General features: G+C 53.5%; 5 protein-coding genes across 8 annotated transcripts; 3 read left to right on the top strand and 2 right to left on the bottom strand.

The window, feature by feature from the left end:
* Positions 1 to 4,816: 4,816 nt before the first annotated feature.
* On the bottom strand, positions 4,817 to 11,899 carry PLAGL2 (PLAG1 like zinc finger 2). Its single transcript, XM_050313479.1, has 4 exons — positions 11,832 to 11,899; positions 11,285 to 11,386; positions 9,473 to 9,868; positions 4,817 to 8,593 (listed from the first exon to the last, which is right to left on the bottom strand). Exons 3-4 carry the CDS (start codon positions 9,733 to 9,735, stop codon positions 7,372 to 7,374), a joined length of 1,485 nt encoding a protein of 494 aa, XP_050169436.1. The 5' UTR covers positions 9,736 to 9,868; positions 11,285 to 11,386; positions 11,832 to 11,899; the 3' UTR covers positions 4,817 to 7,371.
* On the top strand, positions 11,576 to 17,456 carry POFUT1 (protein O-fucosyltransferase 1). The gene is made up of 7 exons (XM_050313481.1): positions 11,576 to 12,137; positions 12,415 to 12,536; positions 12,714 to 12,896; positions 13,436 to 13,548; positions 14,245 to 14,437; positions 14,973 to 15,215; positions 15,630 to 17,456. Exons 1-7 carry the CDS (start codon positions 11,966 to 11,968, stop codon positions 15,816 to 15,818), a joined length of 1,215 nt encoding a protein of 404 aa, XP_050169438.1. The 5' UTR covers positions 11,576 to 11,965; the 3' UTR covers positions 15,819 to 17,456.
* A 372-nt stretch (positions 17,457 to 17,828) lies between these two features.
* On the top strand, positions 17,829 to 28,657 carry KIF3B (kinesin family member 3B). The gene is given in 10 exon segments (XM_050313854.1): positions 17,829 to 17,883; positions 21,132 to 22,570; positions 23,141 to 23,242; positions 23,958 to 24,080; positions 24,204 to 24,261; positions 24,264 to 24,321; positions 24,531 to 24,644; positions 25,093 to 25,198; positions 25,394 to 25,572; positions 26,171 to 28,657. Coding segments are annotated over 9 exon segments (2,217 nt in total). The 5' UTR covers positions 17,829 to 17,883; positions 21,132 to 21,187; the 3' UTR covers positions 26,265 to 28,657.
* Positions 28,658 to 30,946: 2,289 nt separating this feature from the next.
* Positions 30,947 to 48,323, top strand: ASXL1 (ASXL transcriptional regulator 1). Of its 3 annotated transcripts, none has more exons than XM_050313446.1 (12): positions 30,947 to 31,082; positions 35,529 to 35,611; positions 38,686 to 38,794; positions 39,328 to 39,445; positions 39,520 to 39,614; positions 39,943 to 40,036; positions 40,318 to 40,470; positions 40,864 to 41,027; positions 41,114 to 41,210; positions 41,695 to 41,800; positions 42,206 to 42,821; positions 43,567 to 48,323. In XM_050313446.1, exons 1-12 carry the CDS (start codon positions 31,023 to 31,025, stop codon positions 46,396 to 46,398), a joined length of 4,527 nt encoding a protein of 1,508 aa, XP_050169403.1. In that variant the 5' UTR covers positions 30,947 to 31,022; the 3' UTR covers positions 46,399 to 48,323. The 3 variants fall into 3 exon arrangements, with proteins under 3 accessions (XP_050169403.1, XP_050169404.1, XP_050169402.1); XM_050313447.1 differs by having other exon boundaries at positions 39,325 to 39,445; positions 39,562 to 39,614; XM_050313445.1 differs by having other exon boundaries at positions 39,325 to 39,445; positions 43,567 to 48,322.
* A 2,117-nt stretch (positions 48,324 to 50,440) lies between these two features.
* Positions 50,441 to 112,986, bottom strand: NOL4L (nucleolar protein 4 like). Of its 2 annotated transcripts, XM_050313448.1 has the most exons (11): positions 112,520 to 112,986; positions 94,853 to 95,008; positions 91,066 to 91,177; positions 86,418 to 86,527; positions 69,933 to 70,074; positions 58,387 to 58,658; positions 57,823 to 58,008; positions 57,552 to 57,743; positions 57,343 to 57,465; positions 56,842 to 57,043; positions 50,441 to 55,100 (listed from the first exon to the last, which is right to left on the bottom strand). In XM_050313448.1, the coding sequence occupies exons 1-11, from the start codon at positions 112,826 to 112,828 to the stop codon at positions 54,901 to 54,903; spliced, it is 2,004 nt and encodes a 667-aa protein (XP_050169405.1). In that variant the 5' UTR covers positions 112,829 to 112,986; the 3' UTR covers positions 50,441 to 54,900. The 2 variants fall into 2 exon arrangements, with proteins under 2 accessions (XP_050169405.1, XP_050169406.1); XM_050313449.1 differs by lacking the exons at positions 86,418 to 86,527; positions 91,066 to 91,177; positions 94,853 to 95,008; positions 112,520 to 112,986 and adding an exon at positions 75,653 to 75,793.
* Positions 112,987 to 114,548: the final 1,562 nt, after the last annotated feature.

Below are 114,548 nucleotides of genomic sequence, written 5' to 3'. Positions count from 1 at the left end.
TCCAGACGGGAGTTTGGATGTGTGCTGCTGCTGTGGAAGCTGAGCCTTCAGCATTGCCAGAGCTTGTGTGTTTTGCTGGGGGAATGCATGGCAGGAGAGCAGCCAGCATCCATTGGAATGCTGCCTGAGGGAGGGAGAGTGAATTCCTCTTTCCTGAGATGTTCTGCCCAGCAGAGCAATGGATGTGCTTCCCCCAGGTTATGGGGGTGCCGGTTTCAGGGGCTGCTGAATGTCTGTGACCGAGACCAGAGCAGGCAAATGTTTGAATCAGACCTTGGAAATCATCAGAACAGTCCCTTTTCCCTTTAAAAAAGGCAAAGGAAGCTTCAGCTCCACCAACAGGACAGTCTGTGCTGAACTTCTTTCTTATTTTTTGGCAGATTGAGTGTATTCATGTCCTGTCACAGCCCTCAGCTCTGGGGGAAAGCTGCTGAGGAAAGGGCACGTTTCACCGGCAGCTGCTTTAGGAACGAAAACCAGATCGAACCCAGAGAAAAGTACCTGAACACTGATGGTGGCTGTCAGCTTTTAATCTGTGTTCTGAAGGAGGTTCACAAGAGGGGAGGGTGTGCCTCGCCCTTTTTCATCTCCAAATGCTTGCTGGTGCCTGCAGCTGCTCATAGCTTAAGGTTTGGTCCTGGTTCTGCTGCCCTTGGGGAGTGGAGCATGTCGGAGTTATTTGGGAGGGGTTGTGGGCTGGACTCGTCTGAAATGCTGCCACATGGGCTGGAAATTCTAGTGAAACCAAGTGACCAGAACTTTCTATCTAACAAACATTATTCTCCTTGACAGGGAATAATAGTGTTGGGCTGTGGCTGCAGCCCCAGGGGGTTGCTGTGTCTTTTTTTGGGGAGGTGTAATTCTTTGCTTGAAAGAAAAACCTGTGTGGCTTCATGTAGGGAACCGTGTCTTTGACCTGGTTTGTGATTCTGTCTTTACTTCAACCAACCAAACCCCAATTCCTCTCCAAGAAGATGCCCGGGGCAGATCATCCAAATGCTTTTAATAAACAACTTCATTATAAAAAAATGCTTTCAATTTGGGCTTCATTTGCAAGAGCTAATTTTAGTGATGAACCGTACATTTCCTAATGGCACTTAATTACAATTTAAAAACCTTGTTTACAGCCCCCAAAATACTCCATTAAAAGAGGTTTTTCACTGTGTGGAAAAGTGCTAGAAAGTTTCTTTTTAGAAAACCAATTGAGCTTTAACAATGGGAAGTTTCTGGCTTTGGCAGCTGTAGCTGCAGGGAGGGAGGTCAGGGCACAGGGCCTGTCCAGATCCAGCACAAGAAGGGACAGCGTGAGCAGCAGCCTCGGAGAGGGACACCCCAACTCTTCCACCCACTCCCAGGGCTAATCCCCAAATCTTTTACCTTCCTAGGGTGTGTCCACTGGCTCCTGGGGCAGATGGCAGAGCTTGTGCTGGGGCAGCCCTGCCTGGGAGAGGGTCCTCAGCATGACTTGTGGCTGCAAAGGTCCCTCAGTAGCTTTTCCTCCAGCAGCAGTTTTGGAGCTCAGCTGCTCCAGGGGTGAGTCTTCATGGTTCCACAGGTTCCTTTTCGTGCCTCTCGGAGCACCTCGGCAGACACCTCTTACGTTCTTCATCAGCATCCTCGTTTAACTGGTACAATGTTACAAAGCAACCTTTCCAAAAATTGTTCCTAGGTACGGGTGGGAAAATCCCACGAAGCAGCAAGGCTGAGGCACTCAGTAGGGTGAGGAGATCCCACAAACTCCAGAGAGGCTTCTAGCAGAAGTTATGGGATGTGCTGAAGTTTGCAGGTTCCCGCACCCTTCTGTTGACCCTGAAGTGGGTTGTGCTGCTGAGGGCCATGAGCAAAGCTTGTGCTACCTTCAAGTGCAAGACACTGACTGCAGAGGGAAAGGGCTGCAGGCAGGTGTGTGGTCTGTTCACCTGGATGACAGAGGTGTGTCTGTCCCTGTCCCACAGGCTTTGGAGTCATCCCCTGCCCACTCAGTACCTTCTGTGGTTATCCACTTGCATAGTAGTCTAAAACAAAGATACAATTTGTGAACAGAGGGTGAGACTGAAGGTGAAGAGAGCTGTGAAAGTGAGGGACAGCTGGTTTTTAATGAGACACTGTAACATTGAGGGTTCTTCCCCTAACTGAAAATGAAGAACTGACCTATTTAATAGTATTAAAAAACCCAGATTCCAAATTCCCTATTTTTTATCATTCGCTAATGCCTTTAACTTTCCTTGTCACTGTGATCTTGTGATACAGAGAAGCTCCCTCTGTGTCATGTAGGAACTTTGTATGTGCTCATATTTAGGCACTGGTGGAAAGGACAACACAGACCAAGCTTCAGCCACGAGCACACAGTGAAGAAGGTGTTTCAGGCTCCTCCTGGAGCCCACCTGTGCACATGAAAATAGAATGTGCTTTGGAACAGGAAAGTACATCTCCTGGTGTGGAGAAAGCAGAGTGTGAGCCGTTTTCTGGTCTCATTTCTGATCACCAGTTCCACTTTTTTTTTCCTGTGCCAGTCTGAAGCGTTTAGTGGCGAGTGGTCTGTGGGAACACGTGGAGCTGGCAGACTGCACTCTGGGAGAGGACTGGAGCCACAAGAATGGCTGAAACATGTGGAAGGATTCCTAAAGGATTCCCCTTATTCAGCAGAATGAAGCAAGTCTGTCCCTGGGTGCAGGGAATAGCCAGAGGTGAGCCTGATGAGTGCACGGATTGGGCAGCAGGGACAGCAGAGGGGTCTGCTCACACCAGGGACATGGTGATGGTGGGGAGCAGGAATAGTGGTCCTGTAAGGCAGCTGGGTCAGTGGTAACTGTCTCCCTGGGCAGCTTCCAGCTGCTTCCCGAGGGAGGCTTGGTATGGCTGTGGCCCTGTTACAGGGAAACAGGCACAGAGAGGGTGAGAAGTGCCAGGGCTGGGGATCAGGGTGAAAACAGAGCCCAGCTTTCTCCAGTCCTAGTCCAGCAGGTCAGACTAAACCACACCACCTTCTCTTTACCACACCGGGGTTGGGCAGGATGGGATTCAGAGCTTCACGGGGCGATTCCCATCTCTGAGAAGTGGGAAAAAATACCAAAAAGAAGTTATGGGAAAGAAGCAAATTTTGGATGAGGTTGGAAACCTGAAGTGCTTCTATTCGAGCCATTCACCCACCTCACTCTGGTGGCAGAATATCTCCAGGGCTTGGGCAGGCAATTAACTAAAAATAGGCACCTGAGGGAGAATTCAGTCAGCCTGACTAACCAGGATTAGAGAGGATAAGCAAGAAGGTCGGGTGATGGGAAAAGCATCTTTGAAGATTTCTTTGTGGAAATTTTAATTGCAGGCAGCAGAAAATGCCTCCTCAGGGTTGTTCTGTCCTGACAGCAAAGGTGGTGCAATGGCAGAGAAAGGAAACGGGGATTTTTCAGTGAACTGCAGGAAATCTTCCCAGCAGCTGCTATTCACCTGTCAGCAAGGAAGGAATTAAAGAACAAAGAGCTGAGCTCACAACAAAAGTACTGAAATCATCAATCTACTGAAGGGAGAAAAGGGATTCCAGCTGAAGTGACACCATTTTTCAACACTGAGGCTAAAGAGCAGTGCTGTTGTGAGACAGAGAACGGGCTCTGTCACAACATGGTGTGTGGGTATTCTGTCAAGTGAAATTCAGTGGAAGAAAATGCAAGAAAGATAACGTGTGGTTCCTTCCTACAAATGGATTTTAAGTGAGCTGTAATCCCGTGGGGGAAAAGATCTTCAGCCTTTCACAGGGCTCTGGCAACCTGAGCCTGGAAGGACAGGTGAGTTAACCCTCTGCTGCCAGGGAATGGCTTGGCTATTTGCTAGCGAGTGAGCTGGAATAATTATTAGTAGTGGGATATTAAGTCCTTGGCTTTTTGAGAATCCAGGGTCTGATTTATAAAGGCTGGCAAGTTCATATCCTGTTCTTTTGCTGACTGGAGCTCTATGGGTTTTTATCTTATATATATATATATATATTTAGTGCAGTCTTGACTGTTCCTATTCCTGTCCTCTTGGACATCCCCCAAGTCAGCCACCCTTTAAAATATTTATTGAACTAAACCCTCCTGACCAATTACTCGCTGTAGTCACTCCTCTTGCGCTCAGTCTGGTGCCACCTGTGAGCCAGGTGTGCCAGGAGCAGAGAGATCACAGTGGGGTGGTTCACAGGGCTCTGCTGGGCTGACTCATGGCCATGTCCTGGCCCCAAACTCATGGTCCAAACCAAACAAAAACCCAAACCAAACTCTTTGTGGGATTAAGTTTTTTTTTTTTTATATATATATCACATAACCAGCACAGTGTCTGCCATTGCCTCATGCACAAAGCCCTGCACAAACAGCACAGAACAGATTCCAGGCTGTGCTGCAGCAATCCCCCTCACAGCGTGCCAAGGTTACCCCTTACCTCCAGTTGCACTGGCAGGAGCTTGGCTAAGCTGACTTCCACTGGTTTTCCTAATAGCTTGATACATATTTCCTAATGGACTGGGATTCTCAAGTGCTGTAGCTTAGGTGCTCAAAGTTTTCTCTTATGAACAGGTAAAAGTTAATTATAATATAATGTGTTCTGTGAATTGCACACTCGCTATTTCAAATGGAAGTAGTCTTACTGGTTCTAGAGTGGCTGATAAAATACTTGCAGATTAAACTCTGTTGTGGAACAGGAACTTGGAATTTGTTTTCCTGGAATCAGTTCCAGTGCTGTATCTGACATGTTGCCTTTGCTGGGTTAGACTCTCCTTGCATTGACAAAGGTTATGACAGTTCTGCTTGTTAGAGTAGCTGTGGAAAGCAAATCACACGTGCAAATCATAGCAAAATGAATTCCATTTATTCTTTGACAGACTACTGGTAGGAAAAAGATGCCTGGCTCTAAGTTTAGCTACCACTGCTAAAGGAATTCCAGTGATGACATCTGTTCAGAGTACAATGCAGGCAGAAAGCAAGAAAGCTGAATGTTCTGCATGGGAGAAGGTGTGTGATGGCATTGCATAAATCTGATAATCCTCACTGGCAGTGAGTGATCAGTTCTGACCATTTATTTCTCAAAAATAATAATAATCCTCTCAACTGAAGACAGGGATAAGGCTTGCATATAACTGGTAACAGTGTGAAGTTCTTTTAATTTGCAAAGAGCAAAGCAATAGAAGACAGGCCTGAGGTATTCAATGCCGGTAAACAGACTGGCTGCAATGCCCTGTTTACCTTTGCTAGGTTAGAGAACAAGAAGGCACTCATTGGACTTGGAAAGGCAACATTTTCCAGTGGAGAAAAGGAAAAAAGTACTGCATTCAACTCGGGGAGATCATTGCCACAGGATATTGCTGAGGTAAATAAATCTTATATTACATTTTGATACAAAAGTCTTATTTGCAGCATTGCTGGCTAACCTAAAACAACCGATCTATGTCCTGGAGAATCAATGGATTGCTAAAGAGTCATTCTGGGAAGAATTACTAAGCTAAATTAAAAACAAAATTCTGGAGTAAAACGGAAGAGGGACAAGCCTGTGAGCCAGTGAGGCCTGGCTGGTGTCACACAGTGGGGATCATGGCTCAGCAGGGAGGAATCTGCATCGACTGAAGGGGATGTGCTCTGGGGAGATGAGGGAGGACAGCATCTGGCTTTGCCCAAGGAGCTGAGATAACAGAGTAGAGGTAGATTTTGCATCTTCTAGATTTATGGAGAACAACATTGACAGATTTCCTGGTTTATATTGGCCTACAATGGTTCCCCCATGCTGAGGTACAAAGATCTGCCTGTCCATAGACATAAACACGCATCACTGCACAGTGAGTGACCTCCTTATGTCCCCACCTGCAGTACAAGTGCCCAGGAAAACGGGAGCAGGAGACAATACAGATGCTAAAGGACATCAGCAGCTGGCTGCCACTTCCCAGTGTAACCCTTCTGCCCTGGCAGGTAGGCAGCCCATGGGAGAGTTTAAGAGGTGCGGCAGGGAGCAAGGGACAGAGGACTTTAACTTCAGGAGGGAAGGCTCGAGAAGGGGAGAACAAAAAAGGCCACTGGAACCAAATCCAAAATGAAAGGGTGACTGCAGGCCCAAACCCTCAGCATTTGTTAAAACTACTGGTGTTGGGGAAAATGCTTCAGATACACAAACAGAGTGTAACATGAAGGTGGGACCAATTTTTCCTCAATTTTTGGATATTACCACCACTGAGGTCAAAATATACCTCGAGATTGCTTCCTGGACAAGCCAAAAAGAGTGCTGACCTCGTTGAATGGTTATGGTAAAAAACCCCGAACCCCAGAAACTCATACTCTGTTCCTCATCCCAAGGGAACCCAGGGAGCAGGGCCTGCAGCCTGTTCTCACCCACGCCTGGTAGGCCAGTGCTCGATGTCCTGAGCTCCTCACCCAGCTCTCTCACATGCTTTGGTTTCCAGATCTCTTTTCCTGGGGGAGATATTTAAGAGGGCTCTGTCCATACACCACACACCAAGCTAAGCTGTGAGAGCTGCTCCATCCCCTTCACATGGAATAGCCAGCGAGAAAAAGTGGGAAGTTGCTGCCTGCAGGGGCAGAGGCTGAAGTGGTCCGAGAGCAGTGTATTTCCCCATGGGGGAAGAACATGGTAAGTGAAGAGAAATCAGTGCAACCTGACTTCGCTGTGTAAACAGTGTTCTAGCTACACCAGAGATGAACCCAGTGTATTCTGGTGCCTCCTATTTTTGTAATGGCTGGCAGAAACAGGTTTGTGTTGTGTAAACAATGTTCACTGTAACAACTTTAACCTAATGGCTCCTGAAGAAGAATGAGGTGACGACGCTGAATTCACTATGTAAACGGGCTTGTTGCTTAACACTGATGTGGAGTAAGCTGTGTTGGGCGATGGGATGAGAGGTAGTGGGGAAGGACAGCCTCTTCCCCATTGGCTTCATACAGAGAGGGTATCCTGACTTCTTCTCCATGTGGAGGTGTTGGCTGGTTTGCCAGAATTGCAGTGTGGTAACACGAAATGGAAGCTGGACTCTTCAAAAGTTTAGCCCAGGTTGAAAGAGCCTCAACTCCTTCTCGGGGACAGTCCCTTCCCAGAGAGGAACACAGCTCCAGGATTCTCAGGGAAGGTCAGTGCTAAGCGCGGCTCCTGATTCACAGATTGAAAATTAGATAAAATATATCCAGTCTATTAGCTGAAATCTTTCCTCTGTACAGGACTGGGACTCACAATGGGGTATCAGCTGTTCCAGTCTACAAGTGCTCCCTCCGAGATCAGAAACCTCCCGTCCGCCCCAGCTCTGCAGAGCTTTCGCACCCCCAGGGAAGGAAGAGTTGTGCGTTTTTAAGGCTCTCCATCTCCACGAAAGGGTGGCTGAAAGACCTGTTCTCCAGTGCTATTTCCAGCTCATTGGAACGCCTGGTGGAACCGTGGCAGCGTGGTTGTGCTCAAGCTGGAGGTGAAGACGGGGGGCAACGAATGGAGGGGCCCAAAGTTCAGCGAGGCCCCGGCTCCGGGAGACTCTTGAGGTTGGTGTTGCAAAGTGGTGAGCAGTGGCTGCGCCTCCCCCTGCGAGTAGCCCATGACCAATCCCCCCGACGACACAGGCGGATTGCAAGGAGGAAGATTTAGGGGGAGGAAGCCAAGAAGATGAGAAAAGTCCATGTTAGCAGCACAGAGAGCCTCTGAGAGGTTAGCAGGGCTCTTGGAAAGCAAAGCCTCGTCCAGGGCGGGTGGCTGAGGCGAAGAGGACTGAGGCTCACCAGATGAGAGAGACAGGCTGCCAGGGAAGTCTGACAAAAAGCTGTCCACCTCTACTTTGGGTAGTTTCTCAGGCAAATATGAGGTAGATCCAAGCTGATACTTTGGAGGAGGTTGCGGTGGGGAGGAGATGGGAGAAGAAGACTCCAGAGGATAGCTCATTCCCATTGGAAGAGAATTAGGAACCAAAGAATGGGGCATGCCTGAGCTTGGCATGGTTTGGAGATGCGTGCTGTACATGCCCACAGGCAGCATGCCCGGGAAGCTCTTACCACCCATCACGTCTCTGGATGCCATGCACAGGACGGGGCTCAGCTCTTCCTTCACTGCGACAGAGGAGCTGCAGCTGAGCAGACCCAACATGTCAACTGGCTCCGTCTTAATCTTCAGCAGTTCCTGGGAGTGGCTTTTCTTCATGTGCCTGGTCAGGTGATCTTTCCTCCCAAACCTCTGAGCGCAGTACTGGCACAAGAAGTCCTTCCTGCCCGTGTGCACCACCAGGTGCCTGCGCACGTCCTTGCGGGTGTAGAAGCGCCGGTCGCAGTGGTCGCACGGATGCTTCTTCTCCTTCGCCCCGCCGGACGCGCGCCTGGAGTGAGCTTTGAGGTGCTCCAGCAGGACCTGGGTGCTCTCGAAGGTCTGCAGGCACACCTTGCAGCTGAGGTCACCGCTGGCGGCCGCGTGCATGGCCAGGTGGCGCCTGAAGCCCAGCTTGGTGTTGTAGTTCTTGCCGCACTCGGGGCAGTGAAGGGCCTCCTTGTTGGGGTCGTGGGTCTGCAGGTGGTTCCGAAGGTGGTCCTTCCGGTGAAACATCTTCTCGCAGTACATGCACTGGTGAGGCTTCTGAGCAGAGTGCGTGGCCATGTGCCTTTGGGGAGAAAAGCAGGAAAGGTTAGGCAAGCGCCCAGCCCCTCAGGGGACACAGGCTACCTGTCCAAAATTTTCCTCGCGTCCTACACTTTACGCCACAAAAATCCCAGATGGCGTTTTACCACCACTAAAGGTCAGGCTCAATGTTTCAGACAACAGGTACAGAGTCTGTCCCAGCAGTGCCTGTCCTCCCCAGAACACATCACCTCCGTGCAGGGGCACTGCAGCTGTCTCTCCTCAGCTCCTGCCCTCTGCTGAGGCTGCCAAAGGGCAACTGGCAAAGAAAACCTCAGTAGTTTGTGACACAAAGCGCTCCTCTGCAGGTTCTGAAGGACTTCAGCTCATCAGGAGGATCAGGCTGTGGCCAGGTCTGCTGACAGCCACTGTGCTCTGATTTCACCTTGGGATCTCACGCTCTCTGACACTGTGGTTCATCTAATTTCACGTTCCCGCTGATCACAGTTTAATTATTCTATGTTCTACTTCAGTACATAAATAGGAACTCTACTTCTTCATGCTGGAGCAACAGGTGCCATGGAATTATCTCTGTGGTTAAAGTCAGAGCTGGGGGCTTAAGAATGCAAATGCTATTCTTGCTTTTCTTTTTTTTAATCTGTGAACTTCACTTTTTGTTTCAATTTCCTCTTTAGTAAAACAGAAAAACAGCTCAAGCTCGGGATAAAGAGTTATCTGAGGCTCTCTGGAAGGCACTTAAAGAGATGCCAAGTATGGTAATGTCTGGGACTCAACTGCTTTGCAAGGTAAAAGGGCATTTCCCCTCCTCCAGCTTCTCAGAAATTCAAGCACAGACATAGGAGGGGAGGGGTTTTCCCCTGTTTTCTGGCAGTGCTGGGCAGAGGCGCTCACAGGTACCTACCTATAGAGCTTGTACTTGGAAGCAAAGGCCTTGCCACAGTGCAGCTGGGGGCAGTTGTAGGGTCTCTGCTCCGAATGGGAAAGCGTGTGAGTTCTCAGCTTGTCCACGTGAGGGAAGGAGGGCTCCGATAGTTCACACTGGCATTTTCCCTGACTTTCGGTCTCTTCACCTCTTGGTCTGGGCACTAATTTCCAGGCTGTCTCTTCCTCCTCCTGCTTTGCATCTTGAATCCAGTTGGGAACACTGGGAAAAAATGCCGTCATGGCAGGTCTAGTAGAGCAGGGCCATGTCAAGCAGAACTGGAGCCCGCGGGCGGCTCGCTGTGCTGGTGTCCCGGTGCAGTTCTCTGTTGGAGCCCTCTGTGACCAAACTGCTTTAACAGCCACACTTCTTCATCTGAAATCACAGAAGGCTGGTGTTAGGACACTGCATCCTTCACCCCTGCACACAGACACGTGTGAGAAGCATTTAACGAGCATTATGAACGTGACACAGTCTCCACCACGTTTTTCTTTCTTTTCTCCCTTGACCCGTTACCTGAATAAAAGCACGTTAAGCTTTTTCTGAAATACATTTTTTTTGCAACTATTAAAAGCCAGTGTTACCTGTTGGATGTATTTTCTCCTGAAACACTGTAGATAGGTGTCTCCTTGTAGCTCTAAATACCTTCCCCCATGTGTTTTTTGGATCATTGCTCTTCTCATTTTTTCATATTCCCACTTGCTCTTGGTCTCTGCTTACACGGAATTCCCTCCTAGAGCTTCTCAGAGAAACAAAGGTTCTCTTGTTTGGTTTTTTGTGTGGTTTTTTTTTTTCACATCCATTCTGCTGCCAACCCGCTGCACTGGGCAGGACCATCTCTGAGCAAACCAACCTGAACCATCACACGTGAGTGAACAAGGCTGAGGAATAAAACTCACAATTACCAGCAACACCACAGCTTTTCCAGGAAGGCAAGAGATGCTGCTCCTCTTCATGGTTGGGATTACTCACTGCATTTTCACTTCACGACTCTGAGGCAGATTCTGCCTCTCTGGATTAGCAACTTTTCTACAGGAATGAGCAATTTTTAATCCTTTTTTTTTTTTTCCCTTTGACACTCTCTTCCATTAATAATGGAAGCCCAAACTGTTTCCTGTTCAAAAAATAAACCTGTGAGCCCTGCTGGCTTTCATGTTGATGAACATCTACATTAACATCTCTTAGAAGCTGTTCCTGAGTTGTGTCTTGTTGGAGAAGTGCAATGTTTTTGAACAGTTCTACCACCACCTCGACTGTTAAACAGCCAGCTGAAATAAAAACGATCTCTCTCGCTTAATTTGGCCGCCAAAGAAACTCTTCTTAAAATAGCATCAAACCCTCGAGCTCTTTCTCGCTCCAGGATTGCTTCAGAGGAGGAACTTCCTGCTGCACATCAGCACTGAGTGCCAGTTGTGGGCAGGATGTGCAACTGCGAGGGAAAAAAAAAACCAACCCCTGGTAAGAAAAGCGCTCGGGGAACGTTGTGGAGAGCTGAAATAAGAATTATTTTGGGTGAAACATCAGCCTCAGTATGGAGTGGGAAACGCTGGGAAGTGGGATGGCTGTAAGAAAAGGGTGTTGCTGTGAGGTTTGGGAATGCCTGCTGAGAACAGAGCTACGGACTTGTGCAGTCTGAACCTACGTGGGCAGAGCGGAACAACAAAGGACCCAGAAAGTGATGTGACAAACTTGCCCCCACACCCCTCCTCAACCCCCGTGGCTCAAGAGCTGGTATTTCTACCTCTGTTAAAAAAAAAACACAAAAAAAAACAACCCAAGCTGTTTCTCTACCTCCTGCTCCGCAGGTCTCCGGGGAGTCTCCGCCACTCTCGCCAGGTGGTTGCTCCTTTCCCTCCGAACGAGCTCGGCCATCTGGGCCAGTTTCAAAGCTACCTGGAAGAAGACGGAGTTGGGGTGTTGGTTATGTTTGTGAGTAAATTATAAAGAGTTTTAAGGTGCTGTCGCAACCGCCATGCAAACGGCGGAGGCGCCGGGGGAAGGGGCCGCGAGTTGAAACTCGCGGCCCCCCACCCCTCCGCCGTTTGCCTCGGGAGCCAAACGAGGGACACACACACCCCCCAATCGCCCCGCAGGATGAAGCAGCCCCCTTGGAGTGCGACCACATCGCCCACCCCACACCCCAGCCCTGAGGGGTGGGAGGCGGGCCCGGCCTACGCTCCCCCCCCACCTCATCCTCCTCCTCCTCACACGCCCCCCTGCCCCCCTGAGGGCACCCCGCCGCCCAGGGGGAGGGTGCGGCCGTGCCGCCGCCCCTCTCCGCGGTGCCGCCCCCTCTCTCTCTCTCCTTCTTTCTCGCCCCCCGTCTCGCCGCGCTCACCCCGTTCCCCCGGGCCCCGCCAAGCGCGGCTCCGGCCCCGGCCCCGGCGGCGCCATTGCGCGGGGGCCTTGTGGGAGTGACGTCACGCCTCGGTGGTGGCCGCCGGAGCGCCGCGCCCCGCGGGGCACGACGGGATGGTGGCGGCGGGGCCGGGCGGACGACGAGGACGAGGAGGGGGAGCTGCGATGGCGCTGCCGGGGCTGCTCCTTCTTATCCTGCTGCTCCTCCCGATGACGGCGGCCGCGGGGAGCGACGCGGCGCCCGCCTGGGACGCGGCCGGTTACCTGCTCTACTGCCCCTGCATGGGTGAGGGTCTCCCGCTTCGTTCCCCGGTGCATTCCCCCCTCCGCCGGTTCCTTCCCTGGCGCATCCCGCGGTGCATCCCCCCGGTGCGTTCCCTGGTTCATCCCCCGGTGCGTTCCCTGGTTCATCCCCCGGTGCGTTCCCTGGTTCATCCCCCCGGTGCGTTCCCTGGTTCATCCCCCGGTGCGGTCCCGGTCCCCATCCCCTGGTTGCATCCCCCGCCCCGGTGCATCCCCCGGTGCGGTCCCCGCTCCATCCCCGCTCTCGTCCCCTCTCGCAGGTCGCTTCGGGAACCAGGCCGAGCACTTTTTGGGAGCCCTGGCCTTCGCCCGAGCCCTCAACCGGACCCTGGCCGTGCCGCCCTGGATCGAGTACCGGCACCACCGCCCGCCCTACACCAACGTGAGCGCCCGGCGGGCGCGGGGAGGGAGCGGGAGGGGGACGGAGGGCAGAGCCGGAGCTCTCCCGGGGTTAGGATGTGAGCTCCGGGGGGACCAGGGAAGGGAGTGCCGGGGATGAGCTGCGGGCTGCGGGGAAGGCTCACTGTTCACGGGCTCTGTCCCCTCCCTTCCCTCGCAGCTGCACGTCCCCTACTCGGAGCACTTCAAGCTGGAGCCGCTCCGGCGGTACCACCGCGTGCTGAGCCTGGAGCAGTTCATGGAGCACCTGGCCCCCCTGCACTGGCCGCCCGGGCGGCGGGTGGCTTATTGCTTCGAGGCGGCGGCGCAGAGGAGCGCGGACAAAAGCACTTGTCCCATGAAGGTGAGTTATTCCTCGGCCCCGCGGGCGAGGCTTGTCTGCGCTGCGGTTCCGAAGCGAATGACCGACTCATTCAGGTCGCCGTTGATTTGCAAATTTGGGAGTTACCCACCTTGCAAATGGTGCTTTGCTTTTCACCCTTCATCCTTTTTTCTTTGTCTCCCAGCGATTGGGGATCTGGAAGATGGTCTGTGCAAGTAGATTTTATCACTTCAGACTTGATTGTGACTGGAAGGAGAACAGATGTGTATCTTATCTCCTGCTCTCTGTTTCCCAGCTGTGGTAGAGTTTTCCAGCCACTGTTACAGCAACCTCTCTTAACTACAAGTTTGAGGGCTGTAGTGTCTCTCTTTATGACAGCCTTTGCAGTAGTTCTCAGGTAGTTTTCCTTCCTGTGGCTCTGACCTGTGACAGACAGGCTGTGATTCTCCAGCTGCTTTCCTCCCAGAACAGAAAAACTCCAGCTTTGCACTCCAAGATCTTGCTAGATCTGCCTTGCAGGCTCTATGAATGCACTGAACAAACACTTCTCTCTTTTGCAGGATGGAAACCCGTTCGGTCCGTTCTGGGATCAGTTCCAAGTGGATTTTGATAAGTCTGAGCTCTTCAAGGGAATTTCCTTCAGTCCTGCATACAAGGACCACTGGATCCAAAGGTAGCAAGAAGATGGAAAAGTGCTGATAGGCTGCTGTGGGCATTTAGAGTCACTCATGAAAGCAGTCATGACTGTGTATTGTGAATTTACATGTTGGGGGAGAGAACTGAGGTGCTTAGTTAGCAATGTAATTAGAAATCTTAATATTTTTTCCATTAAATATTTGCTGAGCTCTTCCTGTGGGCACTATTAGGTGTGATTTCACCAGGTCAGATTGATTTCTGAGCCAGTAATATTTAATTATAGTTTTTATTCATTATTATTCATATGTAATTAATCTTCAAAACTCGTTTGGTTCTCATTTGCTGATCATCATTTTGCTGTTTCCCTCATGTTGTCAGAGATATGAGTGACTTGTGGTGGTTATCAGTAAGTCTGGGTGACAGAATTGCTCCAGTTTGGGAGAAAAATATGACCTCCCATTGCTGGGTAGTTCCTCACTGAGTGAACAAGGTTCTTAACTTTTTGTCTGTCTGATGAAAACTCTGAGGTAAAACACAGCAACCCAAATTTCTTCTGTCAGTGAGCTTTGTCAGATGGCAAAATGGTTAAAATTGATCTAAATTTGGAGCAATAGATGCTGCATATTTTGGGATATTCCTGGTTCCCATTCTAACCTTCACCTCAGTGGTAGTGCAGGATGGAGTGTGCAGGATTATGGCGTGTTTCAGACTGCTGGGGTTTGGTTTTCCACAGGTTTCCACCCTCTGAGCACCCTGTCCTCGCCTTACCTGGAGCTCCAGCCCAGTTCCCTGTCTTGGAGGAGCACCGGCCCCTCCAGAAGTACATGGAGTGGTCTGATGGAATGGTGAAGAAGGGAGAGGCCTATATCCAGTCTCTGCTGGTCCGGCCCTACGTCGGGATTCACCTGAGGATCGGCTCGGACTGGGTATGGCTCCGGCGTGGGTTGGTGACTATTGTGGTGGGGACAAAGCTGCCCAAAAAGGAGCTGTGCTGGGACAGCCACCTGATCCCTGCTGGCATTCAGGAGCTCCCTGTGTGTTGGCAGTGCCGTTGGGAACACACAAACAGGCAGAGGCTGGGAGCGTGGTGGTGATTTCTCACGCTTGCCCACTCAGACGTGGTACTTTGAACCTGAAAGGAGGTTGTTGTGAGATGCAGTTCAGCCTCTTCTCCCAGTGACAGGAAAAGGGGAAATAGCCTCAAGTTGTACCAGAGGAGGTTAAGGTTGGATATCAGGGGAAAATTCTTCACTGAAAGAGTGGTTAAGCACTGGCACAGAGCTTCCCAGGGCAGTGATGGAGTCACCATCCCTAGAAGTGTCCGAAAAACCAGGCAGACGTGACACTTTGCTGTATGGTTTAATGGGCACGGGGGTGTTTCATTCAAAGTCTGGACTTGATGGTCTTGGAGGCTTTCTCCAGCCTTAATAATTCTATGATTCTCTTTCCCTCTTCCAATAGAAAAACGCCTGCAATATGTTGAAGGATGGGACAGCCGGGCCTCACTTCATGGCTTCACCCCAGTGCGTGGGCTACGACCGGAGCGCTGCGGTGCCTCTCACCATGGACATGTGCCTGCCAGACCTCAGGGAGATCAAGCGTGCTCTCAAGGTCTGGGTGACAAAGATTGAAGCTAAATCCATTTATATCGCTACTGATTCCGAGCCCTACACGTCGGAAATACAGCAGTTCTTCCAAGGAAAGGTGAGTCTTCCAGAAACCCATTCTGGCAGGAGGGCTTGGGTTAAAAACCTCCCTGGGATTCTGGCCCGTGGCTGCTGTGTGTAATAGGTTATAGCCAAACATTGCCATCTCAAAGTGAATTCGACTCATAGCAATAAAAATTATCCTGTAAAACTCTTTGTTTCCCGGAGGTTGAAGAGCATTATCTGGCATGGTAGTAAGTATCTCCTTGAAAAGGGCTTAAATTAAATAAACCTAAGTGATTTTCAAAAATGTTCTGACGCTGATCTAATCATAGATGAGTTATAGGGCAGTGTAAGACAAACCCCCCTCTTTCTGTTGTGTATTCCCATTTCTAATACAATCTATTACACCAAGACATTGGATTGTAACATCAGCTGACTGTATTTATCCGCTTGCCTTGTTTCTCTGCAGCTCAAGGTTATCAGCTTGCAGCCAGAAGTGCCTCAGATTGATCTGTACATCCTTGGCCAGTCCGATCACTTCATCGGGAACTGCGTCTCTTCCTTCACCGCCTTTGTGAAAAGAGAGCGCGACATCCACGGGAAACCCTCCTCGTTTTTTGGCATGGACCACCCCCCCAGGTTACGGGATGAGTTCTGAGCAAAGGAGGAGCAGGCTCTATGGTTCTCAGGGCTGTGAGCTCAGCCCTTGGTGCTGCAGGTTCCCCCACGTGCAGAGTCACTGCCGGGCTGCCCACACCTGCTCCTGCCCCCTGACGCTCCTCATGGTCCTTTCTAGACTGTTCTCTCTGACGTCTCCTGTATTTCCAACGTGAGGTCAGATGGAAGTTCTAAATCCCGTAGTTTATAGGGAACTATAAACTACATATAGTTTTTTAAGCTGTAGTTTTTTATAGCTCTCCATTCTCGCTCTTTGGGGCTCACCAGCAGTCGTGATGAAGCAGCTGCTCAGATTTCCTCTTTTTTTTTTTTTTCAAATCTTAACTCTTATCTGGAGATGTTTTGAAGCTTCTTGCTCAAAACTGACCGTAATTGGTTCTTTTAATTGCAAAAGTATTGTCAGGCATATCAGGATCCCTGGAAAGGGCGTGCAAGGTGAAGCTCAGGACTGAAAAAGCTCTGAGTTTATTGAGGGCAGCTGTTGCCTTACCAGACCTGTGTCACTTCAGTGCCTCAGTGTCCCTTTCCCTGTCCAAAGAGATTCCATTCCCAGTGCTGGGGGGCCCTGGATCCCTTCAGCAGTGCTGGAGGAGCACAGTGGGGCACAGTGGCAGCTGCTGGTTCAGCCTCTACGTTGACGTGGGCGAAGGCACGTGCAGGGACACAGGAGATCTGTCACAGCCAGGCCAGAGGTGGAGATTTAGGGCTCGTAGCTTTGTAGCTGTTGATGTCGGTGAGGTCTGTAGTAGGAGTGAAACTTTGAGCCAGGATTATTAAAGTAGCTAGTAAGTGGGGTTGGGTACGTCGTGCTTGGGTCTATGGTAGTGGTTTCTCTTTGGTTTTGTACTTTATAAAATAACCCCTCTGAGAGCATTACCCTTGTCTGGGGGGCAGTTCCCAGGGGAGATGACTCTGGAAAGTTACTGTTTGTTGATGGGGAAGCAGCAGCCCAGACCTCTCCGTTTGGCCCAGTACAGTTTGGTGCTGGTAACACTGACAGTCCCAACATGGTGAGACTCAACTTGACCCATGCCTTTGGTGCTTCTTTGACTTCATTTTTTGGTCCAAAGACTGATTACAGAAATCTTCCTTTTTTAAAAATGCCACTTGTGTGAGTCTGTGGTACCAGAGCTGCTGCTGCCTCCAGTGCACTGCTGTGGTCCAAACAGTGGTGTTATGGGGTTTTACTCTACGTATCTTTTTTTATGGTGGTCTTTTCCTCCTTGGAGTCACTCCTGAGCATTCAAGGAGTTTGAAGGCTGAAGGAAGCGAGCAAAAAAGGGCTAATTGAGACAGTTCCCCAGGAATCAGGGTGGCAAAGACTCATCTCTTATTTCCTCAAGGCTGGCTTCAAAAATCATTGGATCTGGGGGAAAATCATTGGGTTTGGGGCCTCTGGGAGCCGGGCTTCTGGAGACCTTGCTCCTCCTCAGTGTTTCATACAGTTCACTGATCTTGAGCGATGCCCTCAGGGCTGCCATGCCTCGCTGCAGAGCAAGGGGAGCCTTTCCCTGCACTGTTGGGAAGACGAAGTATTAAAAGGTTAGGGGTGGGGTATTTTTAGAAAATAATTTTAAAAAATTATTTTGTATTAATAAAAACTTGATTTTGTATTCACTGGCAGTGCCCCGACATTCCTTCCTCCACCACGGGAGTCTGTGCTAGCAGGGCTGTGGTAGCAGTGCACTGGAGGCGCTGCTGCGGCCAGGACAGCGCCGTTATAGGGAGGGCTTAACTCTAAATGCCTTTTATTTACGGTGGTCTTTCCCTCCTTGGGAGCATCCCTGAGCTCTGACGGAGTTTGCAGGCTCCTGCCCTGGGGGCGCGGCGGGTCGGGGGGGGGGGGGCAAACCCCGGCCCCTTTGGCGTGGTTGAAGCCGCGCCGGGTGCAGGAGGAGGGGGTCGGCGGCCCCTTTGTGCCGGTTCCCGGCGGGCGCGGCCGTTGCCGTTGCCGTTGCCGTTGCCAGGGAAGCGCGTCACGGGCGGGCGGGGCGGCCGCGCCGCTTCCGGGCCCGCGGCCGGGCGGCTCCATGGTGACGGCGCAGGTGAGTCCGGCCCGGCCCCGCGCCGCGCCCCGAGCGGGCACAACCCCTCGGCCCGGCCCGGGAGGGGGCACAACCCGGCGCCTTTGGGCCGCCTCCGGTGCCGCGGCCCCCGGGCAGCGAGCGGGCGAGGCGGCGGGACTCGCCCGCGGCCGGGCTGCGCTGGCGATGCCGCGGGCGGGTGGCCGCGTTCGGGTGGGTGCTCCTTCCCCCTCGCCGCCCTCCGGTGGCGGTGCTTCCCTGCCGCGGTTCTTCTCTTCCTTCCGCGCTGTCCGCGTCCCCCGAGCGCCCTCGCGTCCCCTTTTCCCTGCAGCGGCGCCCGGTGTCGCAGCCGCCAGGGCGGCGGGTGATGCTCGGGTGGGTCCGCCACGGTCCCGGCTCCCCGCGGGGAGGGGACACCCGTGGGGTGACAGCGGTGACAGAGGTGACCACAGGTGACCACAGGTGACCACAGGCGCTGGGTGTAACCGGGGCACACCGCGGCAGTCCCGGGGTCCTGCCCGTGGCGGTCCCGACCGTCCTGCGGAGGGTTCGGGTGGGCAGGCGAGAGGAGAAACAGCAGCACAGGGGAGGGTTTGGGTTGGGGAGAGGGGTCATAACCGGGGCCTTGTGAACCCGCAAGTGTTCGGAAGGTTTAAACGGCGAGGAGCGATGGGATGTTTTGAGTGGTATACCTGGGGATGTGCAGAGATGCAAGGGAAGGGTTTGGGCAGCTCCAAGGAAATCTTTCTGGGATGTTTAAGCTTAAAGTAGGAGGTGGAGAGAAGTCAGGACCTGTTTGGGCAGGTGGCTGGGGACAGTGTGCCTGGGGCACAGCCGGCCAAGCCAGCACCTCCCAATGCTGGAAGTTTCTGGGGAGAGGTGGCTACCCCAGCTTGCATTCAGGTTGTGACATTGCTTTTTTTTTTTTTTTTCATGCACAACCTTGTGTTTACTGAAATCAAAATGCTTCCATTTCTGCCCACCCTCCCCTCTTGGGCACCTGGGGCACATCTTCAAGCGCATCCACCTCAAGCTTGACCTTGACATAGGGACCTGGCCCAGGTCACTTTAGGCTGAACTAATTTCATGAAGGAATTCCCCTCTTTGATGGAGAAGAGCGGATGGCACAGCAGCATTCCCAGCTTTCTGGCCATTCCTGTCCAGCTCAAACATTGCCCTGGAGTTTCTGGGGAATACAAACACTGCCAACTAATTGGTTTTATTGTTCAGTTACACACTTGGATAAGTCTAAGAAGAACCATAATTTGTTATGCTTCCAGTAAACTTCACTGTGGTAGCTAAAATAATTTGAGATGATTCGTGATAGGTTGTTATGAAAATAGCCCAAATCAGGGGTAAAATCAGTTGTTTGTGACTATAAAAAGAGACTTGCAAGTGAAATGTGGAAAGGTGTTAAAAGCTGATCAAGCTCATGTTAAGGAGATACACCCAGAAGAGCATAAAATGTGCAACATAATTTTTGTTCAGTGTGTACCTCTGGCAAGACTAACTTTATTCTGATCATGTAATATTTATCACAGTTGCTTACAAAAGTGGCACTTCTCAGAATGGTGTTTTGGATATTCAATATATAAAATAAATCTGTGTTCTGCTTTTCAGAATTGATGCCTAATTCGAGTTATTTACCAGTGTGAACATGCAGATACGTCACACAGTGGCTGTCATGTGACCTTGTCCAAAAAAAATTGTCTCTTGTGAATTTGAGTTACAGGAATATCCTCGGTAGCTGTGGTAGGAGAGGTGTTTGTTGGTGTATACAACTCCTGAGGATGAGAAGAGGGAGAGTTGCTTTTTGTGCTTCTGCCAAGATTTGCCCTCGTTTCACATATTCTTTCTGTGCTGGCGCTGTAGAATTCGTGTTTGCTGTGGGTGGGACAGGAAGGTCACCTTTATCTGGAGCTGTCACTTAGGAGGGAAATAATTTTTTTCAGTAGCTTCCCAAAATTCCTGCAGCAGTGTGAATTCACTGTGCAGGCTGTAAAGTGAATTCTGGATGAGTGTCCAGTTTGTTTAATTCAGTGCATGTTCCTCATCCCCCTGATAGCTACTGTGTGCTTTCCTGGGAACACCAAGGAGTTTATTCCCACAAACCCAAGGAAATTCCCAAGGCTGTACTGAGGTTTACTAAACATGGGTTTAACCGTGTTTATTTGTTATTCTTGTGTTACTCTTTGCCAGACTGGATATTGGGCGAGAATCGTTGTGGTTCCTTTCTCATCCTCTAGCTCTGAAGTCCTCTGTCACTTTGTTTGAGGAGCTCTCCTGGGATGTGCAATTATCAAGTAAAAAACAATTGGACAAAATCCGTGTTTCCCGCAGATCCAGGTGGGAAGGGAACAGCGAGCACATCCTGAGGAGGCCACACCTGAACGTGTGCCAGCTCTACCTGGGGTTCCCAGCGTGTGTTGGTTTTACACTTAGTTCCGGTTGACAGAAGGACCTCAGAGGTCTTCTGGAAAGATGTTTTGGGAATAAAAAGGCTTATTAGAAGGCACACGGCATTCCCCAAGCTGTGCCATTGAGATCTGCCTTCTGAGGCTTTAGCAGGAACACAGGCTTTTTGTTCCATTTTCAAAGGCAGCTCATCGTGCTGGTCACTGGGGAGTGCACCAAGTGTGTCCTTTCTCTCTACGCAGTCGTGATCTTTGAACTGGGTTTATGCAATGTAGGTTTAAGTTGATGCTGAATCCTGTAAACCTGATGCAGTTGGAACACCAGAGCAGGAGCGTGGAGTGATGTCATAGGTCAGTGTGCTTGGGCAGGGCTGGCTTTTGTGGAGAATCCTGGCAGAAGGATAAGGCCAAAAGAAAAAATAATAGCAGAGCTGTGTGCCAGAGAGAGCAAGGCTGCACTAGATTTTCAAAACAGGAGATTTAAAACAAAAGGCCCAGCTGCGAAGAAAATAAATGGCAAAGTATTCTCTTTATAAACAGTTTAAAAAGCATTATGATTATTTTTAAGGGTCAAGAAAAAGATCTTTACCAGCTGTAAAGATGTGATTTGATGTCGATTTTTTGCAGCAGAGCTTGTAAAAATGATACCATTTGATGCACAAGCTTTGGTAAAATAATACTGTTTCAGTTCAGGCCTTTACAGAGTTTTCATGTTGTCCATTATTTTAATTCCCCAAAATCCCTTGCAACTTTAATGAATGCTGCCCGAGTAGATGAGTCGAGCCTTCAGCTTTGTGACCAGTCATCCCCTGCAGAAAACTGCCTTCAGACATTCCTGCTTTGTTTCTGTTTCAGGTTTCTAGCACGGGATCGCCCACCCAGCGGATCGCACCAGCCACAGAGCCGCCGTCATGTCCAAGCCAAAGAGCTCCGAGTCCGTGCGGGTGGTGGTGCGCTGCCGGCCCATGAACAGCAAGGAGAAAACTGCTTCCTACGAGAAAGTTGTTAATGTGGATGTCAAGTTAGGGCAGGTCTCGGTGAAGAATCCACGGGGAGCATCTCATGAACTGCCTAAAACTTTCACCTTCGACGCCGTGTATGATTGGAATTCCAAACAGGTCGAACTCTACGATGAGACCTTCAGACCTCTTGTGGACTCTGTTCTGCAAGGGTTTAATGGGACAATCTTTGCCTATGGGCAGACTGGGACAGGGAAAACATATACGATGGAAGGGGTGCGTGGTGATCCCGAGAAGAGAGGGGTCATCCCCAATTCGTTCGATCACATCTTCACCCACATCTCTAGATCTCAAAATCAGCAATACCTAGTTAGAGCCTCTTATTTGGAAATATACCAAGAAGAAATCAGAGACTTGTTGTCCAAGGATCAGTCCAAGCGGCTGGAACTGAAGGAGAGACCAGACACAGGGGTGTTTGTTAAGGATTTGACCACCGTTGTTACGAAAAGCGTCAAAGAGATCGAGCACATCATGAATTTGGGGAACCAGAACCGCTCCGTCGGTGCCACCAACATGAACGAACACAGCTCCCGCTCTCATGCCATTTTCCAGATCACCATTGAGTGCAGCGAGCTGGGGCTGGACGGGGAGAACCACATCCGAGTCGGGAAGCTCAACCTGGTCGACCTCGCGGGCAGCGAGCGGCAAGCCAAGACCGGGGCACAGGGGGAGAGGCTGAAGGAAGCTACTAAAATCAACCTCTCTCTCTCAGCTCTGGGCAACGTCATCTCTGCCCTGGTAGATGGGAAAAGCACGCACATTCCGTACCGGGACTCCAAGCTGACCAGGTTACTCCAGGACTCGTTAGGTGGCAATGCCAAAACTGTGATGGTGGCCAATATAGGCCCTGCCTCCTACAACGTGGAGGAGACGCTGACCACGCTGAGATACGCCAACCGTGCCAAAAACATCAAGAACAAGCCACAGGTCAACGAGGATCCTAAGGAGGCTCTGCTACGAGAATTCCAGGAAGAGATTGCTCGACTCAAGGCACAGCTGGAGAAACGGTCTATTGGCAAGAGAAAGAGGAGGGAAAGGAGGAGAGATGGTGGGGAAGAGGAGGAGGACACCGAAGAGGGCGAGGATGAAGGAGATGACAAAGATGACTACTGGAGGGAGCAACAAGAAAAGCTGGAGATTGAGAAGAAGGCTATAGTTGAGGATCACAGCTTGGTAGCAGAAGAAAAGATGAGGCTGCTGAAAGAGAAGGAGAAGAAAATGGAGGACCTGAAGCGAGAGAAGGAAGCCACGGAGATGCTGAGTGCTAAAATCAAGGTAGAATTCCTCCGTGTGATACTCTTTGAAAGCAATTTCTCTAGGCTTTGGGGAGAATGGAGGGTTTCCCAATTTGGAAGGATATTTCACAAAAAGTTTCCAGGATAGTGACTTTGTGTTTAGATTGGAAAATTTTAAAATAAGCTCTTTCTAGCCAGAAGTTGAAATTTCCACCATTAATATCATGTTTTAATAATTCATGAGTTGTTTCATTGTTCTTATGTGCTGATGCTGTGGGATCTTAAGAAGCTGGCACAACAGAATGTGATGATGCATCTTTTCACAAGCTGTGGCACATTCTGTCAGAGATCATTAAAAAGTTCTTTACAGGGGGAGTACACGTTTTGGTTCTCCAGCTTTGCCACACCTTGCAGCAGTGCCTAATTCTAAGCAAGTTACTGTTTCATTAATCCCACAGTTTTATAGGAATTTTAAGAAATAGCAATTCTTGTAGCCTTGAAGGAGAAGGTTAAATAAGGGAGCTGCCCTGAAGGAGTTGTATCCACAGGAGAGAAAGTTACATTCTGCGGTCACTGAGAGAAACTTCTGACCTTGGTTTTTTCCTTTCAGACAATGGAAAGCAAGCTCCTGGTGGGAGGGAAAAATATTGTGGATCACACAAATGAACAGCAGAAAATCCTGGAACAGAAACGACAGGAAATTGCAGAACAGGTACAAGGAAGGAGATTTGTTATTTTGTATAAAAATCTTTGCTGTGGAACCTTTATAAAACATTGTGTCAGGGGAAACTATCAGAAGATTTTCCCAGGGTTAACCCTAAAATTGGTTTAATGGCCATCATTTATCTGAAAAGAAGGGGGAAGGGCTTGTGTCCTATTTGTCATTGTTTGAAATATGTAGAGAAAGTTTATGATAGTTTTGTTCTAGCTCTTCATGTTAAAGACTTATGTCCTGTCTTTGACTGGAGCTGTCTGTAAGTGAAGAAATAATTGTAAGATCTCCAAGAGTACCAGTTCAGCCATCAGCTCCAAGGAGTGATGTTTACTTTGGGTTAAAAAATTTATTTTCTATAATTTTTTTTCTATTTTTTATGCGGTTTCTGATGGTGATTTTTAAATGCAATGACTAGTACAAATTGATAAAAAGAAAATGTAAAAAAAAATCAAAATCTAAAGATGACATTCCTTTAATTGAAGCTTGAGCACTCATTCACAGCATCTGACTTAAATAGCAAAATAAGGACAAAGAAGAGTCAACGCTTCTGGTATTTTTAAGTCAAGAGATAGGAAGAACTGGAAGCCAAAGGAAGAGCCCTGAAGGGGAGGGCAGTAAACCCATCCTGAGTGTTGGTTTCATGTGTGTCAGCTGGAGGTGACAAGGTAATTGTGGCCTTTAATTCCCTATTTAATTCCCTATTTTCCTTCAGAAACGTCGGGAGCGAGAAATCCAACAACAGATGGAAAGTCGGGATGAGGAAACACTAGAGCTGAAGGAGACCTACAGTTCCCTTCAGCAGGAGGTGGACATAAAGACCAAAAAACTCAAAAAGGTAAAAAAAAAAAAAAAAAAAAAAGATTCCTTTTCTAGAGGGCTGGGAATAAAATCAACTTGTGTGTGAAAGTGAGAGCAACATTGGCGAGTGATACATTTTGGCCCTTGTTTTCTGTTCCAGTTATTTTCCAAGCTGCAAGCTGTGAAGGCAGAGATCCATGATCTCCAAGAAGAGCACATCAAGAGCGCCAGGAACTGGAACAGACCCAGAATGAACTTACCAGGGAACTAAAGCTAAAGTAAGTCCCATCACTGTAACAGAGAGGGCTTCTCTGGGTGGGGAGTGAAGGTGCTGCCTTGCACATGTGGAACAAGATTTAAACATGAGGAAACTCAACCATTTCTCCTTTTTGGGGGCTGTATTACATCGTCAGGAGAGAAGCAGTGAGGAAAGTCATCTGCTAATTACGTTTTTTTGTGTATTTCTCATTTTTGTCGTTGCATGTAGGCACCTGATCATTGAAAATTTTATCCCCTTGGAAGAAAAGAATAAGATCATGAACAGATCATTCTTTGATGAAGAGGAAGACCACTGGAAACTGCATCCCATAACCCGTCTGGAGTGAGTGTACTTCTGCTCTTCTCTGGGAGTGGAATTACAGGTGACAGGAAACCCTCCAGCTGCCAAGAACAAGGGATTGAATTTGGGATTTAAAGTGGCCCTCTAGAGTTCACAGGGTCTTGCTGCACAATAAAATAAAACAATTTATTTCTCTTAGGAGGCCCAGTAAAATAGAAATGTACAGTTAGGAAAATTCTTGGAAGATTAGGATTTTTCTTCTATATGAGCCCAATAATCATATGAAAAATATGTGTAGCAGTGCATTCACCATTAAAATAGCAGTACATTCCTACCATATTTATTTCCTGCTCCTGCAAATGCAGCCTGGGTAGTTTCTGCTCTTTTGAAACAGGTTTCTGCATGGGATTTTCAGATGTTGTAGCTCATAAACTTCAAGAGGGGCCTTTGGTTTTGGGGTGTAACAGACTGAGTTTCTATTTTTCTCTAGTAACCAGCAGATGATGAAAAGACCAGTATCTGCTGTGGGATACAAAAGGCCCCTGAGCCAACACGCCAGGACATCCATGATGATTAATCCAGAGACTCGGTACAGGGTAAGCCTGGATGAGAATCCAACCTTTTTGTCTTTACCCTCCTGATCAGGTGAATCCCAGAGGACTAAGTGTTCTTCTGTGAGAAGTAAAATGTCCTGCATGTATTTATGAAGTACTTCAAAATAAGTTTCTGGAGGGAAAAGTTACAATTGGCGTGAAAATGTGGAGACTTTGATCCTGCTTTTGCTGTCTCAGGCAGAGAACATCGTGTTGCTGGAACTGGACGTGCCCAGCCGGACGACGAGGGACTACGAAGGTCCAGCCATCGCTCCCAAAGTCCAGGCAGCTCTGGAAGCAGCTCTGCAGGAGGAAGATGAGATTCAGGTGGACGCCTCGACCTTTGAGAGCACTTCAAATAAAAAATCAAAACCCAGGTGAGTGGGGTCTCCAGTGAGCAGAGTGGGGAGAGGTGCGAGTACAGTCTCTGCATGTCAGGACTTCTTGTCAGTGAAGTGAAGCCAAGCTTTGGCTGCAAAGCAGAGAGAGAGAGAAAAAAGGAACATAGAATCGTAGAATCATTAAGATTGGAAAAGACTTCCAAGATTCAAGTCCAACCTTTGACCGAATCCCACCTGCCCACTAAGCCGTATTACAAGCTGCCACATCTGCTTGTTTTTTGAACATTTTCCAGGGATGGTGGCTCCACCACTGCCCTGAGCAAACTGTTCCTTAACCACTCTTTCAGCAAAGAAATTTTTCCTGATATCCAAACTGAACCTCCTCTGGTACAAATTGAGGCTGTTTCCCCTTGTCCTATCACGTGTTACCCTGGAAAAGAGGCCAATCCCTGCTTTGCCCCAACCTCCTTTCTGGGAGCTGCGTAGGACATTGGACAGAAGAGAAAGCTAAAACTGATTAGAGAATAAATCCAGTAAAAGAATTGGCTTTTTGAAGATTAATTTTGCAAAGTTATAGGCGACGTTGTTAGAGCTTTTTTTGTTTATGTTTATATTTTCATTTTTACTTCCTTAGGCCGAAAACTGGAAGGAAATCGTCGGGATCCTCGTCAGCAGGCTCCCACAGTTCTCAGCTCTACCCACAGTCACGAGGGCTGGTTCCAAAGTAAAACCAGCAGCTCCTCTCCAGGGAGGGAACAGCCTTTGCCTTCTGGGAGCAGAGACAAATAAAAACCTGCAGAGAGAGCTCCCGGCCAGCCTCCAGCCCCTTTTCCTGGAGATGGCCTCGTTGCTGTTTAACTGACTCGGGCCAGTTCCAGGGGCACTGAGCCACAGGAAGATCCGTGCTTGCAATTCAGCATTTGGCCTCTGTGGGAAATGGATTTTAGTTAGGAAATCAAAAATGCATGAGGTACGTTACAGTGTGTTAGGAGCAATGGGAAGCACGGGGATCACCTCACAGCATCACCGTCCTCCTCCTGCACCAGCCCTTCTGCTGCACTGGGCTTTCTGGCTGTTGGGCGATAAGAAGACAGAGTTGAAAGTCATCTCAACAGAACCATCACTCCAGAGCTCCACAGTGAGAACCAAATGAGGCTAAAAAGCAGAGGGATCTGTTTGAACTTGACAAGGTGCACAGTTCTTCCTCTTCCTGCTTGAGAGATCTGGGGTTAAGGTGTTGGTCTGAACAGGCAGGCTGGCCAGTGTGTCCTCAAAAACACACAGCTGTGCCTCCCTTTAGAGCTGTAGGACAAAAAAGGGTCTTGAAAACAGCTCTGTGCTGTCTAGAAAGGCAGCAGTAGAATCTGAAGTTCTTTCCTTGTTTACAGGCATAAGTAAGAGCTCCTCTGAGCTGACCTCCTACAGACCTCACCCCTACCAACAGGAACCACCTTGTCAAAGAACACCTCTGCATGCCAGTGCCAGCTCCACAGCTTTCCTCCTCTCTCTTGCCTCCTACTTTACCCCTGGCATTTAAAACCAGTGTCCATATGACATATTTAATGGCACATGGCCATTTCCTCATGTCCCTCACTCTTCATGGGAAATGTAGCATTGGATCAGAGCTCTTCCTGCCAGGCTCAGGCTCTCCTGGAAGCTGGGCAGAGCACTGGAACATGTAGCTGCCTTTGAGTGCACTCCTGGGAGCATGGCCCCTTCCTTTGGTGTCTAATGAGGTTCAGCATTCGGTGCCTCTCGTGCCTCACCTGTTCCAGGCTGAGCAGCTTTCCCTCTGCACCTCCCAGCCCACGCAGAGCCCACTGGGAGTGAAAGCAGACCTAACTGAGGCTGGATGATGGAAGCTGGTGTTAATTCCAGGGGTTTTACTTTGAAAACAAGGGAGGAAGAACTGCTTTTGACGGTCTCCTTGCAAAGCTGCCCTATGACTAAAGCAGCCTCCTGTAATGCCGCAGGCTCGTGTAGCCGGCTAGAGGGAGGTGGAACTCCACACTAAGGACAGAGTAAGGTGTCCCTGTCTAGTGTCCCACAGCTCATTTGTAAGTTTTAGTTCACTGTATATTGAGACTTGGGATGTTACTTTTTCTGGTTGCTCTTGGCTGTCATCCTGTGAACGTTTTTACCTGTTCCCCTCACTGACGACTTCCTCCCGACTGGCACGTGTGTGAGTGTGTGAGGACTTGCCTGGCTGTAGAAATGCTCTGATGTGTGGACTCTGCCTTGTGCTCGTTAAGTGTCCACGGAGTGACTTCACCCAGGCTGGAGAACTCCATTCTGCTGACCCCCCGAGCGGGAGGAACCGAGCGCTCAGCACAGCTCACCTCTGCATCCTGCAGGCACGGTGCCCAGGTGAGCCAGCTGCCCAGGGGGGGCCCCTAAACACCAACTTGGCTGCTGCAACCCATGGACTGCTTTCCTGGGCCACAAGGTTAATATATGGATACACATATATGCACATATAAATATATATATATATATTAGTTTTGGTGGAGGAAGGAGGATTTTGCTAATAATTGAGAGAGCAGGCACATGACCAATTTCTTTCAACCTGAACATGGTAACCCGGCATAATCTTCCTTTTTATAATGCACTGTTTATGTCCAGAGAGCCTTTTAATTGGCTTTTTTTGCATAATATAACATCACCTTCTCTGCCCTCTCCTCCCTCTTTCTCTCCAGCACATAATCTTCTATACTGGGACATTTTTAAAGATGATTGTATGGTGTGAGTGCTCAGAGAGTGGAAATGAAACAAGCAGGGTTTAAAACCCTGAAATAGCAGCACAATATTTAACCACATCTCTGTACATACCTGTGTACACATGTTTTATGTGAATAATGCATACACAGACACCTCTGTGTCTGCACATGTGCACACTCTTCCTCAGTTGCTACTGTTCCATAGGGAATTCTATATGAAACTCATATGCTGGAAACAGCCCTCGTGGCGGGGCTGGTACCGTGGAACTCTGCAGTGCAAACCTGTTTTCATGTTGATGAGCTGGTGATGTGTCAGAAAGGCTCTGCTTTTAACTCTGTAGAAATTCATTAGCAAGGTGAAAGAAACTCAGTAGGGTGGAAAAAAGAATAAATCTGCATATTTAGTCATTGTATGTAAATTGGGGCTGCGGGTGGAGATTCGGGCAGTGTATTCTTAGGCAATCTCGGCCTTTTACAGAAGCTTTTGGATTCTCATTCTGATGGATTTACCCTCACCAGATGCTCAGTGGCACTGATACTAAGTTAAGATACGTTGTCTTAAGCTGTACAAAAACATACTGAGCTCTGGGTTGAAGCTTTTAAGAAACATTCCTGCCAAGTTTGCCCCTCTCTGGGTGATATCTGAACCATCTGGGCTTCCTGCTGGTTAACTGAAGGCAGGAAATCCAGCCAGACCCCTGGAAGAGGCCCTGGGACAGTGTGCACCGCCACCCTTTCTTCATAGGAATGTTTAACATCCTTGTCTTTGCTCTGATCTGTATAACGGGATCTTTTTTTTAAGAAGTGGCACGGAGCAGGAGCAGGCCCTTGGTGCTGGAGCAAGCGCCGTGTGATGCTGACGCATAGGAATTAAAGCACTTTCCGAAATCCTTAAGCCAGCCCAGCGCCTTTTTAAAAAACATTTGCATGCTGCTTGAATCTTCTCAAACACACATACCTCTGCCAGAGCACCTGGGGCTGCGCCGGTGCCTTATGCAGATCAGAGCAGGCCTGTGTTCAGCCAGGTTTGGGTGTTTTAACTCTGCCCTCGCTGAGCACGCAGCGCTGGAGTTCCAGTCAGTGAGACACCTGTGGACCTGGGCCTGTCCTCTCTCCTGCCTGTGCCTGGTTAAGGTGCACCAGGCTTTAAGCAGTTCAGTGTGATTCCTGGGGGGTTCTGTTCGTGCCGCGTTCAAACAGATTGGAAAAGAGAACCTGCAAAAGCCATAATTAGCTGTGGAGATGGAACTGAAATGAGAACGCTGGTCCTGCCTGCTGCACTGTGCAGGGGAGGGTTGACTCTCCAGGGCCCAGGCACTTACTGCCTTCTCCAGCTCCCTTTGTTTTTGAAGAGGTGCCGCAGAATGTCCCCCTGTGGGCGCAGCTGTCCGTGAGAACTCTCAGCTCCTTGGAGATACACCCACCTCCACCTTCTCTTAGGTGATCTGTAGAGAAAAAAGAACCTGTCCATAGTTCTGTCCATAGTTTTACAGCTTATATTTATTTGTATCATCTCTTTTGTCTAGGAATGTAAAGTGATCCTAAAATACGACGTGTAATAAAGTCAATAAGATTTATTGCATCTATCAAAACGTGTGGTTTTCATCGTTAATTTGGGGCAGGGCTCAGCAATTCCGTGTTTTACAAAGCCTTGTGTTGTTTTTACCTAAAAAAAAAAAAAGTCTCTGGGTAAACTAAGTGGTAAAATGTGAGTAGAACTGCAGTGAGTTTTGTAATGGGCCCAGAAGGGTCTGGAGCACAAGTCTGATGAGGACCAGCTGAGAGAGCTGGGGATGGTTAGCCTGTAGAAAAGGAGGTTCAGGGGTGACCTCATCACTCTACAACTCCCTCACAGGAGGGTCTATCCAGGTGGGGATCGGGCTCTGCTCCCAGGTGACTACAGACAGGAGGAGAGGACAGTCTTGAACTGTGCCAGGGGAGGTTTAGGTTGGACATCAGGAGGAGTTTCTTCACAGAAAGGGCGGCCAGGCATAGGAATGGGCTGCCCAGGGAGGTGGTGGAGCCACTGTCCCTGTTGGTGTGTGAGGACAGACTGGACATGGCACTCGGTGCCCTGGTCTAGTTGATGTAGCGGCGATCGGTCACGGCTTGGACTCGATGACCTCAGGTCCTTCCCAACCTAACCCATTCCGATTCTGCGATAACCCAGGTGCCAGAACGCAAACAGCCCCGGCTCTCACCCGGGGGGCTATCGCAGGTCTCAGCCCCGGTCCCCCCTCCCCGGCCCGGCCCGGGCGGTGCCGCTCCCCCACAGCGGCCATGCGGCGGTAGCGGCCTCTCCCGCCATGGCGCGCGGCACCCGCCGGGACTTGTAGTCCTCGGGCCGCCTCTCCCTCACGGCGGGCCCGCCCGCGAAGACTACAACTCCCGGCGGCCCTTGCGGTTTGTTTTCCTTCAAACCATCCCCGGCACCGCCCCCCTCCCGGTGCCCGCCCCTCCGCTCCCGCCGTGTCCCGCCGCGGCCACCGTCGCCGGGCCCCGCCGCCCCGCCCCGCTGCCGGCCCTTTGACCCCGTTGTTATGCCGGGCCCGACTCGCCGCCGCCGCCGCCGCCGCCTCCCGTAGCGCCCGGAGCCGCCCCCGCCTCGCGCCCCGCCCGCCGCGCCCGCCGCGCCTGCCCTGCTCCCGCCCCGCCCCGGCCCGGCCCGGCCCGGCCGCCGCCCGCACGCCTGCCCGCCCGCGCGCCCAACGGTCCGCGCCTCGCTGCGCCTGCCCGCGCGGGAGGAGGAGGAGGAGGAGGAGGAGGAGGATGAAGGAGATGAAGCAGAGGAGGAAGAAGGAGCGCACGTGGGCCGAGGCCGCCCGCCTGGTGAGGCCCGGGGGGCGGGGGCGCTCCGGGGAAGGGGCGCGGGGCTCGGCCGGGCCCAGGGGCCTCCCCGAGTAACGGGACCGGGGCCGCCGCCATCGCGGCCGTGGGGCCGAGGCGGGGGCCGGGGGTCTCCTGCCCGCTTGTTTCCCTTCCCCAGCCCGACGGGAAGGGGATGCGCCCCCAGCGCGGGGCGAGCGCGGCCCCCGGCCCGCCGGGGGGAGCCGGGGCGAGCTGCCCGCCCTCCTGCCGGGGGTCCCCGCGGCCTTCGCCGGTCCCGGCTCCCGGGATGGGCTCGGGAGGTGCCGTCCCGCAGCGGGTCAGTGTGTGCCGGCCAGGGGGCACACATTCGGGTCCATTCTCCTCCTTTCGGATGGTTGAAAGGCTCCGTGGGGCGAACCTGAGCCCCTGGAGAGAGCCCAGCCCGGAGCCCGGGCACGGCTGCTGTCAAAAGTTTCTGGTTTAATTAGCGGGGTGTGGGTTCCCTCCGTGTGACGGGCTGCCCCGGAGCAGCAGCTGTACTAAACTAAACATCCCTGGTCACTTTTGGGGTTAGGGGGCATGGCCAGGGGTATGTCTTAGTCCTTTTGTCTTAGGGAATCTCCTTGTTGAGGTCTTCTAAGTTCCAAGCCCAGCCCTGCTCCAGTGGTGCCTGTGGGAAGGCTGCTGCTGTTGGACTTCCCTCTGTGAAGTGTTTGAGTCAGATCTGTCTTGGACCCCAGTTGTGAGCTGGGAAGTGTAACAAGAAAAATAACTTCAGTTCTACAGTCAGGTGCTGGTCAGAGGTTTGATTTAAGAGTTGATTCTCTCCCAGTGACACGGTGACACAGATCTGTGCGGGTGCAGGAGTGCCAGTCCATGGAGTAAGGGATGATCCAGCTGCCTGCAGTCGGTGTGAACAGATCCCTGTTTTCCTCCCTGTAGCCCTGTCAGTGGTGTTTAGTACAGTGTTCCTCCTGTGTAGCCCATGGACTTCTGTAGAAACAGATCTACAGGGCTTGAGGGTGGTTGTTTTCTTTGGTTTCTTCTGTTGCTCTGTGTGTTTTTGATTTTGCCAGCCCAGGTTATGGCTTGGAGCACATAAACATTCAGAGGAACAGTGTGGGTGAGTCCAGGGAGACTCATGTCTGGTACTGAGGATGCTGAGGATAAGTCTTTGTGCTCCTGAGTAAGATTTCTTTGGCTATTGGAGTGTTTTCTTACTGCTTGCCAGGAGGAAACCTAATCAGACAAGAATCTGTCTTCCAGCAACTTGCATCATCTTTTGTGTGTAAATTATAACATTTTAGACCCACGTGGCTTTGCTTGGCAAACCAAAGAAGGGCTTAGGGCAGCCTCTGTGGAACTTCACTGCGGGAGCCTGGTGGTCTGGTTGGTTCTCCATCGTGCATTTCTCCTTGGGGTCCAGGTTCTGTGAGCCAGGTGTGTCCCTGCAGGTGGCAGGGATGCTTTCCTGGTAGGTGACCCTGGGGGCAGGGGCTGTGCCTTGCACAAAGTCAGCTCATTCGAACATCCTGAGCCCTGAGAGGTGGAAAAAAAAAAAAATCAGTATTTATCTGCTGCCCAAAGCAGCTCATGAGACCCTGACTTTAAAGCAGTCACCTAATACACCTCCTCAGCCTCATGTGATGGGGAAAGGAACTCTTCACACAGTTCCTCTCACCTGTCTTCTGGCCAGAACCTCAGGCACAGTGGGTGCATGAGGTGTCTAAGCCTCAACAGCACCTTAGAGCCATTGATGAACCAGAAATAGAACGATCTCATACTAGATTATCCACTTAGAGAGACCTACAGTTGCGTAGCTGCACTTCCAGCTTGCAGGACTGATTGTAAATCCACTAAAAATAGATCTTTATTTCACACTAGTCTTACACATGCTCCCTGTCAAAATGCTTTTAATTTCCCTCTCTGATGTGCACTGGTGTATTTTGTATTCCTCTCGACGTTCCTGAGAATCACAGGCAAAAGTGCTTTTCAGTGTTGCTACTCCTACAGAGCCAAAGCTCTGCACGTTCCTTGAAATAAGCCTTTAAAGATTCATCTGGATGCCCAGAGCCATGGCACTGTCCCACAGGTGCTGTCAGAGATGGATGTCCAGTAAATTAATTGGGGAAGTGATGTAAACTTCCATAATTAGGGGCACAGGATTCCTTGGCTATGAACAGTGGAGGGGGGGAAATTCTGTTTTGGGGGTAAGGAATAGCTAATGCTGAGGTTGTAGCTCTGGGTGGAAGGTTGATGTGGCAGTGGAAGTGTCAGGTTGGAGAAGGATGGAGGGCTGGCTCTGGAGGCTGGGATTTGGTGTCTAAAGCTTGCAGGATCTTCTCTTCCCCCGGTTCTTCCATTAAGGGCTCTGTACACTTAATACAGCTCTTGATTGGAAATTGTTCCCCTGAGTGCAGATTCTTTTATCCGTATGTAAATGCTCCTTCGTGCTCAGTTTTGGGCCGCGTGTTTCGCTTGCTGTGTCTGTCACTGGAGAGGGGTTTGAATAATTCCCTGATTTTTTTTGGAACAGGCGTGTTGCGTTTGGCGGATCTCGCTGGGCTCGGGAGCGATGCGTTTCCCCGTGTCAGCTGTCTGCTGCCTTTGAGTGACAGGGTGACAGCTCAGGAGGGAGGCACGGAGACCTTGTGACCTGTGGAGGGAGGAAAAAGTGTGATGGAGCTGTATGGAATTAATTTAGTTTACTGTCTCCGAATATGGCTTATCACTCGCTTTGATCTTTCCTTCAAACTCTTTGTGTTTTCATTGTGTCTCAGCTCAGGTTAGTTCTCAAATTCCCTTCCCCATCCGGGTTCTCACCTCGTTCTCAAGTGCTTCTGAGCTTCAGGCATCTGCAAAGTGCCTGTTGGGTGGAGAATGATTTAAGAAATTCCTTTTATAGAATCATGGAATGGTTTGGATTGGAAGGGACCTTAAAGATGATCTCCGTTCCAACCCCTTGCACTGCGCAGGACCACTTCCACTAGACCAGGTTGTCCCAAACCCTGTCCAACCTGGCCTTATCACAACATATCGTTGAGGTGCAGAACTGCAGTGACATGGGTTGGGTTCTTCTTTACTGGTGGAGGGTGGGGATGGTTTGGAGGCGAAAATTGGGGTGTTTTTGCACGTGCCCTGTTGCCGTGGCTGCCATGGTGACTCACTTCGAGATGTCGCTGATGGAAATGGGGCGTTTGGGTCTGTCCAGTCGGTTCCTACACAAGTCAGACTGAGAGACAGCACCGTGTTGCTGACTCCTGCAGCGTGGGGACCGACAACACCGGGGCTGTGCCTTGTGTGGCCGTGACATGGGGGAATTTAGACCAGAGTTATGATAAAAAAGTCCCGAGTGAATTCCCATTGCTGCTTTTCGGGCCTGTTCCTGGCCATGTCCTGTAGCTTCTCCAGGCCATGTCCCTTGCCTGTCTCACCCTGTCTTTCCTCACTCAGCCCCAGGTGTGTGGAGCTCAGTGCCTTTGCATTCCGAGAGCAGCACTGTCTGCTGCTGGGGAAGGCAGGAGCCGGCGTGTGGTCGGCAGCTGTAGGGTAATCTGCTCCCGAAGAAGCAGCGTGGTTTACATCTACTGCAGCTTATTTTTGCTCATTGTTTCCTGTTTATGTGGGTAATCTTCTTATCCACAGAAATGTCCGGTCCTCTCTTTGAATCCTTGAGTTCTTGCTTCTGGACATTTCGGAGCATTTAAGTTCCACAGGCTTTAAAAGAAAATCACGTAATAACCTCTTTAGTTCTTAGACAGTTCTATTCTTCATATAATATATGGCAGGATGATTTGTTATTTATTGTATTGCCTTTTAATATCTGATTTTCCTCATTTTTATCAAAGGCAAGCACTCAATCTCTTTTGTGTCTCCAGCCATATTTTTTTCCCAAATCCTTTACTGTTATTTTGTTCTTTTCTGAGTTCTGTCCTTCTCTGACACAAATTCTGACTCTTAGCCCTGGTTCCCTTCTTGGGATGGAGCAAAGATGAAATAAATGCAGTGATCCAAGGAAGGTACACTATTGGACTGTATGGCTGTACAGTAATACTTTTAGTGGCAGGAAAATACTGGATGCTTTGTGGAGAGGTAGGAGAACACTCTACATCATTAAAGGTCAATGACCTGATGTTCAGTTCTGAAGGTTTATGTGGCAGCAGCTTGGTCTAATGTATACTGAAGTCTACTGGATGTCTATAGTAAAGCTTCCCCTGGGGTCAAGGCCGAATTCTGCTGCTTTTTCTCCTCCATGTTTGTATTTCAGTTCATTAGGAACCAGATGAAGGTAAAGCCTTTTGTGATGCTCACTGGGATCCTGAGGTAGCCTGAAATTTTACTGTGTGTCTTTGCAGATGAATCGAGTTTGAAGAGACACATTATTGGGTCTGGGCCACAGCTGATGGAGTAATTCTGGGAATGTAGAAGCCAATTCTGTAATGACACATGGTCTTTCTGTCTTTTCAGGTGCTGGAAAATTACTCTGATGCTCCCATGACCCCAAAACAGATTCTGCAGGTCATAGAGGCTGAAGGACTAAAGGAAATGAGGTTAGTATTGATGATCCTGCCTAAACCAGCGTGGAGCATGGGGGAGGCAGCGTCTGAAGGCTTGTGTTGCTTCGTGCAGTTCTGCCTCATCCCCAGCCCACTTGGCTTCCCTTTTTTTCTTTCCAGCCTAGTAATTTCAGATGACAGCACAGACATTTATGCACAGGTTGTGGGGTTTTTTCTTTGACAATAACTGGAAGCTGTGGATTTTTTTACAACACAGAGAGTCCCTTTACCCATCTATTGGGAAATAAATGCCTCTTGCAGATCAGACCCCTGCATTGTGCTGTACTTACCACTCACTCGCGTGGTTCTCTCACGAGTAGCTCCCAGCAGTTTCTGCTATTGTGACTCGAGGTTGAGAATGGTTTAAGTTTTGTCTCCTCTGATGCTTCATTTCCAGAGCAGACATTGTGTTTTGGGAGACTCAAGTCAGTCTTCTTCGTTTTGTGTCACTACACTGGCTGCTGCTCAGATTCTCGAGCACTGAGAGAGTGCAACTCACATGACTGTGGCTCTTGACATTGATGCCCATCTCAGAGGGGGTTTCATATGGAAAACAACTTGATACAGAGCTTTGGAAAGGGCAGAAGTGGGAGACTGCTTTCCTTGGTTAAGTTCCTGTGAGCTTCCATCTGTTTCCATGACAGTAGTAGAAACACAGAGTGTCTTGCAGCTCAAAGAAAGTGGGTAACTGTGATAGTCCAAAAAAAAAAGGAAGTTTGACTACCAGAGACAGAAAAAGCTGCTGCCCAGGGAGGGCCTCCTGGGGAATCTTTTCTTTTTCTAGTCTTGCTTCCCCCTCCCCTTGTGTCTGTGGACTGTTTTCCACCCTGATGTCTGCATTTCCTGAACCTGTACTTTACCCACCTACAGAAGGTAAATTGATTTCTCCTGGGACCTAAATGTTAGCTTGTTTCTGCTCCTCATTTGTGTGAAATCAGGAAACAGCTGGGGTGGTTTAAATAGTGAAAATCAGTGACGTGTGCAGAAGTGTTGGGTGTGGGACCTGCCCTTGTTTGGAGAGGTGCAGGACCCGTGTCTGCAACTGCATCAAATTTGGAGCTGTTGGAATGCCCACCTGCCAAGGGCTTACCAGAAGGGTGGAGAGGGACTTTTCACAAGGGCACATAGTGATAGGATAAAGGGGAATGGCCTTAAGGTGAAGGAGGGTAGATTTAGATTGGATATTAGGAAGGAATTCTTTATTGTGAGGGTGGGGAGGCCCTGGCCCAGGTTGCCCAGAGAAGCTGTGGATGGCCCATCCCTGGAAGTGTCCAAGGACAGGTTGGATGGGGCTTGGAGCAATGTAGGCTAGTGGAAGGTGTCCCTGCCCATGGCAGGAGGGTGGAATGAGATGAGCTTTAAGGTCCCTTCCCAACCCAAACCATCTTTGGATTCTATGAACCTTGTTGAGGAGATCTTTACTGGTTTGGATATGGACAATGGTTTCACAGCCATGAGTAGAATTCAGACAGATTTTAATGAGGACTTTCATACAGTTTTGCTTTAATCAGTCCTGTACAACTCTCACATCAGTCCTGTTACCTAAGCAGGCAGTTGCAGATCTCTGTGCACAGGCAGATCTCTGCCAAAGGTAATAGCAGGGCTCTTCACACAGAGAAATTATCCTCTGCTTTCCCAGTTTTTACAAGTGGCCTGTCACACTGTATAAGTAAAGACCTGACTTCGGAGCATGTGTCAGGTTAAATCCCACAAAGCTAACTAATTCCTTTAAAGGTCGGTGGTTTCCCTTGGGATATCTGCTTTTCCTTCCCCGGTCATTAATTCTCTGCTGTAAGAAAAGATTGTTTTCTTCGGAGCACGATTGTTCACAGAATAAAGGCGGTGAGCCTGCCCGGTTCAACATGCAGCCGGCTTTGCTGCTGCTTGTATAGAAGCCCTTCCTGAAACTCCATTTCCTGAAGGAAATAGCTCAGTGCCTCGAGATGTTTTTCCCTCTGAATCAGTCCTGAGGTGGGGCTCCCCAGTTCAGGGGTCGCGCTGCTCTGCCAGGAGGGCCGTGTTCCATATGGGACACTGATGTTACCATGGGGGTGGTGCTCGAGCCAGGACACTGGGCCCAGCACCATATTGAGTTTAGCTACTTCAGCAGAGTTTTAACCACTTGCTTTTCTCTTGTTTCGGGGAGGAACTACTCACTTCGATGTTTTCACAGAACTCTGTGGCTGGTGAGTGTGCTTGCAGCATCTGGTAAACACAGAGGGGAAAGCCCTGTCTAACAGGACACCAGGCTGGAAATTTTATTCATATTATCTAAAAGTGATACAGGCAGACTTTGCCTGTTGCCAAGGCCTGTGAAGGAATGTCCAAAACCCAAACATGAATTCGGGGTGGAAACAGAGTGTTCTAAGTTTTTCAATTTGAGGATGATTTTCTTAGAAATATTTTATCTCGATCCAGTTTTCAGTTTCACTTTTACTAAGAATGCAGTCGGTGCTGCTGTAATGTCTCTTCCAGATAACTTTCTGCCTGTACGTGTGGGACTGAGTGGAAAACACAATATTACGTGGCACAGCAGCTCCATTGGTGTGAGTGTAGGATGGGGCTTTAACCAGGGGGTTACACAGGACCAGTGAGTGCATCAGAGCCTTCATCTCGAGCTCTGCTCCTGCAGTTTGGTCTGTGACCTGTCAGGGAGACATTCCAGTAACACGTGTGTGTGCAGTTTGTTTATGTCTTTCTACCACTGAGTAAATCTGGGGTTTTTCTAAAGTCAATCCAAGACTGAAGGTTTCAAGCAGAGGAGGGGAGGAAACAGGTAATAAAAGTCAGAAATGTCTAAAACCAGATGAGGGTAACTTAAAATTGGTGTCACATTTCCTGTTTGCTGCCAATGGCTTGATGTGATGCGCTGAGGCTGATGCACAGGTCAGAATGAAAGCAGTGACACTATTCTGACTGAAGCTTCCATCCCATAAAATTTATGACGTCACCTCTGTTCCCCTCTGTCAGCTAAATGGTGCCCTTTTAACCAGATCAAGAAATCAGGGGCTGTTTTCTTGATAAACCCATCTCTTAACCTATTCCCTCTCTTCCTTCCTCTGTTCCAGTGGCACGTCCCCCCTGGCCTGCCTCAACGCCATGCTGCACTCCAATTCCCGGGGAGGGGATGGGCTCTTCTACAAACTGCCTGGACGCATCAGCCTTTTCACACTCAAGGTAAATGCTGAGCTCTGCTCCCAGGTGTGAGTATCAGCTTGATAGACAACAGATATCTCAGCTGTTTCATTTCCATATATTTTCTGTTGTTAGAAAATCTTGTTGAATCACCCTATTTTGCTGAAAATAGATGGCATTGAAATTGATTTGCTTGTACAAGTAGAAAAAAAAATCTCCTAAGCTTACTGTCTTAGTATTTGGCTCCTCTGATGCTACCTGTTCTTTCTTAGCAAGAATGAGATACTTCTTTTTAATAGGATCTCCTTACTTACAAAAAAAAATTGACAAATTATTCATCTTTTTATTAAATTAATTATTATTAACCTGATATTTTGGGGGTATGAATTACTTGTCTAGGAGGGGGCTGTGAAGTGCTTATAGTTTAGGTGACTTCTGTTCTGCTGTGAGCCCAAATGTACTTTAAAATATCTTTCTGCATCGAGGATTAAAATTAAGGTTAAAGGTTCCCACTGGTGTCAGTCTGGAAGGGAGGGAGGGCTGTGTCCACCTCAGTTGTGTTTCCCCTCTAGAAGGATGCCTTGCAGTGGTCCCGGAACCTGTCAGTGCCAGAAGGGGAGGAGCTGGAGGACACAGCGGACGCAGAAAGCTGTGGGTCCAACGAAGCCAGCACTGTGAGTGGTGACAATGATGGTAAGTGTCTGGTGGCATTAACCCTAAACTCTAGGGCCTACTCCCGTGTCTGACTGAGAGCCCATCTCTTTCAGTGTCTCTTGATGAAACCTCCTCTAACGCCTCCTGTTCCACAGAATCTCAGAGCAAGGGACCTGCTACCAGGGAGAGCTACAGAACCGCTTCCCAGGTAGGAAAAAGTGGGACTGATGGGAAGGGTGAAGCCTCTCAAGGGGAGCTCTTGTTGCTGCTGGGGGTGGTGTGGCAGGGACTAGTTGTGCACAGGTGCCTCAGAGCTGAGGGGCTGTCTCCTTGGGTGAGGAGCTGGCAGGATGGGAAGGGATGATGTACGGGAAGGCAAACTTGAATTCTCTGCTAGTCCTGAGTATAGTGACACCTGAAGATTTGCCTAGGAGCCAGGCAGTTCTTTAACCAAAGAGCATGCTGTTTAGATCATTTTACCCTTCCCTAATGTCTTCATTCCTTCTCTTTGTTTTTGGTTCCTATCTGGCCTGCAGACAACCAAACAGAAGAAAAAGACGGGTGTGATGCTGCCACGGGTGGTGTTAACCCCGCTGAAAGTAAACGGGGCGCACATGGAGTCTGCCTCAGGTGAGCACGGCTTTGGGAGGGGGTTCCTGCTGACCTCACAGATCTCTCTCCATCTCCCAGTCATCCTTGTTTGCCTGAGGATTTCGGTAATGCCTGCTGAGAATGAGTGTGACTGCTGAGAGTTGTGTGCATGTGTAACTCCATCAAAATAGCTGGTACCTGGGCAATACCCTGTAATAGCAGACCTGTTAGTAACAGATAATTCCTGCATGTTCAGCTGCCCTCCTGGTTGAGTTCTGGCTGGTTTTTGTGTATTTTTATGAAGTTGGTTTGCTTTTTAGGGTTCACAGGAAGGCACGCTGACGGAGAGAGCAGCAGCACATCCAGCAGCAGCAGCAGCTCCTTGGCCTTGTGCAAAACCAGCCTGCGCAGTCGGACAGAGATAAACAGGGATCCTCCACAGCTGCTGAGGGGCATCCGAAAGCCCACGGCTGGTATGTGCTTCTGGTTACAGGTAGAGGAATAATCGGTGATGTTGAATCTGAGAAAAGAGCGCCAGGATCTCTTTCCCCAGGAGGCATTTGATGATCTGAGGTCGCAAGCCAGGCTTTCCACCCTGAAATTTAGTGAGACAATGGCTTAAAAGTTTGCCTGGTCTGAAGGAAACATTGAGAGTTGTACCTGAATATGGCAGAACTGTGACCTCATATTAAAATTCCAGATGTGTCTATTAATTACTGTGCTGGAGTCATTCTTCACACTTGCATACTGGAGTCTTTCTCGCCTCTCTTACTCCTTTTGCCGTAGCAGTTTAAATTAATTGCCCATCATACTGAAATACTTACATAAAACAATGTTAATTTTATTTGCCTGTCCTTAAACTCCAGGGCAAATGAAGCGGAACAGGGGTGAGGATATTGACTTTGAAACCCCTGGCTCCATCCTCGTCAACACAAACCTGCGGGCGCTGATCAACTCCAGGACCTTTAACGCGCTCCCGTCGCACTTCCAGCAGCAGCTGCTTTACCTCCTGCCCGAAGTCGATAGACAGGTACGAGCACTCGGGTGTTTTCCCTTCACTGGTTGCCCCTTGAGTGTGGAGCAGCTGGAGCAGACGTGTCCTGTGTGTCCTGGCAGGTCGGGGCTGACGGGCTGATGCGCCTCAGCGGCAGCGCTCTCAACAACGAGTTCTTCACCCACGCCGCGCAGAGCTGGAGAGAGCGGCTCGCCGACGGTGAGTGGCTCTGCTTTCCCAGGGAGTAGGTGCTCATTTTGTGGGATTTTTGTTTCTCTTTTGCAGTTAATGAACAGAAATGTAGTTCAGCTTTGCTGCGTATGCAGCTCTGTCACCCCCAACTTTTCTTCTTTCTTTTCTTTTTTTTTCCCCCCTTTAAAATCAAAGATGTGATTTCCTTTGGGGCCATGGGACTTTCAGAGCTAAGCGGTGAAGGTATAAAGTAGTGCCAGACTTATCTTTCCTTAAATGATGGCCTGTGTCTGGTTAAACATGATTATTTCCAGACTTATTTGAGGCTGTGTGACCACCATCCTTATGGAGCTGCAGGCAGCACATGGATCCGGAGTAGGGTGGGGAGCAGGGTGGTAGCAGCCAGTCTGTCCTTCATATATAGAGCTGCTATACTGTCCAAACACTAGAGGTTGCATTTGCAGAGTCAGTTTAGTTTAGAACTGAATTTCAGTCTCTTGCTTCCATGTAGGTGAGTTCACCCACGAGATGCAAGTTCGAATCCGGCAGGAGATGGAAAAGGAAAAGAGAGTAGAGCAATGGAAAGAGAAGTTCTTTGAGGACTACTATGGACAAAAGTGAGAAATTTTACCTTGTCTATCTTGTTTTATCCATGTTTATGCAGGTGGCAGGATGTTGTTTCTGTTTGACAATGCCTGAGCAGATGCAGCATAAACTCCTTGAAGAATACAGGTTGTCAGGTGAATCGTTCCAGCTGTTGCTCTGGGAAAATCCTTCGTGGAATTGGCTGGGTCACAGAATTTTGTAACCCATCTATTTTGTTTCCAAGACAAGTTAATTATTACAAATATTTACATTTTCTTATTTTTCTGTGGTAGCAATGTGGTGAATGTGCGGGTTCTCCCCTTGCAGGGTGAGTTAACAAGGGTTTGAGGAGTCTCTGCCCATGGTGGTTGCTATTCAGTAATGCTGAAATTGAGCTGGGCTTTAGGTCTTAGCTGGTTTTTGTGTTTGCCCCATAGGTTGGGCCTGACCCAGGAAGAATCCCAGGAGCAGAATTCGGTGCAGGAAGATGCTGAGAACAGGACAGAGCTGTCTGTTAAAGGAGAAGCGAGGCTGCCCCGCGGGCCGACCACGCGGCAGAGGGACGGACGCTTCCGGAAACGCTCCCGGGCTGACCTGCGGTGCCGGGCCAGGAGGAGCCTGTACAGACTGCGGGAACCCGAGCACACGGAGGCTCCCAAAGAGCCTGCTCCTGTGGGGCCAGATTCCTCCCTCCATAAAGAGCCAAAGCCTGAGACAGACCTGAAGAAAGATGATCTGACCAGCCCCTCAGCTGCAGGACTGAAGGCAGAGAGTTCAGAGCTGAATCTCTCTCCAGAGACTTCCAAATCACACAGCAAGTCGGAAGATCCATCTTTGGCAGCTGGGAACAGAATTCCCAGTTTGCCCCAGGAGAACTCTGCTCAGGAGTCCAAGGAGCAGAAGAGGAAAAGCTTTGAGGAGGCTGCCTCCGCGTCCTTCCCCGAAAAGAAGCCCCGGCTTGAAGATCGTCAGTCCTTTCGTAACACAATTGAAAGTGTTCACCCAGAAAAGCCACAGCCTACTAAAGAGGAGCCCAAAGTCCCACCCATCCGGGTAAGAAAGAGCTTTAGAGCTGCTTGGTGTCTCAGGTCTGCTGTGCTCAGTAGCATCAAATCATTGCTAAAATGTCAAGTGTTGCCACCTTACGGGAAGGAGTCGAAGGGTTTCATTGGTAGAGCTGGCAAAGTGCCTCTGATTGCCACAGTCTGCTGTCGTATTTAGACAGGCAAAGAATGTAAAATCATCCCAAGGTCTTTGCACAAGAGCACAGGGTAACCTTGACTTGCTCCCTTCGTTGGCATTTCTGTGGATACAGAAAGCACTTTGCCTGAGACGAGTTGATTTGTAGCAAAAGACCTTCAAATCGTGTTCATTATCCTGTGTAGTTCCTCAGTTCCCTTTTAATTTTTTGGACAGAATCTCAGTATTTCTTCTGACTTTTCCTGTTTTGACTAGAGATACCCATTTTGGTAGCTCCAGGGTAGTCATCCTGGTGTAGGGGAGAACAGTTTGATATGTCTGAAGACGTGGATGTAAATAACTTGCTTTGTGTTTGCCTGCAGGGCTCCAGTAAAACAATATTAGTGTGAACTGAGCTTTACAGAGCACGGAGCAGAGGTTGCAGAAACATGCTGCTTCTCTGTGTAAAGTAGTTCCTAAGCTGAAATTTGAAGGTTTTTTTGTTGAGTTCTTGTGAGAGGAACTGTGTCGAAAAGAACTGTGATGAGCAGATGCCAGTAAAACGCGTTTCACCGGAGATGGTCAGTATTGGAACCAACCGCTCTTCCCTTTCTTTCAGATTCAACTTTCACGTATTAAACCACCCTGGGTGGTTAAAGGTCAGCCCACTTACCAGATCTGCCCCCGGATCATCCCCAGCACGGAGCCCTCCGGCCGGGGCCGCCCCGGGGCCCGGACCCTCGCAGACATTAAGGCCCGTGCTCTGCAAGCCCGAGCCCAGCGCGAAGCCGCCGCCATCGGAGGAGGGGGTGGCCCAGGCGGGGGGAGAAGCACCGATGAAGGAGGAGGTGGAGGAGAATCCGGCAGGCGTTCCCAGCACAGGAGATCCAAGAGAGCTCATGGAAAGCGTGCGGCAGATCTACAGCGAGCACAACTACAGTCGCCTGTTCCTCTGAGCAGAGGGAGGGCTGGCTCTGAGGGGGCCAATGTGAATCCCTGCCTCTCTTCCAGACAAGACCACTCTTCCTCAAAGAGTGAGGGGAGTGGCCTTCCAGGCTGTGCTGCAGGGGCTGGCCCAGGGGACACTCAGCCCGGTGATGGGTCGCCCAGGAGGCCATTCTGTGACTCTGTGACCGGGTCACCCTTGGACAGTGTGACTCCTGAGAGGCCGGAGGAGAGCCCTGAGCAGCTCCTCTGTGACCCAAGGACCGAACCCCCACCTTGTGCTGCATCTCAGGAGAGCACAAATCTGGGATGTGCAGTTCCCGTGGTGACCGGTCTGTGTTCTGGGGGACAGAGAGCAGGGGTCAGTCCCACGGGAGACGGGGCTGTGGTGGAACTCGGAGGTGCTGGTGCTCCCACCACACAGCTGGATTATCCTTCTGATGGAAAGGAAAATTCCTCCAGTTGTCCTTTTCCGCCAGAGTTGTCATCGGGTGGTACAGAACGCCATGATCCAGAGACGGTGTCTAGGTTTAGATTTAACAACTCCAAAACGTTTGTAGAAAAATGTGTTGCTGATACCTCCAAAACGGTGACTGCTGGAGCGAAGAAAGTGATCCCTGTGGCATGTGACGCTGCCCAGCTGCAGGCAGGGAAAGGCAGTGATGGCAAACGGTGTTATGAGGAACAAAATGCAGAGGCCCTGGCGCAGCCCTCTGTGCGTGGTGGCTTCGTTTCTCAGAGTAGGACAGACACCTCCGAAAAACTCCTGCAGCTGAGGGAGAGGTGCCCCAGAACCGAGCCAGGAAATGCCCACCAGCCCCTGGGAGAGGCGCAGGAGCTGAAGGCAAGTGGAGATGAGGAAATACGGAGTACGCACAGTGAAACAACAGACACTGCGTCCGACTGGGAAGGGGACGTGGCTGATGAGAACGCGGAGGTGGAGATGCACTTCAGAAGTGTCAGCTGCAGGGAGGTGGCTGAGAAAGGCTCTTCCTGTCACAGCAGCAGTGAGAGGTGCAATGGGATTAGGTCAAAATCGTCTGTGGAGGCAAAGAGTCCGGCCTGTGCTGGGGACCCTCCTGCACCCCCATCCCAGAGGTGGGGACCCCCCGGCTCTGCTCGGCCCGCGTCCTCCATCGAGACCAACAACCCCCTGGTGATGCAGCTGCTGAAGGGGAAGCTTCCGCTGGAAGAAGTTCTCCCAGTGTCTCACGTCGACATCAAGCTGGAAATTGCACAGCCAGTGCTGGAGAAGCAGTCAGAAAGCCTCTCCCTGCAGCTGGACAGAGGCAGCAGTCGCTACTTCGGCAAAGGATCTTCGCCAGAGGTAGGAATAAAGACAAGTGCCCGAAGCAGGAGCGACGACATCCACTCAGTGAGATCTTCCACAGATCCCCAGGAAAAGACGTGTGGATCGGGGGCAGCATTGCCTAGAGCAGAGGACCAGGCTGTTCCAGAAAAACATTCCAAAGTCGGCTCGACTTTAAGCTGCCAAGACCAACTGGCAAATGTGGCAAGTGCCTCTCTGAAGCCTGAAGATGTGGGCCCTCGGGAAAGAAAATTTTCTTCCTGTAGCTTTGAGGAGCAGAAGGAGTTGTCCAAGGTCCACCGGGTGCCACAGCACAACCCCTTAACGAGTGTCATGACAGGTAAGAGCCCGGAGCAGCTGAATGCCTGTACGGAGCCTCGGTTTTTATCTCCAGCTGTAACTGCTCTTGGACCAAACCAGACAGGAGGTGCATCAGTCAATAAAAATTACAGTGGAGGTCAAGGCAAAAAGCTCTTTGGTTCTGGTTTTCCCTCCAACCCCAGCGTGAGGCTGCATCATTCCAGGGCTTTGGATCACGGTTCAGCCGTGGGAACCTTGTCGCCCAGCAAACAGATTCCCTTGGACAAGGGCTGTGCACTGGGAGAAGGAATCCCAGCTGCCAGGGAGGAATGGACTTCAAAGCAGCACAGCAGCATGCCGGGAGGGGTCAGAAATGAGAATGTGCTGGTGTGTGGCAGCCCAGCCAAGAGCAATGCAGAGAACAGGGGGGATGCAGCCCAGCACCCCACGGAGCTGGCCGGGCACACACAGAGCGAGCCACTGGTCATGGACTGGCCTTTCTTTAAGTTTTCAAGGGATCCAGGGAAAGGACAGAGTCACCCTTTGGAGCCTTCATCCATCCCCTCTCAGCTCAATATCAAGCAAGCGTTTTATGGGAAGCTTTCAAAGCTGCAGCTTAATTCCACCAGCTTTAATTATTCATCCAACACTCCGGCTTTCCCCCGGGGCCTGGCTGGGAGCGTGGTGCAGCTCGCCCACAAAGCGAACTTTGCAGCGGGCCGGGGCACGGCCCTGGCTGTGCAGATGTTTGCTGACAGCAGCAGCGTGGAGGAGATCTCCTTCCAGTGCTCGTGCAGCCTGAAGGCCATGATCATGTGCAAAGGCTGCGGCGCCTTCTGCCACGACGACTGTATAGGACCCTCTAAGCTCTGTGTATTGTGCCTTGTGGTGAGATAATAAATTATGGCCATGGGACAGGTTGTATATTCAGTGTGTGTATTTTGATAATGACTGATCCTAACGCCTGTACACAAAAGTACACAAAGTACTCTCTGTTCATAGTAGAAATGCTGTTACACTTTGTTTTGGTGAGGAAAACGTTGACCTGCCTTTCCCGTGGAGATCGACAATGCAGAGCCTGTTCCTGCTCGCTGTGACACCCTGCTCTGGGTGGGCTGTGCCCCGTGGGAGTGATCCTGCTGCTTCCTGCTGTCCTGGAGTTGCCAGCTGTGCTCTGGTACCACGTGCTGAGGCTGATGCCGGGGGGAGAGGCCGTTCGCTGTGGCAATCCATGGACCCTCTGTGGAGGAAATCCTTACATCCAAAGGAACTGGAAGAGGGTGTTTGCTACTTCAGGGCTGTGCGAGGTGAGGCCCTACAGTCTTCCACTCTCCCCTTCTGCCATCTCCATTCCTGGTTTGTGTGGGAAGTGCTGCTGTGCAGTGAGTGTAAGCAGAGAGCTGCCCTGCAGTGATGGTCCTGCGTGGTTTTTGGATGCTGCAGCAGACCATGGTGCCCAGGGACGTGCCCTGCAGGTGGATGTGGAGCCGTGTACAGCCCACCGTGTGCCAGATGGAGCTGATGTGGAGGATGCAAGAAGAAGAGGGGAAAAAATTCGGGGCAAGTGCCAAGCAAATGCCTTCTGCTGGCCTGCAGGAAGCTGCGTGCCTGGGGAACTGCCTGGCTGAACTCCTGGCCCAGCAGCTGTGCCTGCCTCCTTTGGCCAACTTCCACAAACTGCTGTGGAATGCTGGAGGTTCCCTGGAGCTCGGGGCTGTGGGCAGTGAGCTCTGCACTGCAGCCCTGTGGTGAGGACCTGAACCCCACAGCAGCTGAGCTCCTGCAGGCATCGAGCTGTGCATCTGTGTGACCATCACCTAACATTTTAAGCAGTGTTCTTTCCTCTTTTTCTTTTCTTTCTTTTTTTTTTTTTTAACTTTTTTTTATATTTTCATTCTTGGATGTATAAAGTGAATTATTTGGCTCCTGTAAGTATCCTCTCTGCATCTGTTTGATCATGTATTTATATGTTGTACACAGTACTGGCCAACTCTGTAAATGGATGTAATGTACATAGAGCATAAAGGGGTCTTTTTTCTTTTTTTCTTTTTTTTTTTTTTCCCCCCTTGGATTTTCAGGCTCTACAGCAGTATTGCATTAAAGTGGTGTTAGTTATTGTCAGAGCCACTGTGTTCTGTCTTGCCTGACGTGAGGCTCACCACGCAGAGGTGTCTGGGTTCCAGCAGCCTCCCCGTGCCCGGGTGGACTGTGCCGTGCGGGCTCAAGGATGACCAGGTGGGATTTGCCGACCCCAGCAAGTTCACCAGTTCCTCCTCCAAGCTCTTGGTGGTTGTTGCTGCACCCGAGCTCCCAGGGAATGGCTGTGCCTGTGCTGCAGGAAGGTGAACGTCCTTGTGCATCCACAGAGGGAGAGCAGAACTGCAGCCCTCCTGCTCTTCAGAGCAATTCCTAATCAAGAGTCAATTGCTTCAGGGAGGGGGAGAAGCCGCTGGTTTATTCAAGTGGGCAGTAGCAAGAGTTTTAGGGGGTTTATTTTCATTTGGTTTCTTCCTGTCCCTCTTCCAGCTCCATCCTACCTCCCTTCACCATGCACTTTTTTTCAGGCGTGCAAGTTCCTCTTTTCAGACACAAGCCTGAGGGGTGCAACAAGTTCAGTCCCCGAGATGGTTTATCCCTAATGCATCCAACAGCCTCATCCCATGGGAACGAGAGCCCGGCCCACGTGGCACCCCGGCCTGGGCAGGGCTGCGATGTCGGTGAGGGCGAGCGGAGGTTTGGAACCTGCTTACCAAAGATGGGGGGCTGGCTCTGCCTCCTGGGGGCCACTGCAGTGTTCAGCTCGGACTGGTCTGGGGGCAGAGCCCTCGGGGGGAGGGGGGCCCTGCTCGTGTCTGTCCCTTGTGCTATTGGAAAAATAAACACTGTAAAATCTGCTTGTGTGGCTTCAGTCCTTTTTTCTGAAGTCCTCCTCTGTGCTGAGGCAATGTGGGTTTTCCTCTCTTTTAACTGGGGGTGTTCCAAAGCTCTGCTGGGGTCACTGACTGGGGGCTGTGTTGCTACTTGGCTTCATTAAATCCAGTTTTATGCACTTACAGAACACTGAAGATGGTGCAGCTACTGCAGAGATGCTGTGAGGCTCTTGGGGAACAGACACCCTGAAGGCTCTGAAAGCCACAGGGTGGCTGAGGGACACTGTGGGGACCCCCATGGTCACAGGGCATCCCTGCCCTCCTTGGGTGATGCCTGTGGGCAGCAGCACTGAGACTCGTCCCAGGGTCATGGCAGGTCCTGCTGTTCCTGCCCTCATTGTTGGATAAATGGATCTAAAAATGTTTCTCAAGAGCATAAGCAGGTGCTGCCAATTACAGTTTATAGAAACCACCTGAAAAATTACTTTATAGCCATGTCCTTTCCCTTTTTTAGGCAGTAAGGAAATATCAAGATACCAAATTATTACATGTCTGGGTTCTCAGGGCGTGGACACTCCGTGTAGTGAGCAGGGATCTCCTGCCTGGGGCTGTGGGAGTGCTGAGATCCCTGTGGTGATACAATCCCGGACTTCCTCACATTTCACAGTGCTTCCATCACACAAGAGCAAGGGCTGGGACTGTGGATGGTCCCACACCACCTTTTGGGGAGAAAAAAGGCTTTTTTTTGGTTTGTGGTAGTTCACTGGATGTTCTGACTCAGGCAGGTTGTCTTGCACACAGCATGGTTAAAGATCCCAGAATCTAAATAAGCTGAAAATAAGGAATGCAGAAAATGAGTAGAGTTGTTACTTAGCCAAGCATTAAAACTTAATAAACAATCCTTCCCTGTTTTATTGGGGTGGGAGGTGATGGTGTCAGGATTAGTTACCTCTGGAATAGGGTGGGGTTTCAAGGGTAAAACCCATTAAAGTCAGGATTTCACACAGAGCAAATACACTGGGGTTTTTTTCTCTGTGATATTTCTGTGCTAAGGAACAGATTTTCTCTCTCACAGCCTGACTGCTGTTAGGGTCCAGCTCTGCCATGCTCTGGAGCACCCTGGCCCCATGGAGGGGATGTCCCAAGTCAGCCCAGGTACAGGGCCATGGAAGCCTCCAGCAGGTACCACCAACTGGTTTGCAACTGGGGGAACCCAGCACTGCTGATCCCTGGGTTTTGAAATTTGGGAGCAAAGCTCAGCCAGAGGCTCAGTTATAAACCCAACGGTGTCACAGGCACAGGAGCATTAGCACTGAGCTCCCAGACATTAGGGAATTCCAGGGGTTCTCCATTTGGGACGTGCTGCCACCATCCCAGGTGATGGTTTAGAAGCAGAAATGTTCAGGTGGGTCCTGCTGGCCTTGCTCCTGGCTGCAGCCACAGCAAATCCCAGGAAAGGGCTTCCCACCCTCCCAACCAGCCAGCACCCCCACACCCGTGGGCAGCTGCACTTCCAAGGAAGCTGCAAACCCCCTTTGCCTCTCTGGGTCTCCTGACAGTCAAACCAGGAGATCGTATCTACACAGCGCTTGAAGAGGAACGTTTATGGATGCAAAGGTTTATTATACTTAGTGAATAAAGCTGATAACGAAAAATCAGTATTTTCCATGAGGGGAGAGGGAGAACTTTCCACAAACTTCAATGAAAACTCCTTTTTTTTTTTTTTCTTTTTTTTTTTTTCTCACAAAAACCAGACACTTCACAAAATTAATTTTGTCAAAATATAAGTTAAGCATAAAACTGGTGCCTTGCCCCCCCACGTGAGTGCTACCGCTGCTCTCTCTGGTACCCGCGCTGTCTGTTACGGAATGGAAAGCACAGCTTATGTCAACAGGACTGAAAGATGGGGTTGGGTTTTCTTTTTTTTTTTTTTTTTCTCTTTTAACACCCCAATTTAGATCCCGCTCCGGTGGCTGATGGCACTGACCTCCCTCGCACAGGGGCTGGGGCGAGGGGCAGCGCTGGGGCCAGCAGCACCCAGCGGGGCTCGACAGTGGAGGAGAAAGCCCTTTTTGTTATACAGTGTTTATTAAGTAGATTCAGTCTTATATATGATATACAGATTCAAAAGAAAAAAAAAAAAAGGATTCCACATACTTATGAAATCAGTGCATTTAGCAAGTAATACCATGGAGATAACAGCTCGATTAACAGCTCATTGGTCTTTGTTAAGTGAGGGGACAGGGAGTTGGCCTGTGCTAATCATTCCACAAACAGAACAGAATTAAGTTGCATCACATATATAATAGACACACATTCTAAGAATTAAAATATTAAGCCACATTTACTGGAAAAATCCACAGTATATAACACAAATAACTCTTATCAAGCTCGTTGAGGAGGAAGTGCTCATCTGCTTAAGAGCCACATGAAGTTGCATAGGTGCCTATCTGCAAAAATATCATTTCCAAAGGAATCAATTGATTAAGCAATAAAGTGTCACCTTAAAAGCTGGATTAAGTGCCATACGCTTTCTGAGTCCTCGGGAAAGCACCAGCTTCCCAAAGAGCCTCTTCTGCCTCGTTGGGAGCCCCCTGCCTCCCGCGGGACCGCGCTCCCACCCTCCAGCCCAAACCAGAGTCCAGGCTTGGGCAAGATCACCCCTTCCCTAAAGTATTCCCAATTCTGCTGAGGAGTGTTTTCCCCCTGTTCCCCTGCGCCAGCTGGACCCTGCGAGGAGCTGGGCAGCGTCCAGGCGGGAGGAGGAGGAGGATGGGGAGGCAGCAGCACTGCCCGGATCTGGCGCTTCAGAGCTCCGGATCGGCTCCCGGCTGGAATTGCAGCCAATCCATGCGACTACTGGGAAACTAAAAAAATAAAAAAAAATACAACAGCTTGTGCAAAAACCCAAAATTGCTTAAAGGGTGTCTGGGTTTGGTGGGGTGTCCCTCGGGGCGGGCGCGTGTCGGTGGGTGGGTGAGGCTGTGGCTGGGTTAAACAGACGAACTGGGGTGAGGGGCAGCTTCCTCTTCAACAGCAGGTCTGGCAGAACACACGGGGGCCGGGAGTTCTGTACATGTAAACAGTACACTTTCACTGAGTCCAAAATTAGGAGCAAAAATACAAAGGTTCACATTGGTCTTAGGTAGATACAGGCGAAGAACTGAGCTGTGCAGCTCCGAAACAACCGAACAAAAGTTTCTAAAGCACCACTAAATTATATAAAAATCAGACCATGGACGGATTGTAGTTGGTGTCTGGTGAAATACTATGCTACCTTGTAAAAAGTTTTACAAAAAATTACAAATCAAAAGTATATTAACCCTCTGAGTTCAAAGCAGCATTTTTTTTTTTTTTTTTTTTTTCCATGAACTGGTACTAAATCCGACGGCCGCTCCGGGAGGGAAGTGGCCCTTGGGATCAGGGAGGTACAAGTTATGTCTGCTCGCAACCCCGGGAACGCTCTCCCATGGAGAAACAGAGTCATGGGAACCGCACATCCAGGACAGGGTGGGTGTGTTAAAATAAAATAAAATTTAAAAAAAATAATAATAAATCTATTTTCTTGACCAGTGATCAGCTTTTCTTAACCGAACCCAAGACCATCCAGACCATTTGCTAACCCAGCATTCTCCTTCCACCTCTCAGATATCTGGAAGGCTGGTGTATTCTGCTCCTGCTCGTTCCTTCTCGTCGAGAACCCGGACTAGCAATTCCTGACCCCGTCCTGCCCAGTGAGAGCGCAGGAATGTGGCTGTGAACAGTCCTGGAGCACAGGGAGCCGTGGCGGAGCACGGAGCAGCTGCAGAGCACGGAGATGTCTGTGGAGCTCATGCCAAAGGAACCGTTAACGCTGCGGCTCACCAAAAAAAAAGAGAAAGGAAAAAAGAAAAAGATCCCTGACAGAAATTCGGAGTCAATCCCGTCTGTTTCATAACTTGTCCCAGATGTGGCTGTCACCAGGGCTTGGGGAATCTGAGTCTGTACCATTCAGCTGCAGGTCATGAACATCAGGTGCTAGGACAGGGCGGTGTTGGGCACCCTCCTACGCCCACGCAGCCTCGGTGTCCTCCACAGCAGTTTGACCACCTGTAAGAGCTCCTGAACTTCCACACGCGCCGAGACACGTTCGGAGGTGATCGGGAACGACAGCTAAACCTCGGATAAATAAAACTTAACCCCGCTGTGGCTGTTGGTGGTCTGTCCATGAGCTCCCGGGTTACCTCTGTTCCAGTACACTGATGGCAAACTTATGGCTAACGGTTCCACTGCCTCTGCCGGGGACGGAGGCACCGGCACGGGTGGGAGACTGCGGAGAGGGAGAATCCCGGGACAGCGATTGTCTCTGCCTCTCCTGCCTGAACGGTAAGACTTTCACGAATGGCTGCGGTTACAGGTTTTGTCAAAGGTTTGTTACTTCATGGTATTCACACAAAAATAAATATTTACATAAATTCCGAGTATGGGAGGATGCAGTGGACAAACCAAGCAGGCTTGTGAAGTGCTGGGGAAAGCGTGAGTCTGAGCCCTGGCTGGGGGCCGGCATCCCCAGGACCCCCGCCCCGCGGGCAGGAGGGGATGGGTGTGGTCACGATGCTCCCGGTTCCAGCACCGGCTCGGGTCTAATGAGCCACCACCTCGTCTCTGCACCCCGTGGCCAGGGGCTGGGTCCCTTTTCTCCAAATGCTACGGAAAGTTTAAGGTTTGGGGAAAAACAGTCAATGCAATGGTTGATCCCTTCTGCTGCCGGGCCAGGCACAGCTGGCCTCAGGAGACAGAACCTTTTCTGTTCTGAGACTAAGAGCAAGGTAAAGTTTTGCTTCTCTTCCAGTGTGTGGAGCATCATGGGGTACAGAGGGTACAGGGGAACTGCCCGGGCCCACTCCTGGCCAGCCCAGCCGCTGCTCAAGCCCATGTCAGTGGCGCTGGCCCTTGGGAGCAGCAGCCCCATTCGCCAGCTCCAAGTGGCCAAAAAAATAAGCTAAAAGCTGGCTCCAAAGAGAGGAAGTTTCTACCTACAAAACAGCTTCACACTTATCGAATTGCTCTCTCACGGTGTGGACTCCAGCCGGGCGGGGGGTCGGGGAGCAGCGGGACCCCCGCCGGTCTCTGCGCAGCTCCAGAGCTCGGGGCATTGCTGGGCTGGGCTGGGCACCCCGGGCAGGGGTGAGGTCCCTGGGTTAGCAGCACTGGCAGTAGGTATTGCACTGAGCAAAACGAAGTGCATCGTGGGGGAGAGGGGCGGAAACGGGGCAGAATGGTCAGCGGACTACGGTTCTTCCACACTTCGGGAACTGTGGGCTTGTTCCAGGACTGTGAGCAGGGAGTGGGAAAGATCCCGGGCCCCGGAGAGGACTTTGTCAGTTCTGCTGCTCAATCCTGCCCGTCTCCCCCGCAGGAGCGAGTGGTCACGGCACCAACTCCCCTTCTGGGTGAGCCCCGGCGCTGCCCTGCCTCACACCCTGTGGGCCCCGAGCGCTTTATCTCCCGGTGCTGCCCCGGGGCTGGTTTGGGATGGGACGGAGTGGATGGCCAGGCACAGCAGGACCCCAGCCGGAGGTTCCAGCCTCCTCGGCACGATCCCCATGTCTGCGACACTCACCGTCCCCCAGGACCAGCACGGCCAGTCCTGGAAGAAGCCCACAATGGAGTGTGAGGTAGAGTACGGATGGTGACCGCAAGACAGTGTTTCTCAGGTATCTCCTTCCTTCCTTCCTTCTCTTATCTGCAGTGACTTAAAATGAGTGCGAGATGTCCTTCCAGCCGGAGGTCTGCTGAGCTCTCCGAGTCTCTGCGGGAGGTTCAGACCCCACTGGTGCTATGGAACCCTTTAGAATGAAGGCCTAAGCTTGTGCTGCTGTTCAGCTCCCACCTACGCTCACTGGAGGCTGAGCAGCCTCGATATCAAAGGCTGGATGGCAAACTTGCTCCCTGTGGGACAAGGGTTCACCAGAGAAACAGGCAGAGCTGCCTGGAAGTTAGTAGTGTAGTGATATGGAATGTGTTATTTCACAGGAATAAATTCCTTCTGATCAGACAGACAAAAAACTGGCAATCTGTACAAACTCAAAAGAATCCATTTTCAGAAAAATAAATTACTAAGGGGAGAGGAGGGTCCATTTCTCAATAAATATGTGATTCAGCTCACCTAAGACTTGGAAATTATCTGGGGATGGGAATCTAACATTTGGGTCCACAAAGGTTATTCTAAATACATCTGCAGCCCCAAACCTCCCCAGGCTCCCTTCTGCCCTTCAGAGTCCCACATCCTTCCAAGCTGCAGGGCTGGCTTCTGGTCGGCCGGACGCACGGGTGTCGGTACGGTTCCAAAACGCGTCCTTGTGCCTGAAGTCCCAGGTGCTTGGAGTGTAAAAGAAAACAGGTCTTTTGAATTCCACCTTCTAAAAACTACATGTACCCGCGGCGTGGCGGGAGGACGACGGTGGTGCCGAGCAGGACATCGCCGGGAGCCTCTTTCTAGCAGGTATAAATTGTCTTCTCGACCGAGGAGCGACGCAGACACGGGGAGTCAGTTCTGCTGTAAAATGAGGTTTTCCAGTTCGTCTGCAGAGCGGAGCAGGAACGCCGCCGACTCCCGGTATCCGGCGATGAGCTGCCGCACGGCGCTGATCTCCGTGGGGCTGAGCTGGGCCGCCTGCATGCCCCGGCTGGTGCTGTTGGAGGGGGCCGTGCTGGAGGCCCCACCTTTCATGCTGAGATCGGTTGGACCTGCCGAGGAGAAGTGAGAGGGAAGTTGAGCTCCTGCTGGGTGGCCCAACACAGCCTTGGGACACCAGGTAAGGACTGGGCGCTGTGGTCATTTGCAAACCAGGATGGGAGAGTTCAGCTGCCCCCCCTTCCCCCTGAGCCCAGGGGGGTGCCACAGGTGATGGTGGCAGGGAGGGGAGCACATCGCCCTGGGCAGGATGGAAAACATCCAAGGAAAGCAATGCTGGAGAAGCAAACGCTGTGGGAATAGCACCAGCAGAAGTGTTCCATGCCAGGAGAACCAGTGCTTTGAAGTGGGGGAGGAGGAAGAGAAGGCGGAGGAGGAGAAGGAGGAGGAGGCTCTCATGCGAAAGCAATTTCACTGGACAGAGAAGGCAGCAGTAAACGGAGCCTGTTTCCCAGCTCACCAAGGGGGGAAGGAGCTGGGAGCAGGGATGTGGGCTTGAGCAAGAATTGCCTGAGGTGGGGGATGGAGGGAGAAGACACTCCTGGGCAGCAAACCCCTGCAGGCCTCTGCTCAGAGGGAGGAGAAGGCGCAGCTCCTTGCAGCGCACTCTTCCCTCTGAAGGGCTGGGTAAGAGCTTGGGGAAAAAAGAATTGCAAAGCAGAGGTTTGGAAATCCACTGCAAAGGAGCGAGGTGAGGTGCTGCTGGGTGCTGCCGCTGAGTGCTGCACCCAAGGCCCGTCTGCTCCTCCTGGAGGCTGCTCAGAGACCTTCCTGCACATCTGCTGTCTCACATGGAGGAGCCAGAGCCTGTGGCTCGGCCAGGCCAGAGGAGGGTGCTCAGCAGCGGGGGGTCGGGGTGCCTGTGCTCCTCTGGGGAGGAACCACTGCTGTGAGGATTAGGTCTCAGCAGCTGGAGGCCGGGACGGGATCTTTATTCAGGGTTAAGAAGCATTAGGAAGGGATGATAAGAGTTAATCCCAGACAGGCATCTCTCAGGCCTCCGGAAATCACATCCTTCCAAATCCTGGCTCCCGTCGGGGCGGGCAGGGGCAGGGCAGGAGCCCAGAGCGCACCAGGACAGGCGATGGCAGCCTGGAGATTGCTGAAAGACGGGATGAGGACTGGCAAGGACTCCAGCCCCTCCTGCCACCACTGCTGCAGGGCAGAACCAGAGGGAACATTTGGCCTCACCCCATACCTGTCTCTCCAGGTGCAAGGGAGTTATCAGGCACATAGGAGCCTTCCTGTGTGCCCTGCTGAGGCCCAGGATATTCACTTGCCCCTAACCTTAAGCCCTGCCTGTGCTCTCCTTCTGCCTTCCTGTCCTGCAGCATCAGTCCTGTTTTCCCAGCTGTTGTTCCCAGGCAGTGCCCAGCCCCTCAGAGCCCTCCTGAGCTGAGGTTGTGCCCCCAGCCCCATCCGTCCCTGAGAGCGGAACGGCTCATACCAGCAGGAGATCAGGGCAGCGATAGGCGCCCGCTCCTGTTAATGATTAATAGCTGGTACAGATTCTCTTTTTTTTTAAGTGACACTCCTTCCCTCCACCAGTGCCACCCAGACCGTCCTTCCAAGTGCAGTTCAACAATTAACCATCTGCTGACGAGGTGAGCTGAGCTGCCAGGCTGAGACCTCTCCCAGCTGCAGGACAAGAGGGCATTTTGGAGCAGCTCTTCCTCCCCTCCAGCAGCCAGCTCAGCCCCACAGTTGTGGGCTGCCAGGAGCCTGTTGCACACTGCTGGGCCATGGGGCAGAGCAGTGGCTGGGTGGGCTCCCCGTGCCCCTGTGGCCACTTACCGTTACTGTGGTTGCCCGTCTGGAGGGAGGCGGGGGGCTGCAGGCTGCCCCCCAGGGACCCGTAGCCACGGTAGCTGTAGTTCAGGCTTCCATTGATGTAGACCGGGTCTTGGGAGTAAGATGAAGCTGGCAGTGAGTAGGAGGAGTGGGTGATGGCTGTGGAGTCTCTGGAGTGCTGCTTGTCTAGAGCGATGGGTTCGTCCTGCACAGGGAAAACACAGACTTAATCCAGCGAGGAGCCTGGCTCTCCTCTGTGGCCAGTGGGAGGGACAGCACAGGGATGCCTGGTCTCCTGTGACTGCAGCATGGCCAGCCCAAACCAGCATCCCCATCCCTGTTGGCCTGAGTCTCAGGACAGACCATGGGGCTCTGTTCTGCAGCCTCGCTGACTTTTAGAAATGAGACTTTTAAAAACTCTTTTCTAAACTGTACACAAATGTCTCTCCCTCATCCCACCACAGGACACAGCCTCTCGCCCACCTCCAGCTGCCAGCACCATACCTGGGAGGTCTGGTAGATCTCCAGCCGCATCCTCTTGGCTGCTTTCCGCGTTTCACTCTCACAGGCGGCGGCCAGGATGTTCTCTGCCATGGCCGAGGTCAGGTGAGGCGGCGTGGGCCTGGTCTGCAGGACACAAGCAGAGAGAGAGCTCAGGGACCTGCTGCCCCAGCTGTGGTGGTGAGCAGGAGGGCGCTGGGGCAGCCACTCACCATCTCCATCCCGTTCTTCTTCATGCGGCGGCAGGACTTGAGGTAGGTGCGGATGCGCTTCCGCGCCCGCTCCTGGAACTCGGGGAACTGCCGGCTGCAGGACTCGATGATGGCCTGGATCTTCTCCTTGGGCTGCTTGGAGATGGGAACCATCCGGTCCAGGTTCTCGTCCACAAAAAGGCGCACGAACATCTGCAAAGGAGAAGACGGGCGGTGGGAACCCCGAGATGGGAGGCAGGCAGGCTCATCCTCCCCGCGGAGCCCTCCTTACGTTGAAGGCCTTTAGCCTCTCCGGGTCCATCCCCTCCGAGTCATTGATCTTATCGTTGTCTTCATGGTCATCGTGGTCATCGTCATCTTCATCAGCTGTGGGGGCCCTGCCGACAGTCAGGTCCTCGGGGCAGCCGCTCACCTCTGTCTTGATGGAGTCGTAGCTGCCCGAGCTGTACGGCGGGGACTGAAAGGAGACAGTGGTTACCACCGGGAGCCCTCACCTGATGCACCTGCCCTTGCTCCTTGTCTCACTGCATCTGTCCCTTCTCCTGACAGCCCCCTGCGACTCGGGGAGATGAACCCATGGCCAAGCTCCCCTGAGCGTCACCTCCTGCATGCCTGGGGCACAGGGAGCCTGTGATGGCCTGATGGCCCAATGGCTGCTCTGGCTGGTGGGACCATGGCTCTGCCTCATCCTATGGGAAACACTGCTGGACCCAGCAGGAATGGGCTCCTCCTCACATGGTGGCCGTAAGGTGAGGGTGAGGTGAGCCCGCTGCAAGCGCCCAGCTCTGGGGCAGGTGGGGTGTGGGTGGCTCTCCCGAACCACCCCAGGCCGTACCTCTGCCGTGGTCTTCACCGCGTACTTGACCCTGCTGCGCAGCCCGTCGGCACTGCAGCTGTCGGACTGGTAGGAAGGGGTGACGTGGGCAGGTGTGAGCTTGTCGCAGAGGTTGATGGGCTGGTCGTCAGCAGAGGCGGTGAAGTCCATGGGGGCCGCGGTGCCATTGCCGTTCATTTCGGGGAAGGCGCTGTCGCCTTGCGTGCTGCTGGAAGTGGAGGGGTTCAGGGTGGAGGAGCCATTCCCGCTGCAGCTCTCTGACGAGGAGTCATCTGCAAGGAAGGACGTGTGGTCACCCCCGTGGCACCCTGTGACCGCTTTCCTGAGGCTGCTCTGGGCTCACTTGGTGGCTGAGCTACCACATGTGCCACTGGAAGCCAGGCTGGCACTGCTGTGCTTTGGGCCCTGGGACGCAGCAGCTGGAAGTACAGATGCTGGCACCCACAGCTGCAGGGACACTGTCACATGGATTCACTCCCTCGTCCTTCCAAGCACACCGGACGCTGCCGTGCCCCATGCCCGAGCCACCCATCCCTCCGCAGGTGACAGTCCCTGCGCCTCCGCCCTCGGCCACGGTGCCTGGGCTTGAATAAGAACTTTGGAATTTGGTCCTTTTAGGTTTCTGTTTGCATTGCAGGGAGGAGAAAGGGGCACTGCCTCTCCCCGCCAGGTCCCTCACCGTCCTCCTGGCCCAGTTTGGGGCTGGGTGCAGTGAGAGGTGACAAGTTCCAGTACTGGTGGCTCAGGGACGTGCTGCTGTACAGAGTTCTGGGGCATAAGGATGACACACAAGGACAAGCTCATGAGAGGGAAAATGCCGAATCCACGGTGCCTGGAAGCAGCATTAGGAGCTCTGCTCACAGCAGGCACACCACCCAACAAGGCTCCTCCTCAGCACACTGCTGCAGGGAGGGGACAGGGCTGCACCATGTCCTTCCTGTCCCACTCAAAGCCCAGGTGACCTACACCCTACATGGACACTCCTGTTCCCTGTTTTCACGTGCCCCAGAGCCATCCCCACAGGCAACTGCATGGCCTTCCCCATCACCCAGGCAGGTCAGGGGCTTGGCAATGGTGGTGCCACACACATCCAGTGCACAGCCTGGCCCTGCTCAGACTCAGTTCTACTCACAACACAGCCCCTGGCAACATCCTCCTATCTGTGCCCACTCCCACCGTGGTGGCTCCTGAAAGACAGCCCAGAAACGGCAGAGAGCCTGGCACTGCCTGCACCCACCTCGCCTGCACCCTGCCAGAGGGCCCAGCCCTGGGGGCCAAGCACAGCATTTCAAATTGCTCAGCCCGTTCCCCTCCCTCCCCCTCGCCGCAGTAAATCCTTTATTTCATTAGGTGCCTCCGCGAGAGGGAAAGGGCGAAGCACGTGGGAGCCGCTTCCTGCGCCAGCGTGCGCCGGGCGGCGAACAAAGAAGCTGTCGGCAGCAGCGACGAGCAGATGGCCGTCCCCACACCCGGCCCGGGTGCTGCGGGACAATGGGCCGGGGCTGTGGGGTGGCCGCGGCACCACGCCGATGGCTCCTGGCGCACGGGCCGCCAGGTCCAAAGGTGTGCGGGCGCAGGGCGGCGGGACGGTGCCCGGCTGCTGCCACCCACCCTCCTCCTCCTCCTCCTCCCCCTGCCAGCACCTGCAGAAAACTTTACTGCGAGGCTGGGCGAGTGCTGCGGTGACCCTGTGGCAGCCCAGGACTTTGTATCCCTTAAAATAAACAGACTTGAGGACACTCGGGCATCCGAGCCGACCGTGGGGCCGGCCGGGGTTGCCGCCGTGTGTCCCCAGCCGCCCCGCCACGGGCGCCAGCGCTCGCTGCCCAGCCTCGTGCCTGCACCAAGGCGGCTCCTGGCCCCACGAGCCCCTAAATTAGAAGGTCCCCACTGGAGCTCCCCGCTCAGCAGAGCTCCCTCCCCCTCCTTTCCCTTGCACTGATCCACTTATTCGTCTGAGCGATGACCAGAGCTGACCTAATCCCCGGGGTGGTGTTTATGTGCCGGGTGCTCCGGGCCGGCAGCAGGCGTCACCCTCCCCACCACAGGGCTGGCTCCTGGCAGAAGTCCTTGCTCTGGGCCGGGACGCTGCATGCCAGGGAGTGTGGGGCTCTGGAGAGGCTCAGCAGCCAGCCCTGTCCAGGGGCACCCTCCAAGCCAACCACCCCAAGAGAAGCTCTGGTCTCCTCTCCCCGTGCTGTGGCATTGAGGCTGCAGTGGGTGGCTGCGCCCCAGATCATGGCCCCATGTGCTCCTGCTGCTGGCTCTGCTGTTATCTGGAGGGGCAGGATGTTGGGGGCACTGCCACCTCCTGCCCCCACACCCTCCTGTCCCAGGGCACTGGTCTGGTGCTCTGAGTTCCCCCAGGTTTTGCTGTCCCTCAGCACGGGTGCAGGAGCATTGCTGGCTTGGCTGCGGCCCCAGCAGCAGAGGGCAGGTGGCCGGGGGCACAGAGGCCTCCCTGCCCAGGATGGTGGTTGTCCCTCCCCCAGCTCTGTTCTCTGCGCCAGGGGAGATGGGGCTCCCAGAGGGAGGCTCCAGTCTCATCCAGCAATGCCTCTCGGAAGGATTAAGGAGAATTATTCCCTTGCGCGGAGGCACGAGCTGCAGGCCAGGCCCCGCCATCAGCCCGGGCACAGCCACAGCAACAGCGCTGCCCCGCAGGGCCAATCGGTGCCACGACCAGGCTGAGGGCAGGGACCTCCCACAGCTCCTCAGCAACCCCCTAGGCTGCCTGCACCAGTGGGGCCAGGGGCCTGCCACGTGACAAAACCCCTGCCAGGCAAGGGCACCTGGAGAGACATCACCTGGGAGAAGGATAAGAATGTGCCCTGGGCATCGCCAAACCTGCCCTGCACATCCCCAAACCTGGGCATCCTGGGCATCCCCAACTTTCTCCGGGCAGCCCTGCAGGGATGAGAGCATCCTCAACCTGCCCTGATTATCCCCAATCTATCCTGGACATCCCCAACCTGCCTTGAACAACCCCAACCTGCCCTGGGCATCCTTATTATGCCTTAAGCACCCCCACTCCTCCTTGGGCATCCTGCTCTGCCCTTGCCCACCCACACCCAGGCTCCTCACAGCCCCCAGCTCTGTCCCCCCATCCCCGGCTGCTGACATCAGGCAGGATCCTGGGGGTGATGTCTGGACCGCCCCAGTTTCTCCGTGTCTCAGGTTTTCTTTTGTATTGCACAGAGCACACACAGCAGCTGCACATCAGGTTTCCGCCCAACGCTGCTGCATTTATGAACCCTGGGTTTGCTACAGGCAAAAAATATTGCAAACAAAGAGGAAGGTGTCTCTAGGAACCTGCCAGGTGGGATAAGAGAATGAAATGGGAATTTAATATCAGTGACCAGCACCTACTAAAAGAACAATTTAGTTTATACCAAGGATGGACGTACGTAAATAATGAGGTTTGTAAACCCGTGGGCTACGGATATTTTCTTATTTCCACATTTTTACGCCTTATGCTCTCCCAGAAGTGCTGCACACAAAGTGTGGGGTTAATCTCAGTGTTGTGAGCAGAGAAACAGCCACAAATTCAGACTGGTGAGTGCTTGGGTCTGAGCAAGAATGGCCTCAGCCAGTCTGAAAACAGATGAGCTTGGGAGGGAGCTGCATTCTCCTGGTTGGAGCAGATGGGACAGGGACAGGGACAGTGCTGCTCCCTGGGCAGCTTTGCTGGGGCAGTTCCAGCCCACAGCCAGACTCTGAGAGGAGCTGGGACACCTCCCAGCAAAGCAGGACCTGGGGGAGAGGGAGCAGGAGTGCTCCCACCTGGAGCGCAAGAACCAGGCTTAGGCTCCTGAACTGCTATGGCAGGGTGCTGAGCAGTGATGGGGCCGTGTTGGCCACGCTCTCTTTCAGTAAAACCCGCCAAGCTCCTGAGCTTGGAGAGGTTTTCTGCATCTCCCAGCAGTGCCCAAAGCACATGTCAGGAGCAGGGCTCCGGCAGCAGCAGGCGAGCAAGGCCAGGCTGTGCAGCCATGAATATATTCATTATCAACCAGCACGAGCCTGGTGAGCTCCCTGCTCGCGGCTGGAGCTTGGCTGCACGAGGAGCCCCTCTAATGAGGATAATTGGGAGCCCCCCTGCTCCACCCCCGTGCCCTAATTGAAGCAGATGGAACTGCAAAAACAATGTCACTTCTAACCGGTTTGATCTTTCGGTTGGAAAACGGAGTATTTCGTTCTCCTGTTTAATCCCCTCGAGCCAGGACTCCATGGGCTGGATGGGAGGTGGAGCAGACCCTGGCACTGTGTGGGTGAGGCCAGTGAGCCTGGAGAGCCCAGTGGAGGCCACTGGCCCCACAGCCCACAGAGCACTGCCCTTCCCAGCCCCACTACAGAGGCCAGGCCATGACAAGGCACACAGCCAGTCTGGTAAGGAGGCCACGAGGTACCAGCCTCGTGCCTCTGCTGCAGCCCCAGCATCTCCCCGGCATCAGCCCAGGAGAGCAAGAAGCAAAATGGCTTCTTGGGCCGCGGTGCTGGGGGAGGAGGAGATCAGTCACTTATTAAATGAATTAATCAGGGCTCAGCGTTTTCATTTTGAAGAGGCTGCTGGATTATCCTTGATTTCTGTGGCGCTGGATTTGAGGAGATCAGGAGGGGAAGGGGCGATTTCCAACACCTGCTCCCCGGGAGATTTTTACGGCGGGGAAGTGGTTGGGTTTAACGTCTCTGCCGGCGCAGGCCACCACACCGCTCTCCAGAGCAGAGCTAAAGATGAATGGGGCAAATTGTTCCTCCTCCTGTCACATCTCCAGAGCGGAGACAAAACCTCTTTTGACTCAGGAAACAATGAGCTTATGTAAGAGCCAGCAGCCCACGGAAACCTCGCCACAGCCCCGCACCACGCGGTGGGACAGGGGCTGCCCAGCCCTGCCCACACCCCACTGCTGTGGGACCCCCAGTTGGCCCAGGGGTGGCCCTCCCTCACTGCTGCCCACCTGCCTGCACAGCCGTGGGCACTGCAGCCATTCCACATCCCATCAGTGACCCCTGGTCCCCAAGGACTGCCATGGATCTGCCAGCCACGGCCCTTGCCTGTTCTGCCTCCAGGGGTGATGGCAGGGGTTCTGCTCCCACGTGAGTCCCCCCATGGCTCCTGGGAGGGTCTGTCCCATTTACAGCCCAGTGTGGCACCGGCACAGGATGGTGCCGTACACCCAGCCTGGGAGCGGCCGTCAGGAGGGCACAGAGCATCCCACTGCCGCCCGCCTGGAACAACAGCCAGGAAGATGAAAAGTGCCATAAATTATTCACTCACAAAAGAGACGAGAAGGGGGAAGAAGGGGAGGAGGAAAGCCTGCGAGGAAGGGATACTTAATACAAATTAGAGAGACCCAGTGGGAACGGGGCCCTGTGGGGGGGGGGGGCGAGCAACAGCCGGGTGTTAGCGCCGCACTCATTAGGGGTAAGCAAGGTCCACCATGAGTGGGAGGTGAGCAGCAGGAGAGGCCCTGGGCCCACACCATTCACGTGGCCAGAGCATGGAGCCCATTTACTCCAGGTCCTGCCCAGCGTTTGCCTCCAAGATGCATAAGGAAGAAAAAAAAGCAACGTGGCTGAGGGCCGCGGTGCGCTGGGGCTGGCAAGGGTCCAGTTAAGACGCTTTATTTCCTGTCTTCCTCCGCTAACGCAAACCTCGTTATGTCCCAGACAAAGTGTCCACCCTCCACGCTCCCTCCCTGGGTCCCTGCCTCGACCAGAGCCCTCGGCAAGCCAGACATCTGGCACGGCCGGACACAATGCGCGTCTGCAGGCAAGCCTGGCCGGACAAGGCAGTGCTGTGCGGCCGCCTCCCCGTCCCTTGCCATGAAAGGTGCCCCCCGGTGCCATCTCCCCCCGGCTCCACTGCCCAGCCCGAGGCAGCAGCTCCCTCCGGCACCGGGACCTCACCGCGCCGGCCCTGTGCTGGACATTCTCCCATGCACCAAAGCTCGTCAGCTCCCGCTGCACAGAGCAGCCTTGTCACAAACACGCTCTGTCCCTCTGTTTTCCCTTCTCCTCCCAACCCCTGTCCCTCCCTCCGCACTGCTGGAGGAGTGCTTGAGCCAGGAGCTGGCCCTTGTCTGCAGTGAGGAAGGAGGTGGCACAGACCGAGACTCTCCTTGTGCCACTGCCACTGGCAGCCACCCGGATCCCGGTGCAGGGAGGGGACATGCCACAGCCCTGTGCTGCCTGGGCACTGCCTCTCCCCACGCCAAACAAACGGGTTTGGTGGCTTTGGCAAGATTCACACCGAGCTGGAGCCTCCAGCACAGACCTGCCACAAGAGAGACCCTGCTGTTCACCCACAGCCCTTTGGGGACTGTTCCCAAGCTGGCTGCTCACACACAGCCCAGTGACCCTCTCTGCTCCAGACCAGGAAAGAGACCCCCCCTAATTCTGCTCCAAACACCAACAGGATGAACCAACAGGCTCGGCAGCGCCTGCACCAGCTGTGAGGGAGCCCCAAGCCAAGCTCAGTGCGCCAGGCTGGCAAAGCCACCACGGCCTCGCAGTGTCCTTGCTGCACTCCCCAGCCTGGCAGCAGGGAAGGACAGCCTTCAAAGGACACCGAGAGGAGGGTGTTTATCATGGGCCAGGGCCTTTGCTCGGGAGGAGCAGATGTGCCCCTGGAAGACGTGATGGGAACAGAGTCACCAGCCCAAACCACTGAGGCGAGGCAGGGACATGCTTGCTGACTCCTGCTGCAGGGACAGCATGGCGTGGGGACATCTTGGGGAAGAGGAAATATATCCCTAAGGAAAATAAGATCCAGTTGTAGTAACACCTGGCTGCTGATCCTAGTCTTGTTTAGGCTCTGAGCTTGGGCTTTGGGTGGACGAAACCCAACAGTGGTGCAAGAAATTTGGAAAACAGTGAGGATTTTGGAGTCTGGGCTGAGCAAGTATTTCAGGGCTTGCAGGCCAGCTCCTGCACTGGCCAGCCATAGATGGCTGCCTGTGGTCTGCTGGGCTTCCCCTGGGGCTGGCAAAGGGGGTTTGTGTTCACCTGGATCAGGGATGGGCTGGCTGAGGAAAGCCCCAGCAGCAGAGGGGAACCGGGAGCTGCAGGACACCCAACGCCGCTGTGGTGAGTGACCCTGTTGGGGAACAGCCATCGCCCAACGGTCGGGTGACAGCTGTCAGAGGTGCAGCTGTGGAGCAGGACATCATGGCTGCCCTGGGGACAGAGCCTGGCTTTTGGTCAGCACTTGGCAAGAGGCTGGTCCTCCTTGAAAAGTGCTCTGCCAGGCCAGCAGCTCAGGGAAGCGGGTGATGTGCAGCACACCGTGGGCATCTCATAAAATAACACCGGTGCGACCCAGAGCTGCAGGACACGTGCCATACCAGGAGAGAGACTGCAGTGCTGAGGATGGCTCAGTGCTGTCCCTGCCATCCTAGGGCAGGGTGTCCAGAGGAGTGACAGGCCCTACCTGTCCCTAGGACAGTGTCCTGAAATAATGCTTGCCTGCATGTCCTTCAGGTCCCTCCTTGGAGCACTGCTGAGGGATGCCCCCAACACCCAGAAGCCTTCCCAAGCAGCTGCCTCAAGGGATGCCCCTGAGAAGTGTGTGTCTTCACAGTTAAGTAGGTTAAGAAAGTCCTTTCTCCAAGGTCTGGATTAGCCACTGCTGCTCTGGGCAGAACGGGCTCAGCGGGGACGCTGCCAGTCAAGTGAGGACTGCACTTAGGGATCTCAGCCAAAGGGAATCTGTCCATCACGGTGCCAGCAACCAATCTCATGTCCCCCATATAGGGAAAGAACATCTTACACCCAGGAGCTTTCCCTGCTCTTCAGAAGCATGGGGCAGGACGGGCTGGGGAGCAGCAAGCCCTGTCTGTGGGCTGAGCACTGCACCTGGCAATGGAGCAGGATGTATGGCCAGGAACAAGGCAAGATGCATCCTATTAGAGGGCAAAACAAAGGATCTTCTCCATGAGTCCAAGCGCTTTGCCATGTCACACACCGGGATTTAGGGCCTGTCGTCTGCTTTACTTTCAAGGGCACTGCATTTGCCAGCAAGTCACAGCAGCAGGATACCCCAGCTCCTCTGTGGAGGGATACCCTGCTCAGCCCACACACCAGGCCAAACTGGGAGGTTGTGGAAGCAGCCTCTGGAGATGGACACAGTTCAGCTCAAACCGCTGCACCCAGACAGGGCCGAGCACGGGGATGGTGACAGGCACCGACAGTGGGACGGCACAGCATTCAGGGTCCCTTTGCTCCCAGTGTGTGCTGGCTTCCCCAGATGTGTCCCATCCCTCCAGGATGTCCGGCACAATAGCTCCGCCGCAGCAGCGCAGTTCGTGTTGATCCTGCTGTCGCTTTGGGCAGCCGCCGGCTTCCTGTGGGCACGTACGCTGTGAGCAACATCCGACTGGGAAGGGATGTTGCTGGGAGCTTCACGTTTTCCGTGCTGGGGCCCGCAGGATGAGTAACAAAGGAAAATGGAAGGAGCGAGTGTGTGCTGCTCAGAGCCGGCCGGTGTGTCCTACGTCCCACCACGTGCCCAGCGGCCCAGCAGCAACCCCGGCTCGGCTGCCAAAGCTCTCCTGACAGTGCCTGCTCTGCCCCCGACCCCCCAGAGTCTTCAGGTGTAATCTGCTCTCCCTGCAGTTCCAGGCTGACAATGGTTGCAGCACGGCTGTAACTGGGCCGAGGCTTCTGGGCACCGAGGGAAAAGAAGGTGCCGGCTTTTGCCCCAGCTGCTTTTTAGGTCTCTGAAGATTTAGCAGCTACCTGAGTGTCAAAGCATGGGACGACAATTCCCTGCTCTCCCATCCCTCTGGATTTCATACCACTCTGCTCTGCGCCATAGGAGACCACTTGCTACTCCCAGGCCTCAGAAGGACCTGGAGCTTGTGCTTAGGTCCTTTAAAAAAGACTTTTTTCACAAGCGTGTCAGATGATACTGCTCTCCTACCAGGCAACTCCTCATTAAAACTTTATACTTTAGGAAGCCTTTCACAGAAGACACACTCCAAGCATCCCACCCATCAGACGGCAGCAGGCAGGAGCAATTGAGTAACTCAGAAGGTTTTCCTGAAGGAGGAGAGTACCCAGTTCTGAACAAGCTTCCAACTGAAGGACGTGGTGTGCAACCAGACCCCTCTGCAGCGCCAGGACACCTGGAGCTGAGCCCAGCCTGGCTGTAGGGGTGGTGTGGGGCTCACTGTGGCACCAGTTGGAGCTCTGCAGGGCTGCTGCACAGCACAGTGGACAGCTGAGCACAGGAGATGTGGACAAACTTCCAGCTTGGGAGTACTTGGGCTGCCCCAGTGTGAGCACCCTGCACAGGCACCTTGGCCGGCTGGGCTCCAAGGAGCACACAAGCTCACACAGGCTGGTTACTCACATTTTTTGCACAGCCTTACTAAGCTTGTGTGAACCCAGAAAACACATTAGCTCCCAAAATAAAAAGAGCTTTCATTGGTCAAGAGAAGAGGAAACTGAAGAGTGGTCGGCACTTTGATTCATGCACATTCCCTTCCCCACACCAGCAATTTGCTTTTTTTCTCAGGACATGCTCCTCTGCTCCATGCTCCTCTCCTCTAACTACCCACTGCCTTCCAGGGTTGTTCCAGCTCCACTGTCCCTCCCCTTCCCAGTCTCATGCATGCTTCAGTCCTGAGTGGGAGCATTGATTTGGAAGAGGGACTGAAATGAGATGGCATTAGTCTGTGTTTAGAGCTCAGACACAAACCACGGACATTCACCACAGGCACAAAACCCACCTCTCAGTCCATAAAATGCCCCTGAAGTATGGCAGCCTGATGAAAATTCAAATCTCTAGCTTTTTCTGAATGGGTTTTGTTCGTAACCCTGCGCTTGGCTTGCTTACTTTTCAACTCCATCACTTCTGATCCACCAAAGTCTACCTGGTTCAGCCTCTGCCAGCACCTGGGACACTTGCATTCCTCACAGAAAGGGACTATTTGTGTTCTACTGCTAATCACTGAACCTTACAAAAGAAATTAAAGGAGCCAAGAAAAGCCCCAAAGAGGACACCTGCTTCTGAAGGAAGACCACAGGGCATGAAAAATTGGAAGCAATTCCTCAGAGGGCAGAGAGAGAGGAAGGATTTAGCTTTAGCTGGAACATCTTGATTTGCCGAAATACGTGAGTCCCTTATTAAATTACTGCCCTGTTGAATTACAGTGTTCGGCAAAGGGATCAAAACTGTGTCATTCCAGATTGTAAATGAGACTTGGGAATTCAGTGGTAAGTCACAAGCCCAAAACGTCCCAGTGGGAGAAAGGCAAAGTTCAGGGGGTACGGAGACACCCGGCCAGGTCGCGGGGATGAGAGGCCAGGGTCTCTGGGGCAGAGGCTGCAGCCTGGCCCTGAAGAACCAAAAGCTGTTGATGGGAGCAGCTGTGTCACCACCAAAATGCCCTTCCTCCTGCTGTGGCACAGCCCCACTGGGGGCCCTGGGCAAGCAGAAGTGCCCCTGCCCATCCCACTGGCTGGGATGCAGTGCCGCGCAGGCAGGTTTCACATCCTCACCAGGCTGCCTGCCCCCAGCTGTGGGGCTGCTTGGAGAAAACCAGCAGTTTCCCAAAACTGCAGATTTGCAATGGAAACTGAAGTGCCACAATGCACTGAAGAGAGCAGCGTCCCTGCTGTCCCTGCCATCCCTGCTGTCCCTGCCACTGGCCACGCAACCAGCTAAGAGCCACCCCATGGAGCCCTGCCAGCACAAAAGCCCTTTCTTTCCTCTGGGGTGGTTTTCCAGTCCCCTTTCTTAAAGCAGCACTGACCCAGCCTGGGTTGTCCCTCAGTTCCTCCGCTCCCTTCCCGCTCTCCCAGCAGCAGCCAGGCTGGAGCCAATGAGGGATTCAACCTCCTGAGCAAAAGCCGGTAACAGTCCAACCATCGAATCCTCCCAAGCATCACAGAGACGAACTCTGACCCCAACTTGTACTTCTACCACTTATTTACTTGCTCTTTTATTTTCAACTGGCACATTTCACAGACACAACACACCACCTCTCTTCACCAGACTCTTCCTCCCACCCAGCCCACATGTGCTGCCTTCAGCCCTTCCAACCGGAGGAGACACCCACAATCACCCCTCGCACCACTGCTGTCAGGTGTTGCAGATTATTCACAATTTCTTGCCTGGGGGATCCAAGACCTGTTGAAGGTGCAGCTTTTCAAGCACAGAAAGCTGTGACCTGTGCTGCGAAGCCTTGGCATCCTCTGTGCGTTCAGAACTAAAAGGGTTTTCCTCATCACCTGGTGAGAGGACTTGGAGAACTAAAACCCAATGCCTTAGGAGGGGATTTGGCGATCTCTTTCTGGAGGAGCTGGGAGACAGGTCTGGGCACAAGGACCATCAGCTCTGAGCCGGACAGAGCCCTGGCTGAGCAGGAACCCAGAGGCTAAATGGGAAGGACTGGGAGCTGCTTCAAAGCCTGAGCTGATATGAAATCCATCCCACAGGTGGGACACCTGATCAGAAAGGACTGGTTAATGTTTAATAAAGTCACAAAAACATCCTGTGGCAGAGGCGCGGAGCGCTTCCCGCCCGCCGGGGCACTCACCGTCCTCGTGGCCGTGCAGGTTCTGCGGGCTGCGCATGCTCTCGTCCTGGCTGGGGCTCAGGCTGGAGTTCAGGTGCTGGTCAGCTGAGATCCATGTGGAGTCGTTCATATCAAAGTCCTCGCTGCTCACCGACGTCTCATCCTGGAGACAAGCAGGAAAGGGTTAACTCATTGAGCTATTTCCTTTCCTCCTTTCTCTGGCTTTAACATCTCCTCAGCACACTCCTTCCTAAAAACAATTCCTTGGGCAGCTCCTGTCCCCTGAGAAGGCTTGCTGGCCCCAAGGCCACGTCGAGCGGCCCTTCCCTGAGCAGCCCTTCCCTGCGCAGGGTGAGGTGGCTGCCCCAGCAGGGACCAGGGCTCTGCTTCCTGCCTGAAGACTTGCCTGAGCAATGGCACTGTCTCTAATTGAGGACAATTAGAAAGAGCTCACATCCTGTAGGAGCGGATGGCTGAGCCCTGGAGTTTACCCTTTAATCTCCATCCACCCCAGCGTGCTCCTGGTGAGGCAGTGGCGTGGGGGAGCTGAGGACGGGTGAGAAACGGCTCCATAAAACATCTCAGACTTTTTTGAGATCAAATAATCTGCTGAAAAGAGGAATCACCGAGGGACTGGCAGCAGCAGGAGTGGCTGCTGTGGCAGTCCTGGACACAGGTAAGGATGCCCACAGACCTGCACTGCCTCATGCTGCAGAGGAGGCTCCTGGAGCCCAGCCCCGAGGGGCTGCTCCTCCAGCCCTCTCTGGAAGGGTATTGCCTCTGTACCCCCATCAAAGATGACAGCACACACCTTGGGAAGGGGCTGGGGGAGTGAAGTGCCCCCTGAGGCAAGGAAACCCCAGCTCAGGCCGGGGGACCCCAGCCAGCTGCCTGCCCCCCAGCGAGGGCATAGACAACATTCCTCTCTCCCACTCCTGCAGCTGAAAGGACATTTTCTCTCTCCCTCTCTCCCTTCTCACTAACCTTTACAGTACTTCAAGACACAGCCCTTGGATCGCTTCCAGCGCCGGAAAGGTCAGCCACAGGATTTCAAAACCATCATCATAAAGGCAGCACTGAGATCCTGAATGAGAGGAGGGGCTGCGGGACCTCCCCGGGCTGAACTCTCCCAACACGCAGCTTGGGAGGAAGCAGATACATTTTCCCGTATGGACACAGTCCTGCTGGTGATCCCTTTATCTGCCTTCCTCTCCCTGCTCCCCTCCCAAAGCCAGGGGCACAGCCCACATCCAGAGCCCTGGGGCGCAGGGGAACACCGAAAATGTTTCCAGAACCGCTTTCAACTCCGCTTTCCTTTGATTGAAACATTTCAAAGGCTTGTAAACTCTCTGCCCTTATTTTTTTTTTCCCTCCCCCTGGTCCTGAGATAAAATGCAATCCCTGCTCCCTTTCCGTGTCAGCAGCAATTGGCAGCACCCCTCCAACCTACGCCTGTGCCTCATAAAAACAGCCCTGTCTGGCCTCTGCTGGCTGATAGTTTTTATTGTGAACAAACAAATGTCTTTAGAGACAGGTTTGCGCTTTTCCTCCCAGCTCCTTGTCCCTGCAGACACATCTGCTGGCTCAGGGCTCACGCCCGCCCCCAGCCCGCTCCCTCCATGTGCCTCCCGGGGAGTTTCCTGGAATTTACGGCTTGTGAAACCCTGCACGCACCAAGGGACAGATCGAGGGACGGATGGACAGAGCTCAGCAGCCCCAAGCATGCCTGCCACAGGGACACCCTGACCCCAGACCTGCCAGTGCCCCTGTGCAGCCCCCTGTGCCCAGGTGAAGCTGAGCAGGAGGGCAGGAGGCTGGGACGGGCATGGTGTCCCTGGCTCAGCACAGCTCCACTGCCACACCAGCCACAAAGCAATCCTACCTCTCCAGAAACTCCATCTTGTACGTACAGGAACAGAACTGGAAAGGTCTCCCTGTTGCAAACTATAAATAGTCTCTTTATTGTAAGCATTTGCAGGGAGGCAGCCACCCTAATATCTGGCCTTCTTCACAAGGCTTACTCAAGATTACTGTCAGGCTTAAGAGACAAATGCAAATGCCAAGGTCCTTGCTGCCCACAGTCTCTCACCTGTCCGGTGAGGAGGAGGAGCCCTGGGAGTGACCTGAGATGTTTTCGGGTGGTTCAGGCTCAGCTGCAGACGACACCCAGCCACAGCACCCAAAGCACAGCCCGGAAAGCACCACACTCTCTGTGCACTCACACACGGGGGAAAGGCAGTGACACGAAGGATGCCTCTCGTGCACATGTAATGCAAGTGCTTTATAAATGTGTACAATTCTCTCAAGGCTCAATAACATTCGCCTATTATTAGAAATACTCCGGCTATCAAACCAGAAACTGATAAGCTATAAATGACTCAAGTTAAACAAGGCTGTCACACTAGTCCAGGATCCAGACACCAACAGAAAGTCACCCCCTGCTTACCACCAGAGCTTTCTGCTTTCCAGCACTAACACCCTTGGCCAAAACGCCAACAGCACAGACTTCCCGGCATCACACAGCTCCCATAACACAGCCCATCCCAAGGGAATGCAAAGCCAACGGTGCAGGTGGCAGCAGGTGAACCATTCACGGCAGCAGGAAATGACCAAAGCCGGCAGTGGGAACTGCCGAGAGAGCATCCGCTGCCTGCTGGCTCGGAGCAGACCCCCTGCTCTGCCCACACCACCCCAGGAGCTGCTCACACCTTTGTGCCTCCTCCCTGAGAAAGAGAAAGGCCTTGACCTTGAGCGTGGCTGTGTCCTCCCCTGTCACCCCAGCTCTGGCATCCCCCACTGCCCCTCTGCTGCATCCCTCGCTGCTTGTTGGGACACCAGAGGCCACCAGCAAGCTCCTTCTTTGGGACACCCCTCAGAGACCAAAGGCTGAGCATTGTGACCTCCTAGTGCTGCCTGCCAACTGCTGGCACTGCCTCCTCACATACCAGGGACAATCCCAGGGAGGGAGGCCCTGGCAGCAGCGCCCAGAGCACTGGCTGCCCAGCCACAGCCCAGGAGCAGCCCTGTGTCAGTGGGCTGGAGAGGGGGGACAGTAGCACAGCACAGCACGCATCCAGCCTCAAATCCATCAGGATCAAAATTTCTGGCTGAGTGGGAGCTCTGAATCTCCCTGGATGTCAGTAATCTGGCTGAAGGCTGAGCCTCACCCAGCCAAACAAGGAACCGCTTCTCAACAGCAGCAACAGCCACGACTCGGAGCAATACGGTAAATCTAATCTACCCTTCCACCCTCTTTTGGCTTGCAAGTCAGGCAGCTCATTCTTTTTCCTCTCTGGGTTCTCAGGAGAATTCTCTCTGCTAATTTCTTCTTTCCTGTAAACAAACTTCAAATGAAACTTTCATTAGAAAACAGAATGCAATCCATTAGAAGTGCCTGTCTTAGGACCCGCTGCCTTTTCCCCAGTTCCACACCACTCGTGGCACAGATGGAAGTGCCAGTGGCGCCCCAAGCAGCCAGCCCAGAGCCAAACCCCGAAACCCAGCACTGCTGCTGCCGCCCTCCTCCTTCCTGCCTTTCCCAGCTCTCTGGAGAGATCTCCTCACCCCGCAGTAAAGTCCCATCGCTTTGTTTCCAATGTTCAAGGGACTGAGCGATCAAGGGTCAGGCAGTGTGCGTGCAGCTCCTCTCTGCAAGGGGAAGTCGGATCCTGCTGCTGCACTCACAGGGCACACCCAAACATCAGAGCAGGGCTCCCGGCACCGCGCAGGATTTGGAAAACAAAATCCTCGCTCCGCTGCTTATCTACAGTCCAACATTCACAGCTGCTCTGCAGACACTTGCAGCCAATACTTTCTACCCAGCAGACACTCACATGTGTAGGGCTCACACTCCACATTTCTGTCCCACTTTCCATTCACGATCTTCGAGCACCACGCCTGCACGCGTCCGCTGAGCCTCCCAACTCCGCTCTGAGTTAGAAAACTATTCTTCCTATTATAGAGCTGGAAACTCTGGGTACTGACAGCCTGGCTGGTCCAAGAACACAGCGAGTCGCTGGTCAGTCCAGGAACCCAATCAAGCCCTCCGGACTGCAAGGCTCTAATTGTTAGACAATGTTTCTTCACCAGCACTCTCCTTCCTGGAGAACAACCTCCCATAGTACAGGCTGGAGTAGGGCAGGGGGGGAAGCTACTCTTATAACCTCGTAAATATATGCAAGACTATCGGTAACCTGCTTATTTTACAGCCAGGCTCAGTTTCTCGGGGACTGCCTTGCAAGTCTCTCTCCCATCATTTACATGCTGTGCCTCACGTTTAATATTCCAAGCTCCGAGTCTCAGGACGGTTTATTTTCTCTCTTTGAGTCCTTTTATTTTAAAACATGTCCTTTCACGCCACAGCCTACCATCCTGATGGGACTTCCTTCCATGGAGCAGGAACTGAGGCTGTGTGCTGTGCAACCTCCTCAGCACACAGCCATGCTCAGCTTCCCACCAGAACCAGCCGTGTTTTTAGAGTCAACAAAAGGCAACGCGTGACTGCCAGCCCCCGGAGCTGCTCCACTGCCATGCCGGTGCCATGCACAACCTGCCCGGCACAGGCAGCCCCCAGGTCTGCTAAACCTGGCCAGGGAAGAGCACCTCGTGCCATGACCCATGGCAGCAGCAGCAGCAGCGGCGCACGGGGACGAGCTCTCTGAGGAAGGCAGCCTCATCTTCGTCTCAGCCACTGTTTAAACCCAGCCCTCTGAGCATGCCAAGAAGGTATTGAACCAGATTTGACCCTAACTTAACCAGTTCAGCGCAGAGAAAGGCTTACTAATGGAAGATAAAACACTCCAGGTCAAAGATTGATACTGCAGCCACAAATGCTGTGGTGGTCATTGCTTCAAAGACCCGGGAAGCCTCACAGCACACGGGTGTACGCGGGCTGTGGTGGCGGTGAGCTGTGACTGTGCTGCCTACTCGTGTGTGCAATTCCCACACCAAAGAGAACATCCCTGGCGCTCTTTGTCAGGTCACTTACGTTCTTATTTACTGCAATTTCTGCTGATTTCTACGGGACCAGGCAAAACCCGAGTATTCATTTAGCCCCCGAAAATCGGCAAAGAGAGTTAATTTTTCAAAGGCAAACGGCAAATGGAAGAGGAAGGGAGGCTCATCCCTTCCTCCCCCTCCCCCTTCTCTAGGAGCTCTTCTTCTGGGAACCCCCCCGAGCATTCCCACCACCCCGAGCTGCCCGGGCGGGGGGCGGCCCCGCAGCCCCTTCCCGCAGCCGCTGCCCCGCTCCTGCTGTTCAGCGGGGAGGTGCTGAACGCGGGGCAGGGGGGACAGGGCTGCAGGACTCCCTCCACCACCCCGGAGACCCGCACCCGCCTCCCCCGCACCTGAACTTGCTCCCAGGCGTTTGCTTTTCCACGCGAGGCGGGGACGGTGCCCGATACCGCGCGGTGTGAAAGGGCACTTTGCTCTTCCCCCAGCACCGGGAAGCGGGTGTCGGGGGGTGGGGGAACGGACCCGGCTTTGGAGGCGGGGGCAGCGCTGGGGGCTGAGGGGGTCCCTGTGTCCTCCCCCTCCCCGGTGGCCACGGGACCCGGCGTTTCCCCGGTGGGACGCGGTTCCCGCGTGTGTCCCTGCAGCAGCGCGATGCCGAGAGCCGGGCGAGCGTCCCCGTCCCGCTCCCCGCCCGCAGGTAAATAGATACACCCGCGATGGAGCCCTGCCCGCGCGTGTGCGGGGCTCAGCGTGCGGCGAGGATTGACACGTAAGTAGGGCTTTACCTCCAGGGAGGCGGCTATTTCCAGCACAATCCCCGCCCGGGGCCGGGGCCGGTGATGGCGGCGCGGGGCCGGTGCCCGGGGAATGGCTGGGGCCGGTGCCCGGGGATAGCCGGGGACGGAACGCTCCCGCCGCCGCCTCCTCCCACTTTCTTCGGCGCTTTTGTGCTCTTCCGGGCGCGGGGGAGCCGCGCCGGGCTCGGGGAAGGACGCGCCGCCCTCCCCCGCCGCCGGCCAGCCGGGCGGGCGACCCGCAGCTTCCGGGGCCACGGGGCGGCCGCTCCCAGGTTGGGGCCGGGCCCCGCGGCCGCCGCGCCCCCGCCCCGCCCGCCCCGCCCGCCGGTGCCCCCTCCGCCCTCCGCCCCGCAGCGCCGCGGCTGCGTGGAGCCCCGCGCATCCCCCGCCCAACGCCCCGGGGCCGGTACCGGAGCCCCCCGCGGGCGGGCGCCTACCTGGAGCGGAGCCCGGGGCCTGCCGGCCTGCGCCAGCCCGGCGGCGCGGCGGGGAGCGCGGGGCGGAGGGACGGAGGGACGGAGGAGGGGCCCGGGCTGGCGGCGCTCCGGAGAGGCTGACAGCCAGCTGCTGCCCGGGAGAGGGCCGGCGCTGCGGAGCGCGTCCTCCCGGCTCCCGGGGGGCCGGGGAGGCGGAGGGGCGAGCGGGGCCCGGCCGCGGGCGGAGGGGCGGCGGGGAGAGGAGCAGGGCCGCGGGGGGCGGGCGCACCGGGCCGGGCGCGGCGGGGGGCGCGGAGCCGCGCCTGGAAGAGCACATTGTGGAGGGCCGGGAGGGCCCTTCCCCGGGAGGAGACAATGTCCAGGGCCGGGCGCCTGCTGGAGAGCGCGAGAATGCGCGGCCGGGGCACGGTATGGATCGGCACGGCACGGGGGGGGCCCCGCAACCCGCCCGAGCATCCTCCGCTCCGCACCGCCCGGGGGGCTGCAGCCCATCCGGGGACCCTCCGCTCGGAACAGCACCGGGGGGCTGCCGCCCGTCACGGCACGGCCCGGGCACCCACAGCTCGCCCGGCTCGGCACAGCACCGGGAGCTCCGTCCCGGGGGCTGCCCGTGCGCGGGGGCGAGTGCCGGCCTCTCGCACTGAGCCCTGGGGCGCGGTGGGTCCCCGCAGCCCCTTCCCTGCGCGGTGGGTGCCGCGGTGTCGGGCCCCGCGCTGCCGCCGCTGCCGAATCCTTTTGTTCCCGATGATTCTCCCTCGTTCCGCGGGAGAAGGAGGACCCCGCGCTGCCGGCAACATCATGACCCACCCGCCGCAGCCTCCGAACGCTGGAGCTGGCTGTTGGGAAACCAGCGGCTTGCCCTGCACACCTCTGGGCAGAGCACCGGCTAGAAGGTGGCCAGGAGGATGGGGATGCTGCACCCCAGCATCCCCCAGGCTGGTACCTGCTGCCAGGCTGGGCCCTGAGGGCAGCGGGTCAGTGGTTGATCCACTATGGGATCACCATGATGGGGATGGTGATTCCCATCCCGATGATGGGCACCAGTATCACAGCATCCCCCTTCTCAGTCCACCTCATGTTTTGCTATTTAATAGTTACAAAGGAAATTTTTATGAAATAAACCAAGTGTAGCGGTTCCGCGTGGAGCCTGCAGTAGGCCAGTGCCAGAAATGGTGCCAGAGCCAGGATGGGAACTGCCAGGTTTGGGGTTTATGGTTTGTTAGTGTGGATGGCCAATTATGATGTTATCTATTCCAGCATTAACCACCTCACTGCCAGGGAAGGCACACAAGGGAGAAGGGCGGCTCAGGAAGATCCAAGGCCAGAGGTGAAAATGGGCATCACTCAGCGCCACATTTCCATCTCCTCCAGGCTGATCCATGGAGCCAGAGGCTGAAAGGAGAGCAGAGCCCTGGGGGCCTTCCACAGGAAATGGGTGGCCAGGAGGGCAGCAGGCTGTGAGCCCCCAGGGCCTGTTCAGGGCTCCCTTCCCACTCCATGGCTGCTGCTCCTCCCTGAAGCTAAAATAAAATCCTGACCATTTAAGGTGAACAGGAGCCTTGCCGAGGACCTCAGCGGAGCGGGCTTTAACCCCTTCCCATTGCTGGGCTTTGTTTACTCCTTGTGCTTCCTTCAGCTTCGGGCTAGATCGGCTTAAAGCCATTTGGGAGAGCACATCCCACAGGATTGAAGCGCCTGCCCCTCCATTTGGAGAGCTCACAGGGGACACAAACCGGCCAGGATGCGAGTTTGAAGCACAGTCACTATTCCGTGCTGCCTCACCATGTGGACACTCTTATTTTATACTAAGTGCCTTTGTGTGGGTTAGCTTAATCCACTTTGGAAATGGATTAACCTAAATTTCACATCGGCAAACTTAGTGCGGAACAGCCGCGTCCACACAGGCAGCGAGGGAGGAAGAGCCATTCAGCAAGAGCTGCTGGGCAGGAGCTTTTCCCTGTGCAGGGGAGGGGTCCTGACCCCAAGGGGGGTCACCGCTGTTACAAGTGGGGTCATGAGCCCGACAGCGATGCAATTGTTTGTGCCAGTGTGCGGGGTCACGAGGCTGGCAAAGTGGGGCTCACCGGCGGAAGAGGGGCTGCCTCCAGGAACAGCCAGGGAAGAAGCTCTAGGAAACGGCATACCAAGCACCTTCCTGGTGGGGATTTTTTGGATTCAAATTGTCTAGGGGGAAATAACTGGCAATTAGGTATGGAATTGGTAATAATAATTTATCGAGTTGTCAGGAACAGGGGTAAGTGCCTTACGAGATTACATCTTAAAAAAACACAGGCCATAATAAACCAGTGCTGCTGTTATTATATTATATATATAATATACATCAAATATATTATTTATAAGTCGCTTCCTTCCCTCTCTCCTCACAATGTGTTCACTACCTCTGGGCCCTGCAAGCCCCTTCACATGGACACAGATCTGCCCGTGCAGAGAACAGTCTGTGCTGGTCCAGCCAGGATCCTGCAGATTGCCACCAGAGCCGAGCTGCAGGTCCTGGGAAGAGCCACATCCTGCCTAAGAGCACCCACACCACACAGCCTGCCTGAGCACCAGGCAGTGATGCTTCCAAGGGCATCGCTAACGATGCCCTGACCTCATCCGCTGTCATTTCCTAAGGCAAGGCTCCACAAGAATACCAGGGCTGCTGTCAAACCCAGGAATAAACGACATTTAAGGCGCTGCAGGAGCTTAATTGAATGGTTGTGGTGCTGTGGAGTGTGGGCACAGGGATCTAGTGGTGGGAGCAGGGACTGCAGGGTCTGGCCATCACACCAGAGGAGTCACTGACTCATGGGCGACCTTGTGCGAGTCACTTGATGTTCTTGTGCCTCTGAAAAGTAGGTTAAATAACAAACGGGACCTCTTGCACTGGGTCCTCTGTGACCATCAAACCCTGCTGAGGAATAAGCAGTAAAATGCAAATCTCTCCGGGGCAAGGCCAGTCAGGAAGGGGGGGCAGGAGGGACCAAAGGAGGGCCCAGAGCATGGCATGAGGGGGAGACACAGCTTTTATCCACACTGAATTTAAATTATTTGCCATCCAAAGCAGAGCCAGGGAAAAAAAAAAAAAGGAGAGTAAAGATTTGGGAAACTTTTGTTATAGACCAGATTCGCTGTGGGCTGAGGGCTGTGTTCTCACTTCATCCTGGTCCCTCCTTCCTTAGAAGCAGCAGTAGTTAGCACCTGGCATGTGCATGAATAAAAGGTGGTTTTTTTTCTCCCAGGAGCCAAGACAAGAGAAGAAAAGGAAATACAGCTCCATACATCACAGGGTACACCAGTCACTGCCAAAAAAAAGGAGCAGGAAAGGAGTTGTTTTTGTGGGCGGGATTTTATTCCTCCGGAGGACAGGGAATGAGTGTTAGAAGAGATAGGTCCATGGTGGTTAAATATCCTCTAACATTCCTTTCTACAGCCCAAATCCACCGCTCTGGCTGCAATGTCTGCATTGCTCTATGTACTGAGGACGACCTTCCCAGGTTAATTCTGATTTGGGGGGCCAGGAGATGAATCAATATAAACAGAACCACCACTAACCCCATTTCTGGCCATTCTCAAGCCATGCCACGTGATGCATAACCCATCTTTGTGAGCAAAACTGACTCCTCAGTGATACACCCGCACCCTCTGCACACACCTGACCCCTGATGCGGGTCTGAGGGGTCTGTGCAGTCAGGCAAGGTGCAAACCTGGCCACACAGGTTTAACAGCAGCAGAAACAAAAGCAAGCACACAATTCAAGGTTAAAAAGCTGAACCACACAGCTTCATCTTCCGTAATAACGGAAATCATTAATAACAGTTTGCGCTCTCGAAGTAGTTGCCATCCGAGCTCTTGAAGAGCTTTATTAGTGAGCGAGACCTCAGAAGTCTCTCTAAGGTATTATTCCCTTTTTAAAGGGAGAAGGCAATTAAGAAACAGCCATTTGTGTGACTTGATCAAAGTCAACGTACAGCACGTCAGCACCTGAGCTTGGGGACGATGCAGAACAGCCCACTGTGCACAGCTTTCCACAGGTACAGGATAGATCTAACTGGATCCATGAGACTACTCCAGGGATGTTGGAATAGTGCTTTCATCGCCCTGAGCTAGACATCTTTACTTTTCCCCCCGGGAATGTTTTCCAGCCCCACTTTACAGGCTCTGAACCAAAATCTTGTTCTGCTGGGAACAGCCGCCTTTGATCCTTGTTAACACACAGGGAGTGGGATGCAGCTCTCCTTACCAAACAGGGGATGTAGTGGGAAGAAATAAGGAATTAAAGACACATAGTGGGGATTCTGGCCCTCCTTATTCAGTGTCCCCAGACATAGGCTCAAGCAGCTCAGCTCTAGAAGGCTTCTCAGACCAGGTAATGGGCACCAGGATAGGTGTGCATGGTGGAGGGTGACTAGTCCCAGTTCCCCAGGGGTGGGGATCAGTCCTGGCACAGAGGAGTCTTGCTGCCAGCACGACAACCAAGAGATCCACCAAGAGCCAGGGAAACTTCTAAACATCCTCCAGCCACTTCTCCAGGACCTTAGCTGAGCTGCACAACATCACAGGGAAGTGAAGAGAGAGTGGGGAAGGGATCAGCTTCTCCCCATCAGTGCACAGCTACCAGCAAGGAGAACGGATCGGAGCCACCACGTGCAACAACTAAATACACCTGAGCAGTTCAAGGGGCTGAACTGTGCCCAGCACCACTGGAATCAGGCAATGCCACCTCCTTTCTTACAGAAAATAACATGATTAGCCCCAGAAGTACAAAGAGTCAGAGCCTTCATCACATGTCCTTTGAAGACAAGAGCTGCGGTGGCAGGACGGACCCCAGTCGGTCTCACACTGTTTGCTCGCTGTGCACGTCACACTGAACAAACACAGAGCTCACCTGGAACAGTGGGAAAAGTATTGACAGATCCACACAGTGGGTCTGGGAAATAAAAGCTCCCAAGATTTCACTAGCTGGGAACATCAGAGTTAATCCCAGTAACAAAGATGAGTTGCCCTTCACTGAAAGCGACCCATTCACACCAGTCTGAACCCAGGCTAAATGGGCTGGTCATCTGACCTCCTGCATCTCATGAGCCGCCAGGCCAAGGACGAAAGTTTTGCTAAAACATTTCTGCCAGTAAAAAATGGTTGTGACAGCTGGACCTGGCTTTGCCTGGACTAACTGTGTCCTTTAGGGCAGAACTGAAGTTTCCCAGGCAAAGCCGGCTCCCGGCGGCAGAAGTTCCGTCCCCACTAGAGGGCTGTGCTGTCGAGCAGCGATGAAATCAGTTTCTAACTCAGTGCCTCCTTGTGCCTAGGGCCAATGGTCCCTTCTGTGCATAAGGGTTCATTTAGGGAACTCCTCCAGTGCTCCAAACCGTCTTAAAAATTAACATCAGGAAACAAAGATCTTCCCAAGCCAAGACAAAGCCTCTTGAATGAGAGCTCTCTTGTCAGGTTGATTTAGAGGTATTTATTCACAGAGATGTTTAACACCCTCTTTAATGGGCTGGGAAGTACCTTATCATCCTCATGTGATGCAAACACATCATCCCACTTCCTTCCAAGTACTGGCTGCATGCTTCTGCCTTCCTCACCTCTGTGAACACACACAGCATTTCTTCAGGATGCCTTCATGAAACACTCAGACAGCTAAACCCAGGTCCCAGAGCTCACCCAGCAGCTGCCAGCTCTGCCAGATTTGCTCCTGGTCTCTGCACTGTGTGAAATGAGAAGCCTGCAACTCTTACTAGTGAACTGACAGATTGAAAATGCCCTCCTCTGAAACTGCAGGCTCCCCTCCCTGCCTTCTGCACCCCCAGGATTGTCTGGAGATGGCTCCAAAGCAGGAAGCAAGTGAGCTGCCAGGGCAAGATGCATCTCAGCTGCTCTCAGAGCCTCTGGGACACTGAAGTGAGCAAGCACAGTAATGGGTGGACCAGAGGAGAGTGTAAGAAGGAAGACTTCACACTGCCAACCAGCCTCTGGTCACGAGGCTCCATGAGCTCCCGAATCCTGCAAAGGCTTGATCCTCACCAGCACCAGACAAAGCCAACTCCAGGTACATCAGCGGGATTTGTACCCCTGCACCCCCCTCCCAGGATTACCCCACTGTCTGGGTTAAAACATTGCTCGAAATTGTGTTCTGGAAACCACTTCACATCCACGCACCATCACACACTCCAGGCTTACGGGGAATTTACTGGATGGATGGAGTGTGTGACGGTGTGGGACAAGGCTCTGTCCCTCTCAGACACTTACAAGTCAGTGCAGCAAAGCCATAGCAACAAGAAAAACGCTCCTCTTATTTCCCATCCAAGAGCAGCTTCCTGCCATTCACTGATTGCGTGACCTTCTGCCAGCAGCCGCTGAAGCAATCTTTGAAAACGTTTCAGTATCATTTAAACCCGGTTACTCGGCCCTGGACTGTGTCTGCCAAGGTAACAGCAACAGCTCCAGAGCAGAGAGAGAGCCTGGCATGTCAGTGCTCTCATTTTGTTCTCTCAGAATCTTTCTATTCCACCAGTAACCAGTGGAAATCCTGCCCAACAGTGCGGCGTGAAAAATAAATCCGAGGCTGGGGTTGAGTAACACAGGAAAGATTGTCTGGAAAATGACTGCAATGGAATAACCAATCATTTAAAAATGCTAATATTTAGCATTTGAAAATGAGGTGGAAGGATCATTATAGATAAATATCAAATATCTTCTTTTCATTCCTTTTTGCTGCTAGATTGGGAAGGTCAGCAGTTCAGAAGTGCTTTAATGCCTCGGTAGACACCCTGAAATGGGGCTAATTCAGCACTCTGGAAAGAGTAAGGGGCCTGATTTTTCTCACACATATGAGAGCTGATATGGAATGGGGATGAAGGAAGACTCCCACCCCAGGAGCTCCTGCACGTCCCAGTGAACCCAATATAAGCAACATGGGTCGCTGTTGCTTTCCACCACAACAGAACAGATGTTCTGACTCCAAGAAATATATAGAAATACATTCTGCAAGAACTCTTCAGTTTGTGAGCAACCACAAGAGCTTCTCTTCAGACAGTTTTTTGTCCCTAAGCAGAGATAAAATGCATTCTCTAAGGTTCTGGCTGTGCTTCCTTCTGGAGACACTGGTGCCCTAATACCGATGTGCTTAGCAGCACTAATAGATTGCACTTACATGCACACACTGTTTTTCCTGAATAATGAAGTTAAAAGGCCACTTTGGCATAAATTCATTCATTGTTACCCCAAGTGAAACGAGTTCCTCCTGGTGCTGCTGCATACAAATAATTGCTTTTGGCCAGAGCCAAGTGAAACACGAGTCCGTTGCCTAATTTATTTCTATTATCACCATCAAATGTTAGTGAGGTGGCACAGTGGCATCACTCAAGCTGCTGGTAGAAAAAACCACGCAGACAATATTTGTGCAGTGCAAACTTTAAAAGCAGGTTGAATTTTCTCCCTGTTTTGCATTTGTAGAAAAGTCAGGGTTTTCTATCATCTTTAGAAAGGTTTTCTGGTTGGCACACACCTGGAACCCCAAAAGCTGCAACTTCTAAACTCTGCAACCCTAACCCTAACCCTGGGGAAGGGAGAGCAGCAGCCTGTGTTGCACAGCCCATGTCACACAGCCCATGCTCCACACAGACTGCCAGGATCCTCCAGCAAAAAAAAAAAAAGAAAAAAAAGGATGGCATAAAAATAGCAAGGGAATGCTTGTGGAGGGAACTTAACCTTGGTATTGGCACTATTACACACATTTTCTTCACATACCCTTGGTGTTAGCAGATCCAGGTCCAGCCACGGCTGCCCCAAGAGCATGGCACTTGTTTTTCACTCAAGTTGCACCAGAGGAGGTTTAGGTTGGATATTAGAAAAAGTTTTCTCACCAAAAGGTTGTCCAGCCCTGGAACAGGCTGTCCAGGGTAGTGGTGGAGTCACCATTCCTGGAAGGGTTTAAAAAACACTAGATGTGGCACTTGGGGACAGGGTTTAGTTGTGGGCTTGGCAGTGCTGGGTAAACAGTTGGAACTGATGATCTTAGAGATCTTTTCAACCTAAATGAGTCTATGATTCCCCAGGGGAATCCAGGGAGTGTCCCATACTGGAATGGACAGCACTCAAGTCCTGCTGTGTTTTCCCCAGGAGGTCCAACCACCTGCATCCTCTCCAGACTGTCACCATGATGGGAAGTGTTAACGCTTCAGAAATCTGAGCAATAGGAATGACCTTTTATTATTTTGCTCTCAGGAATCAGTTTCAGTAACACACTGAATGGCAAATTTTACTTCTTCCAAGCAGGTTTTTTCCCCTGGCTGCTCCGGCTTGAAAAGCTTCGAAAGCTGCGTTGCAACGTACCGACAGGAGCGCAGGAGAAGGAAAACTTTAGAGGCAGGGAATAACATCAAACCATTTGATTTATGATCTAAACCAACAACTGCTGGTTGCCTCAGCTGGTCCCTTTTTGTTCCCACATGACACACGCCTCTATTCCGATCTTTGCAAGCTTCAGGAGGGTTGATGTTAGCAGCACGTTATATCGATCTAGTGACAGTTCCAGAGCAAACTGCTACACCAACACTCAGGGTAGAAACTAAAATCCCTAAATTACCAACCAAAGCTCTCAAAACAAGCATCCCTAAGCAGGCAGCTCCAAAACTCGAGATCCAGTACTGATGCCTGCCAGCTTCTGGGGGGATTTGTTATTCTGGGAATAAGATCAAACTGCAAGGCCAGTTTTCTACCTGTAGAAACTGGGTACAGGAGTTTAATGAAGCTTCACAACACACTTCCCTTGAGCAGCTTCAGAGCCAAGAGGAACTGGTTGAAAATGCATAAATGGTGACAAGTCAAACCACTCAGACCATCCTTTTGTATACAGCAAACTTAACGTGAAACAGCCACCTCAAATGCTGAAAAGCACAGCCAGCCTTCATGGCCTCTGAGTCTCTGACCTTGGTGAAGAACGGGATTTCAAGGTCTGCCATCCCAGTGCTGCTCTGCCAGGAGATGCACTGAGACCCAGCAAACACTCTGCACAACCCAGAGGTGGTTGGAACATGCTGGTTCCCAACCCTGTTTATCCAGAAGTGGTCCTCAAGCAGTGATCAGATGACATGAAGGGGCACATCCATCCACCCCATGTCTCCAGCCCAGCCTGGTCACCCCCCCAAACTGTTCATTGTTCTACTGCCCAGCCCACCACAAGTACAAAACCTGACACATCACAGCCTTTCACCTTTCAAAACCTAACACAAAGCTTTCAACCCACTCAAGTGTCCAACAAGCATAAAGGAAAACGCTCCAAGACACAGAAATGCTTCCCACCAGATGCCATTTTGTCCTCCAGCAAGAAGGTTTCACAGCGGAAGCCATGGAGGAGCTCGGAATCTCTCCAGCAAACCCACACCTGGCACTTTACACCCTGGCAGTGATGCTCTAACCCATGTGCCTTTAGGAAGCTGCTGGATAAAAGCCCACGTTGGGCACAGCTTCACAGCTCGAGCTCCCAGCAGTGTTTTCCACCACAGCAGATGCAAACCCTGTCACTTTTTGCCACTGGCAGCAATGTGTGAGATCAGGTTCAGGTTTCAGTGTGCTGGAAAGAAAATCCAGCACTGGCTTCCAGTGCAGATTGTGGGGAGCAAGTAAAACATACTTTTCTTTTTATAGACTGTTTCCATGGTGCACAGAGGTTCCCATAGCTAATTCTGCAGCTGCAGAACTTCAGAAAATTGCACAGCCTGGGTATAATCCTGTGGCAGGGTGCCCCATACATCCTCAAAGCAAAATCCAGTGGCTTAACACTGTCATCAAACAACGGAGCCGTCTCCCACTCTGACATGGGAGCTGAGCGTCTGTGGTTGAACCCCCTCAAGTTGCTGAGCTGTTTAAGAGAGGACCAGAGCACCAAAGCAAGGTCTGGGCTTCAGACACTGTCTGCTAAAGCTCCCAAGCAATCAGGGAGGCAAAGAAACAAATTCCTATTTGCCATATTTATTTTTTTAAGACAATTTCTTAGAAGAACCGTACGCCTAAAGAACTAGCAGACTGTTATAAGCAGGAACTGCATCAACCCCATCTCTGCCTCTCCCCACTGACACCACACTGAAACAGCCTGGAGTGCTTCCTCTGGGCCAGGAGATCCGGGACACGCTGCCCCTCAGCCTCCATGCACCAGCTGTGCTCGGTCAGAGCCTGACCTGCTTGGACAAACCAGCCATTCCCAAAAACATCCTCCCAAAAAATCCACGTGCCCAGGAGCAGTCGCTCCGCTCAGCCCTTTGGCACGGGCAGAGCCCCACAGTGCCACTCATGCCGCCCCACGCCCCACTCACCTGCTCCTGTGAGTTCATCACCCGCAGCTTCATCTGCTTCAGGTAAGTCGAGGTGAGGGGCATGTTGTAGTCAATGATCCCAGAAACCAGGGAGGAAGGTGGCTCGCTCTCTGGAGAACAGAGGAAAAAACTTTACTCAGATGAGGGACCTGTGATGTGTTCTCATAACTGTTACACTTGGGTATTTTGGAGCACTTCAAATCCCTGGCGAGAGCCGCTGCCCGCTGAGCGAAGGTTCCTCTAACAGCGTGACCCCACCAAGAACATAATTACAGAACAGATGTTGTCTTGGAAAAAAAAAAAAACAAACAAGCATTGCTGTCACCTGTGGAAAAAACTACACATAATATGTAATTTTTCACCGTCCCCCAAACCAGAGGAAGAAGCAGATTCTTGCCTGTGCCTCAGAAGTGCTTCCATGCACACGGGATTTATGTGGAAGGTGATGAACAAGGATCTATTTGCAGCTTGCTTTAGCATTGCAAAGTCTCGCTGATTTTGCTGGGATTCCCTCAGGTAGGAGTTAACATTAAGGCAACGTATTAAGTATCTGTACCTGATGATGAAGATTATTTTTAACATCCTCATTAAGGCACAAACTTAATTTTAAAGATCTTTAATTTAAATTGTTCCTATTAATTCCTCTGGCTGCATCAAATTGAGCTCTGGGTTCGGACACTCCTGCAGGTCGCTCTGTGTGGCCAGGCCAAAGGAGACCCCACAAAGCAAATTCTCAGTGATTTCTGTGAATTCTCAAAGATTTGCCTCCTCTGCCACAAGCACTGCAGAGCCTGTGATCTCTCCACACAGGACACGAAGGCTGCCAGAATGATCTGTTCTAACACTGAATTTACAGGCTCATGCAGTGGGTTTGTCCAGGAGGAAAGCTGCTGTTGTCCACAGGGATGGCTGCTGGCTACAAAGAAGATTCCTTTGTCCTCAGGACAGGCAGATGCAAGTGTGGAGAATTAATCCAGCCTTCCAGCACATGCTGAAGGGATGTGTGGTGTCCCCTGGACAGGAAGCTTAAGCAACAATGGACAGGGAAGAAGGATTTCCAGGAGCTGAAGGTGAGCTGGTGGTGGGAGGTTTCCATTCCTGGTTCGGAATCTCCATGGCTGGCTTGCATTTCCTGGGGTCACTGGTTTCACAGGCACCTCTGACACAGCCCCTTGAAAAAGAGCCTTCACAAAATGTTTTACAGCCCCTCGGAAAACCCATCATCCCAACTGTAATGGGCCTGCTGCTCAGAAACGCTGAGTGTCGAAAAATCACGGTGAAACTCAGCGGACCTGAAGACGCTCCACTCCTCTGGAAACACCAGATCTATCATGTCTGATTAAGAAATGACCTGACCCCGAAGCTGTAAGTGACTTAACATCACACAGGTTTTTGCAAATCTTCTCTACCAAGACCCTGACTGGCTCCATGGCAATATAATGCTTTTTTCCCAGGTCCATCTAGTCCGCCCTATGGCAGCTGAAGCACTCCTGGCTGTGGATGCAGGAAAGAGCAGCCAAAGCCCCTCAGGCCACCAACCTGCCCAAATACGAAGGTCCATAGCTTTCGGGAACCTTGTAAACTGATTCCTCCTCTTTTCTTATGGCTGTATGTCAGTAGTCTCTGTCATGCTTTGACCCACAGCTTAATTAGGAGCACTTCTGCACCTCTACATAATAACCACCCAAAATAACCCATTATTCTGCTGTACAAGGATGTTGTTTCATAATGAAAATCCCAGTGCAAGGGGACCTTCTTGCAGGGACAGAATCTGTCACCGCCCTCAGCTGGCTGAGTCCTTAAGAAGAGTTTAGAAAAGCATTTGCTAAGAGTAATACAGATAGAGCTACTCTCTCCTGAAGCACAGGCACGGATGAGGAGAGTGTTTCTCGGACCTCTGAGGATGATAAGTTGCTCTCCTGACATCCCCCACTCCACTGCTCAGAGCTGCAGAGATGAATGAGGCTGAACAGGAGCAGCTCAGCAACTTCAGGTGGGGAAGAAGAGGGAGGTAAGTGATCTGTGGTGCTTGGATTCTGCCTGAAGCCATCCTGATGTAAATTTGGAATAATCCCATTAGCAGCCACAAATTAACTGTGAATTTGTGCAACTGCAGCACATAAGGGCTTGAGCCTAAGAAACCAAACCCTTTTTTCCCTCCCTTTTTTAAGTTATCTGGAAAAGAAAGAAAACCTTTGTTTTAAAAGGCCTGGGGGGCTCCACGGGAACAATCCTCACATCCTATGTCACAAGAGGAAGCTCCTGGAACCCTTCAGCTCATTTTTCAAACAGTTATCTCTGTCACATGCCCCACATGTTGGACATACAGATGGAACAAGCAGGATGGTTGAAAGTAAAATGGTTTTGATCCTAATTCCACATTTGTTTAACTCCACCGGAATTAATCCTAATTTAGTAACACTGTAAAGAGATCCCAGAGAAGTCCAGTGACGTTCAAAGTTTCCCATGAGCAAGACAATTTGCTTTTATGAATGATGTGGGTGCCCTGCAGGGTTTGATGTCAGACATGTTTAATTAGGGACTTTTGTGATCACAAATTAAATGTGTTGAGATTTGTTCCGTGGACAAGAGAAGTAGGAAGAGATGGGAATGACTCAAATTCTGTCATCTTACTGAGTTAAACTTTACCTGTATATGCTTGTATGTGTGTATGCATGTGCATACACCTCAGTGGTTCTTCTATGACCCCAGTGTTTTTTTAGGTGATTTGCTCCTGATAAATTCCTGAATAAGTGTTAGTGAAATCAGACACTTTTCCCCAGTAAAAGTTACCTTATCTAATCTACTCAACGCATTTTCACATGTACTTAGTCACTATTTAGGTGCTATTCAGAGCAGAAAAGCACTTCTGTCCTTTCATTCCTGGTGGTTAAGTGGGACTTTTTACATGTGGGATCCTTTGTTTTCCTGACTGACATATTTTTAAGAGAACTGCTAAGGGGAGAAGCTTTATGAAAATAAATCGTTAATTGATAATAATTTATAAATTTGCTCAGGACAGCCAGCTCTCAGCTGGCTATGGTTCCCATAGCTAGGACTGCTCTGGGAAAGATACCCAGCATCTGCTGTTCTCTGAGCTGCCTCTGAACTGGGATGGGTGTGTGCTGCTGGGGAGGCACAGGAGATGCAGGATGGTGGGTGGGAGCCCCTGAAGGAAGACCAGGTTGGTCTATTTTAATGTCCCTGCCCATGGCAGGGTGTTGGAATGAGATGGACTTTAAGGTTCCTTCCAACCCAAACCAGTCTGTGATTCCATGAAGGAAACAACCTTTGTCATCAGCTGCCTCCTGAAACAGGACCCTGAGCTCTGAGTCTGGCAGCTCTGCTTGTGCCAGGCATTTTGGAAGGTGTCCTGGTTTGGGTGAAGCCAACAGGCCACATCCCTCTTGGCCTGACTCATCCCATCATCCCTCCCGTCCACTGAGCCGAGCGCTGCAGTGCCTGGAGTGTCACCCGTGATGGATGCAGTGCAATGGGTGTGAAGGTCAGGTTTGCTCCCAGCGAGGCCAAAGGCCAGAACTTCTCTTGGCATAATTGGAAACAGGGATTGGGCCCTTAGCTGGCAGAGTGGGAAGTGCTGCAGTAATGGAGCTTCAGCTAATAAAAGCCCCCATGGGGTTATTTGGGAGAGTTTCTAAAAAATAGAATGAGTACAAAGCATTTCAGTCACTACCTTTGGACAACTGGCACATAATCCACTTACACTGAACCTCTGGGTTGTCTATAGCTCTGCTCCCTGCAGTAAACAGTTGGCAATCAGTATTTAATAGTAGAATTTTTCTATTGTTGGGCCTTTCGTTCCTTAAATTCTGCTTCCCTCCTTGATAAGAGCAGCCAAATGAGCCAGTTTGCCTTCCCAGATTTGAAACAGACCAAACTCTTTGCAATTTGCTTATGGTTTCTTTTAAAGAAATTACTTTGTTGGGTGAAACCAACATCAGTGTGATGCTTTGCACTTGATCACAAGTTTGTAATTCAGAAAAAAAACCCACACAAACATTAACACACAAACTTTAACCATCTCCTCTGGAAAAGAACCTGATCCCATCCTCTTCCCACTGCTTCTCTCTTAGGCCTAAGAGCTGCACATTGAACCATAACGAGTCAACCATCACACTAATTGGGTGGGTACACAGGCACAATGTAACTGTGATTGCCAAAACACTTGCCATTATCAAACCCAGGGATCATGTGCTTATCTATTAATTAGTGTAAATTGCTTCTTTATCAGAAACTTCAGCCATTCAGACATATTCCGGTGTCTTTCAATACAAAATTAACAGTTCAAAGGAAAAACTTTGGATCATGGTTTTTTTAGACATTGAAGTTTCCACCCACACATGATTATGGGCTGATTGCAGCCATATCTGTGATATTTTTGACCTACTGGGGAAGCTCGGAAAGAAAGCCAGGCTGCTTCTGCTCCCTGAGCTGAAAGCAGTGACAGACAAAGCAGGTTTAAGCAATTCTTTCATCCTGGCTGTAAAAGTGCATGAAAAAATAACCGGGGTTGGGATATTCCTTAGGTCAATATGTATCTGCTGGTGGGGGCAGTATCTGGCAGCTGTCGGTGGTGCTGGTGCAAAATGCAGTGTCAGCTCTGCTGGCAGAAGCCACTGGCCCTTACCTTTGGGCTCCAGGCCGTTGGAGTTGAAATGCATCCTCTTCTGGCACTCGGTGCAACTCATCAGGAACCTGGTCACAGCCTCTCTCGGGAGGAAAGCATAGGTCTCTGCAATCTGGGGAAACAACAGAGAGCTGAATGTGCTGGGAGAGGGAGTGCAGGAGCACTGGCACCCTCCCAGGTCACCTGCTCAGCCCACTGAGAACATCAGCAGCTCACAGCCACACACTGTTCCCTTCAGCCCCAAATCCCTCCCTCCAGAGCAGCTATTAATGGGGGAACGCTTTGGGAGGGGAACTGGTGTGTCAGAGAGGCACAAATACATAACTGAACAGACCTTTGGAAACCCTCCATACCCTTATCTTCCCAGAAACTCCTTCCCCTTCCCCCTTGGAGTCTGGGAAGAGTGAAGCTACAGATGTGTAAGAATCAAATGCAAAAGTAAGGTCTTGTCAGCTCTGTTTGCATTGTTAATTACCATCACACCAGTAACCTGAAGAATCCATTAATCTTTTGTAAGGGCAGGTCACTTTTTCCCACAATGACAATCAATTACTGTTAATAATACTTTGCACTTCTGTGACATATTTTATCTAGGGAATTGAAAACATTTTTACAAACAGTAATGAATTAAGTCTCCTGAACCTTTGTGGGATATTTGTATTTTACAGATGAGGAAAAGATAAGGATAAATATTTAAAACTTCAATGTTTGAAGTTAAAACACTAGAGCCAGACCTAAGCACCCAGAGAAGGTGCCTGGCAATCCCAGAGTCCTGTTATTCCAATGAATCCCTGCCAGCAGCAATTTTACAGTATTTCTAAAGATCAAGGTTATTTGGAGAAGGAATTAGTCAATTTTAATGTAGACTTTTTTAAGGCCATAAAAGACCATCAAATCTTGGAGTCTGACCTATGTAGCATAAGTCAGGGATGTTCACCCAGGTTCTCCTGCAGCCCAGTGGCCTGTGGTTTGCCTAAAACATCTTCCAGGAAGACATCTGGTCTTAATTGGAAGGCATTAAGAGGTGGAGAGCCCACCTCTTAGTTTGGGGCTGGTTCCTACGGTTAATCACCCATCCTGTTTGGTCTAAGTGACTTGTCCTAGCACGGCTGTTCCCAAACCAGGGGCCGTGACCCCCACAGGGGTCACAGCTCTTACAAGTGGGGTCATAAAGCAGACAGAAATTCAATTGTTTGTGCCAGTCCTCGGGGCTGCGAGCCCGGCAGAAGTGGGGCTCAGGACGGGAAGTGGGGCTGCAACCAGACACCTCGTGGGTGAGGGCTGGTGACGGGGTGGAGCCAGGAGGGCGGCCCAGGATGTCCCACTCCCCCTCCTCTGGCTGGTGGGTGTCATCCTCCCACCCTACGTTGTTAACAAATAATACCTAAATTATATAAATATGTATTAAATACAAAAATACTTAAATTCCAAGCATTTTTTCCTACCCTCCAGGAAAACGGTGATGCTTCAGCTTGGATTAAAATCCTGCTCTGGAGAAGCAGAGCAGTAGGGCAGGGGCAGAGGGTTCGCGGGATCGTGGCTAAGGCAGCCCCAGCCGCTGCGGTGGGAGGGATCTGCATCCATCTCCACTGCGCGGCAGCAGAGCCCGGGCTTTCACATGCACAGAATGCCAGATGGGTGGAAAGTTCAGGCGGGGACCTTGTCCCAGTGCTCAAATGGAGGCTGCAGTGCCTGGTCCTCATGGGATTCTCCTCCTATTTAGCTGCGGCCCCAGCGAGCTCTGTTGCGACCGAGCGGATGCCAGCTCGGTCCTTGCCTCTGTGCGATGTTTATCGATGCACAAGCATGAGGGACTCCCACAGAAACGCTGAAATTAGGGGCCTGAAAATTGCTGGTGGCAGCCGTGGTGTCGTGGCGCAGGCAGGGAACCGTCCCCGCGCGCTGCCCGCCGGGCTCAGCCGTCTCCCTGCCTCTTTTGCTCCAGCAAGCCCACAGCCTCTGCTGCAAATGCTCAGCTAATTTTAGTGATACAGTTGTTATTTCTCAGCTGATTTGATGCTCTGCAGAGCAGACAGCTTCCTTGATGAGTTATCTCCCATCCAAACTCCCTTTCTGATTGCCTCCCTCCGGAGGTCATGGACAAGGGCAAACTCTCCAGTGCCTCTAATCAGAAGCGGTGGGGAAAGGGAGCTGGAAGAAGGAGACAGGGGACCCTGGAGCCTCCTAACCGGCCATCCAGCAGCATCCCTTTGTACAGCCGAGCCAGGCACGGCGTGTGCTCTGCACCATTTCTCCTTCCAGCCCGGGCTGCAAAGGCGCTCTGGGGAGTGAGGGCAGGAGTGAGGCCGGGTAGCCCAGCCAGCAGCGTCCTGCCAGGTCAGGAGGGGATACACACTGCTAATGTGATGATCTCAGCTCAAGAGGGAGATGAGGGGTGGAGCGTGAAGCTCTCTGACTGCTGGGAGCAGGCCTGGGAAAGCAGACGGATCCAGCCTGCTCCCCTGGGGCTGTGCAGGGCACAGATTAGTCCTCCAGAGAGCTGAATTGAAGGAATTAGGGGAGGGTCAGAGTGGTCTGCTGGGGAAATGAGCAGAAAGTTTTTGAATTGTGGTCGTGCTGGTGGGGCTGCCCCCTCTGGACCATGAAGAGGTCACTTGCCCCTGGCCAGGGAGGGTCAGTGTGTGCCCCAGCCCCCAGCCCCACGCTCTGCCCCAGGGGCAGGAGTTGAGTGCTATGCCATGAGCTCTGTTCAGAGCCCTGCTCCCTGGAGGCTCCCACCATGTGTGGGAGGCTGCAGGGCACTGGGCTGTCTCACCAGCACTGCCAGCATGACAGCATGGCTGGACCAGGGACATCCGTAGGCAGGACAGTCAGGACAGACTCCAGCCCTGCACCAGCTCTGGCAGCACAATGAGCTCTGCAGAACCTCAGGCATCATCACCGAGACCAGGACAGCCTGCACAGACCTCTCTAAGACGACATATACACCAGAGAGCTGAGCTGCCAGCCAGCCACTCCTGTCTCTAAGCGACCTGGTCCTTAGGGCTGTGGGAATCAAGGGAGTAGCTTGGTTCTGGACAGCTCTTCTTGTAAAAGGAGAGCCCAAATGTTTGTATTGAAGGGCTGTGCAGAGTCAGGAGAAACAGCAAGCTCCCTGGAGAAGCACACTTCAAGCTAAATTATTCCTGACCTAACTAGAGTGGTTTCAGGATGGATAGAGCTGGTTCTCAGCATCCACAGAGCACCTGATGAGACTTAGCTCTGTGCCTGCCTCCATTTTGTTACTGAGGAAACCCAGGATGGGCTGGTGGGAGCATCCGCCAGGGAGGCTGAGGAGGAGGAGAGGGGCTGCAGCCATGGCCCAGTCCCCTTTTCCGGCTGCTCCTGCCCTCCAAGGCCCACACGAGACATTTCCCTCTGGCCAAGGGAGACAGGGAGGCAGATGGCCTGGAGTGTGCAGGCGACTGGGCAAACATCCCCTCGCTCATCACTAATACTGAGGATTTCTCTTTCTTTTCCCCTCAGACGTGTACGGTGCCTTTGTATGACTGGCCTGGTCTCTCCTCTCCCCGCGGCCGTACCGCTGCGCTGCCGCTGCAGCCCCGTTTCCCGTCCCCAAGCACAGCTGCTCTGCCTTTAAACCCCTCCTTCCTCACGCCTCCCCGCACAGGCACACTGGGCTCTCCCTCGCCTCTGCCTTCGCCAGTGGCTCTGCTTCTACCTGCCCTCTCGTCCCCATCCCCACAGGACTCTCACTCCCACAGCCCCTCAGCCCTTTCGCTCCAGTCCCCCCTCGATGCCCGGGGCACGGGGGGGACTCTCTCACCGCTCGGTAGGTTTTCTTCTGCCCGGCATGTTTGGGTGCTTTGCCCGGCTCCGACGAGCTTTCCACATGCATCGAGTAGATGATGTCAAAGAAATCTTCCACCACAGCCACGCGTTTCAGAGAGATGCCCTCGGGCTCCGACAGTCCATCTGCCCCCTACAACAGTGCAGGCAAGTTGAGTTAGTGTCAGCGATGGGTGACAGGGGTGACGAGATCGGCCCGGGGCTAATGCGGTTGGAGGGGGCAGAGTGGCGGTGCTCCCGCCTCGGGCTGCCTTGGGCACGGGGGATGTGGGGGATAAATTAAACAGCGCTCCAGGGAGGATCCTGCTGTAGCCAGGGCAGTGGCGGCTGCTGCTGTTGTGCTGCTAAAGCTGGCAGTGAAATTGGGCCAGGAATAAAAACAAGAGAAGGGTCCAGAGTGGAGCCACAGCCGATCAAGAAATTCAATTTCCATAATGTGGGATGGTTTTGCTAGGCGGGGAACAGGCAAGGGGAAGCTCTTTGGACCTGCACATGGTGCTAAACCATCCTGGGAAGCCCTGAGACGTGGGGTACCCTCACTGGCTGCAGTCCCTGCAGGCGTGGATCAGCCAGCAGGACAAGGTTTCACTGTGATGCCAGGATACAGCCCCTTAAGGGAAGGAGCCAACATCCCCTCCTTCCCTGCACTGACCTTTCCAAGGCTCCCTCCCTCTCACAGACGCAGAGCAGCTGAGCGCTGGCAGCAGCAGCACAGCTCTTTGTGTGTTCGGATGTGCTGGAGAGCAGGAGGCAGTAATTCTGCCACACGGCAGTGGTGACAGACTGATGGGAGTGGGAAGTGTGGGGAGCAGTGCTCCTCCGAGCTGACTGGCACCAACGGTGTCAGCTCACACTGGCAGCGAGTGCCGTGGGAAGGGGAGGCAGCCTTTGGGACCCAGCAGCTGCTATCAGTGTTCGGCACAAAGCACCCGAGAGCAGAGGGCTAGTGGGAGGTGGTCAGTGGCTACCGCAATGGCAGGGGGGACCAAAAAAGGGCCAGGCTTTGGGAGGTCACTTAGCCTGCTCAAGGAAAAAATGCCATTTTTGCATAGGCAAAAAAAAAACCCAAAAAACCAACCAAACAAACAAAAACCCCCAAATATATATATATATTCACACATATATATACACACACTATGTCCCTTTGAGGCCTGCTTTCCAAAAGGAATGCATGGATGGTGTCCAGCGGGTACACACCAGGCTGCTGAGCAGCAACCTGCACATCTAAACGACCTGCAAACTATCTTTGTCACCTGCATTCACACATCTCTGAGGGCAGGCAGGGGCTGGCAGGGGGCTGCAAGCAAAGGGAACACCCAGTCTCCTAACCTGTGTTGCCCTTGGTTGGGCTCCGTGTATCTCACACAGTCTATAGATTGAATAAATGCTGTTCTTTAAGCCACCAGTCAAGGGCCTCTCAAAAATCAATCACTTAGTGGGTCCACCTTATGCTAAAGCTACCCAGCATCTCAGGGTTTAATGTACAGTGCTTGCCTATTAGAGTTGGCTCTTCACCCCAATTTCAGAACAGAGACTCCCTGTCCTGGGCACGGACTACAGCAGGACAGTCGGTGAGCTCAACTGGGACACGGGCACGACGATTTTCCAACACAAACCACCTCTGCCCTCCCGGAGGAGCCCTGAGCCGGGTCTGAAGGTGGCTGTAACAAAGAGAATATTGAGAGCGAACACAAGGGGCAGGGTGGCAGGGCTGCATGGTGGGGGTCGGGAAACTTCGCCCCAGGGAGTGTCTTTGAGGAATATAGATCTAATTTCTTCTGTCACCGTTCGGAGAGTTTCAGTTTAATCGAGGGCATGGGTATTCCCCTGCCAAGGAGAAGCGGGCATTAGGAGGCTTCCTACTGACCAATAATCCTCAGAGCAGGGTTGAAATGAGGATAATTACAGAAACAGGACAAAGGAAAATGCAGCAGGAGAAAAGCACAGTCAGATGTAACGAGCAGAGCCCTCAAAATTAAGGTTGTAACCAACCCTGTATGCAAATCACTATTTCCAGCCAGCTAATGCCCTCCTCCCTGCACAGCCAGCCAGCAGGTCCGTGTTTCCTCCCCCGTTTCAGAAGGAATGAAGGTAACCTCAGGGTCTGGGCATTGCTACAGCCTCCCTGCACACCCAGCAGCGCCTTCCTCTCCATACCGGCTGGATGCCGGATGCCGAAGCTGCCTCCTCAGCATCCCACTCCCTGCAGCGATCCTCCCCTGACTCCTTGCGTCTCTCCATCCCCTCCTCAGCCTTGTGACTGCTCTCCCCGTGATGATTATTTAGCTCTGGGAAGCAGGTGAGATGCAAGCGGTATCAGAGGCAATGGGTATAAGAAGCTGTATCAAGTCAGTACCTCCAGGATTAGAGAGGTTTATGTCTGGCAATATACCCAAATGTTGACCGAGGATTTAAGAGGACACGTGTGCTATTGAGTACCTCTCTGAGGGGCCCACGCCCCTCGGGTTCCTCCTTCCACACCCAGCATTGCTCACCAGTATTCAAGGCATGAGTCAGAGCCCATAATATCTCAGAACGGCTTAAAAACCTTCAGGTTTAAATAGCAATAAAAAATCAGTTGGGAAGCAGAATGGGAAGAAAGGATGCTTTTACCCTATTCTGGCATGGGGGCTTTATCAGAAGTCACCTGCCCCCAAAGGAGTAAAAGATTTCAGGAGCAAAGCTCAGCCCTGACATGTGCGCTCCAGAAGTGGGTGGCATTTCAGGTGCTGAGTTCCTTCGCCACCTTCCACTCATCCTCATTTCTCCTACATTTGTCCCGCAGTCGTTTGTCTCTGCCCCTTCCCGGTCTCTCCTCTTTTCCCGTCCCTGTGTACCCTGTCCCACAGCTCTCGCCTCCCTTTCCTCACCTCCTCCCCACCTTCCCAGCGCTGTGAGCGCCTCTCACCTCCTCTCCTCCATCGGGTCTTTTCCCTCCCCAGTGTCCTTTGTCTTCCCCATCTCCTCTAGTCCCACGTTTCTTTGCCTGCTTTCTCCTCACATCTCGGAGCGCCCGCACCCCCCGGGACAGCCCCCCCCGACCCTTCACAGCCCCCGGGGGCCTCGCTGCCCGAGCACCTCCTGCCCTCTGCCCCATCCCTCCCAGCCCGGGGCTCAGCGCCGGGGGGGCGGCTGTGCGGGCCGGGGTCGCCGGGAGCCGTGCCGGGCACCGGGCGGCGACAGCCATTTCAGGCAGCGCTGTCCCGGGTGCGGCACGGGCCGGGCAGCGCTTCCCACGGGCTGCGGACCGGCCATGGCGCTGCGAGCGCCGAGCCCCGGCACCTTTGTTCTCGGCGGCCCTGCCCGGGACGGGGGCGGTGCGGCGGGAGGGACGGGGAGCGCCCGGGCCGCCCGGAGCGGCAGCGCGGGGTGACATCTGCCGCGGCGGCGGGGAGGGAGAGGGAGGGGAGGGACGAAGGGAAGGAGAGAGGGAGAAGGAGGGAGGGCCGGGCCGAGCCCCCCCCGCCCGGGCCGGGCTGGGGCCCGCCGGCAGGTAGCGGGTAACCACGGCAACCGGCGGTAATCCGCTCCCCCGGGCCCGCCGCCGCCGCCCCGCGCCCCGTGCCCGCTGCGCCCCGCCCGGCGCGGACCGACCCGGGGCAGGCACGGCCTGGGGCAGGGCCCCGCTAGGGCCGGTCCAGGACCTCACCGAGCCCGGGCCGGGCGGGACTCGGGCAGGGGCGGCGGCGGAGCACGGGGCGGGCTCCTGCCACCCTCTGGCACCGCCATCCCGCCCGAGCGCTGTGCTCCACTCAGCTCCCACCGCAGCCTTGCCGCGGTCCTGCCATGCTCCCACACGGACCTGCCCTGGCTCCCACAGTCCTGCCATGGCTCCGACAGTCCTGCCATGGCTCCCACACAGTCCTGCCATGCTCCCACACAGCCCTGCCATGGCTCCCACACAGCCCTGCCATGGCTCCCACACAGCCCTGCCCTGGCTGCCATAACCTTGCCATGACTCCCACATGGACCTGCCATGACTCCTACATGGACCTGCCCTAGGTCCCACAGCCCTGCCATCGCTCCCACACAGTCCTGCCCTGGCACCCACACGGACCTGCCATGGCTCCCACACAGGCCCGCGTGGCTCCCACACAGTCCTGCCCTGGCTCCCACACGGACCTGCCATGGCTCCCATAGCCTTGCCATGACTCCCACATGGACCTGCCATGACTCCCACATGGACCTGCCATGACTCCCACATGGACCTGCCATGGCTCCCACACGGTCCTGCCCTGGCTCCCACACGGACCTGCCATGGCTCCCATAGCCTTGCCATGACTCCCACATGGACCTGCCATGACTCCCACATGGACCTGCCATGGCTCCCACACGGACCTGCCATGGCTCCCACAGCCTTGCCGTGGCTCCCATATGGACCTGCCCTGCCTTTGAGCCCGGCAGCAGCACCTGCACCACCTCCATGACCAGCCTCCTCCACCCACCCTGTTCCCTCCACTCTCAGCAACCTGCTGTGTCTCCACTGGCCCCTGCGGCCATTCCTCAGCAGCCCAGCCTGGGTGTGAAAACTGCCACAATTCGAGGTTTTCACTGCTAAATTGCAGCACTGAGGAACAAACTGTGTTTTCCACAGGGCAGCAGGTCTATGGCCAGCAGCTGCCACCCGATCCCCTCCACACTGCCTGCGGTGACCTCCACCCCGAGCCCCGGCGAGCTGCCACCACCCTGAGCGAAACCAGACTCCCAGCCTGGGCAGCTCTAGAGAGGCCAAGGAATGACAGGGCTCCCCAACCCTGCAAGCCCTTCCCCATCGTGGACTTGGATTTGGGAGAACCTGGGAGGACTTAATCTGAGCTTCAAACCAGAGAGCCGGCTCTCCAAGGCCTACATGCTTCCAGCTCCTTTTCATACTGACTGGGGTAGACTCTGCTGGAGGACCCGGTACCTGCCTGTTCTGGGATCAGCAGCCTGGAGGGTCCTGGTTCTGCCCTAGCACCAGTTGGCAGGACAATCTCTGCCTCCTCCACTGGGGCTGGCAGCTCTCCTGGGGCCTGTGAAGCTGCCCCTGCTTCGTGGCTCCACAGGGAAGCATCCCTTTTCCAAGGGGGGTACGCTGGAGGGCCATCAGTCAGGGGCTGCTGGAGCAGGAGTGGGTTGGGAGGGAGTGCCGACTGTTTCCCCATCTGCTGTGCTCAACAGCAGATAAAACACTGCCCTGGCCCTCACGCGAGGGGCTGATACCAGCCGAATTCAGCTTCCTGTGAGTCAAAAGCCGCTTCCTGCCAGCAGAGCCCTGCCTGATAATGGCTGCACTCCACTCTCTGCCTGGGAGCAGACCCTCTGCCCTCGCCTCTCCTTGCACTTCCCACATGAAAGCGTTCCCCTCTGTATCTCCCAACCACAGCATCTCCCCGCCCCAGTACAGAGTCTCTTGCACGTTAAACTCTAATTTCCTGCTGCTGTCTGGAAGGGCCACTCTCACCCTCATCCCTGGGACAGTGGAGCAGGAGGTTTGGGGCCAGCCATATCGAGCTGTCCCTCAAGGTCACCTCCACTGCACACAGAAACAGGCCGTGCCATTTGCTCTGCCTGCGCTCCTGCTGCCCACTGGCTGAGGGACACAGCCACTGTTCCCAGCTGGGTCAGGATCAGGGTTCCTCTGTCCCATGCTAGAGTCACCCCACTGCATGGGCACAGGTTCCACAGCTCACACTGGCAGTGCCATCCCTGTGGCACTCAGCCATCCCTTGCCCTTTCTGCCAGTCCTGGGTGGTTCCTTCTGCTGCAGGCACAAAGGTGCATCTCTGTGCTGAGATGAGCAAAAGTGGGGTTTGGGTTTTACCAAGAGCGCTCTGCTGCTCTGTGGTCTTTAGGGTGCCTTTCTAATTTCCTACAGGTTGTGTTTTATTCTCAGGAAATTTTCAGTCTTCTGACAAAAATGCTCAGCTGGACCAGGGAGTGGACAGAGGTCAAAACTGATAGCATGAAATCCTGCCATGCTGCCAGAGACATCCCATCAGGTGCTTGAGAGATCACAGAATCATGGAATCAGTTGGAAGGGACCTTAAAGACATCTTGTTCCAAACCCCTGCCATGTGCAGAGACACCTTCCACCTAGATCAGGTTGCTCCAAACCTCATCTAACCTGGCCTTGCACACTTCCAGGGATGGGACATCCACAGCTTCTCTGGGCAACCTGTGCCAGGGCCTCACCACAAAGAACTTCCTCCAAACACCATGACTCTTCAAGTCCATCTCCCTGGGCAGCCCATGGCCTCCTGCTGCGGACACCACCGGCACACAGCCCACCTCTGCAACTACTCCTCCTGCACAGGCTTCAGTACCAAAACAGACCTTTTATTTCAATATGGACTCTTACAACTTTTGATCAAGAAACTGTTCTCGGTACTTTGCATCTCTGGGAAGTCAGCCCTTGATTGGCTTCTATATTTAGACTTCTCCAGGGCTTTAGGAAGTTCACTCCTCATGGTATTTAGGTGTAGGATGAAAGCAGCTTTTGCGGGGGATATGTTAAACCACAGCAGGCTCCCTCTGCTAATGCTGCGAGGAGAAAGAGGAGCTACATTCCTCGAACTTCCCTTTTCCTCTTGCCCCTCATGCCATGGGCACAGTGAGTGCCTCAGGAATAGGCACTGGGGAGATGCTGGGCTAAGAACAATATCAGTTGTATTGCTCATAATAAAAGAACCCACCAGACAACGATGGGAATTGATCTCACTTACAGATTTTGCTCTTTTTTTCTCCTGGAAATACTTTGCTGGGAAATTTTTCTGATCATTTCTGGTTGAAAAATGGGAGAAAAGCGGCTGCTAAAATGCTGATGCTGTTTCCCTGCACTGAGCATTTCTGTGTCATGTTGCACCACGCAAACATGAAGCCCCATCCTGCACTTAGAGCTCCAGCTCTACCCACTGCAGCGAAAACAGCCCCAGCCCTGCTGAGCAGCTGAGAGTCGCTCCAGCCCAGGAGGGTTCATTTCTCCTGAGGAAACCGAGGCATAAAGAAGAAGTCATTTTCCCCACGCTCCACGCTGGCTCGGGCCGGGACTGGGGGCATTCACATTGTTTCTCTACCCAGAACTGTACACAATACCTTTTTTTTTTTTTTCCCTCAAAGTAAATACTTCCTCGTGAGGGGAGCCGGGCACTTTATTTTTAGCCGGCAAACACAGCTGAGGTGTGTGTCTTTCACGGGGCACAGGCGCCTCTTCAGAGAGAGCCACTCTTTCAGCAGCCACAGCTGAGCCATGGGGATGGGTCCAGGCCTTTGCTCTGACCTCGGCTTATTCCTCTCCCGGCTCCCAGGCCCGGGAATGAAAACACAGCGGCCTGGGAGGGGCGAGCCTGGAAATGGCAGCCCTGCCTCCAGCCTGTGGAGAGGGCCCAGGTGCCGGGTGCCAAGGGGAGGTGGGTGGGCGTGGGGTCTGCTGGGCGCTCAGGGAATGGGGCTGCCATCCACCCTGGGGCTGCCTGGAGAAGCCCAGCAGGCAGAGAGCCTTGCTCTGATGGCTGCTCAGAGGCTCCTCGGATGCCTGCTCTGCCCGGGAGGCAGAGGACATTTTGCATGGCGCAGGAGAGCAGAGCTGCCTCCCTGCCAGCACCGGGCTGTGCCGGCGGGGAAGCCACAGGAGCAGCTGGATCTGGCAGGCAGAGGCAAGCACAGCGCTCCCCAAATAAATGTGACCCCACACCCCCCAGCCAGGAGCAACGGGGAACCAGCTCTTTCAGGGGTAACAAAATCCTGGGTGCCGTGGGGCAGCCCAAGCTGCTGTTTGAGCACTGCTTCGCTTGGGTTTGGTGAGAAAGGCTGCACGAGCAGAGCACCCGACTGACCTGCCTGGGGAATCACTCCCTGGGGCCATGGGTTTCCCACTCTCCTTCAGCTGGTGAGCAATCCAGTCTGCTCCACAGCATGTGGGACCTGAGCAGGAGAAGGGCCACGCTGTGGACACTAACAGGGAAGAGACCATGGGCATTATTATTTGGGGATTGTTATAAAGTTGCAATATTTCCTATTATTTTGAAATAGGCAGGGTTTGCCCAGTGGCTGCTCCATCCATGGAAGTGCTTAAGGCCATGTTGGAGCACCCTTGTCTAGTGGAAGGTGTCCCTGCCCATGGCAGGGGCTTTGGAACAAGATGATCTTTAAGGACCCTTCAAACCCTCCTAGGATTCTATGATTCTAAAATGTGAGTTTGGGTTTTGGTGTTTTTTTTTTTTTTTTTAATAAATCTGCAAAGACAGGTAGCAATTTCTTAATGTCATTTGGATCTTGGTTTAGGTGATTTGACGGGGCGTGCTACTGGAGTGGAAAAAAAGGGGGGAAACGATAAACTGAATTTACAATCAGAAGAGCATTTATATTCCATAGCATCCGGAAAAAAAAAAAAGTAAAACCAGAAGTCTAAAGAATATTGATAACACATAGCTGTAGCACAAACTCAGAACATGCCTAGAGCTGGCTCTTCCTTGAAGTAACTTATCACTGTGAGCGATCTCCCCAGCGCTGAGCACTAATCTAATAAAGATCACCACCAAAGCAAAATCCTTCGAGTCGGAGGGGGCCAAGGCACTGTAAAAAGTGATGAGGTGACCTGTCACAGCAAGGTGACCCCTCTGTGCCTGGGAATAGACCCAGCAGTGTCAGGGCAGCCAGGTGACATCATCACACGCAGCGAGGACACGGTGATGTCAAAATGAAACCGAGGAGGAGGTAAAGAGCAGCGGCGGCAGCTCAGCTGGTCAGTGGTAAGCAAAATTATGTCAAATCAGTTATAAATGATGCTACAGTGAATCAAGGTCAGGCTGGGCTGAGAGGCTGAGCCCTGGATGTGTGGCATCCTGGTGCCAGCTCCCTGTACTCTGGCAGTTCCCAGTATGTGGGCCACTGTTGGAGACTCCCACAGGAACAGCATAATGTGCCTCTAGGGAAATGCTGACAGCTCAGCAGATGCTGGGGGGGGTTAAGGGGCTGCACACCCTCACCTCCCAAACCAGACTCCTTGCCAGGTCAGGGCGAGGCAGGGATTGAGCTGCACTTCACCACTTCAGAGCTTCAGCACGGCCCAACCCTGACACCAGAGCCTGGAAACTCCCTGTGAGCACATGCTGGCTTCAAGAAATGGGGACAGCGCAGAACCACGAGGGTCATGTTGGACTCCATCAGCCCCTTTCCCAGTGTGGGAACCCAGGAAAACAGTCAGCCACTGCCCTCAGTGAGAGCAGGTACTTGTATTTATTCTGGGCCCACGTGTGGCTCTGCAAGGCTGAAGGGTCCTATACAGGGAGCTGGGGTGGGGGGCACAGGGGAGAGACACTGATGGAAATCTGTTTGGCCTTCCCCTGCATTCAGGTAACCTCCCTCTGTATTCTGACTCATATCCACTATATACACTCTAGGTGGATCCCAACTCTTCCAAAAGCCAAGCCCCGACTTTTAATAAGACCAGGAAGGATTCACCATTAACCTGGGATGACCAAGTGGAATTTTTTTGAGCTCTTAACTGAGACTACATGTGAAGGGAGCAGAAGTCAAGCATGTTCTTAAACGCTCTATCATGGTAATCCATCCACAGAGATCCCTCTCCCAGGTGTGACCCATCATCCCATCACATCTGGTCTCAGTGCCACATCACTGCAGGCTGGACATGTGGGTCATTCAGAGTGGCCTCACATCTGGGTCCCTCTGGTCCTCTGTGGGTCTGTGTCTCCAAACTGGGAGAGCAGAAGAAAGGGGGGGCAAACCGAGAGGGCAGGGAAGGCAGACAATTAATACAACCTGCCCTCTGCATGAGAAATAAATTGGCAGCTGACAGGTTATAATCTGTGCAAGCAGGATCTTCACAGGAGAGGTGAAGGCTCCATTGGGGGCCAATTGGATGGTTAATTAGGAGGACAAAGCAGAGGATTCGTGAAAATGTTTATGAAACAGTGCTTGGCAAGGGAGCCCCTGAGAAACGCTCACCAGAGAGGAGCTGATTCGGGCTGGGAGAGGAAACACGAGGGTGAAACAGCAGAACGAGCCCTGAGAGAGAAAACAGCCATGCAAATGTCTGTGAGAGGACGGGGATTCCCAGGTGCTGTGTGGAGGAGTTCAGGGGAGGACCCGATGACATCTAATTTTTCTAGAAACACACAGGCCGGGTCCTCCCTCTTCCTCCTCCCCCGCCCTTCCCCGTCCCCACCCTGTGACCGAAATGGTGGGGAGCAGGCTCTGGGTGCCGGCAGGCACTGCCGCCGCAGCCAATCGGCGCCCGCTGGCCGGGCAGAGAAGGGCACGAGGAAAGCAATTAAACCGGAGCTTTGATTGGGCTCACAGATGACTGCTTGTGCTAGAAATGCCTGAGCTTCTTTAGGCGTCTCGGCGGTGGCTGGAGCCGGCCTGATCCCCCATCCCCTCCTCGGCGCGTCGCTGCTGCGGCAGCGGGAGCGTGACTGATGCTCTCTGTCCCACACACGGCTCCGAGAGCTCAGAGGTAGGAACCAGTTGCTAAGAGACAGGACTGTACTTTCCAGCCCACATCCAGACCTTTGTCACCAGCTCAAGGGCTTTCTGCCGGATCCAAACGCCCGGCACAGGTGAGCGGGAGCAGGCAGGCCTCCTCCCAAGCCTCCTCCCAGCTCGGGCAGCCACACAACCGGCCTTCAATCTGATGATGGGAATGACAAACCGAAGAGCATCCCCAAGGGACCAGCTTCCCTGCACTGGCTGCCTGTCCCAGTGCTGTGAGACTGCAAACTGGCACACCCTGGGGCCCGTGGGTACTGGGGCGGGTGGTACTCGCAGTACCAACACCCATGAGGTTTTGGGCGTCATCACAGTGTGGATGAGTGGATGACTCGGGGTTTGCTTTGAGATCCCTCCTTCAAATGCAAGCCAGGAGAGGAGTCCCAAACTTTAGTCTGCTTTTCCCTGGGGGGGAGCCCAGTGAGCCTGGATTTTCAGGCCAGACACTGCCATAAGAGACACCCACCCCCAACCAGAGAGCCCAAACGTGAGACACAGAGTGACCCCATCTTTCCCAGGTCACCCCTTCCCTCTTGGTGAAGAGCAGATCCCTCAGAGCCACCAGTGTTGCCTATGCCCGTCTGTCAGAAGGCAAACACATCCTCCAGGGCTGCCAAGCTGAAGCAGAGCAAGGACAGAGAGAAACCACTCACACAGCATTGTCTTCCCAGCTGTCATTCCGTACCAGGAGGACACAACCAGCCTCCACTTCACTTCCAAAGGCCACTGCCTTAACCTCAGACACGCGGCAAAGACACTGTTACCCAAACCTCTGCTCTGCTCTCTGATCCCATACACTGCACAGACAGTCTGCAGCTATTTCTCCTCAAATAAATTGCTACTCTTTGGCACCAGACGTAAAAGTGGAAGTCAGCGGCTTTCCAACAAAGACAGTGATTTTGGCCAACAGGTACCTGCCCTTGCTACAATCAACTAATTAAACCAGACATCAAAACTCAGGGGTGGCTCTGGCCCATCTCAATGTGATTCTTTAGAGGTGGGCACAGCTGATATGAGATCAGGGAAAGATAATTACTAATTTGCACTGAAGAAAGCGATATGAATATGCATCCCTCTGTCACGGCAATGCCAGAGCATCTGTGTGGGCCAGGTGAGCGGACACCCCACCAACGCTCCTCCACACCTCTGGGCTTTTCCCTGCCATTTGCTTGTCCACAGTGTAAGTTCACAGACTGCTCATACCAAGCCTAATGTAACGGTAAAACCAAAACCAAAGAAATTACATCAGCAGGAGATTATTGCCGAGGATGGTCCTGAGAAAGTTCTCACTGACAGGAGTGTGGCTGCCTCTCTGGGCTCTGCTGTGGTCTTTAGTCAGTGACTGAATTCCCCTGTCTGCCCGTGGTCAGAGCAAGCCCCTCTCAGCCATGGCCCGTGAGGAGAGCTGAGAACAGCTAGGTACTGTCTTTACAGCCAGTCCTTTCTGCTCCTCATTAACTCACTCCTGAGCGCTTGGACCCTCTTTCTGCGCAAAGGTGGGACATAACCTGGAGTGTCCAAACAACAGCCCCTTATCAGACCTGGGGTTCTTTCCATTTCAGCCTCATTGAGCAAGGCCTGGCAGAGCTGCGCTTTGGTTGTTTGTTTTTCAACCTTCTTCAGAGTGGCACCCCTTAAGAACCACAAATCTGAAAACAACTGTGGGTGAAGGAGATAGCCATCAGATTAATGTTATTGGAAAAATGCTGCTCCTGTTTCTGGAATCATATAGGATGAGCAGTGTAGATGGCAAGGAGTTATTTTTTCAAAAACTATTTAGTCAGATATGTATTGGGAACTGGGACCTCTGCTGATGGGGCTCCAGGTCTCATGAGGGCCAAGTGACCAAAGCCAGTGCCTGATGCTGAGGCCAGCTGGGATGGTGGGATCTCCTGCTGGAGCTGTGCCACGTGTGCCCTACTGTGGTACCAATGACCACAGTAGGGCTGCCTTTAATCAGGCTTGCAGGCTTGGCAGAAATGAAGCAAGAACTGAATTAGATGCTGGTTTCCCCCTTATCCCTAGAAGCAGCTTCAGCAGGCTGTCCCGAGGGGTGGGAGTGGGCAGGAGCTGGGAACGGGCTCTGCTGGCAGATCTTCTGCTCCCGGCTCAGTGAGGAACTTCATTCTGCCAGGCTGCGTAACTGTGGATCGTCAGAGCTCTTTAAATTCACCTTGCCAAGGTACTGGAGGCTTCTGCTGATGCCTGGTGAGCCTAAGCCAGCTCTTGGGCCCAGGGGATTGGGTGTCACTGCTCTGATTCTTATCACAAGCACCTTCAAAAGTAAAATCTGCACCTGATGTTGTGCAAACTTGGAGCTGAATCTGGAACAGATGGTGATGTGGGGGATTTTCTCTAGATGGGGTTGGAGGGGATCATGCACCCAGGCCAGCACTGTACCAGTCTGCTGAGCACACACTTAAATGCAAACTTGCCATCAGTTCCACTCCTTGGAAGAGCTGGTGCTGCCCCATGTGCTGGGAGTGGGATCTCTCTGCAGGTGAAGGCTCTGTGTGCTCTAAGTAAGGCTAGTGCAATGGGAGTAATAGACAATTTCTCAGATAATACCCTCAGGCCCATCTGCCTTGTCTAAGGCTCTTCTGAATGGTCTTGATTTATTTTTTTTTATCACTTGAAGTCCCCAGAAAGTCTGAGTGGTTATTCACGCCGTGAAAACCTTCTGTTGACTGATGTTCTTAGAGGTTATAGATGTGCAGCTTTTTGGGGCACTGAATATGGGCATTGAAGGGTACTTGTACCAGGAAAAATGTAGCCTCTATTAGCTGTTGGAGCAGCATCTTTCTGACATGCCTGGCTCCTCAGCTCCGGCATTCTGCCACTGTGCTGTGCTGTCCCACGGCCTGGCACCGCAGCTTTCACATCACAACACTCCAGTCTCTGGAGCTAAAACATATTTAGGGATAGGCTGTACTATGAGATTTATCCACTGTCCCATAGGATGGTTTTCCTGCTGTCGGTAAAAGCCTCCATCCATTTTGCATTTTGGACTCACCATTTCTATTTCTAGCGCTCTCCCCATGACAGCACAGCACCGTTCCTTGGCTGAGTTTCACCGGGCACAACCATAAAATAATTCTGAACATCTGGCTCTGGGGGTGCCAGCACAGGTGAGCTGTACCTGCACAACGGCAGCAACGCACCCAGCAGTGCCCTCGTGCTGTCAGTGATACCTCCAGAGCCCCCCGAGCCTCGTGTCAGCGCTGTGGGGGACGGGGAGAGAGCAGGGAAGCAGAATCCGACGTGGGCAGCGCTGCAGAGCCTGCCCGGTCCCCACGGCTCCGCACAGCCCCCGGAGGGCCGGGCTGACGCCAGGCTTCCCCTGCTCATCCTGCAGCCCCCCAGCCTGCACCACGGCCTGCCAGCATGAATCTGTCCTGTGAGGCTTGGCCACCGCGCCGGAGTTGTGACAAGCTCCCACCACGCACGGCCAAGTACAGCATCGATCCCGAGAGCAGCTAACGCCCGGGCCCAGGTCTGAGGAGAGCCCTCCCCTGCACACCCGCTGCTCCGGCCACAGCCATCTGCTCCGCCGGTTGTCACCCAGCGCTGCCCATTTCCCTGCACCGTGGCTCCATCTCACTCCACGTTTGTCTGGGAAACGCTGTCTAAATGATGCTAAATGCTTAGGACAAGAGGGACATGAGATTATAATGAACTGCATCTTAGCACCTTGTCATGGGCAAATTCTCCCACAGTTCTTAGCAAAGATGGGGAGAAGGGCGAGGGCTGCACATCCAGTGCCAGGGTTCGGTCCAGCCCACAGACGATGAGGGGCTTCGCACCTTAGTGCTCCTCAGCCACGTGAAAGAAGGGCATATCTGGGCACTTTGGGCTGTATCCATTGTCTGTGCTGCAGACACAAAGATACCCTCCTCCTCGAAACAGCCTAAATGTATTTTTTTCCAACTCCCTGACCTAAAGGATGCAGCATCCAGCCCGTGCATGAATAGGGCTGTCAGGCAACAATGTCCTACACCACTAATGCGCCCGTGTTTATCTGCGTAGGGCTTTTTTAATTGTATGTGTTAAACGTCCAGCATCTTTGGGACGTTCATCTGGGAAAAAGAAATGTGAACAGTCTCTGTGCCAGACATCCGTCCGCACTGCTGTTCCTATTCCCAGTGCATTCTTTGAGAAGACCACCATCTGCTCTGACCACCACCTAAGGCAGATGCCCCCTTCTCAGTGCACAGTCCCCGCTCTCAAGCCACCCAAATCTGATTAGGCCTGTTCTGATGAGAGGCCTGGAGGAGGGCAAGGGAAAGTTACTCAGGAGAGAAAATAATAACCACATGTTAATTAATTTTTCACTACAGATGCGCAGAAAATACATAAACCAGCTCAGGGTGCATAAGCCAAAAGGAACAGCTCTACTGGCTTGCTGGGGGGCGGGTAATTTGGGGGGTTTGGGATCATTATTACTATTATTATTCTCCAGAGGAGGAGTGGCCCCAGCCCTGACAGGGAAAGGAAATCTTATCCCCACTGCTGCCCTCTACACACTCTTTACCACCTCTCCTCTAGCTTTCCCTCACAGTCCCTTGGATTTCCTGCAGCAAGAGCAGATCCTCCCCCTCACTGCACCCAGGCTGGGGGCTCTGCCTGTCCCTGCAGCAGGGGACATCCCCAGCACGGTGGTCACCCAGCAGATGTGCTCAAAGAAGGGAGAGCAAACAGGATGAGTCAGATCAGGTAGCTGAGGAGCACAGCCAGGAGAAAGCAACTGAAACACCGCTCCAGAAGTTATTTGGGAAAAGCAGCTGAACAGGCATTAAACCAGAATCCAGGCGTTACTGTCCAGCAAAAGCTTCATAATAATTCATCTTCATGAATAATTTGACTGTGTGCATGAGAGCAATGAAATACACCCCAAACCCAGCCCAAACCACCAGGGATGAGGAGAGCACTGAATTACGAGGAGCTGAAGAAAACCCCTGTCAAGTTATCTCTAAATTTAAGAGCCACTTCAGGCAAAACCAAAACTCCAGCTGCACCCATCTGAAACGGTCCACGTGGTGGAGAGAGGCCAGGGAGGCCAGGACCAAGGGATCAGGAGGCAACAATTTCTACAGACCCCACACTGGACGGTTTGGGGAGCACGATGACTGGTTTCCCTACAGCCAGTGGCTCTGCAAAGCGCTCCCAGCCCTAACGTCCGGTGGGCATCCAGGCACTGGGAAATAAGCTGTACTGCCCCTTGGAAAATTCGGTTGTCCCCCAGGACATGCCTGTCAGTGTTTGCTGGTTTAGGGGAGCCTGGGTGTAACTCCTGCCTGTAGCCTGCAGGGACTCTGCCAGGGAAGATGCGGGGGCCTAGGCACTCTCCTTGCTGAAACTTCATCTGTGCAGGGGCCCTTTGGGAATATATGGGATTGCGCCGGCCCGGTTGAGCCGCTGACCCTTGGGACTCCCTCCTGGACAAAGGGGAGGGGGCGTCTAGCGAGCAGCGGGGTCGAGGGAGTCTGGCTCGGCCTCTCTGGGGTACCATGACTCTGCAGCATTTGGAAGATCTGGGATAGAGTCGCCGGCTGGATGGAGAGGACCTGGGGGGAGCGCTGGGTCTGTGGAAGGGGGTACCGCTCCTAATCCGCCCTCCGCAGGGGATCCTGGAGCGGGGGGGGGAGTGGGAGAGAAGGGTTGCTAAAAGGTCTCAAAAAAAAAAAAAATCGCAAAGAATTTTTTTGGGGCATGGCATGGGGGAGGGGGGCTGAGAGGGGAGAAAGAAAGGAGCCTCTGAGCACCACGAAGGGAGAGGGAGAAATAATGACCCTTCCCCCTCCCCCCAATAATCAGGCGGACCAGATGGGAGGTAAATAGTGCGTTTAGAAGCATTTGCCACAGATGGGCTGCCCTCAATGGAAGCATCCTCCAGCCACATCAATGCTGGAGTCTGTGTGCACAGAAAACACTGCACCCTTCAGAGCAGCGGCAGCAGCAGCAGCAGCGGGAGAGGCGGGGAGGGACAGGAGAAAAAAAAAAAAAATCCCTGCTGGAGCTCTCCGGTGCCCGCGGTCCCGGCGGGGCGGCGGGGGGCGCGGGGGATGGCGGGGGCGCGGGGCCGGGGCAGCCCGCCGGGCGCTCCCTGCGCGGGGCCGGGGCCGCCAAAGTTGCGCGTTTCCCCCGCGCCGGGGAGCGGGACACGCTCGGGACGGGAACAATGGGGCGGCGGGGCAGCCCCGGGCGGCGGCGGGAGGAGGGAGAGAGGCGGCGGCCGGTGCCCCGCGCCCCGGCCCGGCCGGGCGGCGAACAATGAGGCTCCAGCGGGGGAGTTCCCGGGACGGCGGCCCGCGGGCAGGCGGGGGGGGGAGCTGCCCTAATCCGGGCTCTGCCGCTGCCCGCACCCCCCGGGGCACCGGCTGCGGCGGCCGCGCCGGGCGGGCAGCGCCGCGGGACGCCGGGGCCGGGCTCAGCGCGGCGGTCGGGCTCGCCCCGCTCCGCTCGGCAGGACTCGCCCCGCTCCGCTCCGTTCGGCGCGGTGGCGGGGCGGGCAGGGCGCGGCGGCGGCGCGGGGGGGCCGGGGGGTGCCGGCGCCCCCTCCCCGCCGCCCGCTGCCCTTGACTGCAGCCCTGTCCCCGGCCGTGGGGCGGATGGGAAATGCCGGGCGAACGTGATCGGACAGAGCGGGGGGGCGGCAGGGCCCGCACCGGGCGGCGGCGCGGCCCCCCGCGGGGGCAGGTGCACGGCGGCGGGCGCGGGCACCGCCGCCCTCCTCCCCGCGCCGGCAGCGCCCGGGGACGGCGGCAGCACCGGATGGGACGGGGACGGGGACTGGGGGGGCGGGTGGCGGAAGGTGCGAGGCTCCGGGCGGGCGCCTCTCCCCATCCGCATCCCGGGCGGGTCGGGGCGGCAGGGGCGCGGCGGCTGCCCGGGAGCGGCGGGGGCTGCGGGAGCGGCCGGGCCCGCGTCGCGCCCCGCATGGGGCATGCGCGCTCCCGGCGGCCGGCGGGGCTGGGCCGCCCGGTGCTGACGGGACAGGGCCGGCGCGGCGGTGGAGGGGACCGCGGCCCCGGGGTGCCCGCCCCCGCCCCGGGCAATTCACCCCCCTCCCTGCCCGCACCCCCGGGGAGGACAGACAGACACGGACAGGCAGGCAGACAGACAGACACAGAGCCCCCGGGGCACGGAGCGCACTAACCGTTCCCGTTTTCACCGGCACATAAACCACCACTTGACCCATCTTCGTCGCCTCCCTGGTGCCGTTTCCCAGGCGGAAGCCCTTGGACCGGACCCAGAACTGGAACTTGCCTTTCTCCCCCCCGCCGGAGCCGCCGCCGGAGCCGGTTCCCCCCTGCAGCACCTCGGCGATGCGCTGGTACTTGCTCCGGGTCACCGTCTTGGTTTTGGCCGAGTCCCCGTAGGTGCGCAGGCACCAGTCCCGGAACTGCCGCCCCAGCTCGCTGTCCCCGGGGCGGCTCCCCCGCAGCAGTAACGGCGGCTTCGGCATCGCCCGACCGGCGGCGGCGGCGGTAACGGCGGCGGTAGCAGCAGCGGTGGCGGCGCCCGGCCCCGCGCCCTGTCCCGGAGCGGGCGGAGGGGCAGCGGCGCTCCCGGGACGGGCTGCGGGGGCGACGGGCGGGATGGAGCGGGGAGCAAGAAGCGCAGGGGGGGTGGCGGCCGCTGTAACGGGGATGGGGGGAAGCACCGGGGCTCGGACAGCGACCGGAGGGAGGCACCGGCGGCGCCAGCAGCAGCAGCAGCCGCTCCTGTCACAGGATCACAGGCGGCTCCGGCTCGTCCCCCTCCCTCCCTCCCTCCGCCCGCCCGCCCGCCCGCCCGTCCCTGCCTCCTCCGCCCCCCTCCGGCCGCCTCCTCCTCTCAGCGGGATCCCACCTGTTAGGAGCGGCCTCGCCGCCACCGACGGGCCCCCTTCCAACCCCCGCCCCGGGGCTGCCGCTCCCCGCCCCGGCTCCGGTGGGATGCGCTCCCCGGCTCGGCCGCCCTCCTCCTCCCCTCCCCGCTCCCCGGCCATACGGCCCCGTACAGCGGGGGAGCGGGGCAGCGGGGGGCAGGGGGCACGGCCGGGGCGGGCTGGGGTGTCGGTGGGCGCGGGTCCCGGTGCCGGTCCCAGACAAAGGGCCGGCGGGGCGCGGGCGCACGTGTGCGGCAGGACGGGCCGGCGGGGGCGGAGGCGGGCACCTGCCGAGCCGCCGCAGAGCCGGGGAGGAGCCGCGGGGGCAGCGGGAGCGGCAGGGGGAAGGTGGGGAGGGGGGGTCCGCCACCCGCCGGGAGGACCGGGATCGTCCCGCAGCGCCCTCGGTTGACCGGAGCGGCTGCGGCTTGTCCCCCCGGACCGGGAGAGCCGCACCCCGCCCCGAGCCCGGCCCCGGGGCAACCGCGGTCCTGCCGGCCCCTGGAGCGGGAGACAAAGGCCAGACCCTGGCCCCGGTGCCTCTCTGCGCTCCCCCGCCCTCCGCATCCGCCCCGCAGCCCCGGCTGTCCCGCGGCGGGACCGAGCGCCGCCACTGCGGGGCGAGCGGGGGGGGTCGGGACACGGTCCCGCTGCTCCAACCCCGAGGAGGCGGAGGCGAGGGGCGGCCACGGCGGGCCCCGAGGGGGTGAGATGGGGCGGCCCGTCCCGGCCGGCGGCTGCGGCTCGGGCTCTGCCCGGCGCTCTCACGCATGTGCCGTGATGCTGGCGGTGCCACACGTGTGCTCCCGGTCTGTCCATCGGTGTCACATGTGTGCTCCATGCCCACCCGGCAGTGCCACGCGTGTGCTCCTCGCCTGCCCATCAATGTCACACGTATGCTCCCGGTCTGTTCACTGGTCCCACGCATGTGCTCCCTGTCCATCAGTGCCATACGTGTGCTCCTGGTCCGTCCATCAGTGCCATAAGCATGTTCCATGCCCACCCAACAGTGTCACCTGTGTGTGCTCTTGATCTGTCTGTTGGTGTCATATGTGTTCCCTGTCTGTCCCTCAATGCCACACATGTGCTCCTGGTCTGTGCTTGAGTGCCCCATGCGTGTTCCATGCTCACCCAACACTGCCACGTGTCTGCTCCTGGTCTGTCTGTTGGTGCCAGGACGTGTTCCCAGTCTGTCCATCAGTGCCACACATGTGGTCTCAGTCTGTCCATTAGTGCCATGCGTGTGCTCCATCTGTCCCTCGGTCCCACACCTGTGTTCCCTGTCCATCAGTGACGTGCATGCTCCCACTCTGTC

This window comes from Myiozetetes cayanensis, unplaced genomic scaffold (genome assembly GCF_022539395.1).
Source record: "Myiozetetes cayanensis isolate MyiCay16 unplaced genomic scaffold, myiCay2020 scf19, whole genome shotgun sequence".
NCBI lineage: Eukaryota > Metazoa > Chordata > Aves > Passeriformes > Tyrannidae > Myiozetetes > Myiozetetes cayanensis.
The sequence above is the reverse complement of the archived record's forward strand: the minus strand, read 5'-3'. Positions and strand labels throughout refer to the sequence as shown.

Excerpts from the sequence above, each read along its gene's own strand:
- PLAGL2 (XM_050313479.1), bottom strand. The coding sequence starts at position 9,735 with ATGACGGCATTTTTTCCCAGTGTTCCCAACTGGATTCAAGATGCAAAG. Across the intron at positions 8,594-9,472 it reads TCCAAGTACAAGCTCTATAG|GCACATGGCCACGCACTCTG; the intron begins GTAGGTACCTGT and ends TTCTCCCCAAAG.
- POFUT1 (XM_050313481.1), top strand. The coding sequence starts at position 11,966 with ATGGTGGCGGCGGGGCCGGGCGGACGACGAGGACGAGGAGGGGGAGCT. Across the intron at positions 12,138-12,414 it reads GCTCTACTGCCCCTGCATGG|GTCGCTTCGGGAACCAGGCC; the intron begins GTGAGGGTCTCC and ends CCCCTCTCGCAG. Across the intron at positions 15,216-15,629 it reads AGCAGTTCTTCCAAGGAAAG|CTCAAGGTTATCAGCTTGCA; the intron begins GTGAGTCTTCCA and ends GTTTCTCTGCAG.
- ASXL1 (XM_050313445.1), top strand. The coding sequence starts at position 31,023 with ATGAAGGAGATGAAGCAGAGGAGGAAGAAGGAGCGCACGTGGGCCGAG. Across the intron at positions 35,612-38,685 it reads GAAGGACTAAAGGAAATGAG|TGGCACGTCCCCCCTGGCCT; the intron begins GTTAGTATTGAT and ends CCTCTGTTCCAG. Across the intron at positions 38,795-39,324 it reads TCAGCCTTTTCACACTCAAG|AAGGATGCCTTGCAGTGGTC; the intron begins GTAAATGCTGAG and ends TTTCCCCTCTAG.
- NOL4L (XM_050313448.1), bottom strand. The coding sequence starts at position 112,828 with ATGCCGAAGCCGCCGTTACTGCTGCGGGGGAGCCGCCCCGGGGACAGC. Across the intron at positions 86,528-91,065 it reads CAACGGCCTGGAGCCCAAAG|AGAGCGAGCCACCTTCCTCC; the intron begins GTAAGGGCCAGT and ends TCTGTTCTCCAG. Across the intron at positions 58,009-58,386 it reads CGGTGAAGACCACGGCAGAG|TCCCCGCCGTACAGCTCGGG; the intron begins GTACGGCCTGGG and ends GTCTCCTTTCAG.